Genomic DNA, 141,691 nt, shown 5'->3' on the forward strand with positions numbered 1-141,691 from the left:
GAAACAGGAACTTGAGCCGGTCAGGCCTCCGGAGGCGGAGGCAGCTGCAGATATTTCTGAAACGGGGGAAGGGGCTGCAGGAACCCCAGCTTAAGGGACACCTGCTGTCCAGCCCGCAGGCCTGCCTGCCCAGTACAATGGCTTGTTTATGAGCCTCACAAAACGCCAGCACCAAACACAAAAGCTCTGTGGGAACAGGTCAGAGCCGGCCCAGGTGAGAGGGACGAGTCAGGGTTCCTTCTGCGGTCACCTCGGGGGCAGCCAGTGAGGCTCCGCACCCTTTGATGCCTGCAGAGGTGAGGGGACTGCTCGGTGGTGCTTGTCCCTGGGTCTCTGCTTCAGGGCGTCCCGGGCACAGGGACTCCTGGCTCTCCCACCCGCCCCCATCTCCTCTGTCTGGTGGTCCTTCGCTGGGATGATCACTCAGGGCCCCCCCCCCCCGCCTCCCCCCCCCCCCTCACTTCCCGCTTCCCGCAGAGCTCCCCGGGCAGGCCTGGGGGCGGAGGGGTGTTTCATACACACATAGAAGAGGCGTTCTTCCTTTAGTGCTTTATTCTTTTTTAAAACGTATTTTTACTGATTTCAGAGAGGAAGGGAGAGAGAGAGAAACATCAATGATGAGGGAGAATCATTGATTAGCTGCCACCTGCACGCCCCCTACTGGGGATCGAGCCCACAACCCAGGTATGTGCCCTTGATAGGAATCAAACCTGAGGCCTTTCAGTTTGCAGGCCGATGCTCTGTCCACTGAGACACACCGGTTTCAGCTCTTTATTCTAAAATAAAGCGTCTGATGGGTATTAACTACAGCGGCTCCAATTCACACTAAAACCCTCCACACAGGCTCAGCCCCCCCCCCCCCCCCGCCCGCCCCTCGCGATGGGCATCAGGTCTGTCCAGGTTGACCTGTGTTTGCTTTTCGAACTACAGGCCTCTCTAGGCGAGGCCGCCCTTTCCATAGGCAGAAGTGGGAGCTGGGGGTCAGGGAGTGGGGATGTTTTTAACTCTGATAGATGTCCTGCCAAAGTGCTCTCCAAAAAAGATGGAGCAACGCACAGTGTGAGGGCCTGTCTCCGCAGGTCCAGCCCACAGCGCACACCGCTGCTGTCCCTCTCACATTCTGCTGATCTGGGGGCGGGGGGGGGGGGGGGGGGGGGGCGGGGTAAGGGTAGTGGAAGGTAGAAGAGTCATTGTTTTTTAAATTTAATTTGCATGGTTCTAATTTTTAGGGTTTTTTGTTTTTGTTTTGTTTTGTTTTGTTTTACATCTCACAGATACTTAATGGTGAGGGAGTCCTCCCACCTTTGCAGGGGGGGCTGGGTGGTGAGGCTGCCCCTGCCCCCGGCGCAGAGGGCCAGGCTGGGGCCTGGAGACAGGCTCTGCACCGCTCCGCAGCCTCGCTGGGTCTCCCCTCCGCGGAGAGGCAGGGCCCTCAGAGCTTCAGGACTCCCCAAGGTCAAGGCTCCGCAGGTGCTGCGGGCTGGGCCGCAGCCAGACTGCGCCGCGCCGCGGGCTGCTTTCACTCTGCACCAAGATCGCCCGGAGATGCCTGGGGCACCTTGAGAAAGGTCGCGGTTGGGACCAGCTGGCCGGCGCGGTGGGGGGGCAGCACCTGCGGCCCAGGACGCTCCCTCACGCCCGCCCTGGCCGCTGTCCACGCGGGGACCAGGATGCGGACAGGCCCGAGCTTCCTCAGCGCCCGGCAGCTCCCTGCCTCAGTTTCCCGCCCGGCGGCAGTGTTGGGGGGCGCCCCAGGACGTCCAAAGGTCTGCGGTCCGGCTTCGGGGTGCTGGGCGGGCGGGGCCGTGCCGGGCCGGGGAGGCGGGATGCGCGGGGCGGGGAGGCATCCTCCTGTGGGAGGCCGGGGGTGGATGGGAGCTGCGGGCGGCGGACAAAGCGGCGACGCCACCCCGCGGCGCGGGCCAATGGAATGAATGGGCTATAAATAGCAGCCAATGGGCGGCCCGCGTGGCGCCCCTTAAGAGCCGCGGGAGCGGCGACCGCCGCCGTCCGCCTGCGACGCTCCGGAGCTGAGGAGGCACCGCGCTCCCGCCGCCGGGTGAGCGGGGCCGGGGCGGGGGCCGCGCGGAGGGGCGCGGGGCCGCTGCATCCTCTGCTCCGGGCGCGGCGAAGACCCCCCAGCCCAGAGCCCGAGCGCCTGGGGAGGTGGGACGCCCCCGAGCGCGCACAGCGGACCCGCTGACCTTGGCCGCATCCGGGGGGCCGGGCCGGGGCCGGGGGCCGGGGGCCGGGGCCCGGAGGCTCGCAGGGCCTGGGAGGCCGGTGCCCGCCCCTCTGATGCGCCGTCCTCCCTCCGCAGCCCGCCGCCCGCCGCCATGCCCTTCTCCAACAGCCACAACGCGCTGAAGCTCCGCTTCCCGGCGGAGGACGAGTTCCCCGACCTCAGCGCCCACAACAACCACATGGCCAAGGTGCTGACCCCCGAGCTGTACGCCGAGCTGCGCGCCAAGAGCACGCCGAGCGGCTTCACGCTGGACGACGTCATCCAGACCGGCGTGGACAACCCGGGTAGGCGCCCCGCCCGGGCCGGGCAGCGGGCAGCGGCGCGCTCCCCGCGGGGCGTCCCGGGCCGGTCCCCGCCCGCCCGCCCGCCCCGCGCAGCTGCGGGCTGTCCCCCGCGGGCCGGGGGCAGTGACGTCACCGCCCGTTTGGCGCCCCCCAGGCCACCCCTTCATCATGACCGTGGGCTGCGTGGCGGGCGACGAGGAGTCGTACGAGGTGTTCAAGGAGCTCTTCGACCCCATCATCGAGGACCGGCACGGCGGCTACAAGCCGAGTGACGAGCACAAGACCGACCTCAACCCCAGCCACCTGCAGGTGCGGGCGCGGGGCGCGGGGCGGCGGGGCGCGGGGCGGCGGGGCGCGGGGCGGCGGGGCGCGGGGCGGCGGGGCGGCGGGGCGGCGGGGCGCGGGGCGGCGGGGCGCGGGGCGGCGGGGCGCGGGGCGCGGGGCGGCGGGGCGCGGGGCGGCGGGGCGCGGGGCGGCGGGGCGCGGGGCGGCGGGGCGCGGGGCGGCGGGGCGCGGGGCCGGGCGGCGGGTCCCCGCGGCGCTCACCCTCGCTCGGCCCGCAGGGCGGCGACGACCTGGACCCCAACTACGTGCTGAGCTCCCGGGTGCGCACGGGCCGCAGCATCCGCGGCTTCTGCCTCCCCCCGCACTGCAGCCGCGGGGAGCGCCGCGCCATCGAGAAGCTCTCGGTGGAAGGTGGGGGTCCCCGCCGCCCGGCCCCCCGCGTCCCCCGGTCCCCCTCCGCGCTCCCGGTCCCTCCGCGCCCCGCCCGCCCGCCTTGTTTACCCGTCACCGGAGCCGCCCGCCGCCCGCTCTTATCTGCGTGCCGGTCCGGTTTCCCGAGGGACCGCGGCTCAGGCCCGGCGAGGCCACCGGCTCCGGCCGCGCCCGCCCGACGCAGCCTGGGCTCCCGTGGGGCTGGGAGGGGGTTGGGGGTGGCGGCCCGGGGCCGGGCACACAGGGCTCCCACGGGGCGGGAGGGGTGGCGGAGGTGGCAGCCTGGGCTCCCACGGGGCGGGAGGGGGATGAGGGGTGGCGGCCGGGGCCGGGAGGGCGGGGCTCCCGCGGGGCGGGGAGGGGTGGGGGAGGTGGCGGCCGGGGCCGGGAGGACTGGCCGGAGGCGCCCCGCAGCCCCTGAGCCCTCGCTCCGCAGCGCTGTCGAGCCTGGACGGCGACCTGGCGGGCAAGTACTACTCGCTCAAGAGCATGACGGACGCGGAGCAGCAGCAGCTCATCGACGACCACTTCCTCTTCGACAAGCCCGTGTCCCCGCTGCTGCTGGCCTCGGGCATGGCCCGCGACTGGCCCGACGCCCGCGGCATCTGGTGCGTCCCCCCTGCGCCCTCCCCATCCCGGGGCCCCGCCCTCCCCATCCCGGGGCTCCGCCCACTCCCTCCCCATCCCCGGGGCCCCGCCCCCTGCGCCGGCCCCGCCCATACCGGGGGAAGGAGGGGACGCGCTCCTGGGACAGGTTTGGTGCCACCCGGCCTCCAGGCAGGTGACCTTGACCAGGCAGGTGCGCGGAGGCCGCCGCAGTCCCTGGGGACCCTAAGGGGGCGGTGGGGGGACAGACCAGGCTGGCTTCTCTCCCCATCTTGGGAGCTGGAGCTCCTTGTTCTCCCTCTCACGTGCTCAGGCGCCCGGGGACTCTGCCAGGGCCGGTGACGCAGAGGATCCCCAGTGGGCGAGGGCGGGCCTCCTGCTTCCCCCCAGATTCGGTGCTTTCTGTCCGGGGCAGGGGTGGAGCGGGGCTGTCCTGGCTGCCTAGCCTCTCACCTCTTAGATGGGGGCCTGGTGTCCCCTCAGTGCCGCCCCCAGCACGTGCCTGGCAGGATGGGGCAGCTCAGGGCTTTTGGATCCATTTCTGCGGTATCGTGACCTCCCTGCCGGCCTCTGGGTCACCTCAGGGGCTGAGAAGTTCCTCAGGCCTGGGACCCCGGAGTGTTTTCTGAATGCGCCAAGGCCTCAGCCCCCAGGAGGCCTGACTGCCCCCCGCCCCCCAGGCACAATGACAACAAGACCTTCCTGGTGTGGATCAACGAGGAGGACCACCTGCGGGTCATCTCCATGCAGAAGGGGGGCAACATGAAGGAGGTGTTCACCCGGTTCTGCACCGGCCTCACCCAGGTCAGGCCTGGCCCCAGCAGGAGCCGGCATGGTGGGGCTTCGGTGCCAAGGAGGGGGCAGGCCGGGCAGGGGCCCCAGCTGGTCCCTGTGGGGAGGGCTGTGTCTCTCCAGGCCTCACGGCCGGGCCTTCCCCCCTCCAGATTGAGACACTCTTCAAGTCCAAGAACTACGAGTTCATGTGGAGCCCGCACCTGGGCTACATCCTCACCTGCCCGTCCAACCTGGGCACGGGGCTGCGGGCCGGCGTGCACATCAAGCTGCCCCACCTGGGCCAGCACGAGAAGTTCGCCGAGGTGCTCAAGCGGCTGCGGCTGCAGAAGCGGGGCACAGGTGCGTGGGGCGGGGTCTGCCCGAGGCTCCCCCGTGCCTCCCCCGCGCCCCGCTGACCCGCTGTCTCCCCAGGTGGCGTGGACACGGCTGCGGTGGGCGGCGTCTTCGACATCTCCAACGCCGACCGCCTGGGCTTCTCAGAGGTGGAGCTGGTGCAGATGGTGGTGGACGGCGTGAAGCTGCTCATCGAGATGGAGCAGCGGCTGGAGCAGGGCCAGGCCATCGACGACCTCATGCCCGCCCAGAAGTGACGCTCCGGCCCGGCTGCCGCCGCCACCACCACCGCCCGCCACTTCCCATGCATCGCCCGGGCAGTGCCCGCACGCTCCCTGAGCTCGCACCGGCCGAGCCCTTAGCCGCGCTGTAGACAGATCCCGTTGCCCAGGTAGAGTTTATTTTTGTGATGGCTGAGATGTTGCTGATGCTGAAATAAACTTGGGTTTGGCCTGCCCCCTGCGTGCCTTTTTGCGGTGGAACAGGAACAGGGGGGTCCGGAGGGTCCCCCCCAACCGGCCCTATTCAGGGAACCCCCCTGGCCCTTCCTGCAGGCCTGGGGAGGGCTGGGGAAGGGGAGGAGCTCCCGGGAGGAGCCCCCAAGCTGAGCATCTAAGATCACCTGGGCCTGGTGGGCCTGGTGGGGGTGGAGCCAGCACTCTGCTCAATCCCACCTGCAGAGTGGGGGAGGTGTGGGTGCGGAGAGGAGGGCAGGAGTCCAGAAATGAAACTTTTTGTCCCCCCCCCCCTCTCCAAAACTACCCCCTCCTCCAGCCAGCCTGGCAGCTCCACCCCTGCCCTGCCCCCTGCCCCTCAGGCTGACCTGGCCCTTGCCACCCAGGCCCCGCCCTGCAGTCCTTCCAGAAGCCCAGGTCCTCATGCCTCACGGTGGTCTCACCACAGTGTCCCTGGCCAGGCTCTGCGGCTCCACCATGAGCGAGTCAGCCAGGGCCTGGCTGTCCTTGTCCAACTCAGCCCTGAGGGCAGCCTGTGCTGCCACCTGCTGGCCAGGACTGTCTGTCCTGGCACCCCTGCCTTCTCCAACCTGGGAAGGTCCCAAGCTTGGGTCCCCCAGGCCCTTCCCCTTCCCAGGTTCTCCTGCAAACGTGAAGCCAGGCTTGGCCTCTGCGCCCACCTCGTCCTGGCTGGCAGGCTGTCCACCGGAGACGGGGCTCCACCTGGGACTTGGTGTGAGGGCCATGCAGGAGCCTCTGCCAGGGGCTCTGGTCAGTCTGTTGGGCTGGCCCCGCTGGGGGACCTCTGCACCCATCCCTCGGCCCAGGGCTGAGCGGGCAGGAGGCAGGGCACCCTCTCCCTGGCCTCAGGGCCCTCGCTCCGGGGCCTGGGTCTGCCTCGCCCAGGAAGTGCAGCCGTGGGAAAGGCCTGACTCTAGGGCGGGCCGCCACGCGGAGCGGGAGCAGCAGGACACCTCCCTGCCAGGCTCGCTGTCGAGGCTCTGCTGCACAGGGGCAGCGTGGGGTTCCCGCCAGGTGTGCCCGTGCCCAGTGAGGGTGTGCAGCAGCACCTGAGCAGACACGTCACTCTGCCAGGTGGCATCCCCTCGGCATGCCGCCCAGGAAGCCCAGGTGGCCGGCCAGCCTGGGCTCAGCTGTCCAACCGGACACAACTGCCCCCGCCACCCGATTCCAGCCCTTCCCCGAGCCCGGGCTCCTCCTGTCCTCTGTGTGCCGTGTGCTCAGGCCCTGACAGGCCCAGAGACCTCGAGTTTAATTTTCCTTGAAATGATGTCAAACAAGGGACCTATGAAATGCCCCGCCCACTGCGCAGGGACACACTCCTATTTCCTTTGTCCTGGCCGGGGATGGACAGCTCACTGTCACGCTGGGAAGTGGGCCCCGGCCCGGTTCCCGCTGCAGCCCCGCTGACATCCTGCCGGACAGCTCTGGGGGCTGTTCCTGGGGCTCGGCCCGCCCCCAACTCCTAGATGCCAGCAGCATTAGTTACCCCCCTTGTGGCACTGCCCAACGCCGCCCGGGGTCTGAAGGTGCCCCGTCCCTTGGAGACACAGCCAGCGCCCCGCAGAAGGGGCTGGGAGATACAATTGCGTGTGGTGGGCGGCACTCCGGCTGCCAACGACATAAAGGGCCGCCTGAGTGCCAGGCGGGCACCGCGGAAGCGCAGGGCTCAGGAGGTGCCCCTGCTCCCCGAGGCGGGGTGGGGCAGGAAACAGCCTGTCCTCGGAGCCCACGCGGAACGTGGGGAACCCGAGGAGCAGCGGTGGGCGTGGGCGGAGAGGTGACAGGTGACTTCCTTCCAGCGTTACTTTCCAAGTTCCGCAGAGAACATCTTACATAAGCCGAACCCACTTCCCAAGATGTGTTTCAAAGGCTCTGATGTGTCATAGCTCGTGGGAGACTGAGGAGGGCGTGGCTGTTACAGCTGCGCCTGATCCATTGCCACCCACCTGTGGGGGTGGGAACGGGGCTCGGAGGATGGCGGTGGCGGGGTCGCCAGGAGGCCACGGGGTTCGAGGCCTGGGCTCTGTCCGCTGCCCTGGGCCTTTGCAGACTGCTGGCCGGAGTGCGGGCCCGCAGCTCAGCGGGCGCTGCCGAGGCGGCCGGCGGGTCCCTGCTCTGCATTTGTTTGCGGCCCAGAGCTGACTCCCTCGGCCCCTGGCTGCACCTCGTTCTCTGAACGCCTTTCCACAGGGAACGGGGGCAAGTGCTTGGGTGGCAAGCAGCCATCTTCCTGAGCGGCCCCTGGGGCAGGGAGACTTCAGCTGCCGGAAGCAAGGCTCTCCCTGTGCCCTGGGTGACTGAGGTGCTGGTTCCCAGGTCTGGCTGAGGGCCCGCGGGGGGCGTGCAGGCCTGGGCCTCTCCCCAGCCCCCCGGAGACCTGCAGCCCCGCTGAGAGCTGGGCCTGTCAGGGTGAAGGCCACCCTGGAATAATGAACTTTAGACCCAGGAAGGTTCCAAGCTCTTTCCACTGAGCCTGTGGGGCTGCTCGCTGCCCAACCCGAGTGGCACGTCCCCAAGGTGGTCCCAGCCGCCCGCCTGGGGTGAGGACGGGCCTCGGCTGGCGGGGGAACACCTCCAGGTGTGCAACCTGGCACACCCAGCGATGGCCGGCCCCGCTCCTGGCGTGGCAGTGGGGACCCTTCACGGACCCTCCTGGCACGCTGGGGCCGGCGAGGTGCTTGCTGGCCTGCCCCGGTCCCCAGGCCTTGGAGGTGCACCTGCAGGGATTTGGCCGGAACCCCCATGCCTATGAGTATGTAGGTGGCACCCGTAGGCCCGAAACTGCTGGCAGCGGCACTAACACCTCCAGCCCCGTTTCCTCTGCTGTTCCGGTCTAACCTGGGGCTCCCTCTGCCTCTCAGCTTTCCACACTCAGCCCTGCCACCCGAGCCCAGGCTCACCTGTGCTCCTCCGGCCCCTGCCCCCATCCCGGGAGGACCTCAGCCTCCGCCCCCCCCCCCCCCCCCCCCGTCCTGAGGTTGCACTGTCTCACTGTGGCCGTGGGTCCGGCTGTGGGCCTCCCACCCACCGCACCGGCCTGCTGCCAGGTCTGGGCAGACAGTGGTCTGGGTGAAAACACGCCCAGCTATTCCCGACAGACACACTCAGCAAAAACACGAACTCCCGTTACGTGTTCACTGCATGAAGACTTGTGTTAACGCTTCTGACACAAACTGCTCGGTGCATAGAGTAGTGGGTTCAGGTGCATTTCCCTCAGGAAACAGTACAGGAGCCGCATGGTGCCCGTACTTCACAGCACCACTGCGCTCCAGGTCTCCCCCCGCCCCCTCCCTGGAGCAGGCGAGGCCCAGGCACTGCCAGCTTCCCTCTGTTCCTCAAGGACAGGCCAGACCAGGGCTCTGCTCCATTATGACTGACAGGACAGCACAAGGCGGCTGTGCAGACACCGGGACTGCCACCGCCCCGACAGCAGCCGGGGACCAGCTGAGAGCACGGGGGTGGGGGGGTGGGGGGGTGGGGGGGGCACCAGCTGGGCTGGGGCTGGAGCTGGGGCTGCAGGTGAGCGGAGCGGGCGCTGGGGAGCCAGCCCGGGACCCGCAGAAGAACCTGCCGGCCAGCAGGCGCCCGGAGTGCCAGGCGTTGGGGGCTCGGTGGTGGCGTCCGCAGCTCCTGCTGCCGGGCGAGTGAATCAATGCACATGCTACGTCCCAGCTTGTTTCCATGCAGAACATGGCTGCTTCGCGATGTATCGCCCGCCCACGCCCGCCGGCACTCCCTCTCGAGGCAGCGGGAGCCGGTGCAGGCCTGGCCCTGGAAGAGGCCAGCATGCCCCGTGCCAGGGTGCTTCCACCCAGGGCAGGGGCTGTCAGATCATCGCGAAGGAAGTGCCCCTCTCCTGGGATGAGACACCGCTCATCTGAATGAGACACCGCTTACTGCAACGGTGACAGGACCGAGCCTGTCCCCCGTCACCGCCCTGCGCCTCCTTGCCCAGCCCCGAGCCGGCACTCAGGCAGCACTGGCGGTCCTGGGTTCAAGACCGTGCGTCTACCCCTCTCCTGTGAGAAAGCCCTCTGGAAGGCACAGGCTCACCTGGCTTGTCTCAGGGTCCCTGGAGCTCAGCACAGGCCCTCCGAGCCCTGCCCCCACATGCATGTCGATGAACGTCCACAGGGACAGGGCGGACAGGCCCCGGGATGCCCCCCGAAACCCCTACAAAGAACTCGGGCGGTTTAACCTGGAGAAGCAAAGTCCAGGAGGGAACACGACGTTTCTTCCAGACGCCTGAGCCCTGACCAGAAAGCCCCCGGCAGGGCGCCCGCAGGGGTAGGAGAACCCTCCCCCTCCCGGGGCGTGTGAGCCCTCCCTCCTGCCCGAGGGATGAGTCTAGAGTGTTGGCTTAAAATAACGCAGGGAGGGGGGTGAGTGGGTGGGAGGAAGCGAGAGCAAGAAACACAAAAGGCACAGGCGGGGGGCAGAGCCAGGCTGTCAGCTGTCTCTTTTCCCGGGGACGCCCCCCGCCCCCCCCCCCCCCTGCCCCAGGGCCCCGTCACCACCCAGGGGCGGGAAGTCCTTCCGGAGCAGGGACCACAGCGAGGACTGAGGAGCTGGGAAGACGCAGAAACTCAGGGTTGCCACCATCGGCACCAACCACACAGATGGCAGAACCAGTGAGTCCACAAAGCAAGGAGCCACAGCCGAGGGGACAGTGCGCATGCGGCCGGGGGGGGCACGGCGGGCCCCGCCCAGGGCCCCAAGGACCAGCTTCCCCGTCCTCAAACAGGCCTCCTGCCCGCAGGCCTCCGGGACGGTGCCCGGATGCGGCCCCGAGGCGAGGCCCACGGTAACACCCACGGCTCTGCCCTCCGACCCCCTGCTCCCACGCTGATGCCGAGCCCCAGGGTGCTGGTCTGTCATGGGAGGCTGGGTCCCAGGGGACTGGCCCGGCCTGCCTGGCTGAGCTGCGTGATGGGTGTGCAGGCAGCGGGAAGCTCAGCACACGGCTCCTGGGCGGCTCCCGCCTGTCTGAGTGCCTGCCCAGTGCCGGCTGGGGCAGAGGCGCCAGGGGGCTGGAGACCAGCAACCGCAGACCAGTTCCCACCGCTCTAGAGCTGCTGCGCCCAGCCACCCTGTGCTTTACTTCCGGCCCCTTCTCTGTGCTATGTGCAGGGTGCAGGGACTGGGACATGGGGGGGCAGACGAAGACCCTTGCCCCATGGGCCGCCGTTCTAACGGGTGTGGCGTCAGCGCCCGGAGACAGGCACCGGTGAGCGCAGGCTGCTGGGAGCGCTGGAAGGCCGGCCGCACAGGGTCAGCCCCCGAGCGCAGGCTCCACTGGAGGAAGCAGGGCGGTTCCTCCCCCACCACAGGGGGGCGGGGGGAGCAGACCCCGGGGGAGCCTCTGGCCGGTGGGCTGGGAGCGGGGCAGGGGCCTGCCTTGTGCCCGTGGGAACGGCTGTTCTCACCAACAGCCGAGGGGACACGTTACTTTTAGGGGGAACCCGAGGTCGCCAGGCTGGAGCCTGGAAGCCCGGCTGCCCGGGGCCTGGGCGAAGGGAGCCTGTGGTCCCGCTGAGAGTGAGCCCCGCCTGCGCGGCCTTCGTGGCGGAGCCTGCTGCGGGGAGCATGGGCTAGCGGGCTGTCCCCTCCGCTGCCCAGAGCCCCAAGCAAGCCCGCCCCTCCTCCCCGAGTCCGGCCCTCACACGCAGGCCTCCGCCCCGCTGCCCCCTCCTGGCCCCGACTTCTCCCTGCGGCTCCTCCTCCTGCACCTCCCGGGCCGGGACACAGACAGGCCCTGCACGAGCTGTCTGTCTGAGGAGCTGTCTGAGGAGCTGTCTGTCTGAGGAGCCGTATGTCTGAGGGCCGCAGTGCTGCTGAGCCCCCGCTCTGCGGAGTCAGGTGGGTGGGGCTGCCCCTCGAAGGGACGCACCAAAGGCCGCCTGACAGAGCTGCTGCTGCTATAGGGTGCCCAGTCACCCTCAGGGAGGCACCGGGAGGGCGGGTGCCCCCAGGCAGTTAGGACACCTGTGAGCCAGGCCTGTGCGTCCCACCACGCCCTTCAAGAGCAGGCCGCCCCCCCAAGACCTCATGGCAAATTACCAATCACCTCCAACCCAAATGAAGTCCCCAAAAAGCGAAGTTCCAAGCTTGGACCCAGGCCCTCCTCACCCCCAAGGTGTGTGCTGGCCCAGGACACAGCGCCACTGACCGGCCTCTGTGCCCACCCGCTGCCTCCTCCGCCCGGGCACGGGGCCCGGTACCCCGTTCTCTGCCTGCGCCTCAGGTGCAGCATGAAGGCCCGGAGCTGGGCAGCCGCTGAGAGCCGGCGCGTCCGAAAAGTCGCCCCCTCTCCCGGACCAGGACGCCGCCCTGCTGTTCGGGCACCACGGCAGCAGCCCGGGGTCCAGGGTGGGGAGGAGGGAGACACGACCTTGTCTTTGCTGCTTACACGATGTGCAAGTGCTCCAGGACGTCCCCTTACGGACTCCAGTGTGTGCAGAATGAGGGCCTGGCCCGGCGAGGGCCGACTCAGGCTGACCTCAGCAAAGGGAGCACCGCGCTGCCACTAACACCACGCCACCGTCCACCAGTAACAGCCTCGGCCGCCTGCCCCTGTGGCGGCCACGGGGCGCAGCCCACTTCTCACTGACCGGGGTGCCAGGTGCAGGGCGAGGACGAATGAGCAGCCGCCAACGGCTCGGCTTCCTTCTGCACCAAGAGCGGCCACTTCACCAGGGCACGTGCGAACGGTCTGGCCGAGGCCTCACGCACAGCATGGCCCTCGCCCCGCAGGGTGGAAGCGAGGACACAGCCCCCGCCCGCTTGAGCGGCCCTGCATCGCCAGCCCTGCAGCCGCACGGGAGCCCGCCGCTGGCAGAGCCTGCCGAGGGAGGGCCAGGTCTGGACACGGAAGCGACAGGCCCCAGAAGAAGGAAGGGGGCTACTGACTCCCCAGCGAAGGTCTGAAGGTTCCAGTGAGGTGACTGATGCGCTCCACACTGAGGTCAAAGGGCACTCACCTGCCCCCCTCCTCCCAGCTTCCCGCAGGCTGAGCCCCCTCTCCCAGTCTCTCCATGGGGTACCCACCCCACTTCAGCAGCAAAGACAAGGCCCCATCCGGGGCTCAGGGCGCACCCTGTCCCCCCCTCTAGGGCACTGCGCTCCCCGCTCTGAGCAGCGCCACCCACCACCCACCCTCTGAGCCCAGGCTCTCCAGGCTCCGCAGAGCCCACGCCTCCCACACCTGCCCCACCCAGGGCAGCAGCGCCTCTTCCTGCTGCTCCTGCTGCTCCCGCCGCCTCCGGCTTCTCCTCCCTCACCCGCATCCACCGAGCAAATGCACTGACTCTTGTTTCACAACATCCAGAAGAGCCACCATCCCACCGGCAGCATCTCTTGCCTCATCACCGCCACCGCCTCCCACCGTGCCTGGCTGCTCCCTGCTGCCAGGGCAAGCCTGCCCAGTTGCCAGCACCGCGCCCTGCACCGCGCCCTGCAGACCAGAGGCTGCGCACGCCCCTGGGAGCCCCGGTAGCTCCCAGAGTAAGACACGCCCTTGCAATGACCTTCCAGGCCCAGCTGGAGTGTGAGCATCTCCCTTCCCTCTGCCCACACAGCGCGGGGCTGCAGGCTCTGCAGGTGCCTCTGCTCAGGCCCTGAACCCCACCCCTCAGCCCCACCGAGCGCAGCGCCTGCGGCAGCCAGGGCCCGTTGTCACAGCGCTGACCCCGCACCAGGTCCGTCCTGGTCGCTGTGACCGCCATGCTGCAGAGCACACCTTTGAGAGACTAGGTCTGTCTGCTCACGGACGTGTCCCTCCCACACTGGAACAGTGACCTGCTGGGGCAGACGTGCCTGTGACCGAGTGTCCAGACTTTCCTCCTGTGACCAACAAACCAGCACCGAGCAGCACCCGCAATGTGACAACCTCCCCGCGAGAGCAGAGCGGCAGACAGCGAGTGGGCGCCTCACAGGACCGGGAGGGGCTGGGAGAAGGCTGTCAGTCGAATTCATGGAACGAACCATGAAAAACGAGAGGCAAGTGACACACTTCGCAGAGAACGCCTGGGATGTCCAACCCTCCGACCCCCTTGCTCTCAGGCCATGGAGGCCGTCTCTCCCTCAGCGCCTGCGGGGCCTCTGAGGACAGGTCGCTCTGTTCGGCTTGCTGGGGAAGGCAGAGACTCAGTCACTGCCTTACACTGAGTCTGAGACACAGCAGGAGAGACGATGCGAGGTTTTACTGAGAAAAAGTGAATTTTTAATTATCTTGTGAATCTACTTAGAAAAACACAAAGCAAAGTTCACAACTATAAATTTAAACCTTTTGCACTAGAAAACACACAAACAAACACAAAACCACAGGCATGAACTGTAAACCTGTACTAATTACCAGCTAGTCTTACGGTTAATTCTTAGTAGCTCAGTATTTCCCTCCTTGGCAAGTGTAACAGTTGTAGCACCAATGGCCTCCCTGGCTGCCGGGGGCGGCTGGGCAGGAGATGCTTCTGCAGGCGCCGCCCCGCTCGCACCCCCACAGGAGGCAGCCCCACAGGAGGCAGTGGGGATGGAGGCCGCACGCTGACCTTCGGGGCGATGGAAAGAAGACAGAGGGCACACGTGTCACACAGCTTTAATGTAGTGCATTCGTAGAAAAGAGGCCAGGTCCGCTCCCGGGCGTGCTCTCGTCCTTACACTGATACCATGATTGAGAAGATGCAGACGTTATTGCCTAAGGTTACCTACACATTCCCACAGCGTCCCGGCTACAGCTTTAGCTCGTTGGCAATCTTGGAAGCAATGTTTTTGAAGGCGATGGACGTCCCCGATATCCGCTTGAAGCGCACCCCGTTCAGAGACAGCCGCGGCAGCTTGCACACCTCCATCTCCCACTGCACCAGGCTCTCGGCGTGCCCGTCGCCGTGGACGCAGAAGAGCAGGAAGCGCTCCCTCTGCTCGTAGTCGCAGTTGTTGGCGTCCAGTACCTTGCGGATCTCCCGCATCATGTCGCCGGGGTCCATGGAGCTCGTGGTTTTCATGCTCCAGGTGAAGCGCAGGGAGCGAGGCTTTGCTTCTTTGTTTTCGTCCCTTTGCTCAGCAGATACGTTGCGACTGAAACGCACAGCGGCAGGTTTATTTTTATCTGCGAGGGGCGGCGGCCCTCCATTCTAGCGCGTGCACGGCCAGCTCTCCAGCACGGGGGAGCCGGGCCGTTCTCCTGCACAGGCTCACACGTGGTATCTGCTTCTTTCCTAAGAAATATTCATCTATTTGCTTCCCCTAAACCACAGGCCACACATGCAGAAAATCTACCTGGCTGTTAAACCTTCACCAGTCATGTACTTACTAAGAACATTAAGTCATGTGCTTACTAGAATTAAGGAAACAGTTAAACCAGGCAAAGCAGAAAGAGAGAGAGCTGCCCACGTGTCCACAAGCTCAGCTCTGCCCCAGGCCGAGCGCAGGCGGAAAGGAGCCCCAGCCCCTCACAGGGGCTCTGCTCGGCTCCTGTGACGCTCAGCTCACTCACAGCCCTGCTGGCAAAGGGACTGGGGATAACGGGAGACTCAGCAGTTTAACTTGCTTTCCCTGCCACCAGCCCCTCAGGCTGAGCAGAGAGCAGTGTGTGTGTGTGTGTGTGTGACGCACTCTCAAAATCCCCTCCACCTACCTCTGTATTTTTCCTTCTACTTTAATTTAAACACCTAGTTTCACGTTTGTTTGTTTTTTAAAAAAATTCTTCCATGACATTATCTTGCTAGTGTAGGGGTGTCGAACTCAATCAGAGAAGGGGCCAAAATCTAAAATCCAGCCTAAATCGCGGGCCGAATGGTTTACTGAACAGTCATAAACTGACAATGTCATAAATGACAGCGGAGTGCAGTGATGACAGCGCGGTGCGGGCCACATTGCAAGGCCTGGCGTGCTGGATTTGGCCCGCGGGCCTTGTGTTTGACACATGTGTGCTAGTGCAATAAAAAGAAGTGTTAAGGCTTATTTGTTGTTGAGCAAAAGTGACCAGTTTGACTGCAAACTATGGACTCTCCATTCAAGCCGAAGTCCCGCATCCCTAGATGTCACAGCCAGGTTCTCCCGAACCCCAAGAACAGGCCTCCTCCTACCTTCCTGTTATCACTGCGGACACACTGCCCTGTCTCCTGTGTGTCACGCAGGCCTCGGGGAAGGTGTGAACCTAACGCTTGCGCACTGAGCACAGCAGTGTAAACATTAATCTATGGCCACGGGGCCGCAGGGCCCACAGTTCCCTGCTGCTGGCCTGCTGGCAGACATTCCATTGGACTCCACCCACCAAAGCTGACGGGAAGCTTCCCTTCACAAACCTGTGTCGGGCACTGACTAGGCAGCAGAGCGCACGGCCGCAGGCGGGGAGGGGAGGAAGACCGCCCCGAGGAGCAGCGTGCCAGCGGAAAGGCACCGCAGTGACCAGAGCGGCCCAGAGCCAGGCGTGCCCACCTCCTGGGAAGGAGCCCCGGGTCCCACACCACCACTTCCATGTGCGAGCAGAGGCCCAGGGCAGACGTGAGCAAAAGTGCCAACAGGTGGGCTGGGCACAGTGTGCCCACTTGGTTGTCACACACCGGGAGGCAGGTCCTGTGACTTCCTATCATGGAGGGGAACATGCTCAGGACAGCTATGGCCTGCTCCAGGCCCGTGCCTCACGGGTTTGCGTCTGATCAAGGGCCCGCAGGGACACGGTTGGCCGGGCTCTCGTTCAGAAGAGGCACACGCAGAGGGTGCGTTAGGAAGGCCAGCAGGAGAGCCAGTGTGGTCCATCGGGCCCCGATGCAGCACGTGGCCGCCTCTGAAAGGGCTCAGGGAGGGGCTACGACAGAGACAGCTCTGAGCCTCGCTGGTGGCTCCTTCGCCCCAATCTGAGCAATGACAGCTACACCAAATTTTAAAGCACAACATTCGCCTGGCCGGCACAGCTCTGTGGTTAAAGGTGGACCTATGAACCAGGAGGCCACATGCTCAGAATGCAGGCCCGATCCCCAGCATGAGGTGTGCAGGAGGCAGCCAACTGGTGATTCCCTCATCATTGATGTTTCTACCCCTCTCTCCCTTCTGCTCTGAAATCAATAAAAACACATTACAAAATAAAAACAAAACACTTGAAAACATAAGCACTCTTCTAAAAACCTAATTTGCCCTAACTAGTTAGCTGCCAGCCTGTGGAATGAAGGGTCCTGGGTTCAATTCCAGTCAAGGACACTTGCCCGAGTTGCAGTCTTGATTCCTGGTAGAAGGAATCAAGCCTGCAACGATTCTCTCTCATAGTTGATGTCTACCCCCTCTCTGAAGTCAATAAAACATATTGAAAAACCTAATGTGAAATTTCTACCCACCACTTTCATTTTTGAGATCTATGCTAGGAGTCATTGCTCCCCCCAAACTCAGACCCAAGTTCCTGTTGTTAGGGCCCAGGCAGCGGCACGCTGGCGCCCTCCTGTGGACCTGGGGTGTAGCGCAGCTCTGGCCCAGGCCCAAGGCAGGGGCAGCAGTGGCACTGCCTCTTCCCAACCACAGAAGCCAGACAGACCCACCAAAGCAACACACTGACAGCAGGAAGAGCAGCCCCGCTGCTACATTTTTTTTTTTTTAAACATAAAACATATTTAAAAAGTCATTTCCCTCACCTGGAGCCCTCATATCTCCCGTTCCTCTCATATTCGGTCGGAAGCCTGAACGCACAAACGCAGAAGCAGAGAGTGGGAAAGAGAAAAGAGATCTTACACAGCAGCACATGACCCCCAAGCAAACCAAGACCCCCAAGTCACCGTGAGCGTAGGCCCCTCATGGTGACCCCTCAGCCCCCTCCTCCCAGGTGCCGGAGGCATGCCGGCCTCTAAACCACTCCCCAAAGGGCTTGCTTTCCGTGAAAGGGAACCGGGTTTACCCGTTGAATTCTACATTCATGTAGAAAATCGTCTTTCCAAGAAAAATCTGGAAACTAGGAAGATCAACTCAAAGCCACCCCCAGGTGGAGTTTCCCTCAGAAGAAGTGGTCTCCCAGTGTTTGGTAAAGACCCCCGTTAACCAGGCCCTCAGGGCGCACCGTGTCCCTGAGTAAGACACAGCAGCCAGCCTTCCCGGGAGCCGAGAGGCACAGGACAGGCGGCCTCCAGGCAGACTTTCTGCCTCGCGGGTGCACTGCAAGGTAGTGAGCCACATGTTTGGTCTCTTTGCTGTCAGCATAAAAGATAGTCATCTCACCCTGGCCAGTTTGGCTCAGTAGACAGAGCGTCAGCCCTTGGACTGAGGGCCCTGGGTTTGCGTCTGATCAAGGGCACGTACCTCAGTTGTAGGCTCGATCCTCAGCACTGGTTGGGTTATGCGCAGGAGGCAACCAACTGACGTGTCTCTCTCACAACTGATGTTTCTCTCTCCCCCTTCCTCTCTCTAATATTAATAAACAACCTCCAGTAAGGATTAAAAAAAAGTCTCCTGGTAGGAACAGCATTCACTACAGTGCTTTAAAAACAAGACATGCTTGCATGGAGGGCGGGCTCAGTGGTTGAGCATTGACCTATGAACCAGGAGGTCAGTTGGATTCCTGGTCAAGGCAGATGCCGGGGTTGCAGCTCAATCCCATGTGGGGCATGGAGGAGGCAGCCAATCAATGATTCTCTCTCATTATTGATGTTTCTCTCGGTCTCTCCCTTCTTTGAAATCAATTTAAAAAAACAAAACAAAACAAAACAAAAACCACACACACACACAACCTCCCCCCTCCCCCCCCCAGATACGCTTTCTTCAGTGGTTAGTGGAAAGCGCTTTAAATAAAATACTATTTACTCCTCAACTCTGAAAACATCGCAACATTTCTGCTATGCAGTGTCCCGAACCTAACAGACCATGTCTTACACGTGTCTCTAGTTTCAGAATATGAGCTCATTTCCCTCTCACTTCAGGGCCTTTTGGAATCCAATCCGCTATGAAATAGAAAATGACGACACACACAATCACAACTTACCTCTGCCCGCCTGAGGCTGCCCATGAAATCTACACTAATGTTACTGCACATCTCATTCCTCAAACAGAAGCATGCTGAGTGTTATTAGTATGAAGACAGAATTATTTGGATGCTAAATAATTCTACCCAAGAAAGAAAATGCACAGAGCATGCGTAGGCCTCGTTATGTGGGTGCCACAGTCCCTTTAAAAATGCCTGAAAGAGTTAATCTATTTCTTCCCAGTTTCCTTTTAAGGAAATAAGTATTTAGTTCTCAGCAGAAAGTTTAGTTAAAAAAAAATAAAACAAAAAACAAAGGGCTAAAAAGCCAAACCTGATGTTAATTGCAGGAACCATTTTGGGGTGAGGATTGAAAAAAAAATACATATATATAAATCCTACCTTTTGATAAACCTGAATGACATGTTTCTAAAAGAAATTAAGCCAAAAATAAAAATTAACAAAAATGACTTGTACAAATGAAATATAAATTCAGTCAATTATAAAGAGAAAAAAACAACAAATAAAACAGGGCTCTTCTCTGTCTAATAAACAATGAAACAGTGATATGTGTTGAAAAAGTAAAGTTATTACAGATAATTGAAGATGTGATCTTTTAATTATAAACATTAAATTAAATTAAAAATCTGTACTTGTAAGCAAAAACTCAGCAGTGATACTGACATTAGTTGTAATGAATTTACTTAAGGCTCTTCACAAGGCTCTATGTTAAGACAATAAAGTCAACATCTTGTTTGAAATAAATGACTTAAGTCATTTGCACTAGACTAGTAAGAAAACAACAATTTTCAATTTTCTTCAGAATATGTAATAAACAAAAATTTCACGTTATTATACAGAAACATTAAAAATGTCATTATAAAATGTTTAACCATTAAGAGAATCATTGCTTACTTCAGGAAGGTAGTTTAAACATTAGCAGCAGTTATAAATTACTTTTTAAGAAAAAGTAACTTATGAGGGTTTAAAACGAAGCAGACGTTTCAGTTTCAGATTGAAATGAAACTGCATGGCAGTGTAACAGTGGGAGTCATTTTATGTTTTAGTAATAAACTCAAAGCGCTCCATTTAAAAGAAGTGCCTTTGCTTGTAAAGTATGTTAGGAAGATGCTTAGGCTGTAAGAAGAGAATCTGACCAAAGACGTGACATTGCCGGCCAGTGGTCTGACCGCTCTCACCTTCCTAGGCAGGAGCGGCCCGGCTGGTCAAAGGACTGCGGAAGCCTCCTGGCGGCACAGGAGGCATGTGTGTGCCGCTGACTGACTGAATGAATCCCTGTTCTGTTTTGCTTTCCTAATCTGGGTGATTCTGGCAGTGCTCGAGACATGGACCCATTTAAAAGTATCTAACTACTGCAGGTACTACCACCAAGCACTGCATAATCAGATTAAAAGTGGTACACAGCAAGTAGAGAAGATCCTGCGTTGAAAAGATTTTGTAGGCCGAAACCAGTTTGGCTCAGTGGATAGAGTGCCTGCGGACTGAAAGGCCCCAGGTTCGATTCCGGTCAGGGGCATGTACCTTGGTTGGGGTCACATCCCCAGGGGGTGTGCAAGAGGCAGCTGATCGATGATTCTCTTTCATCGATGTTTCTAACTCTCTATCCCTCTCTCTTCCTCTCTGTAAAAAAATCAATAAAATATATTAAAAAGAAAAAAAAAAGAAAAAATTTTCTAAGTAATAAAATACTACCTAAAGGCAGTGTTATTCAACAGTTTGAACTGAAAACTGATTAAAAGTCTTTAAAATATGTTTTCATTCCTGAGTCTTCTACCTGAGGAAAGTCAAGATTATCGGTCACAGACCTAGGACTGCTTTTGGGCACAGGCCTGAGAGGTGGCAGGGCCCGCAGCTAACCCACACTACAGGGCATTGGGGCAGCCACCCACACTACAGATTATTGGGGCACAGGGTGTAGGTTCCTGGTGCCTGCTCTCTGCCCACCGCACCAGGGCAGGTCTCCTGTGCGGATTCGAAGTGCCAACCGGAGCCTGTCAGGCACCTGACTGCAGTGTTGCGGCTGTCAGGGGAGGGCCAGACACGGAGCAGACTACGGCAGAAGGACTGACTGTCTTTAGGAATAAACTGACTACATCTGCCGGAGCACCAGGGAGACTCACACCTCAGCCTGCACATTTGCAAACGAGGGGATGGCGCTGTAAAACAAGATGACCCCCTAGAATTTTTAAACAAGAAACCTCAGCCTCCAAGCTCGAATCAGATTCAGATGCCTGAAACAACGCAGCTAGAAGTGAGGGAAAGGCCTCCTGCCAACCACAGCCCTCAGAGCGCCGCCCCTCGGGGAGCACAGTGCAGTGCCTTCAGGCCTTTTCGGGCAGAGCGACGGGCTCAGGACTGCTTGGCTGTGGGATCGTAGCCTGTGTCCATCTCTCTCACCCACACCTCTGGGTTCTTCCATACAACCGAGTGCTACCTACTTCACGGGGCAGATGGTGGAGACTGTGTGTGTGTGTAAAGTGGGGATAGCTACACCTGAAATTCTACAGACATCTACTTATCTTAGTGCTCAGCAAGCAGTCCAAAATGACTCCTTTTATCAATGATAGCACATGTATTAAGATGATTTCTATTTTTAAAATTATATTTTTATTGATTTCAGAGAGGAAGGAAGAGGGAGATAAAAACATTCATAATGAGAGAGAATCATCAATTGGCTGCCTCCTACACCCCCTCTCCCCAAAACCCCACTGCGCCACGCCAGCGGGGCTTAAGATGATTTTTTAAAAAAGCACAGAGGAGCCGAAACCGGTTTAGCTCAGGGGTAGAGTGTTGGTCTGCGGACTGAAAGGTCCCAGGCTCGATTCCGGTCAGTGGCATGTACGTTGGTTGCGGGCACATCCCCGGTAAGGGGATGTGCAAGAGGCAGCTGGTCGATGTCTCTCTCTCATCGATGTTTCTAGCTCTTATCTCTCTTCCTTCCTCTCTGTAACAAAATCAATAAAATATATTAAAAAAATTTTTTTTCAAAAATAAAAATAAATAAATAAATAAATAAATAAATAAAAAGCACAGAGGAGACAATTAAATAAATTCAAGGATTTCAATCCTTGAAGTGTAGGGCTGCGACCGGACTGCTAATGACTAGTGCTTAGGCAGGCCGACCGCTGCCCCTCCTTCTGTGCTCACAGGGCAACCCAGGCTGTCCAGCCGGCAGCAGGGCCTGGGGGAAACAGCCAGGGAATGACACTGGCTCCTCCCACCCGTCTTTCAGGGCAGATTCCATTCCAGCCCAGTCCCAGAGGAGGCGGGCACAGGGAGGCCTGGGGTGACGCTGAAAGGGAGGAGTGCATTATGCTGGGGGGTCAAAAAACTCGCCCTGGACTGGACTGGAGTCCTGGCAAGACCCTTTAGACCTTCTGCCCTGCCCGGCCCGGAGCACGCGTCTCGGCAAAGGGGCCGGGAGAGAGTGAGACCGGCGAGCACCTGGCTGCTCTGAGTCGGTGCTCCTGATGCCGGAGGCCCCCTCTCTGGTGCTCATCACTAACATATCTGGGGAAACAGTTTGAGTGAGCCGTCTAACTTAGATGACTGATCTAAAATAAAAACTCTGGAGACTTAAAAGTGGTATTTAGTTTACAGCTTAAACACAAAGGCCCCGTGAAAACTGAGCAGCACGCTAACAGGCCGGAGGGAGAGGCCCGGGAGGCGCCTGGGAAGACGCTGCTGTCTGAGCAGCCAGACCAGCAGGAGGGTCTGACGCGGTGAGCCTCAGGACCCGCTCACACGAGGGCACGGCAGCATCGGGACGCGCAGGGCTCAGGCCTGGGAGCCCCGGCTAAAGGGCCTTCGCCTATTTGCTTGTGATACAAAGGAGCATCTTTCCCTTTTCCTCCAGCAGCAGCCCGTGTCCAGGCGCCTGCAGCCTCTACAGCTAGCTGAGGAGGTAAGTTACAAAACCTCAAGGGGTCCTCAGACGTGCCAAGGCCCGGAACGACAGCCTCCTGACACACGGCCAGGTAGTTTCCCTCTGACACACCCAGAGGTTTACCCGCACAGCTGCACCACGTCAGGCTCTCTCATTGAGTCCGACGGCTGCAGGATGGACTCTCAGTGCTCCCGGTGACAGCCGGGGGAAAGGAGGAACGGTGTCCTCCTGTGACCACGCGGAGTGCCAGCCCTGGACAATGTGTCATGCAGCCGGGCCGGTTGGCTGAGCATTGACCTATGAACCAGGAGGTCAGTTTGATCCCCAGGTTGCGGGCTCGGATCCCCAGTATGGGATGTGCAGGAACAGGCGATCGATGATTCACTCGCTTCACTGATGTTTCTCTCTCTCCCTCTCCCTCACTCTCTCTGAAATCAATGAAAAGGTATTCTTTAAAAAGTATGATGCAAGAACAGAAAGGAGCCGCGACCTCCCAAGTGCTGGGCAGCGTTTCCTGGGATCTCCTCTGAAAGCTTTCCAAGGCCAGTGAAAGGAAGAAGCCAGAAAACACGAGCTGAAGACAGGCTTTACACACAGGCTGGCTTTACACACACACACACACACAGAAGACATGTCTCGTTTTGCAGCAAACCAGTCCACCTGGCACTTACCTCCTTGTGAGCTTTGAGGTTAGTTTACTGAACAGATTTGCGGAGCCTCGGCTGCGGGCCTGTGACAGCGGCGTGGCTTCGTGGGACAGGCTGGGCGAGGCGGGCGGGCCGTTGTAGGTGGCAGTCCGCCGCTCGCGGGGCTGGCCGTGGAAAGTGCTGCGGCTGGCAGTGCCCCTGGGGAAGCGGACGCGGTCCGGGGTGGCCGCGCTGCTAATGCTGTGTGTGGACGCGACTGGAGTTCTCTGGTCAGGACCAGCGCTGCGAGATCAGCAAACACACAGATCTTACACTTTTGTTCACCGAATCCTGTATTTTTGCAAACACGGCACACGACAATTTACAGTCACAATATTCCTTTTACCTAAAGTGGAGAAGTCAGTTTTAATAAAACAAGACCCCAGGGGTGTCCCAGGACGGGCCTGGGGAAGCCCTGCCCCGGCACAAAGCCTGTGGTGGGAGGAGACAGCAGACAGATGCACAGGTGGGTTAAGTCTAGAGTGATTTCCCAACTGTAAAGTCTACCTGTGATATCAAATACCTACAGCTTCTTGGGAAAGGTTCCGTTATATTATAATGAATGCCACCCCACTAATTCATGGGGGTTCTCAAATGATAGCATTTTCAACAGTGTCCTGGAGCTACCCAAAGGTACATGAAAAGCAGACGGCGCCCACATTCTGTGGGCTGGTAGCAACATCACTCAGTGAGAGATTACGGTCAGTGTAAATAAGAAAATCCCTCCACGTACCGATGAACACTTATGATCAGTAACAAAAGCTGGCATTTGCTGAGTGCTGAGTCAGTGTCTGTGCTAAGAGGCTAAAGGCCCACACTCAACTTACAGGGCGCTCACAGGATGACGACACATGGAGGTGTGACACCACCTCCTCACGCCCGGGTTACCCTGACGGCTAGTCCATGCTGGATGGCCCGGGTTACCCTGAGGCTAGTCCATGCTGGATGGCCCGGGTTACCCTGACGGCTAGTCCATGCTGGATGGCCCGGGTTACCCTGACGGCTAGTCCATGCTGGATGGCCCGGGTTACCCTGACGGCTGGTCCATGCTGGATGGCCCGGGTTACCCTGACGGCTGGTCCATGCTGGATGGGCCGGGTTACCCTGACGGCTAGTCCATGCTGGATGGGTCATTCTGAGACTGACATGTGAAGGTGGAATAACCACAATGGGGTTAGAGTGAAAGCAGTCTGACGTCAGCACCACTACTTTCTTAGAAGATTCCTCATGGGGCTCATGCCAAAACCAAGATGTACTCTATACCTTTGCTCCACTGCACACCAAGGACTGGCATTACTTTTCACACGGTAAAGCTGATAAGACAGAAAGACTGCACTACTAAAATCAATGAATAAAGTTAACTTTAGCCGAAACCGGTTTGGCTCAGTGGATAGAGCGTCGGCCTGCGGACTGAAAGGTCCCAGGTTCGATTCCGGTCAAGGGCATGTACCTGGGTTGCGGGCACATCCCCAGTGGGTGTGCAGGGGGCAGCTGATCGATGTTTCTCTCTCATCGATGTTTCTAGCTCTCTATCTCTCTCCCTTCCTCTCGGTAAAAAAAAAAAAAAAAATCAATAAAATATATTTAAAAAAATTAACTTTAAAATGAAGAAACTATATTAAAATAAATGGTATTGCTTGGTGAGGCTTTAAGCCCGGAGCATCCCGTGCTCACCACGGAGTGCTGAGGAGAGCAGAAGAGCTTGTCAGAGCCATGTGGACAGCCTTTGGTCTAATCTCCCACAGAGGGTTCATCAGCCATGATCACTCTCATGTTGGAATTCTGTATAGACATTCACATGTGTAAGAATAAGTCCAATATATTCAAGGCTGAAAACAGAACTTAGGTCCTTTCAGAAAGTAGCATGGCCAGGTGCTCTGCAGCTCAGCAGGGTTTTGTCAAGGAAAAGAACATCCAGACATTATTCTAAAATTATGGGCCCTGTCTTGTGTGGTTTGGCGCTGACACTCCGCTTGGTGAAACATAAAGACAACACTTTTAGAAGCAAAGTGTTGCAATGACCGATGTTACCAGAAGCAATGAGGCCCAATCAGGATATGGAGTCAGCCCCACTGAGGAGGGCACCTGCAGGCAGAACAGATAGGCAGTGACTCCAAAGTGAACTGAACCATGTGGAAAAGAGGAAGTTGCAGAACATGTGCACAAACATAAAGTGTGTGTGTGGGGGGAGTGGGGGGAAGAAATAGATCTTGACCTTAACAGCCTCTTAAATAGTCTGACTGCCCGGGCCAGTATAGCTCAATGGTTGAGGGTCAACGTATGAAGGAAGAAGGTGATTCCTGGGAAGGGCACACGCCCAGGTTGCAGGCTTAATCCCCAGTAGGGGGCGTGCAGGAGGTAGCCGGTTAATGATTCTCTCTCATCACTGACGTTTCTCTCTCTTCCTCTCTGAAGTCAATGAAAATATATATATATATATATATATATATATATATATATATAAAAGCCTGACTGTACCTCAGACAACTGTACATTCTAAAGTTCAAAATGAAACTGATAAACAGCTCAATTGAGAACTCATGAGAAGAGGAAGAAGGGCCAGGAAACCACTTTTCGTAGTTCTACAGACTAAAATCCCTAACATGAGAAACTTCTGTCTAAGTCATCTATTGATATCTCTATTAAATCACTTTGAACTAGGAGAAATTTATAGATTTGAGAATATAACTAATAAAATTTATCAGCACAGACTACTATTAAAAATATATCAACTAGCATTTACAAGCTATCTAGCCCAGTTGCTGTACAAGTTATTAATAGTTTTTAATCGTAAGAGGCAATGTTAAAACAAGCACAGACCTAGGAACCAGAAAAGAGAATAGTGAGTGTAAATATTTCTAGAAATTCAATGAATAATTGCCCTGGGATGTTTGGCTCAATGGTTAAAGCACTGGCCCTCAGACCAAAGGGTGGCAGGTTTGATCCCCAGCCAGGGGTATGGACCTCACTTGTTGCAGGCTCCATTCCCTGCCCCAATCAGGGTGCAGTTGGGAAGCAACCAATCAATGTCTCTCTCACAGTGATGTTTCTTTCTCTTTCTCCTTTCTCTCCTCTCTCTCTCTGTCTCTCTGCATCTCCCTCTCTCCCAACCCCCCAACCCCCCCACCCCCGCCCACCGCCACTGCCTTTCCTCCCTTTCACTCTCTCAAAAAAGCTATAGAAATAATATCCTCAGATGAGGATGGAAAAAAAAAAAAGAAAAAAAGAAAAAAAATTCAATGAATAATCACATAACCTTACATAAGCTTTTGCCTTCATATAAAATTTAAGTGGTCTATGGAAGAAGGAGTGATAAACACTACATTCTGGTCTTAAGGATGAAGGAAGGAAGGGGAACCTTTGCTTAGGCTGTCACAGAAGTTAGTGGTCAAACATTTCATGTGACCATTGAGCCCTAAAGGAAACAAAGCTTACAGTACCACTTCAGAAAGTAGACGGCAGAAGAAAAGACGACCAATTTTGATGCTGGACGTGGGCATGCGACATGACCAAACAGTGTTCAAGAGAAGAGGTCAGAGGTCAATGACAGATGATGTGGATAATTTTCTAGATCTCTATCCAAAACCTTACCTGCTCACCACACTGGATTTAGTTTATACACCACTCTTCCAAAAAAGTAAATCCACCCAGCCCGGGAGACAGTGTTCTACCATCCCATCTTCTCTCTCTTCTCTCCCCCAAGGTCTCTGGACCCAATTCCTCTCACTTTCCCTAGAAAACGGCAGACCCCTCTCCTCACTGACAGGTTACTGTCAGTATTTTAAATCATGCTGGTGCTACGGATGCTCGCCTCTCCACCAGATCAGTCACTCAGAAGACCGCACACTCCCATCACTCTGCGAGCCTGGAAATACTGGTCCCCCGGCCCCTTTGGCAAACTGAAGGACCCCCACCCTTCCTGTCCCGACCTTGTGATCCACATCCTTCAAAGCATGGTTCCTTATCTCTCCCCCTTTCAGCCTTGATCAAGTTCCTCATGTGCACAAAGTAACCTTGATTTCCCTATTCCACAATCAGACCACAGTTACCACCTATCCCCTCTGGAAAAGCTCCTGGTTTAATTTAACCCTTTTAGTTATCACGTACAGTTGGCCGGGAGGATAAGTTCTAGACAGTGAGAGGAATTTGGAATTCCAGTATCTTGCTAAAAATTCACATCCAAACCTAACTTACTGCTAGAGAATACTTCCCATTATTATTTGAATTCTGATTATAAAACAAACTTCTTGCAAACAGGTAAAATTTCCTACCTGTTTTCTTTGCCATTCTGAATCACTGAATGTCTGTCAGCTGTAGTTCTTTCACTGCAAACGTAAGTATTTCGCCGTGTCATTCCGCCAGACGCTGTGTTACTCTATTAAAAAAAGGGGGGAGGCATTTTTGTCTTGAACTATTTAATGATTAAGCACAGTACACTGAGCAAGAAAACACACCTCTCCTTCATAAACATGAATCCCAGTCTTTAACGAAATCTACACAGAAATGTCAGCAGCACCGGCAAAAAGATCGGCCCGGAGAGAAGGCAGCACCCCACTCCTGGCAGAAGGAGGGAGAGGCAAGGAGGCAGACTGTGAAAAGCTGGCTGCCGGAACCCGTTAGCAATAACTCACGGATTACTAAAGAGCAAGATAGAGATCCACTGTTTTAAAAGCTAATCATTTCAAAATAAAAATTAAAAAGTACTATAAATGTAAGTGTACAAATAAAAGTTAAGATGTAAATATAGAGTTAAAACAATAAAACTAGCCTTGGCTGGGTACTCGGTTGGTGGGAGCGATGTCCTGCACACCAAAAGGTTGTGAGTTCGATTTCCAGAACTCTTAAACTCAACCAACTTAGAAATGGGCAAAGGACTTGGATAGCATTGCTCCAAAGAAGGCATGCAAATAAATGCCCAACAGCATACACACTGGTCACTAAGGAAATGTAAATCAAAGCTGCAAAGACTCAAAAAACACACACAAAAAAACCAAAAAAAAAAAAAACTGCAAAGACTCACACCCATCAGGACAGCCGGAAAAAATGGAACGAGGTGTTGGCAAGCCTGTGGAGAAGCAGGAGTGCTCATCTATGACGGGATGCAAAATGCGCAGCCGCCGTGGAAACAGCTGGGCCATGAGCCTGAACTCTGAAAACGTGATGCCAAGCGAGAGAAGCCAGGCCCAGAGGATGCATATGGTCGGGGTCCAATTACAGGAAATGTCCTGAACAGGCCACTCCACGGCAGAGCAAGTGGCGGGGCAGGGGCAGGGGCGAGAGGAGAGTGAAGGGCGCTGCAAGCGGCTGCCCTGCTGTGAGGGAAGTCTTGGGAGGAGAGCGGTGGAGGCTGTACCACACTGTGAACGTCCAGATGACACGGAACCCGACATTTTAAAATGGTTAATGATGGCACCTTAATTTCACATCCTTTTTTTAAAGCTACTACTTCCAAAATAAAAAAGCAAAGAATTAAAGTTATATCTAAGAAATTTCATCAGAGAAGACAAATTTTGAACAAAGATAAACACTGGCCAGGTGGCTCAGTCGGCTGGAGCGTCGTCTGGTGCACCAAAAGGTTGGTGGTTCGATTACCCGTCAGGGCACACACTCAGGTTGTAGGTTTGATTCCCAGCTGGAGCATGTATAGGAATCAACTGGTCCTGTTTCTCTCTCACACCGGTTTCTCTCTCTCTCTCTCTCTCTCTCTCTCTCTCTCTCTCTCTCTCCTTGCTCTCTCTCTAAAGGTCAATTAAAAACCCATCCTCAGGTGAGGGTTAAAAAGGGGAAAAAAAGAAGCTCTTAAAAGACAAAAAAAAGAAAAAAAGAAAAAAATAGGCACCTTTAATACAGCCGCGCAGACCATGCACAGCAAACTGCACAGACTAATGGAAATCAGTGCAGGTGACGGACAGTGCTTGGACCTATCCCCAAATGGCGGTGTGCAGTCGGGCAGGGTGACAGGGACATGGCGTCTTTCCTCTGGCCGAATTTAAACGGCAGGGCCAAAGTGACAGCGATGTTATGGCGACAGGGTTTGCTGGGATGAAGCCTAAGACCAGAGGACGGCACACAGAACCCTCGGGGCTCCTTTAAGGGCCTCCTACCCCGGGAGGCAGACCCCGGGGAGCAGCAGGCCCCCCTGCCTCCCTGCAGGGCTCTCAGGGGGAGGAGGGCTGTCACGGTTCAGTTTGTAGAGAAGAGCGTGGCCACAGAACACCCTTAGCACTGTTCATTCTCGCTGACTTCTCCCTGAAATTCCCTCAGAGTCTAAAGGTAATCCCTACGCTGGGTCAGACAGACACATGAGAACTGACAGGGACGTTTCTGACGCTGAGTAGATTCCATTATACTTAATAAATACTACTTGCTCACTGGTGAGATTTTATTAAGGGCAGCGACTGGGAGGTAGATTTAGGTCTGCAGAGTAATTTTAGGCCATTACCTGGCTTTTCTTCGCTTTAAAATTTAGCTGACACGTGAGAAAGCCCCTAGTACAGGCACTCGCACATGGTAAGGAAGCAGTCCAAGTTCTTTATGGGAATGAACTCTGAAAATGCAGTGCACCCCACCCTGGCCCACAGGCAGTCCGAGCCCAGTGCACTGTGAGATCCCGTCTGCTCGGCCAGCATTCGGTTTCCTCTCCTGTGAGACTAGGAGACTTCCCACTTCTCACCTCTGACAGCCTCACACCCTCACGTTTACGGGATAACCAGAAAGAGCTGTGACAGAGGGTCTGCTGCTCACCCAGCGAGGGCATTTACCCGCCATCCCCGGGGCGCTAGTCAGCAGCACTTACGCTGGGGACAGTGGAGCCGGTCTTGCGTTCAGGAATGTCCGCCTTGTTGGGATTGCTCGCATTCCCAAGCATGGGACTGGCTGGAGCCATGCCCTTGCCTCCGCCCGCACTGCCGCCTGCCCTCCTGGAGGGAGCGCCGTCTGCTTTGAGGTCCCCATCGGCAGTGCTGGTCTGGCTTCTTTTCGGATATGCCACCACGGAAGGGATGGCTGGTCCAGCTGCAATAGAAGAGTTCACCCTTCCATGTCAGACCTCCAACAGCAGACACACGGGCAGTGTGCTGAGTGTCAGGGCCGTGTGCTGCTTCAGCCCGCACCTGCACCAGCAAAAAGAAATGGGAGCCGAGCGAGGCATCCTCACTCTGGTACAAAGCCAAAGCTGTGCACACCCGATCGCTGTGCAGTGCTCAGGGCAGGCTCTCAGCTGAAACGTGGAGTGGACAGTGTCCAGAGTGGGGAAATGAACTGGACAAGAAATAAATGGAATGTTCCATATGACAGTGTATTTTTATTTTATCTAATTTCTTAAAATATATTTTATTGATTTTTTTACAGAGAGGAAAGGAGAGGGACAGAGAGCTAGAAACATCGATGAGAGAGAAACATCTATCATCTGTCTTCTGTACACCCCCTACCGGGGTGTGCCCACAACCAAGGTACATGCCCTTGACCGGAATCAAACCTGGGACCCTTCAGTCTGCAGGCCGATGCTCTATCCACTGAGCCAAACTGGTTTCAGCGAGTGTATTTTTAAAAGTTAGGACCAGGCCAACATAGATTTGGTTCCTGAATCCTAGAATACTGGATGTAAAGAAATTACCTGCAATATAAACATGCATGCATGCACGCACGCAACAGTCTCTGGATTCCAACATCTGGGACTGCCTTGAGGATGAACTGTCAATTTTGGTAGCATACCCTTGAGGATCCTGTCTCATAAAGGATTTGCTTCTATGGTGAAAGTTTTAAGAGTGAGAGCATTTAGCCTGGATGTCTTGACTCAGTTGTTGAGTCTCGACTTATGAACCAGGAGGTCACAGTTTGATTCCTGGTCAGGGCACATGCCCACGTTGCTGGATTGATCCCCAGTGTGAGGTGTTCAGGAGGCAGCCAATCAATGATTCTCTCTCATTGCTGATGTTTCTCTCTCTCCTTCTCCCTTCCTCTCAGAAATTAATAAAAGTATATTAAAAAAACAAAACAAAAAAACAACATAAAGCAAACACACAAACTTTAAAACACTTAAGAAAAAACTGGGGTATCAAATATTCTTCAGGGCTGCGCTGTCCCATATGAGCCACTGGCCAGATGTGGCTATATAAATTTAATTATTTAACAAAGTTGAAAATAATTTCCCCAGTTTAAGTGCTCAACAGCCACATGTGGCTAGTAGCTACTCTACTGGATGGCACAGACAGAACAGCTCAGCACTGCGGAAAGTTAGCTAGAGAGCAGAGAGGGAGAGAATGAACAGAACTAGAGACTGCAGCAGGGCTCCCAGCGGGGCAAGCTGTAAAGTTTCCACCCAGCTAGGCCTTACCCACCAAAAGTCACGGGATGGCCTTGGCCGGTTTGGCTCAGTCAGAGCATCCTCCCTCGGACGGAAAGGCCATGGGTTCGATTCCATCAAGGGCACATACCTTGTTTGCAAGCTCAATCCTCAACCCCACGTCAGGGCATTTGCAAGAGCCAACCAACTGATGTGTCTCTCTCACATCAATTTTTTTTTTAATCTCTTTCTCCCCCTTCCTTCCACTCTCTAAAAATCAATGGGAAGCCTCAGCTGGTTTATCTCAGTGGATAGAGCCCAGGCCTGAGGACTGAAGGGTCCCAGGTTCGTTTCCAGCCAAGGGCACATGACAGGTTTTGAGCTCAATCCCTGGTAAAGGGGCATGCAGGAGGCAGCCAATCAATGATTTTCTCTCATCATTCATGTTTCTATTGCTTTCTCTCTCCCCCTTCCTCTCTGAAGTCAATACAAATAAAATATCCTTGGGTGAGGATAAAAAAAAAAGTCCTGGAGTGTACCAGGGAGAATGTACCATGTCAGCGCCTGGCGGAGGGTAGGTATCAGGCCCAATGCACCCCTCGGAGTCCTGCCCAGCGGGGCCAGGGGGGTGCCCCAGCTCACCATGGTCGCTGTAGCGCCGCTGCTTCTGGCTGGAGGAAACACTGCGCTGCACCTTGTGGTGAGGAGACTGGCCAGTGCTGTTGTTGAGGTCACTGCTCGGCCGGACCTTGGCAAGTGAGAGGTTGCTGCTGGAACTGGAGTCACTAGCATCGAGCTGAGAGAAAAGGAGAAAAACAGCAAACCACACACAAACCCAGATGGTTGATTAGCAAAGTAAACTCAAAACACCCAAACCTCTCACTGAGAGAAGCAGCAAACGTACAAAGACGGGAGCCCTCATCTCCAGCGACAGCGTGGTCTGGCTGCCGGAAACTCACCGAAGGAGGAGTGTTTATCAGCTTTCTAGGCTTTTTGAAATAACATACAATGCTCTCTTCACTTCATCTGATACTTCATATAATTTCTAAACACGAATAGCTATAGGTTAGCTTATGAAAGCCAACTTTATGACAGTATCACCATTAAGGTGATCATTATTATTATTTTTAACACTATAAACAGCCTTTACTGGTTGCAATGGGAAGTAGAAAAAGGGGATGTGACAGCTCTGGCTCCTGGGCTGGCTTCACAGACTCTGTGGCTGCCCTCTGAAAGTAAGGTTATTGTCTTAAAGTTAAAACAGTAGCTCATATAGGTCAGAAGAGTTATTTATTTGCAGGTAAATGCCATACCAAGTGTTACAGATATTTAAAAAATAAAAACTAAGAAAACAATTTACATAACCTGATAATTTAAAGGATAGTTTAATTTTTTCTCTGATTATTCTTACCTCTGAAGATTTTCTCCCCAACAACAAATATGTAGCTGTGATTTCATCGTATTTCATTTTACTAAGAGATTCTTGAATTTCTTCTTGTGAATATCCCATTCCCACCATAATATCTAAAAAAAAAAAAAAGACATAATATATTTATGCGTCTTGTTGGATAAAAAACCATTGTGTTAAGGTACAATAATTTCCTTTATTTGATCCAAAAGACCACACAGTTAACGGGCAGTTGGCTTATTTCTGAGTTACTGAGCGCTGTTGTAGGAAACAACAGAACACTGCTTAAACATGCAGCAGCAGATCCGCTGATTCACGGACCTGCACTGAACCGCCCATTATTTTCCCTGCGGACATGGGAGTCAAACAGAAATGGTGCTGTGCACACCAAGCACGCAGACAGGGCCATTACCTATTCTTTTCTGGTCTGAGATGTCTAGTTCTGGTTCCACAAATGGTTTCAGTTCGTCCTCCTCGTGCCCTGCGTTGATCCACCTGTCCTTCATGATTTGCTGAAAGGTGAACTGCTTATTAGTAGCAGAAAAAAAGCATTCTGATAACCACAAAATGTAGAAAAATTTACGTTCAACATTTCATTGATGATAGCTCAAAGGGTAACTTTAAAAAAGTTTTCAATGTCTCAATTCCTGCTTTAAAAGATCTAGCACAGTTTTCAACCCAGCTTCCAAGCCCAGTTCTAAAGACACTTCACAGAGACTCCAAGGTTACTCATTTCCCCGACGTGACGTGATTACCTCCAGAGTGCCGCGCTTTATTGGATTGAGCACCAGGAAACGCTTGAGAAGGTTTTCACAGTCTGTGGACATGTAGAAAGGGATTCTGTACTTCCCTCTTAACACTCTTTCTCTCAGTTCCTTTGGGAAGAATAGAGGAAAGAAAACTAGCGAGTCAGGTTTGAGGTTAAAAAAGACCCCCGACTCCATCCTCACAAAACACTGGAACAGTAACAGCCACCACTGCACAGCCCTTCCCGCTTTCACAAAACTGCTGCAACGGCCGCGCTACCTTCAGGTTCTGTCCGTCGAAGGGCAGCGACCCGCTGACCAGCGTGTACAGAATGACGCCGAGGCTCCACACGTCCACTTCCGGCCCGTCGTATTTCTTGCCCTGGAAGAGCTCTGGGGCTGCATATGGAGGACTCCCACAAAACGTATCCAGTTTACTGCCAACAGTAAATTCATTGCTAAAACCAAAGTCAGCTATTTTAATGTTCATATCAGCATCTAACAATAGATTTTCAGCCTAGAGGGAAAACATCAAGACAAAAATAAAATTTAACCAACATATACTTAGAACTATGATAGAATTAGGCATTTCATAAAAGCCTTTTGTAATGATGTAAAGTTAATACATCTTAATGAATAAGATGAGAAAACACTCTTCCACAAAAAAAGAAGGTAAATCAGAATTTCTAATTTAACATTAAGAACCAATAAGAAAACAAGATATAAATTAATTCTAGCAATAATTTAAATGAATTTCCCATGATAAAAAAAAAACCCCACACAAACTTTTAATAAATAGTCCTTTTAATCAAGACTGACAGACTTTTAAAAGAAAGAATACCAGTTTTATGTGGACAGCCACCTTTCATAAAACCACTAAATGCCTATATAATGGCAATGATTGGGGGGGGGGGGGGAGGGTAATTTGTAAACCTCACTCAAGAATCAGATCACAGCCTAAACCGGTTTGGCTCAGTGGATAGAATGTCCACTGAGCCAAACTGGAAGGTCCCAGGTTCGATTCCAGTCAAGGGCATGTACATTGGTTGCAGGCATATCCCCAGTGGGGGGTGTGCAGGAGGCAGCTGATCGATGTCTCTCTCTCATTGATGTTTCTAGCTCTCTATCCCTTTCCCTTCCTCTCTGTGAAAAATCAATAAAATATATTAAAAAAAAAAAAGAATCAAATCACAGTGACTATATGATTTCAACAAGCATTTCCCATTTACAATTGCACACCAGGCGCTATGTCAGTGTCTGGGTATCTGACCATAAACAAGGGCCTCTGTCTCAGGAAGCTCTGAGTTTAGAGGGAGAAGCAGAGAGTAAGTGGACACTTTTGCCCTAAGTGCTGTGACACAGGAGGGGAGCGGGGCGACACAGGAGGGGAGCGGGGCGACACAGGAGGGGAGCGGGTGAGAGAACGTCTGGCCAAGAAACGGAGGGAGTGTGGAGAGGCAAAGGGTGCGGGGACTCGGTGGCTGAGTCACAAAGGGCCGCGAAGTGACTAGGAGTCAGAGTTTGGGCTTTCAACCTCAGGCAGTGGGAGTGCTGAGGTGTGGTCTAGGGGGCAACAAGGATCTTCCTGTGTCTGCAGAAGAGTCCTCTGGCTGCAGTGTGGGGAGTGGGAGGGAGGGAAGGAGAGGGTGGGCACTGGAAGCAGGGAAGACCAGGCAAGAAGCTGGTGTGGTGATCCAAGTCCAAGACCCTGGCGGTCTGAGCCAGGACAGGGGGAGACACAGAAGGACCGCGGTCAGGAGACATGGAGGGAACAGGAGCTAAAGGACCTGGGACCGAGTGAGGCTAGAGCAGTGGTTGGCAAACTTATTAGTCAACAGAGCAGCAAACCATGGCTCGCGAGCCGCAGTTTGCCAACCACTGGGCTAGAGCGAAGGCGAGGGCACCTGGATGAGAAGTGGGAGGAAGACCTGTAGGTCATGAGCTTGCTGAGCCCAGTAGGTGGCGGTCCATTAGTGGCTGGAGAGGGTGGGGGGGTCTCTGGCTGGGGATGGAGCGGGTCATCGACAGGAGCAGCCCCTGCAGCTACCAGACGGGGAATGCGGTGAGGGGTGCGGAGAGGAGCATGCGAGGGGGTGACAAGTCTGTGAGGAGAGAGGACGTGGGGACAGCTGAGACAGAGTACAGATAGTGTTTAGAGAAACATGGCTGTGCTGGGGAGAAGACAAAAGGAAGTTCTAGAAGGGAAGTTGGGCGGAAGTGTTTTGGTAAAGGGTGGCACAGCCTTGAGCAAGCTTTCGTAAACGCGGCTGGTGAGAAGGCAGCTGAGAGGGAGGAGACAGGAGGCAGCAGCTGGAAGGCAGCTGGGCCTGGGGAGACGGAACGCGGAGCCAGCAGAGGCGCCCTGCCCTGCAGCAAGAGGGCAGCTGTGAGGGGGAGGGTGGGCGCGGGTGCAGCTGAGTGAGAACTGTTGGGAGAGGGAGGGAGTTTCTGCTGAACATTTCTATTTCCCTGTGAAACAGGAACCTGATCCTCCGCAGGAGCGAGGGCAGAGGGAGGACGAGGGCAGAGGGAGGACGGCGAAGGAGAGCAGCAGGCACGGCCAGGCTCCAAGGCCGCTGTCTGCCCAGTGAGGGTGCATGTCCGGAGCCCCTGGCAGTTTGCTGATGTGATGGTTTTTCTCCACAAACCAACTACAAGTTCCTTTAACTGCGATGTAAAATACTTCTGGCAAACTCATTTTTCTGCCTTTTCAGCGCTGTGGACTGTCACTGGATCAGAGGACTCAATTACAGATTTATCTTGTCCTCGTGGCCCCGGCTGCACAGACAGAGCGCCCTCTGCGGGCCGGACTCACCTTGAGGTCCCTGTGAACGATCCGCTTCTGGTGGCAGTACTGCACAGCAGACACGATCTGGACAGGAGAGAGGCACGTTAGCAATCCTCACGGCGCAGGTTCGTCATTCAGATGACAGTCCGTCACCGGTGCCACACATGCCGGATACTCAGGGAGTCCTGACTGCTGCATGGACCTCTAAATGGGATTTCCTCCTGCTCTGAACTTTCTAATCTGAAGAAGCTCAGGAGCGAGGCAAGAAGAGATGGTGCCGACGTCCTTCCTGCTCTCTCTCCATTAAGTGGAAACTCTGCCTCTTCTGGGGCCCTCCTCATGCCAGCACTTCTGTGTGGTTCCTGGGCCAACAAACCACCAGCTCACCCTGTAACCGCTCCAAGCCACCTGGCCGCCGGACCCTCCAGAGCCGGTGTCCCCCAGGCTGGTTCTCCTGGTATCACCTTCCTTCCCAGCCCATCTGCTCCCACTCTCTCTCCTTTTGTCCGTGTGGGTTCAAGCACAGCAAAAGCTACTTCCCTCCTCGAAGAACCGTCTCCTCTGCGGTAAAGTAGAAGAGGGGACGTGTGTGCACCACGGCCCATGGAACCTTCGCTGCTGCCTCAGTAGGACCTCCTGCTCTCAGCAGAGTCTGTGCTTCCAGGCAGCTTTTCCTGAGTCCGTGACTGAACTGTGACGAACTGTTTTGCTAAAATTCCACACTTACTTTCAAAAGTCTCCTTTTCTAATGATAAAAGTCTATATGTTCATTATAGAAATCTCATGAAGTATAGAAAAGTTTATACAAATATGTAAAATAATGCAATAATTAATAAATATAAGAATACACTGTCTCACGTACTCACAACTATAACGCTGCTTTTGCCCTGTCCTATATATGCCTCTCCTACCACCAGAGAGAGACCATCTCCTGTTCTTTTGGTTAAGTATTTTGCTTATGTAAACAAAACCGGGGTTAAAAAGAAAATACCACTTATTTCTCCCAATCATCATCAAATCTGAATTGTAGCCACACGCACACACCTACACTGGACATCATCACCCCGAGGGCTGCTCTATCCGCTGGCACTGCGGCTCAGCATGAGCAGAAGGGAGAGCGGGGCGGGGCGGGGCTGCAGAGAGAAGGGAGATTCAGCTCAGACCTCCGCACCGACAGGCCAGCGTGCGGGGTGCGGAGCAGCGGACACTTCGGAAACGCTGTCCCTACCGTGCCAACGGGAAATGGGGAAGCGAAAGAGCTTTGTTTTCCCAGAACGTAACAGGCTCATCTCCCAGGACACAGGCACCTTCATCTGATTTCTGCCTGATCCAATTCCCCGATTCCCACCGAGACTGACATTTCTCTCTTAGGTCTGCTTCTGAATCAGATTTCACTATTCCCTATGCTTTCTCACAGAGATTAAAGAATTTTCTTCTTTTACCTCCAATGAGTTCAAAGCTAAAATAATGCCACAACAAGCTGAAAACACCAAATAAATGGTTGGTTTTTGCCTTCTGCTTTTAAGCTAGAAGCAGTCACTCCAAAGGCTGAGGACCGGAAGCTCCCCAGGCTGGAAGGGGAGTGCCAGCTCGCGTCCTCTCCCATCCCACCTGCCAAGCAGCACTCACCACCATCAGGGCGAGGGGAGACGGTGGAGCCAGGATTGAGTCTCTTTCTTTGCAAAGAACAAGAGCAGCGTAAGGGGGAGGCAGGTGAGCGTGGGGAGGGCGTGGGGAGGGAGAGGCCATGGGCTGGGAATACGGAACAAGGGCTGGCTGTTTGCTTTGTGGGCGCCATACCCTTCACTTTGTCATAAACAGGAAACCTTTTCTAGTCAAAGTGACGCCAACCATCACTGGCCGGAAGCGGGGCAATGACACACAGAGGCAGGAGACGCCGCCATGGAGGCCCTTCCAGGCTGGCATAGCGGCCTCAGGGAACTGGGCCCCAGGTCTGCACCCCCTCCACGTGCGGGACTCAAGGCGCGCGTTGTCAGCACAGACGTTCCCGTCCTGGACGCACAGAGCAAGAGCGGCGCGGGCCTCTGGACACTGTCGACAATCCAGCACGGAGCACCGTGGCCATGACAGCCATACAGTGCTAAGTCACGGCTGGCAGTGGGATGTGACGGGAACGCGCACACCCAGAGTCGGGACACGTGGCTAAGGACCCCATCCTATCCACAGCCCCTGGGGCCGTAAGAACTCAGAGCTCGGCGGTGCGAGTGAAGCTCAGAGCCCGCTGCCGCTGCTGCCGCAGTGCGGTGAGACCGACACCGCCTGTCCCCCTGCGGGCGCCCATCTGCTCGCTTCCATCTCCTCCCTCCTCTCTGCAGCCTGCTGGGGATCACGGGCTTACTGGGGAGGCCCCCACACACCTGGCGCTGTGGGAAGACACACCTGTACGTTTTGGGGACGCTCCCTTGCTCATGACATTAGACCGATGAAGGTTCCTCAGACACAGACTCAGAATTCCGGAGGAAAAGGAGAAGTCACCCCGGGGGAAGGTCCAGTCCCCGGACAAGCCTGGCCCGGGGAGGGCGGGGAGGGCAGAGTTAGGGGAAAGTGCCAAAGCCCTGAGGGCGGCCCCAGGCTCCCGCTGCTGGCTGTTCTTCAGTTGGTAACCCACAGCCATTCCAAGTAGGAAAGAATGTCAATGTTATGAGACAAAAACAATAATGGTGTTTAGGTGGCCAATTTATAAAATTTAGTACAGCTGTGAAAATGGCCAGACTTGTTCTGTAATGAAGAGAAATTGGAGTTTCTTTCCATAGGCAACAGAATAAAATAACAGAACTGAAAATAACTTCAGAATTCAACCAGTATAACTCCCCCCCCCCCCCCAAAAAAAAGTTTTAAATGTATTTATTGATTTCAGAGATGACGGGAGAGAGAGAGATAGAAGCATCAATGATGAATCACTGATTGGCTGCCTCCTGCACCCCTCCACTGGGGATCGAGCCCGCAACCTGGACATGTGCCCCAAGTGGAAACCAAACAGTGACCTCCTGGTTCATGGGTCGATGCTCAACCACTGAGCCACACTCGCCAGACAATTTCCACTTTTTATAAATAGAAAAACTGAGGCTAGGATAAGTAAAATGATAGACCAAAATTAGTTTAAACTTTGATATTTAATAGGTTTCAATTCCAAGTACCATTAATATTTTTAAGTTTTTAAAATTAAATTTGTAAATAAATCCTTAACCATAAACACTAGACTAAACAAATTAAGAGAGGCAAATGTTATGAGAAATCTTGAAAACCAGCTAAAACTGCCTTTCCAAATACTGTAAAAACTTTAAAGGCTCCTATCTATACTCTACCTTGAAAATCTTAAGTGAATAAAATAAAAATTGCGAAGTTCTGGGAGAAATGAGGCTGTCCTGCCATTAAATAAAGAACTGGTAGCCGTGGAGGACAGCCCTGGTGAAAGCATGAAGTGCCCGGTCCTTCCCTTCCTCCCCTTCCCCTGCCTCGGGGGCCAGGCCACCACCACTCGTTGTGGTAGAGAGTTTTGCTGGAAACCATGGTGTGAGCCACATTCACATACTGTCTAAAGTGCGTCAGTGCTGCCACTTCCGAGTGACACTGCCACCACGGAGCCCGTGCGGCCCATGGACTATCTCCCATAAAGCCCTCTGTTCAACACGCGTGCTAATCCCCAGGCTAATAACAACGTGGCATAATGAGGGAACGTTTTCTGAGTTTTGATGTCACAGGACAAGGCATCAAATTTTGGGCGAATTATTTAATCTGCCGGTGCTTCAGTTTCCTTATTTCTAGGAAGTGAGCGTAATATTCCTTAACCCACAAGACTGCTGGGTTACATTAACACAGGTAAAGCACTTATTCCCATGTCTGGCAGGTAGTGATCAATCAATAAGCGGTAATTATTATTGTTAAAAACCTGGAAATAGTTTTAATCATAGATATTATGAAAGACTGGTTTTTAAGGATCAAATGTCAAAAACTAAAGTTAAGAGTGAGGCTAGCCGAAACCGGTTTGGCTCAATGGACAGAGCGTCGGCTTGGGGACTGAAAGGTCCCGGGTTCAATTCCGGTCAAGGGCATGTACTTTGGTTTCGGGCATATCCCCAGTAGGGGGTGTGCAAGAGGCAGCTGATTGATGACTCTCTCATCGATGTTTCTAACTCTCTCTCTCTCTCCCTTCCTCTCTGTACAAAATCAATAAAATATATATATAAAAAAGAAAAGAGTGAGGCTAACCCCGCTGCCATGCTCAGTGGTTGAGCATCAACTTATGACCAAGGAGGAGTCACGGTTCGATTCCCAGTCAGGGCCATGCCTTGGTTGCCTGCTCGATCCCCAGTGTGGGACGTGCAGGAGGCAGCTGACTGATGATTCTCTCTCATCATTGATGTTTCTCTCTCTCTCTTCCTCTCTGAAATCAATAAAAATGTATTAAAAAAACAAATGAAACAAACAAACAAAAAAAACCCTGAGCTAAAATCCCAATAATAAAGCCAGAAACAGAAACCAAGGCTATCTCTAAAGAAGTGCCTTTGGCACAAAAGGCACTTAATAAATTTTTGTTGAACTGAATGGCCAACCCCTGCTCCATCCGATGGGCCTATAACCATTTATATGTGCACACACCTGTTCGTTTTAGGGTTTGAGATTACTTTATCAAATTAATAAACTAAAGGTACGTTAATTCATACCTGTCTAAATTTAGCTCTTGCTTCTTTTTCCTTCATTCTTCCATGTGCAACCAAATAGTCAAACACTTCACCTATAATTGAGAGAAATAAAAGTAAGAAGAAGTCCTACTTCTGAGCAATTATTTTCCATAAATCTATGTTTCCTTCTTAGCAATGCTTTAATTTGATTTTTAAATATAGGTATGAAGATAAACAGAAATATGTGGAATTTAAACTAAGTTAGCCTTAAGCTCAACTATAGGTAAAATTCATCTACAGAATCTTGAAGCTAGATAAAAGCCCTGAAATTATAAACTTTTATTTTAAATATAATTAAAAAAAATAAATATTTTATTTTTTACAGAGAGGAAGAGAGGGACAGAGAGTTAGAAACATTGATCACTGCCTCTTGTATACCCACCAGGGATATGGCTGCAACCAAGATACATGCCCTTGACCGGAATCGAACCCGGGACCCGTCAGTCCGCAGGCCGATGCTCTATCGAGCCAAACCGGTTTCGGCTTAAATATCATTTTTAATGTGCTTTAATAAAAACCTAGCGATGAGTTGAAATGGATGTTGTTTTTGTTAAAAGAGGAAGTCCTCACTGTAGGACTATGACAAACTAGCACTTCCTGGGCATACTCATTCATTCAACAAGTATTTATTGAGTGCCTACTAACTGCCGGGCACTGTTCCAGGCTCTGGGAAACAGAGCAGTGAACAAAGCAAGGTTCCTTTCCTGTGGCGTTTACATTCTAGGAGGGGAGACAGGTAGTAGACAGACAAGAGAATGCACAGTGTGTCAGATGGTAAGAAGTACAGTGGAGGAGAAAAAAATGGGCAAAGGAACAGGAAGTGTGCTTGTGTGTGCAAACGTTTGAGCACGGGGCGAGGGCAGCAGTGGATGGGCACAGGAATGGGTAGGAGGGTGAGTCCTGAAGGGGCTTGGGCTTTGGTAAGGATTCGGGCTCAGCGCCAAGTGAGAGCAGAGGATATAAAATGGCTGACCTCTTACAAGGATCACGCTGGCTGCTGGAGGGAGAGCAGCTTAGGGTGGGGAAGAGCCAGGATGAGAGCTGGGCCTGGAGTGGGACACGGCAGCGATGTGAGAGGGAGGGAACCAGGACAAAGAGCGGGGAGAAGCCAGGAGAATGCGCCGGTGGACATTTCTTGGGGGAGAGGGGTGACATTCAATGAATGTATCAGTACTGCCAATTGCTTATCAATCTAGAAGAAAGAAACACCTCTGGAACCCACAGAAAGAGGACTCATTTAACAAATGTGGTATGAACTGTGTTTAGGAAAGAATCCTGTCTACTTCATACACACAAGTACTACCAGTAATAACATTTGACAAAAACGTTTTGCCTAGCCGGGGTGGCTCAGTGGTTGATTGTCAATCAGGAGGCATAGTTTGATTCCCGGTCAGGGCACAAGCCCAGGTTGTGGGCTCGATCCCCAGTGGGGAGTGTGCAGGAGGCAGCCGATCCATGACTCTCTCTCATCAACCAATCGATGTCTCTCTCTCTCACCGATATTTCTGTCTTTCCTTCTCTCTTCCACTCTCTAAAAATAAATGGAAAAATATACTCAGGTGAGGATTAAAAAAACACACAAGTAGTTAAAATGTGAAAACTAAAGATATATGCATATCATATGGAAAACAGTTTTGACTTAAAAAAAAAATAATAGATTAGACCCATTAGCTATTGTAGTGGGTCTGTCCCTTCCTCACATCTAACCCGCCTCCCCCTCTGGGAGCCAGAGGGATCCTTGCAAGAGGTCACTCATTTCATATTCTCCTCTGCTCTCACAGATAAAATCCAAGTCTGTCAAAATAATTTTAAAACACTTTTATAAATTCAAATATCATATAAACCTCTTAAGAGTTTTAGGAATCATAAAATCATACAATTACTTAGTTATAAATTAGAAATTCATCCCACATGTTTTTTTCCTTATTAAAAACTAGAGGCCCAGTGCACGAAATTCATGCAGGTTTGTGTGTGTGTGTGTGTGTGTGTGTGTGTGTGGTTTCCCTCAGTCCAGCCCTCTCACAATTGGACATCCGTCTCACAATCCAGGAGCTCCTAACTGCTCGCCTGCCTGCCTGATCCCCCCTAACCACCTCTGCCTTGGCCCCTGCCACCATGGCTTTGTCCAGAAGGATGTCTGGAAGGTCGTTTGGCTGTCCAGTCTAATTAGCATACTATACTTTTATTATTAAAGATGGATTAGCACTCAGATTAAGTTGCTAAACCGAAAACCCCTAAAGGCTATCTATCTCTTAGGGAAAAAATAGCAAAGAGCGGCTCTCTCCACCCAGGCCGGGGGCCCGGTGGCTGCTGGAAGGACACTGGACAGGACAGTTGAGAAAGCTCTTGGATGAAGATTCAGGTCCTGCCACTAGTGATGGAACAATTGGCATAGAACATCTTTCAAGGTGTTAGTTTCATCTGTAAAAATTAGGTAGGTGTCCTGGATGATTTCTAAGATTCCTTCCAATTCTATAATTCACTGATTCTGCTAAACTGAAAAACACCAGACTGGAGAGGAATAGGAAGTAAATCTAATGAAAATTTTTATTGTTCAAAATGGCAAACATAAACAATCAAATAGATGTCCTGAAAATGACAGTGCTTAATTGAGAGGATTAAAGCAAACAGCCAAAGCCAATACACCGCCACCACTGATGAACTTTTTAAATGCTTCTCAGAGGAGGACCATGTTCGAGAGTTACTGAGACACTCAGAGACTTATCTGGTCACTCTGCCAACAAGGGAACTGGATGGACTGGCCCCGGCTTTCTTTCCCAAAGCACATCCTCTTTCTACTGAAACTGGCTGTTTCTTAGATGTTTGTTTTTTTCTTTAATATCCTTTATTGATTTGAGAGAGAGGAAAGGAGAGGAACAGAGAGATAGAAATATCGATGAGAGGGAAACATTGATCGGCTTCCTCCACACACCCGGGCATATGCTCTCACCAGGAATCAAACCAGTGACCTGTTGGTTCATGGGCTAGCCAGAAGTTTTGTTTAGTTCATAGAGAAGAACGATCTGTACAGCACTGTGCCTAGAACAGATGGGAACAGAAAGCCATGGCCAGCTATACAGTGTCCTCGGAAGGCTGGGCCACAGGCCTGGCAGTGACTGCAGTGCGACTTCCCAGCCTCCCTGCCTCACTGCCTGGCCACAGCATCGTCACTGTGAAGCTCAAGGAGAGGCCAGGCCAGAGAGGGCGCTGTGGCTGCTGAGGCTACACCAGTGGAAAGGCTCTGAAGGTTTACTCCTTAAGGAGACCAGCAAGTATTAGAACTCCGTATGGATGCTCAGTTCTTCAATAATCCTTGAGCTCTTCCTACGACTAATCAATTGGGGAATACCAACTACATTCTTCAACCACACATCTAAAACAAGTCACACAACTAACAACGAATCAGGAGTACGAAAAAGGGATGTCCGGGGTGTGCCTACTGCTTGCTCACAACAGGCTTCCAATCTTTTATCCAATGGTTAACTCACTACAAGGAGGCTACGATTTACTTTGGTTTTCAGATTTTATCATCTGGATAACAGTGCTAATGAAAAAATAAAACGCTACCCAAAACAATTTAAGCTATACTATAGTCAAATAGAGTATGTCCCGAGTAGTTTATAATTTTGTAAAGTAAACTAAATTCTTATTTGTTGAGAAATGCTATGTGTCAGACACAGTGCAAGGAGTAGGAAACACCCAAGCTAAGCAGGACAGCTTCTGACCTCGACAACCACACAGGTCTGACAACTACAAGCCTCCCGGAAAATGGGGATCTTTGTGAAAGACAGAGCTGTAAATATGGCTATCTGTATTCATGTCAGAAAATGTCTACATTTATATAAACTTGCAGGCAAATAATTACCAGTCCTTAATATTGAAGGAAAATCTAATTATTGCATTAAACCATCACTTCTGACCTTGGGAAAGATGGACACCAATGAAATTAAAATCTGATAAGGAAAAACAAGTTTATTTCAAACAGGCTAATATCCAGGGTTATATTTAAAAATCTAAGTACTTGAAATAAATAAAATGTGGTATAGACACACACACGCGCGCGCGCGCACACACACACACACACACACACACACACACACACACATTATTCGGTCTTAAAAAGGAAATCCTGTCACATGCTTCAACATAGATGAACTTTACGGATACTATGCTAAGTGACATAGGCAGTTAAAAGGACAAAAACTGGATGATTCCACTCATATAGGGTCCCCAGAGCAGCCAACGTCATAAAGACAGAAAGCAGAACGTGGCGGCCAGGGACTGGGATGGAGGGAGCAGGGAGGCAGTGTTGAATGGGACAGAGCGATAGTTTGCAACATGGAAAAGTCGTGTGGAAAAATGGTAATGATGGATACACAGCAATGTGTATTACTTAATGCCACTGAACTGTACACTCTAAGTGATAAAACTGTAACTTTTATGTTGTGTAATTTTACCACAATAAAAAAATCCAAGTATTGGGATACTGTCCATTTAAAATGTTAACAGTGAACAAATGCAACCACAGAACTGCGAACAGCTGGCTTCTCTGACTCTCACCCTATGTATTATGAGTGCGCACAGTAAAGGAACCTAGCAATGATCATATGGGCGTGTGGTGTGAGCTTCCCAAAGGAAAGAAGGAGAAACAGGGATCGGCTTCTTACCTCCGCTCGCATACTCCATGATTAGGTAGAGTGTTTTGTCAGTTTCGATGACTTCAAATAACTTCACTGGGGGAGGGAGAGGATACAGAAGAAACAGATGTTTGTGTGCATACACCATGGACATATAAACTGTAACTACAAAAAGTAACCATTTTCTGTTTAAGCTTTTAATAGAGGCCCTCTAAAAACTGCTTTTCCGACATTCCTTATATATTACAACAGCAGCAGCAGAAAAGACTTTGTGAGGCCTTGGAATTTCATAAAAATAACGTTCTTTCTGGGTGCCGGCAGGGCGTCCCTCGGCGTGCACGCACAGCCTGTGGGGTGCGCTGCCCCGTCCTTCTCGCTGCCTGGCAGTGTGTCTGTCTGTCCCGGCAGCTGCCTTCCCAGCAGTTCCTCCGCTGCAACTCGGGAAAAGCCTTATTTCACATTCAAAATGCAGGGAATGCTCAGATCTACTCTGCTTCCGCAAGTGCAAATCGATTTACTTTTCATTCTGGCTTCAAGGATATATGTAATTCCACCCGAGATTTGTATTGTTTGGGAAACATAAATTCTCCAAAAACAAGGTTCCTTTGTTACTATTCTGAAGCCAGTAAGGAAGTAGAAGGGATTATACTGTGATTAAATGAAAAGAACTTTTAAAAGAATTCTTTTCAATGGGTCAGAGTAACTTTATCATACCAGATCCTGTGACAGAGAAATAACCTTCCGATTACTGCTAATTCATAAAACCATAAAAAATTGCCGAAACCGGTTTGGCTCAGTGGATAGAGCATCGGCCTGCAGATCGAAAGGTCCCGGGTTCAATTCTGGTCAAGGGCATGTACCTTGGTTGCGGACACATCCCCAGTAGGGGATGTGCAAGAGGCAGTTGATCAATGTTTCTCTCTCATCGATGTTTCTAACTCTCTATCCCTCTCTCTTCCTCTCTATAAAAAAAAATCAATAAAATATATTTTTTTAAAAACCATAAAAATTTAAAACACACATATTTTTAAATAAAACTAAATTTCTAAAGGTATCAAATCACTGTTTTGCATTATCTACTTTATTTTGGTAATACATACTTTAAAATTAAATTTACCAAAGGGTGGGGGGAATGCTAGTCTTTTATAATTGGGGCTATTTTCTGATGTTTTAACAGAGAGTAATAGGCCAAATAAAATGCCTAACATAGTATTTAATATATGTTTGTTGAACTAATGAATAAAACTATCATATTTCGAAGATGAAATATTTGGGTTATCAAGAAATCATTGAGCCGGCACCGGTTTGGCTCAGTGGTAGAGCATCGGTCTGCGCACTGAAAAGTCCCAGGTTCGATTCCGGTCAAGGGCATGTACCTTGGTTGCAGGCACATCCCCAGTGGGGGGTGTGCAAGAGGCAGCTGGTCGATGATTCATCGACGTTTCTAACTCTCTATCCCTCTCTCTTCCTTTCTGTGAAAAATAAATTAAAAATATATATATATTAAAAAAAAAAGAAGAAATCATTGAGATAAATTTAAGACATATATGCTGGACAACCATCAACATATAAACAAAACCTTTCTCAAATTCCAATACAAATATTTCCTCTCCTGGGAAAATGATTTTAATCCAATAGTAAATTTTTAGACACTTAAAACTATTATTAAAGTAATAGATCAAAGATAGGTCAGTTAGTAATAAGTAGAGAGAACTCCAATCAGGGTATAACTTAATTAAAAAATAAAATAAATATGCTTAAGTTAGCCAGTTCTGGCAGTAGTAATATAAAGTGTTCTGGATGAGAAGTTAGAATTTAAAATCCAGAGTTGGCTTGCTAACAGAGGGTTAAAACAAAAAGTGAAGGACTTTCTTTTTATTAATATTCCTTATTTTTCTTTTCTCCAAGCATATATTTTACTGATTTTAAGATGCACAGTTTTTCTCTTTTTAGCTAATATCACTGATAATGGGATGATGGCTTGGCAGCATTATTTTTTTCTGAGTTCATAAAATAATAAAGCCTTTTAAATAATAGTGGCTCAGATTGGGTAAAACAGAGTATAACTAAGTCTTCTCTTCCTGTGCCTCAAGAACTCTTAATAGGATATCCTCAATATCAAATGTCACTTCTCCACCTCCTAGAAGTGATTCTGATAGTAACTGCTGATTTTAAGAATTATTTCACTATTCTTCTAATCAATATTTATTAAGTGTTCACTATCTACATGATAAAAGTTATTTTACTCTTGAAGTAATATTTTTAGACTGCAGGAGCTATTACTGTGTAAACAAGCAGTTACATTGTTTTTAACTATTATGATACATGGGATCAAAAATTTCCGTGGAGATATCTATACAACAGGTCAGAATTAGGGAATGTCACTTTCATCTTGGTCCTACAATTACAAGGACAGGACCATGGCCCTTCCTCATCTTTGAGCCACCTCATCACACCCAGCAGAGCTGTGCAGAGGACACTTAAAACAAATCTGTGCCGTATAAAGCAATTCATATCAAAATCCCAGTAGATAACTATCCTAGTCTTTTTAAATGGTTCAATGTACAAGTATTTTCTTAGAAAAGGTCTATCTTTGAAAATCTTAATTCTGACTTAACAGAATTCCCTTCTCTCTAGCTATGAATTAAATACAATTATATTTTCCAATAATTAAAAAATTAGAATATTATAATCTAATTATAGATGTTTCTACTGCATTGAAGCTTTAAATTCAAATGTCTAATATTTAAGCTTTTAACTTGTCTTTAGCAAATTTCAGAAAGTTAATACAAATGATAAACAATTTGGAGATATATTTTATTAGAAGTGTGCCTGGGCTGGAGGAGGGAAGACATCTCTCTCCTGGAATACATGTTTAACTTTATGAAATAGTTTCAAGAATGTACTTAGACACAAAAATACTTAAGAAAGCAGAAAGTACCTATGTTTGGATGATTTAAAATCTTCATTATTCTTACTTCTCTGAAGAGCTAAAAAACAAACACACAATTCCCCCAAACAGGTTATTACACATCATCTTCCACTGTTGCAATGTAAGTTTAACTTTTTACCTAAGAACCGGTTCATTGGTAAGGTCCAGTAGCTCACATCTAAAACTAACATGCAAGTACAGAGTAACCATGAAGTCGCTTTAACCCAATACCACGTGCCTCAACTTCCTCTTGGGAGAAAGCAGAGGTGCCCGAGAGAATGCCAGCGCCAGCTGAGTGCTACTTTGCTGTCTGCACACATACGATGGGATTCAGGCAAGAACAGTTTGTGACTAAACTTCGTATGACTCGGGTATCTGCAAATCAAAACGTATAGTCCCAGGGAAGTGCATCCTGAGTGTAGCAGATTTACATGCCGAGGAATTCTATGAGAGATTTGAACAAAACCGTGGCAGGAAGCCCTCAGGAGGTGGGTCATTAGCATGGACGCTGTGGGGGACTGAACTGGCCCCGATCAGCACTGCCTCACGCGCTCCCTCTTGTTCTGGCTCCCTCTTGTTCTGGCGTGGGACTGGCGCTGGCCGATGGGACACGGATGAATGTGAAGTGAGCAAGGGCAGGACAAAGCGTCTGCGCTGCGGGGCTGGCGTTCTTGGAATGATGGCGTCCTAACATGAAGACAGTCTGAGGATGAAACACTGCATGTGGAGAGACCCCTGTTCCACCTGAGGGAGCCCACCAACTCGCCCCCCAAGCTGCCACCAGGAAAAGCCGGGGAGCCCGCAGACAGACTGCCCGCCAGGACCAGCAGGCGGCCCAGCCACCGGGACTTCAGAGCAGGTCCCAGCTCATGGCCGGGGCCAATCCAACACGATCTCTGAAGACAAGAGAACCTGCGGCCATCGTACCCGGCCTCTCGCAGGCACGTGGAAACCAGAAAAGAAGGAAAGACCCTCCAGAGCCCGTGGGGAGTGTGGCCAGACCAGGGCTCCGAACACAGCCGCCTACCCCTGCAGGCGCCAGGGCGGAGGGCTCTGGAGGCTGCGGCGTGGCTGGCTCCGGGCGGGAGGAACTGCAGAAGCCACAGGTTCTGGCTGGTCCTCGCCCACCAGTCTCACCTACAAGGCCTGGCAGCTCACTGCGAGCAGGAGAGATATCTGCCCTACAAGCTGAGCCGGAGTGTAGAACATGGGACCAGAGAAGCAGACTTCCAGGCGGGAGCGCTGGCTCAGCCCCGAAGGCAGGCCGTTTTACCCCCAACACCAACGCCGCGGGGCTGCCGTGGCTGCCGGAGGAGACAGCCACCGACAGCGCCCAGGCCGGAGCGCTCTCTGAGCTCCCGCTGGGGGAGCTGCACAGTCGCTGTAGCTGGAACCTCCCAGCCATTCCCACAACAGCCAGTCAGACTCCGGGCCGGCCGCTGTGCCCGCAGCTCAGGACCGCGTCTGAAGGAAAGCCATGGCCACTGCAGCCCCCGGTCAACCCCGACAGACGGAAATGAGTTACCTTACACCACGGCAACCAAGAGGGCTGCTAACAGTTACCCAGGCCCTGTCTGCCGCAGAGCCAGCGCCACCCCCATGACCACACTAACGGGGCCTCCCCCCGTCAGGTGGCCGGGAAAGGGAAGACTGGTCCACGGCCCCCCCAGCGGGGAGGGCCAGACCGGGACTCGGAGCTGCCTGACTCCCACGTCCACACGCAGCCAGGACTCCACGCAAACCCCTTCCAAACCTTCAAGTGGTACGACTGACGGAGTACAAGCTGCTGCTGTAGGAAACCCCAGAGCAATGGGTGGCTGGCAGAGAACTTCCTAAAAAGCCAACGATTTGCACATGTGATAATGCCAGAGACATCACAGATTCAGATCACTGTGAGCCTGATGGCTAAAGATAGCTAAATTTGCACAGAAATAATTTATTAAAGAAAACTGGAACGTCAGAATCCCCATCAGATCTGTAAAAATAAGTCTTTAAAGTTTCGTTATAAAAGAACATTTAAGAGAAATTTATCTCTACTGTCTTAATTCAACTTATTTTTATACATTTCCTTTCAATCTTATGCAGATGCTGGTTGTAAGAAGTAAAATGACACGGCTTGGTTCACTTGGCTGGAGTATCATCCCCCCCCCACACTAGAAGGCTCGGGTTTGATTCCCGGTCAGGACATGGACTGGGTGTCAGGTTCGATCCCCAGCCCCAGTTGGTCATGTGTGGGAGGCAACCAGTCGACATTTTGCTTTCGCATCGATGTTTTCTGTCCCCTCCTGACTTTCCCCCCTCTCTAAAAATCAATGAACATGGGAGAGATGCAAATCAAAACAACAATGTGGTACCATCTCACACCTGTCAGAATGGCCAACATCAACAAATCAACAAATGACAAGTGTTGTCGAGGTTGCGGAGAAAAAGGAACCCTCATGCACTGCTGGTGGGAATGCAGACTGGTGCAGCCACTGTGGAGAACAGTGTGGAGTTTCCTCAAAAAACTGAAAATGGAACTCCCATTTGACCCAGTAATCCCACTCCTAGGAATATATCCCAAGAAGCTAGAAACACTAATCAGAAAGGATATATGCACCCCTATGTTCATAGCAGCACAATCTACAATAGCTAGAATTTGGAAACAGCCTAGGTGCCCGTCAGCAGATGAATGGATCAAAAAACTATGGTACATCTACACAATGGAATACTATGCTGCCATAAAAAAGGATTTCTCATCATTTGCAGCAACCTGGATGGAATTGGAGAGCATCATGCTGAGTGAAATAAGCCAGTCAATGAAAGAGAAACACCACATGACCTCACTCATTTATGGATATTAAAGAACATTATAAACTGATGAACCAAAAGATGGATATAGAGACAGTAAAACAACAAGCAGACTGTCAAATTACAGCGGGGAGGGTAGGGAGATCTGCGGGAGATAATAGATCAACTGAAGGATTTGTATACATGCATATAAGTACAACCAATGGACACAAAACTCTGGGGAGGGAGGGTATGTATGGGGGGGGCAATGTTAAAATATGTACACAGATAATAATTTAATAAAAAAATGTAAAATAAAAAAATAAAAATAAATAAAAATCAATGAACATGGACTTGGGTATTAAAAACAAAACCCAGAAACGTATAAAGCGAAAGAATTCTCTCTTCACTGGGCAACTGGCAATCTCCACACATCACTGCAACCTCTTGTCCTCTAGGAACTGGTACACAGGAGCCGAACAAACATCCCTGAGGGAAAAACTCGGGGCTCTGGTGATCAGAATACCAGGGACACCAAACCTACCACATCACATAATAAACAAGTGTCCCAACAGCCAGAACTTGGGATGTACAGGAATTCTCTCTGAGAGCACGGGGGATGGGGGAGTTCTCGACATAAAAGTGTGATCTAAACTCCATGAGGAGGTCTGAGACAAAAGGGACTGGCCAGGAGGCAGAATGACAAGGTGTGTGTGAGAAATAATGGAAGGAACCGGAACTGGTCTGGCTCAGTGGATAGAGCGTCAGCCTGCGGACTGAAGGGTCCCGGGTTCGATTCCGGTCAAGAGCATGTACCTTGGTTGCGTGCACATCCCCAGTAGGAGGCAGCTGATCGATGTTTTTCTCTCATCGATGTTTCTAACTCTATCCCTCTCCCTTCCTCTCTGTAAAAAATCAGTAAAATATATGTTTTTAAAAATAAGAAATGATGGAAGGAGTAAATAATCCCCCTCCTCTTTAACAGGACAGAGCTGCACTGTAAATCTGAGATGAGTGAGTCCATATTTAGCAGCCTTGGGTGGAGGAGACTCGGTCAGGAGATATTCGGAGGGTAGAGGAGGGAAGCTGTAGCTAACATAGGAGACAGGTGAGGCACAATGGCGGGAGAAGCAAGGCGGGCTGGGGCTGGTTCCAGACAGCCCGTGAGGGGCAGTTAGTGACGACAGGGAGAGCACAGGTTGCATTTGGAGTTTAGGTCTGAAGCTCGGGACAGAAATCTGGGCACAGATTTCTAAATTCCGGGCTAAGACCCCCAGTGTAAAGAGAGCGCCCTCGGGAGGAAGGACACCTCCCTGTGCAGAAGGGAAAGACAGGCTGGCCCGGGACCAACATCAGAGAGAACGAGCCACACTGACGTCAGACAGGCAGGGAGGGAATGAAGGACAGCCGCAGGAGCCGCAGACCGACCTGTGGGGTCAGATGGTCGATCTGCTCCTAGGTTCCAGGTCCCAGAGCACCTCCGGGTGCTTCCGGAAGGAGCAGCGGAGGAGGACACACCGGCCTTTCCGCATCACTGCGGACACTGTCCCTCACCACGCTGAGCACGGCCCCTCTGCTGAACGCAAGACCAAATCCAACCCCCTCTGGGGCAAAACCCGGGGGAGAAGGGGGGGCTGGCAAAGCCCGGGTTCATGGAGAAAATTGTCAAGAAGATGCATTGCTGAAAAGAAAAGGAAAAATGTGTCTTTTCTTCTCCTCACAGAGAAGCATCTCTGGAGGACAGAGAGAGACCGATGCCACTGGCTGTCCCCAGGGCAGTGCCGGGTGCTGGGAGTCAAGGGGAGATGAAGACTCAGTTCTATACTTGTGCCCTTTGAACCACATAACTACTTACCCATCTCCCCCAAATCTGAATTGTAACAGAAATGGACTGAGAAACAAAAAGAGTGGGGTTTTGTTGATTTAGCTAAAGGAGAAATTGCTGAAAAACAAAAAGCAGACAACATTCACTGTGTCCTGATCACTTAGCGAGAAGGGCGGACTGCTGCTCTGCAGCAAGCGAACCAAGGCTGCTGGAGGGGAAAGGCAAGCCAATCTCCAGGGAATCAGCTTAAAGCCAAGCAAATACGAGAGCTGGCTCAGCAAGACAAAATTGAAGGCGGATTAAAAAGATTTAATCACTTCCAGAATCACCTTAGCAGTAAAATGAACAAAATCCGAGTTAACAAGTGACAGGGAAATGCAATAAGTAACAGCATCATTCACTAGCCCGAAGCAGTGGCCTCTCGGATCCAGGGAGCGCAGTCTACAGTCACGTGGAGATCCGTGTGATCAGGGTGGGGGGCCTTTTTTCTCTAAGGGCCACTAGATATTTGTAACATCATTCTGAGGCCATACCAGATTATCAACCTAAAAATTCTGTTGCTATGAAAAAAAGTGCCTAGATTTATTGAATTTCAAGTCCCGCCCATGGTTGCCTTGGCAGGCAGGGCCCGACCAAAGGAGGCGGCCGGGCTCAGATGCTCCCACCCGGGCTGGATGGCTGCCATGTGCTGGGCCACATGTCACTGATGCCGGAGGTACTGCTCACGTCTGCTATTGTGCCATTCCAGTGGTCACCCCGTATACACATGCCTGCACAAGCATTGGCAGGGTTGGTGGCTAGAAACCCAATGGGCCCAAGGGCACACACACATGTAAAACGTTGCTAGTGTTATATTATTTTCTAAAAACATAATTTACAGTATTGTCAAAGTTATGACATTTGCTGTTTCTCTACACTCTTGTCAACACTATGTACTACCGTGTTTCCCCGAAAATAAGACATCCTCTGAAAATAAGACAAACTTACAGTTTTCCTTCCGAGTGAAATATAAGGCATCCCCCCTAGGCTAAACATGAGAGATCTGGTCCATTGATTCTGAAAGAAATGGAGTCACAAGAAATTCACCAGGAATTCAGGAATTGGATTGTTCTGATGATGTTCCAGAAGATGATGACATGACTGTCACTGAATAAATGAGTAAATTCTTGGTTGTGCCACCCCGAGACTGCGCCATCCAAGCGGAATACAGAAACCCCCCTAGCTGAGACACTTCTGATCCTCATAGCCAATTAGCTTGGAGATCAACGCCTCCCAGTGATACCAACAACAAGCAAGGCTTAACAACAAGACTGCACACACAGCCCTCAAACGGCTACACCAAGACTGTCCACCTCAGGTAACTGGGAGGCTGACTCACTGAAACATATAGGACACCTTAGCACACAAAGCCACCCTACCAACTCAGGGAAGCTGTGAAAATGCCAAGACAAGGAAAATAGAGCACAAACAAAAGAAATGGAGGAAAAGAAGAGACTGGATATAAAGTTCAAAACCACGCTTATAAGGTTTTTCAAGAATTTCCTAGAAAAGGTCGACAAGACCTATGAGGAGATGAAAAGGGATCAATAAGAACTAATAAGGGATCAACAAGAACTAATAAGGGATCAACAAGAAATAAAGAATACATTGTCTGAAATAAAAAATATTATACAGAGTCCTAAAAACAGAATGGAAGATCGCAAGAATCAAGTCAAAGATTTGGAACATAAAGAGCCAGAAGACACTTCTCTGCAGAAGCAAGAAGGCAAGAGAATCCAGAAAGTTGAAGATAATGTAAGAAACCTCTGGGACAACTTCAAGCGAACCAACATCAGAATTATGGGGGTCCCAGAAGATGAGAGAGAGCAAGATATTGAAAACATACTGAAAGAAATAGTGACAGAAAACTTCCCCCACCTGGTGAAGGAATTAGACTTGCAAGTCCAGGAAGCGCACAGAACTCCAAACAAAAGGAATCTGGAATCCAAAGACGACCACACCAAGACACATCATAATTAAAATTCCAAGAGCAAAAGACAAAGAGAGAATATTAAAAGCAGCAAGAGCAAAGCAGGTAGTTACCTATAAAGGAGCACCCATACGACTGTCAGCTGATTTCTCAACAGAAACCATGCAGGCCAGACGGGAATGGCAAGAAATATTCAAGATGATGAATAGTAAGAACCTACAGCCAAAAATAATCTACCCAGCAAAGCTATCACTCAAAATCGAAGGCCAGATAAAGAGCTTCACTAATAAAAAAAAGCTAAAGGAGTTTATCACCACCAAACCAGAATTATATGAATTGCTGAAGGGGGTTCTTTCAGAAGAGAAAGTGAATAAAGATAAAAACTATGAACAACAAATACGTAACTATCAACAAGTGAATCTAAAAACCAAGGGAATTAAAAAAAAATCTGATGAACAATATTAACTGGTGAATATAATAGAATCAGAGGTTTGGTAGGGGAGCGGACTGACGATTGGGGAAAAGGGGAGAGGGGGGTGTGGGAAGAGACTGAACATAAACTGTGCACCTATGGATGAGGACAATGGGGGGTGGGGAAAGGACAGAGGGTGGGGTGGGAACCTGGTGGAGATCAATGGGGGGAGAGGGGAATGAGGAACCTTTGTAATAATATGAACAATAAAAATTTATTTTAAAAAAATAATAAGAAAATAAATGAGTAAATTCTTGATACTGTAGGATTCACAGTTTGTCTGGTTTGTGTTGACAACTACCATACTACCGTACCGTACACAGGTAATAAATTTCCTTTATTTTCATTTAACAATTGGTGTGTACCGTATTCTTCTTCATGGAAAAATAAGACATCCCCTGAAAATAAGACCTAGCGCATCTTTGGGAGCAAAAATATAAGATATTGTCTTATTTTCGGGGAAACAGGGTATCAACATTTGCAGATCTTTAGGAGGTATCATTTAGGAGGTGAACATTTTTACTTGAATACTGATAATCTGTCCTATTAACTACCTAAGTGGATCTTCTGATTACTTCTATTCGGTTATATGGTTCTATTTCTTTTTGTTTTAACGATTTTTAGAAAGTGAAAGGGAAGGAGAGGGCAGAGAGAGAGAGAGAGAGAGAGAGAGAGAGAGAGAGAGAGAGAGAGAGAGAGAGACATCGACTGGTTGCCTCCCACATGAGCCCCCTGGGGGAGGGGGGAGGAAGTGAACCTGCAATCCAGGTATGTGCCTTTGACCCAGAATCAAACCTGGGACACTTGGGTCCTTAGGCTGATGTTCTAAAAACTAAGCAGAATTGGCCAGGGTCTACTGCTTCTTATCGATTTACAAGACTTTTATATAAACAGTTATTGTTAAATCAGGGCGGGGGTAGGGGCACTGACCCCCACAATCAGAAATCAACATGAAACTTTTTTTATACATTGCTTTTAGAGAGAGAGGAAGAGCAAGAGAGGAGGGAGGGAAAAGGGAAGGGTGTGACAGGAGAGAGGGAGAGGACAAGAGATCAATTTTTTGTTATACTTATTTATGCATTCATTGGTTGATTCTTTTTTTCTTTTGTTAATCATCATTTGAGGATATTTTCTCCATTGATTTTTAAGAGAGAGTGGAAGGGAGGGAGGGAAGAAGGGAACCACTGATGTGAAAGAGGCACATCGACTGGTTGCCTCTCACATGTGCCCCTACCAGGGTTTCAAATCTGCAATCAGGCACCTGCCCTTGACTGGAAATAGAACCTGAAACGCTTCTGTGCATGGGCTGACGACTTAGCTACACCGGCCAGGGCCACTGATTGATCCTTGTATGTGCCCTGATTGGGGACAGACCTGCAGCCTTGGTGTACTGGGACATGCTCTATCCAAATGAGCTACCTGGCCAGGGCCTTGGAAATGCACATTTATCTTTTGACTCCCCAGAAATTTAGCTGTGGGACACTGATTCCAAGACCCCTGGCGGGTACCCACATCCACAGATGTTCATGTACCATATGTGAAATAGCACAGAGCAGCGCACAGAGTCGGCCCCCGGCACCAGCGGACTCCCAAACGTGGATGGAAACAGTACATGTGTTGGGGGGAGGATCGCGTACAGGTGGACCAGCACACACCAAACCTGTGCTGTTGCTGGTCATGAGGAAGGAAGAGCTGCCTGCCCTGGCAGACAATGCTGATGCTGAGCCAAAGCCACCGGATCCCCTTTTCCTTGCTGACTGTGCAGGAGCAATCCTTTCAACCTCTCCCACCATTTTATCTACTACTGAATCCATGCTTCCCCTTCCTGTCCTGTGTGTGAGGTCTACCACATTTTGGCTAACTAAATTGTTTTCTAACCTCTCTTTTTTTAAATCCTCACCTGAGGGTATTTTTTAGAGAAAGTGGAAGGGAGGGATTTCCTTTTTTTTTTAAAAAAATATTCCCGTGTGTGTGTGTGTGTGTGTGTGTGTGTGTGTGTGTGTGATTTCTGTGAACGGTTCCATGCTATGTTCTAAATTGAATCTATTTAAAATACCTGGCTCTTCAGTGCCTTTTCCAAACTAGCACAATGCCTCCCTCCCCTCCCCTCTCCGGTGCCTTCGCCTCCCCTGAGCTCCGAGGCCTCTTTGTTTGGTAACTTGTTTCCTGCGCCTGTGCAGCCCAACTGGCTCATTTCTACCACCCTTGTGACTTTTAAATAAACTTTCTCTTATAATTTGAGGGGGAAAATAGCCCAAATGAATCACTGGTACAATTAAAAATAAATTCTAATATCCTCAATTCTCAATCTACTCTTAATATCAAGCTTCTCATTATTTCCTGCCAAATAGAAAGTAAGTCTGGCAACAAATTAAAAAGTTCCCCAGAAGGCAGAAGCTGCACCAAAGCTGGGTTTTCTTCCTTTTCTATTACTGCTTTTGAAATCTGACAATAAAGAAATATACATCCATTTTTAGTCTCAATACGTCAAATATGTATAATCAAGAGGGACTTGTCTTCAACGTCACTTACCACTCTGTTTCTATCAGAGTGCCAGATCCACACACTGATCCCAATACAGATGACAGATTGTCAACAACATTCAGGACTAATAACCACTGCTCTTTTTTTTAAATATATTTTATTGATTTTTAACAGACAGAAAGGGAGAGATAGAGAGCTAGAAACATTGATGAGAGAGAAACATCGACCAGCTGCCTCTTGCACACCCCCTACCGGGGATGTGCCTGCAACCAAGGTACATGCCCTTGACCAGAATCGAACCTGGGACCTTTCAGTCGGCAGACCGACGCTCTACCACTGAGCCAAACAGGCTTCGGCATAACCACTGTTCTTAATGGCCCGAATTGTTAGCCTGCTACAAGTCAACATGAAAAGAGGAAGGTATTGCCAAAACCGGTTTGGCTCAGTGGATAGAGCGTCGGCCTGGGGCCTGAAAGGTCCCAGGTTCGATTCCGGTCAAGGGCATGTACCTAGGTTGCGGGCACATCCTCAGTGGGGGATGTGCAAGAGGCAGCTGATCGATATTTCTCTCTCATCGATGTTTCTGACTCTCTATCCCCCTCCCTTCCTCTCTGTAAAACAAGAGGAAGGTATTAAGACAGGAAAAGTTGAATAGACTTGTTCAATGAAAAGGACTGTGCTTCACCAGAAGGGGAAGGGGAAGGGGAAGGGGAAGGGGAACGGGAAGGGGAAGGGGAAGGAGAAGGGGAAGGGGAAGGAAAGAAGTGAAGACGTTGGGTAAGATCACTCTCGGGAGAGTCGGAGAGGAGGAAACAGTCAGCGGCAGCAGTCTAAGATGTAGGACATGGGGGAGGTTAGCTTTAGGAAGGGAAGGGAAATGACTAACTTTGAGGGGAACAAGGAAAGCAGAGGAGCCATTCTCAGCTGGGCTGTGCATTGGGGATCCCTCAGACTCAACCTGGAGCCATCAAGCCAGGACCTCTGAGGATTTTAAGGGGAGGGGGAGAGGGGATTTTGAAGGAAACATTTAAAAAAATATCATATGGCAAATTTATTTATTTTTCATGGAATTTACTGGGGTGATGTTAATAAAATTATATAAATTTCAAGTAGACAATTCTATACTGAATGGCCAGATTATTATGATCTCTGAACGCAAAATAACCTGGCCACTCACTGTATATCCTATATAATCTTATATAATAAAAGTCTAATATGCAAACTGTCCCACTGACCAGGAGTTTGACCAGCAGGTAGGCCAACCAACGGCCCATGTCCCATCCCCCTGCCAGGCTGGCCAGGCCCCACCCATGCACGAATTCATGTACCAGACCAGGCCTATATATTCGTGCATTTGTGTGTGTGTGTGTGTGTGTGTGTGTGTGTGTGTGTGAAGGGGGGGAGGGAGAATGTCCTCAGCCCGGCCTGTGTCCTTTTGCAGTCCCAGACATGGTGAGAAGGCAGCCACTGAAAGAAACTCTCACCAGAACCCAACCATGCTGGCACCCTGATCTGGGACCTCTCAGCCTCTACAATGTGCAAAAGAAACGTCTGCTATTTAAGCCAGCCAGCCTGTGGTATTTTGTTATAGCAGCTTGAGCAAACTAATACAGTAAGTTAATATGGGTAATACACTTAGAGCAGTGCTCAGTATATAATAAATGCTCAAATATTAGCAGCTGGGTGCACAAAATTTGTGTGTGTGTGTGTGTGTGTGTGTGTGTGTGTCCCCTCAGCCTAGCCTGCACCCTCTCCAATCTGGAACTCCTTGGGGGATATCCAACTGCTTCTCACAATCCTGGACCACTGGCTCCTAATCACTCACCTACCTGCCTGGTTGCCTCTAACTGCTCCCCCCTGCCTCTACCTGCTGGCCTAGTTGCCCCTCACTTCCCCCCTACCAGCTTAAACACCCCCAACTGCCCCCTTGCCAGCCTGGTCACTCCCAACTGCACTTCCCCACCTGCTGGCCTGATAGACCCTAACTGCCCCTCTCCCCGCGCCAGCCTGATTGCCTCTTACTGCCCCCCTTGCCGACATGGTTGCCCCTAATTGCCCCCCCCCCACCAGCATGGTCACCCCCAACTGCCCCCACCCCCACCCCACTGCCTGATCGCCCCTCATGGCCCCCCTGCCAGCCTGGTCACACCAAGCAGCCTGCTATTTAGTAGTCTGGTTGTCTCTCAGTAACCCCCCTGCCGACCTGGTCGCCCCAGGCAGCCTGCTTGTTCAGTCGTTTGTCTGTCCCTCACTTACCCCCTGCTGGCCTGGTCATAGGGAGCCATCTTATGAGTGCATGAGGGTTAATTTGCATATTACCTCTTTATTATATAGGATTATTATATAGGCTATCAGAAGTAGTCTAGCCAAAACCGGTTTGGTTCAATTGATAAAGCGTCGGCCTGTGGACTAAAAGGTCCCAGGTTCGATTCTGGTCAAGGGTATGCACCTTGGTTGCAGGCACATCCTCAGTAGGGGGTGTGCAGGAGGCAGCTGGTCGATGATTCTCTCTCATCAATGTTTCTAACTCTCTATCCCTCTCTCTTTCCCTCTGTAAAAAATTAATAAAAAATATATTTTAAAAAAAGTAGTCTACAGCAATCAAGTCCCACAACTGAAGGGTCCTGGGTTCAATTCCAGTCGAGGGCATATGCCCAGGTTGTGGGCTCAATCCCAAGTGGAGACTTACATGAGGCAGGCAATCCATGATTCTCTCTCATCATGAATGTTTCTCTCTCTCTCTCTCTCTCTCTCTCTCTCTCTCTCTCCCTCTCCCTCTCCCTCTCCCTCTCCCTCTCCCTCCCCCCCTCTCTCTCCCCGTCCCTCCCTTCCTCCCTCTTTCTTCCTCTCTGAAATCAATAAAAACAAAAAACACTAAAAATATTAGATCTTATTATAAAGATCATCAATCATTTGCAGAATGCACCAGTGAAATGCCTATTTCCAGGCACTACCTAAGCAATGACACTTCTCCTGTGGGCCAGTCCTCAGGGCTTTGAAGAGGCCCAGACAAGTCTAACATGCAGGTTGAGAACTCCTGGGTCACTAGGTGACACAAATGGCAACAGTGCATTACAGACATGCTTTTCTCAACTGCCATTCAGGATTCCTTTTATATTAATTAATCAACACTCCTTAATTTGACCTAGTGTGAGTTTAAGAAAGCCAAAATGCTGACTTTAAAGATCTTAGTAGTAGCTATACAGTGTATATTGCTGACTAAAAATGAATTATAGGAAAATATGTGATTCTGTCTTATTTCTTTAAAAAACTCTATTCTAATAATTATTTAAAACATTTAATTTAAAATTATAGCTTTCAGTTTGCTACTGAGAACATTAAAAAGCATTATCTTCAACTTAAGGAAAAAAATCCAATACTATTACGTTTATACAATGCTACATTTAAGTTGCATTCTTTGGAGAAATATAAAGTTTTACTGTACTAACCACAATAAGTAAATACCAGTATAGAGGTATTTAAGAGGCAAATTAGATGGCAATTAGCACAGAAAATCATTTAAAAAGTACTAGATACTGGACCAAACTTACCTTTTGTAGACTTGTTGGATTCAACTGAGTTTTGTCAATTATTTTTATTGCAACCTAGAAAAAAAAAAATTAATGAAATTTATGTGTTTTAAGAATTACAAACTGGTAATAGTTTTATAAATGCCCAGACATGTGGTATTGTTAAAAAGAAAACAGCCCGCCGAAACCGTTTTGGCTCAGTGGATAGAGCGTCAGACTGCGGACTGAAAGGTCCCGGGTTTGATTCCAGTCAAGGGCATGTACCTTGGTTGCGGGCACATCCCCAGTGGGGAATGTGCAAGAAACAGCTGATCGATGATTCTCTCCCATCAATGTTTCTAACTCTCTATTCCTCTCTCTTCCTCTCTGTGAAAAATCAATAAAATATATTTTTTTTAAAAAGTAAACAGCCCTAGCTGGATAGAGTGTTCGTTGGCCTGTGGACTGAAGGGTCCCAGGTTTGATTCCAATCAGGCGCACATGCCTGGGTTGCAGGCTTGATCCCCAGTAGGGGGTGTGGAGGAGGCAGCTGATCAATGATTCTTATCATTGATGTTTCTATCTCTCTTTCTCTCTCCCTTCCTCTCTGAAATCAATAAAAAAATATTTATTTTTTAAAAAAGCACGTAAACAAACCTCAAACCTCGTTTAGCATTACAATAAGATTTTCTATTTTATAAATATTTTAAAATTGAAAACAGGAACTTTGTGCTAATAAGGGTACTATTATAACTGTTTAAATGAAGACACCTATAGACAAGGAAAAAAGATCTCACAAACAAAAATTAACAAGAGAGATTATAGAATGAAAATACTTCTCAAAATGTTTGACAATGCAGCAAATCTATTCACTTATTACTAACATTTTAATTATATCGGCAGGAACCACAGCTTTTATAGGTTTATACAGCCCAGATGCCTTACACTCAGTAGGAACTAAATAAATATATGAATAAACACATTGCTGTTAAATATGAAAACTTAACAAAACATTTTAAATTATCACTTTATTAATTGATTCGACAGGGAGAAAGACATCAATGTGTTCCATTTATTTACACCTTCTTTGGCTGATTCCTGTTATGTGTCCTGAATGGAGACTGAACCTGAAACCTTGGCGTACTAAGGAGGACTTTTAACCAACCGAGCTACCCTGCCAGGCAAAACATCTTATTAAAAAGATAGTAAACAGCGCTAGCTGGTTTGCTCATTAGATAGAGTAGGGGTGTTGAACTCAATCAGAGAAGGGGCCAAAATCTAAAATCCAGCCTAAATCGCGGGCCGAATGGTTTACTGAACAGTCATAAACTGACAATGTCTTAAACTGACAGCGGAATGCAGTGATGACAGCGCGGTGTGGGCCACATTGCAAGGCCTGGCGGGCTGGATTTGGCCCGCGGGCCTTGTGTTAGACACATGTGGGATAGAGCATTGGTCTGTGAACTGAAAGGTTCCAGGTTCGATTCAGATCAAGGGCACATGACCGGGTTGCAACTAGATCCCCAATGGGGGGCTTGCAGAAGGGAACTGATCAATGATTCTCTCTCATCATGCGTATATTTTGTATCTTAAGTCTATATATGTGTGTGTGTGTGTGTATGTATATATATATGTGTGTATATATATATAGATTTAAGATACAAAATATACGCATCCCTATATTCACTGCAGCACTATTTACAATAGCCAGAATATGGAAGTAACTTAGATGTCCATCAATTCAAGAATGGATAAAGATGTGATTACACACATGCACAAACATGCACTGGAATATTACTCAGCAATAAAAAAGAATGAAGTTTGCAACAGCATGGATGGATCTGGAGGGTATTATGCTAAGTGAAAATAAGTCAAACAGAGAAAGACAAATACTGCATGATTTCACTCATATGTGAAACTAAAAACAAATCAAAACAAGTGAATAAATAAAGCCTGATCATAGAAACAAAGAACAATTGATGGTTGCTGGGTAGGTGGGTAGGAAGTGAAAGGATGAGTGAGAAAGTTAAGGGGAATACAGTCAGTAATAGGGCGATCACTGCACAATGGAAGGTGGTTACTAGACTTAATGTGCTAATCACATGGGAAGGTGATGTGGAATCACTATGTTGTACACCTGAAGCTAATACTGATTCCAACTATAGTTTGTGTGTGTGTTAAATACATTTTATTGATTTTTTACAGAAAGAAGGGGAGAGGGATAGAGAGCTAGAAACATCAATGGGAGAGAAACATCCATCAGCTGCCTCCTACACACCTCCTACTGGGGATGTGCCCGCAATCAAGGTACATGCCCTTGACTAGAATTGAACCTGAAACCTTTCAGCCCACAGGCCAACGCTCTATCCACCGAGCCAAACTGGTTAGGGTTGTGTGTGTGTTTTAAATAGAAAAACCCTTTATGCAGTTAAAGAAGAAAAAGGGAGTAGCTCCAGACCAACCTGTAGGCTAACCAAATGAAACACAAACAGAAGCAACAAATGGGTCAAAAAGGATGAGTCTACCCCAAGCAGTCTAAAAACAAGCCACCCACACACACATACATACACACCAAGTATACCTTCTAGTTAATATGCACTTCTTATCTTAAACTAGAGGCCCAGTGCACAGATTCATGCACTGGTGGGGTCCCTCGGCCTGGCCTGCGGGGACTGGGCCAAAACCTATCTCTGGGTCTGGGGTGTGGGGGAAGCAGATTTGGGCCGACAGTGCCCCAGTAGCAACCTAGCCCACAGTTGATTCCAGGAGGAATCAGGCTCCCTCCTCTGTGGGTCAGAGTGTGTGGACCCCGATGGTCACTGCGTGTCACAGCTCCTGGTGAATGGTCCAACAGTTACTTAAGCTTTTATGTTTATACCAGAGGCCCCCTGCATGAAATTCATGCATGGGTAGAGTTCCTAGGCCAATCAGGGCCTTTCAGCTGCCGGCCAGGGCCTTCCTTCACCTGGCTGCCAGCTGCCAGCCGCCGACCAGGGCTTTCCTTTGTTCTGCACAGCTCCCTGGTGGTCAGCACATGTCATGGTGAGCGATTGAACTTCCGAGGGACAATTTGCATATTAACCTTTTATTATATAGGACATATAAAAGCCTAAGTGACGGTTAAAACTAGTCAACTGGTCACTATGATGCGCACTGCCCCCCAGGGGGTAGACACTCAATGCAGGAGCTGCCCCCTAGTGGTCATTGTGCTCCCACAGCCAACTTCCTGCAGTCCCTCCCCCAGGTCAGGTGGTCCCAATCAGCCCCAATTGAGACTCAGCAAGACGGTCCCAATCATCCCGATCACTGGCCAAGGGGCCCCACCCATGCACGAATTCATGCACCAGGCCTCTAGTATATAGATAACTAAGTACACCTACACCAGCATCCTAACCTGGTCGGTTTGTCATTTCTCTTATAAAGTGACTAGAGGCCCAGTGCACGAATTCGTGCACCAGTGTGGTCCCTTGGCCTGGCCTGCGGGATGGGGCGAAAACTGGCTCTCCAACAGCCCCTGAGGGGTTTCTAATTGCGAGAGGGTGCAGGCCAGGCTGAAGGACCCCACCGGGGAGGGATGAAGGAGGTTGGCCAACAGGGGAGACACTGCAGGAGGGCTCCAGGGCGTGTCCAGCCTGTCTCACCCAGTCCCAATTAGCCAGACCCCAGAAGCAAGCTCACCTACCAGTCGGAGTGTCATAGTGAGAAGTTGAGCAGCCTTGGCATATACCATTAGCATATTATGCTTTGATTGGTTGAACAGATGACCGGACACTTAGCATATTAGGCTTTTATTATATAGGCTTTCTCGAAACTATGGACATCCAGGTTGAGGGGAGGGGGTTACAACAGAAGATGCCAGAAGAAAACATAAGAGGGAAACTTTGCCATGAACTGGGGAATATAGTAGCTCTGCTTTGCACCTAAAGTCCTTGACAACAATGCTCCTGCCCCATGTCGGCGAGGCTGTGCTTCTACTGTCTCTTTCTCCTTCAGAAAAGAGACCTAATACAGAGTACCAGGGAAGAAAAGGGCTTCAGCCAGTCTGTCAACAGTTATAAAACAATTAGTCTCCTTTCCACTCTTAAGGTTATTGGTGACTCCAAGTAGGGTTATATCTAGATATTTACCATATTACAAATAAACACATAAATGCAAAAATAATTGAACAATTCATTTCAAAATAATATTCAAGAAATGGTGCTGAGAAAAATGGACATCTATATGCAAAAGAGTGAAATTGGATTCTTAGCTAACATCATATACAAAAATTAACTCAAAGAGGATCAATAATTATAAATGTAAGATCTAAACCTATCAAACTTTTTAAAAAATATATATATTTTATTGATTTTTTACAGAGAGGAAGAGAGAGGAATAGAGAGTTAGAAACATCGATGAGAGAGAAACATCTATCAGCTGCCTCCTGCACGCCCCCTACTTGGGATGTGCCCACTTGACCGGAATCGAACCTGGGACCCTTGAGTCCATAGGTCGACGCTCTATCCACTGAGCAAACCGGTTTCAGCCCTATAGAACTCTTAGAAGAAAATAGGGCAAAAGCGTCACGTTAGATGTGGCAATGATTACTTGGATATGACACCAAAGGTACAAGTAACAAAAGGAAACAAAGACAAATTGAACTTAATGAAAATTTTTAAATTTTGTGCTTCAAAAGACAACATCCAGCTCTTTAAAAACACAGTGCTTGGAAGCAGTGGGCTACTTCTGGATGAAGCTGAGTATCTCTTTCCTAGCCACTGACTACCAGAAACTCACTGAAGCAGATGAGAAACACAAACTCCGTGCCTTTTATGAAAGGCATGTGGCACAGAAGTTGGTGCAGACATTCTGGGTGAAGAACAGAGGCTCTGAGGTTTAACAGTGGTGAGAACTACCAACAAGGTCCCCCCATGAAGAATGGTGTCTTGGCCCATGTCCACCTGCTACGGAAAGGGCACTCCTGTCCCAGACCACGGAGAACTGGGTAATCTGTTTGGGGTTGCACTAGAGATGCAATCTCAGTGCTCTCAACCTGGTCATCGTAAAAAGAGGGAAGAAGAAAGACCTTCCTGGTCTCGCTGGTATCACTGTCTCATCGCCTGAAGCCCAAAAGAGCTGGCAGAAGCCTCAAACTGTTCAATCTCTCTAAAGAAGATAACGTTCACCAGTATGTTTGAGAAAGCCCCTAAACTAAGAAGGTAAAAAACCTTGGACCAAAGTATCCAAGATTCAGCATCTTGTCACTCCTTGTGTCCTGCAATACAAAACACTGGCATATTGCTCTGAAGAAACAGAACAAAGAGAAACAAGAAAGAGGCCACAGAACATGCTAGTCGTGTAGTTAAGACAATGGAGGACAGTGACAGACTCCTGGAACAGAATGCCAAGTCCGAGTCCAATCAAAAATAAGATTTTTCTAAGAGCAACAAATAACTAAGGTCAGACACACACAAAAAAAGAGTAAAAAGGCAACCCACAGAATGGGAGAAAGTATTTGCCAATCATACATCAGGAAAGGGATTTATAACCAGAATATATAGAGAACTTCTAAAACTCAACAACAACAAAAGGCCCCAGGTAAAAAATGGGTGAAGATATGCAGAGGTCAATAAGCACATGGAAAAGATGCTCAACATCGCTTGTCATTAGGGAAATGCAGATCAAAACTGCCAGGGAGGAACTCTTTCCCCCTCCCCACGTGGGCGCCTGTCCTTGTTCTCAATAAATTTCCACCTTTGCTGTACAAACAAACAACAAACAAAAAGCTACCAGATGACACTGCACACACATCAGGTTGGCAACTATCAAAAACCCATCAATAAAAATAAAATAAGCCTTGGCAAGGATGGGCAGCAAATGGAACACTTGTATACTTTTGGTAAGAATGCAAAATAGTACAGCCATTGTAGAAAACTATATGGAGCTCCTCAAAACACTAAAAACAATTACCATATGATCCAGCAATTCCACTTCCGGCTATAAACCCCGAAGACTTGAAAGTAGGGAGTTAATATTCATACACCCATGATTATAGCAACCTTATTCACAATAGCTAAGATGTGCAAGTCATACAAGTTTCCATTGAGGAGCAAATGGATAAGCCTAATGTGGAAATACCATACAATGGAATATTACTCAGCCTTAAAAAGGAAAATTCTAGCAGATGCTATAACATCAATGGACCATTGAGGACATTATGCTAAGTGAAGTAATGAAGTCACAAAAGGACAAATATAGTATGACTCTACGCATATGAGATACTTAGAATATTGAAAATCGTAGAGACAAAAGTAGGTGGCAGGTACCAGGAGCAGAGGGGAGGGGAAAGGAAGACAGTCTCAGGTTTACAAGATGAAAAAAGTTCTGGAGATAAGATGGTGGGGACAGTGATGATTATGCAACGTTATGAACCTATTTAATTGCACTGAAATATACCACTTAAAAATGGTGAAGATGGTAAATTTTGTTATGCGTATTTTTTTATTCCTCATCCGAGGATATGTTTATTGATTTCAGAGACAGAGAAAAGGAGGGAGTAGGGAGGAAGAGATCTTCTGAGTTCTGGCTTCTGGCTTCTTCCCATGACTGGACTTTTAATCACTGGTTTCTCCTGGTTCTGTTCAATATCCACCAAAAATTCTATTCTGATTCTGTTCTTACAGAGTTTCATTTTCAAGTAGTGCTATTCAAATAATGCCTAAATAGGAGCTCAAATATATTTTTTAAAATATATATTTTATTGATTTTTCACAGAGAGGAAGAGAGAGGGATAGAGAGTCAGAAACATTGATAAGAGAGAATCATCAATCAGCTGCCTCTTGCACACCCCCCACTGGGGATGTGGCCGTAACCAAGGTACATGCCCTTGACCAGAATCAAACCCAGGACCCTTCAGTCCCCAGGCCGACGCTCTATCCACTGAGCCAAACCGGTTTTGGCAGGAGTTCAAATATTTTGCATTTGATTAAATAAAACTGGTCATTTTATCAAAAGCAAGTGTCCTCAGTGTGAAACACTGTGTGTGTGTGTGTGTGTGTGTGTGTGTGTGTGTGTGTGTCTGAAGCCTCAGGAGGAAGATCCTAATCCCCTCTTCCTTTCAGCTCCCCGTTGGGATGGCTCAACTACGAAAATAACCTTGGCCCAGAGCTGGGGCCTGGAACAGCTCAGCCCTTGAGGTCACCAGAACAGGAGGCAGCTGTGGTCATCGCAGCTCCGAAAGACTCACCCCCAAGGCTGTGGGGATGGTTTTTCGGGGGTTGGGTTGGGTAGGGTGGGGTGGGGAGAGAAGCACAGCCAAAAGGAGCTCACTACGTGAGGGAGACTCCCTGCCACGTGTGTGCAGTTCTGGAAATTCCACTGATTCAGCCTCATGCCAGACACAGTGGAAAATTACACAACAGAAATAAGCTCATGCACGCCAAGGACTTACCCCACATTCCTAAACCAAGAGCCCAACAAACCATAGCACGCCCCCTGGAGAAGAACCTGTCAGTTCACTACTGGCCAAAAGATCCTTCCACTCAGCTCCAAACGCAGTAAGCGGCCGCCACCACTAAAGAGCACGACAAAATACCCAGGCCTTCAAGACCCAGTGGCGCGGGCGGCCATAGAAATACTAGGGAGCAGGCAGGCAGCTTCCCAGGGACATGCACTTCCCACCTCTGGGAATCGGGGACGCTGAGCTCAGGGTGCCAGCATGACCACTTCCTGCTGAGAATGCTCCTCTCGGCGGCAATGGCCGCTTTCTCACTGTGTCCTCACGGGGCGGAGAGAGCAAGCTCTCCAGTGGCTCTTCTCTAAGGACACAAACCTGACTGGACAGGCAGGGCTCTACCGTAACCACCTGCAATCAGGTTAACCTCATTACTACTACAAAGGCCGTTCTCCAACACGGCCACCCCGGGGTAAGGCTTTAACACGGGAGTTTTGGGGAACACGATTCAGTCCACATAAAGCATAAAGACCAAGCCTAGATTAGAACAGGCGCCTACAAAATAAAGATTCAATGTAAAGCCCATCAACACACAACATGGAAGAATGTCACAAGCATAACGTGGAGTGAAAGAGACAGACACAAAATGATATACTGCGTGATTCTATTAGTATAATGCTTTTTTGTTTTTATTGATTTTTTACACAGAGGAAAGGAGAGGGATAGAGTTAGAAACATCGATGAGAGAAACATCGATCAGCTGCCTCCTGCACACCTCCTACTGGGGATGTGCCCACAACCAAGGTACATGCCCTTGACCGGAATCAAACCTGGGACCCTTTAGTCCGAAGGCCAACACTATCCACTGGGCCAAACCAGTCAGGGCCCATTAGTATAACGTTAAAAAGCAAATCACCCTCTCTGGTGGGAGAAGCCAGGACAGCTATTTCCTTGGGGAGGAAGAGCAGTGAAAAGATGAGGAGGGAGTTGAAGGAAGGCTACTAGGGTTCAAGTCATAGCATATTTTTGCCCTAAGTATATTTTGGATCAGGACAAGGTTACTTTGTGATATTCCATCAAGATGTGTGCTTACGCCAAGACCGGTTTGGCTCAATGGATAGAGCGTCGGCTTGGGGACTGAAGGGTCCTGGGTTCGATTCCGGTCAAGGGCATGTACCTTGGTTGCGGGTAGGGGGGGGGTGCAAGAGGCAGCTGATCGATGACTCTCTCTCATCAATGTTTCTAACTATCTCTCTCCCTTCCTCTCTGTACAAAATCAATAAAATATATTAAAAAAAAAAAAAAGATGTGTGCTTACGATTTAAGCACTTTTCTAAGATGTTTCATATTTTTCAATAACGACTTTTTAAAAAGTCAGTAATAGGTATGTATGGGAGGGAGGGGGGAAAAATCAATAAAATATATTAAAATAAATAAATAAATAAATAAACTCTATTTCAATACTTTCAGAAAAAATAAAATAAAATAAAATAAAAAGTCAGTAATAACTGCCCTGGCCTGTGTTGCCCGGTGATTAGAGCATCAGCCTGCGCATCAATGGTCACAGGTTTGATTCCCGGTCAAGGGCGAGTACCTGGGTTACAGTTTCACTCCCCACCCCCAGTCGGGACATGTGCATGAGGCAACCAATCTGTGCCTCTCTCACTTCGATGCTTCCCGCTCCCTCCCCGTCTCCCTTTCCCTCTCCTTTCCTTCCCTCTCTGAAAGCAATGGAACAAAAATATCCTTGGGTGGCCAAGCTGGCTTGGATCAGTGGTTGAGCGTCAACCTGTGAACCCGGAGGTCACAGTTCGATTCCCAGTCAGGGCATATGCCCAGGTTGGGGGCTCGATTCCCAGTGTGGGGCATGCAGGAGGCAGCTAATCCATAATTCTCATCAATGATCGTTTTATCTCTCTCTTCCTCTCCCTTCCTCTCTGAAATCAATAAAAATATATTAAACAAAAATCCTTTGATGAGGATTAACAACAAAAAAGTCAATGATGACTTTTAAAACCATAACAAAAAAAATCGAGAACAGATTTTTAATTTTAAAACCGAAAAATAGCCAAAACCGGTTTGGCTCAGTGGATAGAGCGTCAGCCTGCTAACTGAAGGGTCCCAGGTTCGATTTCATGGTCAGGGCATGTACCTTGGTTGCGGGCACATTCCCAGTAGGAGGTGTGCAGGAGGCAGCTGATGGATGATTTTCTCTCATCGATGTTTCTAACTCTCTATCCCTCTCTCTTCCTCTCTATAAAAAAATCAATAAATTATATTTTAAAATATAATAATAAAATAAAATTATGGAAGGAAAATAAATAAATAAATAAATAAAATGAAAGAATCAGTTAAAAAAATACTAAAAATGGCTGTCTTGGAAAATTAGGAAATGGGGGAGGGTGCAGGGGACATTATTTTTTTCAACAAGCCATGACTCTAAACTACATGATATATAACAAATAAAAATACCTAAATGAAAAGTTCTTTTATAACCATAATGAGGACATTTGGTTAAAGATGAGATACTGATAACACACATTTCTCTGTTCCGCCTGACAGCTCAATTAAAGAATAAAGACAGAACAACAAAGAAGGACAAAGAGAATGGGACAGGAACCATTAGCAGACTAGCACCTTTAAGCCATTTCTGGGAGCTAAAAATTAGAGGCATATGCAGCAGAGCGCACACAAGCCTAGAGTGTGCTCACAGAGGTTACAGTACAGGAAGCGTGGCTGAGCAGAGACAGGAACTCTGTGCTGGGTAGTGGAAGGTACTGTGTACAGGCCAGCTTTCTTCCCAGCTACCAGAGTTAAGCTGGGCACTCAGCAGCACCCTCCACACAGCCCATCCAATGTAGAGAGCTCTCAATGGTGCTTCTTAGTGCTCCACTCTTTTTGTTGTTGTAGTTGTTTTTGTTAATCCTCATCTGATGATACTTTTTCCATTGATTTTTAGAAAGAGTAGAAGGACGAGGGAGGAAGGGGGGGTAACGAGGGAGTGGAAGGGGGAGGGGAGAATGAAAGAGGGGGGTAAGGGAGGGAGGGAGGGGGAGGGGGACATCAATGTGAGAGAAACACATTGATTGGTTGCCTTCCTCACGTACCCTGATAGGGATCAAACGTGCAACCCAGGTGCATGCCCTTGACTGTGCCCTGGGGTGATTGAACCTGAGACCCTGTGGTGCACAAGCCAACCTTTAACCACTGAGCATACTGGCCAGGGCAGTGCTCCACTCTTGAAAACATTAACAGAGAACAAAAAATCAAACATTTGTAATTTTTTCTACCTTTTTAAACATTTTATTTTTTATTGATTTCAGAGAGGAAGGGGGAGAGAGAAACATCAATGATGAGAGAGAATCATTGATTGGCTGCCTCCTGCATGCACCCTACTGGGGATCAAGCCCGTAACCCAGTCATGTGCCTTTGACCACACTCGAACCAGGGACCCTTCAGTCCGTAGGCTGATGCTCATCCAGAGCCAAAAAAGGCTAGGGCTATCCTTTCTATATGTAACTGTTGTTAGAGGAAAACATCAGCAATAATTAAGCCTCTTCTTGGGGGGGGGCAGTTGATTCTCGCTATTCATGGATATAATCATATATATGTGTGTATATCTATCTATCTATCTATCTATCTAGATAGCTAATACACAAAGTGTCCTCTCAGAATCTCAACCGGGAGTTTGGTCGATGGCTATGACGTGCGCTGACCACCAAGGGTTGGCTCGGAACAAAGGAAGGTCCCGATAGGCCCTCATCCTGGCCAGGCCTAGGGACCCTACCTGTGCACAAATTTCATGCACTGGGCCTCTAGTCTTCTATGAAATCACTGTGGACACTGAATTAGCAAATACTGAACCATTGTTCCTTGGGGACATACAGGGAGGACTAGATTTCTGTGAGCCCTTAGCATATTTTCATCAACTGATCACACATAACTTTGTTTTATGTGTGTTTCTACTTAGGACCTTTAATAGACTTGCACTCCAGCTGGTACTTTAGTCCTACACTTGGGGGGTATTTTAAACAGCAAAATCAGCCCTAGTTAATTTGGTTCAGTGGAGAGTGGTGACTTGCAGACTGATGGGCCCTGGATTGGATTCCAGTTAAGGGTACATGCCTGGTTTGCAGGCTGGATCTCTAGTTGGGGGTGTACAGGAAACAGTTGACGAATGATTTTCTCTCATCATTGATGTTTATATCTCTTTTTCCCTCTTCTTCACATTTTTGTTCTTTTTGTTAATGATTTTGCCATTAAAATTCACACACACACACACACACACACACACACGGGCTAAACAGACTCAGAAAGGCATCTGTGTAGAGCAGGGGTCTTCAAACTACGGCCCGCGGGCCACATGCGGCCCCCAGGGAGTCTGATCCTGCCCGCCAGGTTTTTTGGGCAGTGAGCGCAGCCGAGGTGTTACAGTAGGAATTAGTAGTTCATATAGTCCGGCCCTCCAGCTCTCTGAGGGACCGTGATCTGGCCCCCACTTTAAAAAGTTTGAGGATCCCTGGTGTAGAGGATGAAGCTGAAACAAGGCAGAGTGTCCCTGCTGACCTCACCTGGGGAACGCACACCCAGCAGCTGAAAGGTTTCACTCTCTGTGCATCCGGAAACACACTCGGTACCGATTTGGGGACTACAAAGACAGGCCAGGTAGTGGGTGTGTTTGCAAACATGGAATTTGTGAATAAAGAGGCTAACTTTATCTGTTCTGGAGACAGATGTGATGGTAGCTGCATGACAATGCAAATGTACTTAATGCCACTGACCTGTACACATAAAAATTGTTAAAATGGTAAACTTTATATATTTTACCACAATTTTTAAGTGTCACAATTGTGTAATTGAGAGACTGTCAATTTGTAGGAATTGTGCTTATGTGAGTTTCTTTTCTGCATATGAACTGTAAAGTCCTGACCTCTGAGCTGTACTAAACACACTACCATCAACTGTCCTCATGCTTGTCAGTCACATCTGCCATCAGAACACTAAGGCTCTTCCACCCCCTGCCCCCTTCTGAATCTGCCCCTGTTAACTTCCAAAGGAAGCAAACTATTCTGGGCAGTAATTCTTTTTTGTCAATCACTATAGTTGTTTTGAATAAAGATTCGATTAAACACTGCTCTCCCCACCCCAAGAAATTACTCCTCGGGCAAAACCGGTTTGGCTCAGTGGTAGAGCGTCGGTCTGCGGACTGAAGGGTCCCAGGTTCGATTCCGGTCAGGGCATGTACGTTGGTTGCGGGCACATCCCGGGTAGGGGGTGTGCAGGAGGCAGCTGGTCGATGTTTCTCTCTCATCGACGTTTCTAGCTCGCTCTCTCTCTCCCTTTCTCTCTGTAAAAAATCAATAAAAATATATTAAAAAAAAAAGAAAGAAAGAAAGAAATTACTCCTTGTTGCGTTTCAATAGACAGAATAATACCTGTGAGCACCTGCAGGGGTATTATATAGAACATCCTCTCTTTTCCAGCCACGTGTCTGTCTGTGGGAGGTCAGGTTTCTTCATATACTTTGAACCAAAACAACATACTGAAGTAGTTTGAATGCAGAAGCAGATGTGAAAACCTACCAAACTTCTATTAAGCAAACATTAAAGAAATTTGCAAATAATTAAGTGTTACTCTTCTCAATAATTTGTTTTGAAAAAGACATTTTCATAAAAATACATTACTTACATTAATATGTAATAGGTTACTTAAAATGAATTACTATATATTTTAAGTTCCTTAGTATTAACTTCTACTGCAGTATCAATAAATATAACCCATATAAACAAGTTCTCCATTTTTTTCTTTACCCACAGATATGTTTTTATTAATTTTTAGAGAGAGAAGTGGGGGAGGAGGAGTGAAAAAGAGAGACACAGAGAGCGAAACATTGATTGGTTGCCTCCCCTACACACCTCAATCATTGATTGAATCCACAATCAACGGAGCCAGCTGGCCAGGGTGAGAGCCCTCAATTTAAACTATTTACAGGAATTCTGAGTAGCCCTAGCCAGTTTGGCTCAATGGTTAGAGTGTTGGCCCACAGACTGAAAGATCTTGGGTTCAATTCCAGTTAAGGGCATGTACTTCAGTCAGAGCGGTGTGGGAGGCAACCAATCAATGTGTCTCTCTCACATCAATGTTTCTCTCTCTCTCTCCCTCTCCCTTCCACTCTCTCTAAAACTTAATGGAAAAATTATCCTCAGGTAAGGATTGACAACAACAACAACAACAAGTTTGGGATCTGTTGTTAATCAATGGAGCTGCACAAGACCACTGACATTTAGTTTTAATGGTTATGCAGCAATAAAATTGTGAGGCGGAAAGCCAGGATACAAAATTGTGACCCAAAGTATGTTGAGAAAACATACATATAAATATGGAGAATATACAAAGATAACAATGGTATTCAGGGTATTAAGACTGGGATTTTTTCTCCAAACTTTCTCTAAAGCTAACGTATTCTTCACACACTAAAAAAATTGTTGTGACTAAAATGTATAACTATTACCCTAGATGAGTGTTTCCCAAAGTGTGGTATGCGTACCCCCAGGGGTACGGGAAGAGTTTGGTGGGGGTATGAGTTGCATTGGAGTTTGGTGGGGATATGCACTGCACTGTGCTTAGCTGCGCCTAATTCTACGTTCTCATGAGTTTGAGGGGTACTCAGCGTTAGGAAAATTATAGAAGGGGTACACATGTGTCAAAAGTTTGGGAAACACTGCCCTAGATCAGTGGTCGGAAAACTGAGACTCTCGAGCCACATGCGGCTCTTTGGCCCTTTGAGTGTTCTAAAGCCTCTTCTTCAAAATAAACTCACCCAGGCCGAAAACCAACTTCTGCACATGGGCCACGAAGTTTCAATCGCACTGTGTGTGCGGGCCCACACGTGGTATTTTGTGGAAGAGCCACACTCAAGGGGCCAAAGAGCCGCATGTGCATCGCGAACCTCGGTTTGCCAACCATTGCCCTAGATGGTTTGGCTCACCGGACAGAGTGTCAGCACACAGAATGAAAGGTCCCGGGTTTGATTCCAATCGGGGGCACATACCTTGGTTGCAGGCTCAATCCCCAACCCTGGTCAGGGTGCACCATGGTCAGGGTATGTGCAGGAGGCAACCAATCAATGTGTCTCTCTCACATCAATGTTTCTCTCTGGGTCTCTCCCTCTCCCTTCCACTAAAAGTCAATGGAAAAAATCTCCTTGGGTGAAGATTAACAAAAATGTAAAATAAATAAAATAAAATGTATAGTCATTTATGTAAAATCTCAAGAAGTTCAGACATCCCGAGATGAAGAATTATAATTTTGTCATTCTTAGAATCAACAACAAATACTTATTGAGGACAAAGGTAATTGAGGTTCAAGTTCTAATCCTTCTCCCATCCACTGTGGTGCTTCCTCTAGGGTAGAAAACAGGACACTTGCAGTTGAATGTGGAGGACAGACAGAAAGGCAGACAGCATAAAAAGCACAGGAATAAGTTGAGAAGACAACAGTAGGAAAGATACTTCAATAATGTTCTGAAAGAGACCACAGAGGAAACCAATAGCCAGAAACAATGGGATTTGCCGGCACCACCGGAAAGGGTTAGACTTGGAGGTCCTGGGAACCAAAGGTGATGTGGGAGCTGATGAGCAATTCCAAGGTGAAAAGTCTATATACAGAATGGCTGCTGCTCCCCAAACCAATCAATAACTACGGTTCCTAAGCGGCTAGCACTGCACTCTGTGAAAAGAGAACAAGGCTCTGGACTCGGGTCCCAGCAGCGAGCAGTGAGGAGATGAAAAAGGTGGAATGAAGTGTTGCGCAGCCACTTACGAGTGGGACCACCGGCTCCTTCCAAGCAGAACATAGGATCCTTCCTCCCTTCCTTTCTTCTTTCCGAAGAAATACAGGGGCTTTATTATAATCAGTATTATTCTTGAAATTTATAATTGATAAGCTCATTCCGGAAAGTATTTTTGCTTTCAATGACCCAGAACTCACACACACGTGACAGATGCAGCTGAAGTACATGAAGAGTCTTATCTATGGAAACTGAATGTTCCCAGAGAGGAGAGCCAAAGGCTCAATAACAAGCCTGGGGTCCTCCAATAAAAGCATTGAACAACTCCCCACAGGAAAGCTTTGTGGGCAAACATAAACCTACACGTGCAAATACAGACTGACAACCAGAGATGAACAGATTACAAAGAAAGTGTCTGTATGTAAGAGAGACACCAAGAAAGGCGGCCAGAAAAAAAGAGAAACAATGCAGGGAGTAAAATCTACGAGGGGGGGAATAAGGGGGAAGGAAGGGGAGAGTGGGTGGGGAGGGGGAGAATCTGAGAATAAATCTGTCACAACACTTAGAACTGGATACTATGAAGACAAATAGTCAGAGAACAAGAAAGCTGGGATAAGAGGGAAGCATCGATATGATCATGTAAGACTAGATGATAAAATTAAAGACATCTCCTAGAAAGTAAAATAAAAACACAGAATGGGAAACAGATCAAATAACAAGAAAAATCAAGAGTTCCAGTCTCTTATTAATTATAATTCCAAAATGAAGGTTTTTAAATGAGACAATTCTCAGGAAGTGAAGAACAAGAATCTCTACATTGGAAGGGTCCTATGAGCACCAAGAACAATGAATGAAGACCAACTGCTTGGCACCTCCCTGTGAAATTCCTGAACATCAAGCATAAATGAGGAGTCTAAAAAGCTTCTGGAAACAAACAAAAAGTCACATACGTTAGCCACTTATATTGCTATACTCGTCTTTGGAACTACCAATATCTGAAAACCCTTTGTGATCTGAATTTTCAGTTTTTCACTCTCTAATCACCGTCTCCCTTTCCCACTTACTTGCTCTAGGATGCTGAAATCACCAGGAGCTATAATCCATTTGATACCTTTGTAATTAGCTAGTTATTAATAATAATAGGAAAGGAGCAGGGGGGGCACACATTATAAACAGGGCCATTTGGGGTAGCTTCACCAGGAAGCTGCAATGTCACACTCCCCAGGGAAACCTGGGTCACTTTCCACAGCTCACTGTGGGAGGGACTGGACAAAAGAAAGATGGACGCATGTGCAGTTGAGTCAGGGTGATGCGGGGAAGGTGTCTGTCAGTCAAGCCTGGGAGCAGAGATCATTGGCTAGAGTGGCAGGGCCAGTGGAGGTCTGTGAAAATTTGGGATACATAATCCCACAATAAAAGAAAGTCTCGCTCTTGCTTGCTCCTGCTTCCTGGCATTCGCCCATGTACCCTCCACAGCCATGTGGCCCTGAGGATGGACCCTGCATGCAATGAGCTGATGAACACAGTAGGGAACACAAACCAAGCTAGCGTGAAGTTGCACTGGACCGTGTCCCAATATCGAATGGAAACGGGGCAACGGCTTTAATCTTAGCTCTGCTGAAGTCACAGCTACACTTCTTCCAGGTGGGACTGAGGGAATTGGGACCTTGGAAACTCGGGGGTGCAATTCCACAGAAACAAAGCTTTCCACCAATTATCTCATTCTCTGGTGTGAATCTAAGAAAATTCCTTCTCCTATGATTTTGCAAGAAACCCACTCCCACCAACAACTGATGGAGTTAAGAAGAGCTCCCCATAACACACTGATCTCACCACCTTCCTATAGACAAAAATAATAGCCAGTGTTAGCAAGAGTTTAGAAAAAGAAACATCCTTATTCATTTTGGTAAGTTATTAAGATAATATGACATTTTCTCAAAAACAAATGCCTACTACAATGCTAACCATTAATCCCCTTTGACCCAGGATTTCCACTCCTAGGAATTTATCCCACAAAAACACTCTTAACAAGGGTGCAGAGTGTTGCCTATAACAATAAAAGCATAATATGCTAACTAGACCGGACAGCTGAACGACCTTCCGGACGTCATTCCAGATGAAGCCGCCACTGCGGCGGCGGGGGCAAAGGCAGAAACGGTTATGGGTGATGAGGCAGGCAGGCAGAGTGGTTAGGGGTGATGAGGCAGGCAGAGGGGTTAGGGGTGATGAGGCAGGCAGGCAGAGTGGTTAGGGGTGATGAGGCAGGCAGAGGGGTTAGGGGTGATGAGGCAGGCAGAGGGGTTAGGGGTGATGAGGCAGGCAGGCAGAGTGGTTAGGGGTGATGAGGCAGGCAGAGGGGTTAGGGGTGATGAGGCAGGCAGAGGGGTTAGGGGTGATGAGGCAGGCAGGCAGAGTGGTTAGGGGTGATCAGGCAGGCAGAGTGGTTATGGGTGATGAGGCAGGCAGGCAGAGTGGTTAGGGGTGATCAGGCAGGCAGACAGAGTGGTTAGGGTGATGAGGCAGGCAGAGGGGTTAGGGGTGATCAGGCAGGCAGGCAGAGTGCTTATGGGCAATCAGGCAGGCAGGCAGGATAGAACGTGAGGAGGGAGTTAATTTAGTAGTTCTGATAGAAGTATTTTTGATAAATATGCAAAGTGGTTGAGCAGAAAGCTGATATCACACCAGACAGGAAAGCACATGCCTTCCTCCACCATAGCCCATCAAACATAAGCTATGAGGAAAGTATTTGGGAAGATTTTTCAAGCAACTTCTTGAGGATAAATTTATAACAAAACAGCACTAACTGATTTGCAAGTATTTGTTTATTTTACATGACATTTAAAACAATTTTTACTATGTGGCAGATATTACTAAAAAAGAACAAAACACTACCCATTTTTAAAGGTGAAAGATTATTCAAACAATCAATATACTATATACTACATCTAAAGAAATGGGAAAGCAAAAGAATTCCCAGATAATTAATGTTTCTTGTTCTTTAAAAAAATTATTTATTTAGCTTAGAAAGGAGCCCAAGTCCATCTGCTCTCCTCCTCTTTCTCTCCTGTGGAACTAATCAGAGCAAATGTAACAGAAATTAGGCATAATCTCATTTACCTCTCTGCCTGTAAGGATGTGTCTTGCCAATTTCACTTTTGCAAAATTCCCTTTGCCGATTGTTTTCAACAGTCTGTAGTTTCCGATGTGAGGCTGTTCGTCTGCACAGGAAGCTATAGAGTTTCTACACCGAGCTCCAGAGCGCCCGGTGCGGGAGGTCACTTCTTGCCGACCATCTCCATGTGACGTGTGCTACAATACAATATACACAAAACCAAGATAAGGATATGGGAACACAGTTACCTACCAAGTTGTAAATGCCTCTGGCTGAAGAAACAAAACATTACTACTTTATTTTTTTTTTAAAATATATTTTATTGATTTTCCACAGAGAGGAAGGGAGAGGGATAGAGAGCCAGAAACGGCGATGAGAGAGAAACATTGACCAGTTGCCTCTTGCATACCCCCTACTGGGGATGTGCCCGCAACCAAGGTACATGCTCTTGACCAGAATCGAACCTGGGACCTTTCAGTCCGCAGACCAACGCTCTATCCACTGAGCCAAACCGGTTTCGGCTAATTTTAATCCTAATGCAAATACCACTTTGAAGAAATTTGCCCATGTGTCTGTTTGTTTTTGTTTTTGTTTTTAAATATTTTTATTGATTTCAGAGAGGAAAGAAGAGAAAGAGAGAGAAAGAAACATCAATGAGAGAGAATCATTGATCGGTTGTCTCCTGCACACTCCCTATTGGGGATTGAGCCTGCAATCCAGGCATGTGTCCTGTAGTTACCTACTCAAAATTGAACCTGGGACCCTTCATTCTGCAGGCTAACACTATCCACTGAGCCAAACCAGCTAGAGCCACATGTCTCTGTTTAAGACACATTATACATGTGTCTTAGGTAAAACAAAAGTTTATAAACTAGTTAAAAATCTAAGCAATTTGTAACAATGTTCCTGTAACAAAAAGGATTCTAATTTCCAAATTAGAAGGTAGGGAAAATAGCCTATTTATAAATGAGGTCTTGTTGATCAAAGGAAAGATTAAAGCAATACTAAAATATGCCACTTAACATTTTAACAATTAATTTTGAATTATTGTACCATTAGTCAGTTATCTCATACATGAATTTTTTTTTCTCCCTAAGGAGCCAATAATCAACCCAAGGGCACAAAAATGTTACACAATTCTTCAGTAGTCATTTTATAGCATTCTGTGGCACACCAATCACATAACAGGTACTGAGCTATTGAATTTAATTCTTTTAAAAAATATATTTTATTGCCGAAGCCGGTTTGGCTTGTAGAGCGTCGGTCTGCGGACTGAAAGGTCCCAGGTTCGATTCCGGTCAAGGGCATGTACATTGGTTGCGGGCACATCCCCGGTAGGGGGTGTGCAAGAGGCAGCTGGTCGATTTTTCTCTCTCATCGACGTTTCTAGCTCTCTAGCTCTCTCCTTTCCTCTCTGTAAAAAATCAATAAAATATATTTTAAAAATATAATATATATATATATATATATTATTGATTTTTTACAGAGAGGAAGGGAGAGGGACAGAGATGAGAAACATTGATCAGCTGCCTCCTGCACACCCCCTACTGGGGATGTGCCCGCAACCAAGACACATGCCCTTGACCAGAATCGAACCCGGGATCCTTCAGTCCACAGGCTGACGGTCTATCCACTGAGCCAAACCAGTTTTGGCTGAATTTAATTCTTAAAGGTAAAGGAGTCCTGATCCTTCTCACTCCCATGGAATGGAGCCGATAACCATTTCATCTACCAAGAAAATTAGAACATGTACCCTGCTACTAAGATGCAGAATCAAACCAAAGATGGGATTAACAAATTTGTAAAGTATTCATTTCAAACTAAAACTTCTCTTTAATGCAAAACTTTTAAGTTGCCATTATTAGGAAATAAAGCAAACACTGTAGTTACCTACTCAATACCCACTCCTTCATTCTTCTTTTCTCAGAGAAGCTGGGTGTATTTGGGGAAAGCAACAGGGCCAGTTAAATACTTGTTTTCCCAAACTTCCTGCAGCTAGAGGTAGCATATGGCTGAGTTCTGGCCAGTTCTCAATAGTGAGAGGTTTTCATGTAAAATGTCCCTAATACAACCCCACAACACTTAGCTTCTGCCCCAAAGCAAAATAGTTTTTGTTTAAGCTGCAACCATGAATGCTTCCAGATTCCACATAACCCACAGAAACAACGCCTTATGTAGTCTAGTAAGACTGCACAAGACTCACCACGGCGAGCAGCGCGGGGGCTAACCTGCAGGCCTAAACACTCTCCTTGAAGGAAGAGTTGGGCTCCCCCAAGAAGCCCTCTTCTTCCAGGGACCTGCCGTTACTACACACACAGGTGCAGATGGTCAGCACAAACCCCTGGCAGACAAATCCAAGCACATACTTTAAATTCTTGTGTAAGATAACATTAAAACTAGGAGATTCCCCGGAAGAGATGCGTTTTCTCCTTCAGGTTTAACCTGAAAGTTTAAAGTGGATGTGAGACAGTGCATTTGTTTTAATTCTCCCAGTAGTCATCAGAAGAGGCTGCATTATTATTGTACCATTAGTCCAGCCTGGGCACAAATTCCAGATAAATTTTACTACACCAAGAATTCTCTTTGAAATTAAAAATAACAGGTACTATTTTATATTAAACTGTGTATAAGTTTCATAATTACAATATAATCATGTGCTACACAAATAATCAAAATGGCTAATATTCTACTCACTACAAATTTCCACCTACACCAAATTTACATACAGAACAAATGAAGCTGACCCTCAACTTGAAGTCTATAAGATCTTTCCCAAACACTTTGACAAATACAAATATTAATTCTTGGCCCAAGCTGGGTGGCACAGGTGGCTGGAGTATTGTCCCATACACCAAAAAGGTTGCAGGCTGGCCAAACCCGTTAGGCTCAGTGTATAGAACATAAGCCTGTGGACTGAAGGGTTCCGGGTTCGATTCCGGTCAAGGGCAAGTACCTTGGTTGCAGGCACATCCCCAGTGGGGGGGGGGTGCAGGAGGCAACTGATTTTGGTCAGTGGTCAGGGTGTTGGCCCACAAACTGAAGGGTCTCAGGTTTGACTCCTGTCAAGGGTATGTACCTAATCAATATGTCTCTTTCACATGAATGTTTCTCTCTATCTCTAGTCCTCCCTTTCACTCTCTCTAAAAATTAATAGAAAAAATAATGTTGGGTGAGGATTAACAAAAGAAATGAAAACTCAAGGGCCCAAACGTAGAATCAAGGTCTGGGGTGGGGTCCAGCAATCAGTACCTCAACAAGCCCTCCGGGTGATCTGCAGTTACTACACACACAGGTGCAGATGGGTCAGCACAAACCCCTGGCAGACGAACCTGCAGTTACTACACACACTCCGGTTTGAGTTTACCTGAGGGTACTTTGACCAACAGGAACTGGAAGTCCGAAAGAGCAATATGATTCCTAGGTATATCCTTTATGGCACAGTGTAATAATACACAGAGTAGGTACTTAAATGTGAACAGGTTAATAGTAATCTCATATAACCAATAGCTGGCTAGACAATAACACCATCAGTTTATCTATTTCTCAGAGATAAGAAATTATGATGATTGTATTAAATAATAAGTACATGGTGCACACACACTGGGAGCTGTTAAATAATTGGCAAAGCCCCTGGGTACTTTGGCAAATAACCCAAACTTACTGTCATACACTTTGAAACTTAAGTGAAAAATACATTTCTAGTTTTACCAGTATACAAACAGGATTTGTCCATGGGTCTATACAAACCAATTGTAGAAAATAAATTAAAATACAATCTTTTTATTGACGTTAAAAAGCATCTAATTTCAGCCTGGCCAGTGTGGCTCAATGGTTTAATATCAACCTAGGAACCAAGAGGTCATATGACACTTTGATTCCCAGTCAGGGCACATGCCCAGGTTGTAGGCTCTATCCCCAGTAGGGCACCTGAAGGAGGCAGCCTACTGATGATGTTTCTCTCTATATCTTTCCCTTCCTCTCTTTAAAATAATTAATTAATTAATTAATTAAAAAGAACATCTTATCGGGTCTAGTAATAATTAATGTCGTTTTTAAACATTCGTTTAAAATCTTGCTTGGCGTTGACTTGTATTGACATAACCTTCAAACACGTGGTATCTACAGAACGTGTGAAGTGCAATTAACAAGTTTTGCTTGAAAAAGTTTGTGTTTGGTTTGGTTTTTGTTGCAAAACTAGGGCTAAGAAGATGGCGGATGAAGAGCATCTTCGGCACTGCATGCTTTACGAGTTCCAATTAGGAAGAAAAGCAAGTGAGGCTGCAAAAAACATCTGTAGTGCTCTTGGTCAAGATGCAGTTAGCGCCAGAAAATGCCAGCGTTGGTTTGAGAAATTTCGCGAGGGAAATTTTTCGTTAGATGACAAGAGTGGTCGAGGCCGTGTGTCCAATTTTGATCAAGAAGCTCTTCAAGCTCTTTTGGTGCAAAATCCTCAAATTACCCAACAAGAGCTTGCGACAACTTTAAATTGTTCACAAAAAACAATTTCCAATCAATTGGGTGCACTTGGCAAAGTCCAAAAGTTTGGAAAATGGGTTCCTCATGAGTTGACCGACAACAACCGTAATCAAAGAGTCACAATTTGCAGTTCGCTCCTCTCTCATCAAAACCGTTTGCCGTTTTTAGAGCAAATTGTTACCGGAGATGAAGAATGGGTGCTGTATGTTAATTTGAAAAGGCGGCCTCAATGGTTGGACAAAAATGAGGCTCCGCAGCCCACGCCAAAACCTGACTTGCATGCGAAAAAAGTGATGTTGTGTGTTTGGTGGAATTTTAAAGGAATTCTTCATTATGAACTTTTACCATCTAACCAAACCATTACAAGTGCAGTGTATAGTGCCCAATTGGAAAGGTTAGCCCAAGCTTTAAGAGAAAAAGAACCCGCGCTGATTAATCAGAAGGGCGTAATTCTTCACCACGATAACGCACGACCGCATACTGCAAGAATCACTGCTGAAAACTGCGCCAGTTGGAATGGGAAGTTCTCCCTCAACCTGCATATTCTCCTGATATTGCCCCTTCCGATTACCATTAATTTCGTTCTTTGCAAAACTTTCTTCTTGGAAAAAAATTTAATAATGACGAATGCCTCAAAAATGCATTGACCGAATTTTTTGCATCAAAATCACAAGAATTTTACAACAGAGGGATTAAAATGCTTCCTGAGCGTTGGGCACAAGTAGTAGAAAACAACGGCAACTATATTGTTGATTAAATTTTGTTATATTGTTTAAATAAATTCGATTTAAAAAAGTATTAGAAAACGACATTAATTATTACTAGACCTAATATTTCACATCTTAGCCAACTATAATTGATGGACCAAACATGGATTCTAATTTGAATAGTGTTTATAAAGTAGACAATTGAGGAAATTTGAACACTGACTAGATATTTGATATTAAGAAATTATGATAACTGGATTATGATTACTTTTTAAAAATAAGCTTTATTTTTTCTAAAAGCTTTAGAGATGAAATGATAAAATGTATTGAATTTGTTTCTTGGGGAGAGAACAAATGAAATTAAGGCTGGCATTGATGCCCTAGCTGGTTTGGCTTAGTGGATAGAGTGTTGACCTGCAGACTGAAGGGTCCCAGGTTCAATTCAGGTCAAGGGAACCTGCCCCATCGCAGGCTCAATCCCCAGTTGGCAGGAGGCAGCCAACCAATGATTCTCTCTCATCACTGATGTTTCTATATCTCTATCCCTCTCCCTCTCTGAAATCAATAAAAAATATTATTATTGTTATTATTATTATTATTATTATTATTTTTTAAAGACTGGCCATTGAGTACATGGGGGGCTAACTGCATACCAGGATTTCTCAATCCTGGCACAACTGACATTTTGGACCAGGGAGTTCTTTGCTAGAGAAAAGGGGTACTATCTTGTGTATTGTAAAATGTTTAGCAGCATTCCTGGTCACTAGCAACCCTCTGCAGTGTGACAACTACAAGTGTCTCCAGACACTGTCAAACATCCACTGGAGGGCCAAACTGTCCCCAGAAGACAATCATTGACAAATATTTATTAAACTTGCTCTACTTACTTGTTTGAAATTTTCCATAACAAAACTTTTCCCCCCATTCTCACTAGAGAATATGTTTTTATTAATTTTAGAGAGAAAGGGAGATGGAGAGAAAAACATTAATCAGTTGCCTCCCAAACTCAGATGGGGGATCGAACCCTCAACCTGACCTAGAATCAAACCTAGAATACAATTTCTGAGTATGGGACAATGCCCCAACCAACTGAACAACACCAGCCAGGGCAACAAAACACTTTTAAGTCTTAATTATACTCTGTATTGGTACAACTATATCTTTCTAATTGAATAATCTATCTATCTACCTATCTATCTATAAAAGGCTAATATGCAAAGTGTCCCCTCAGGAGTTCCACCGGGAGACTGAAGTTTGATCACTCACTACCAGAGGGTGGCACAAAAGGAAGGAAGGCCCCGATTGGCCCTGACAGCCAGCTAAGCCTAGGAACCCTACCTGTGCACGAATTTCGTGCATCGTTGCCTCTAGTTAGTACATAAGCTTTTTGGGAAATAGCCTGATATACAACAAAGCAGAGGCGACTGAGCTGGAAAACTAGGACTCAGTAAAGGTTCTGCTACTAAAGTCAGAGGTCATAAGCAGCTCGGTCACCTATCTGAGCCTCAGCATCCTCATTATATCAGATTGCCTGACTAGTCCTGTGAGCTACAAAGTGGATATTCACATTTGAAAAAAAATTAAACCCTAGCCTGTTTGGCTCAGTGGACAGAACATCGCCTGCAGACCAAAGGGTTCCAGGTTCGATTCCGGTCACGGGGACATACCTTGGTTGCAGGCTCTCCCCAGCTCAGGCCCTTGTGAGCACTTGTGCAGGGGGTAACCAATAGATGTGTTTCTCTCACATCAATGTTTCTCTCTGTCTTTCCCTCTCTCTTCCACTCTCCATAAAAGAAAAACAAAGAAAAAAAAATCAATGGAAAAATATCCTCGGGTGAGGTTTAATAAAAAACAAAAGCTAAAAAAAAAAGAAAAAGAAAATATAGTAGACAAGAATGAAGATAATGTTTTCATAAGATTATCTGCCTTTTATTATTATTTTTTAAAATATATTTTATTGATTTTCCACAGAGAGGAAGGGAGAGAGATAAAGAGCTAGAAACATCAATGAGAGAGAAACATCGAGCAGCTACCTCTTACACACCCCCTATCGGGGATGTGCCTGCAACCAACGTACATGCCCCTGACCGGAATCGAACCTGGGACCTTTCAGTCTGTATAGGGACGCTCTACCACTGAGCCAAACCGGTTTCGGCGCCTTTTATTATTCTTAATCAATAGGCGACATTCTTATCTCAATTTATGTAATTATTTAAAATTTAAATAAATTTGCAACAACTTGGATGTATCTTAAAAGGATTATGCTAAGTGAACTAAGTCAGAAGGAAAAGGACAAGAATCATATAATTTCATGTGGGATATAAAACAAAAAGCAACAAATGAACAAACAAACTCATAGACACAGACAACAGAATGGTGGTTATCAGAGGGGAAGGTGGGTAGGTAGATAATGAGGGTAAAGGAGGTCAACTATATGGAAATGGAAGAAGACTAGACTTCCGGAGGTGAGCACATAGTGGAGAATACAGATGTCATGCTGCAAAGTTGCATTACTGGAATTTATATAATGTTATTACCCAGTGTTACCCCAATATATTTAATTTGGGCATCTGATTCTGAGTTGAGCATCTGCCCCCTGGTGGTCAGTGCACCTCATAGGGACCGGTGGTTCTGCCATTTGGTCGATTTGCATATTAGCCTTTTATTATATATGATTGTAGAAAAAGTAAGACTGTAAGGACAAATAACAGATCAATGGTTGCCAGGGGCTAGAGAAAGGCAGAGGGGATAGGCTGTAAAGGGCCATAAAGAACACTTTGGGCCAAAACCGGTTTGGCTCAGTGGATAGAGCGTCGGCCTGCGGACTGAAAGGTCCCAGGTTCGATTCTGGTCAAGGGCATGTACATTGGTTGCGCACATACCTGGTAGGGGGTGTGCAAGAGGCAGCTGGTTGATGTTTCTCTCTCATCGACGTTTCTAGCTCTCTATCGCTCTCTCCTCCTCTCTGTAAAAAATCCATTAAAAAAACAACAACACTTTGGGGCAAAGGAAAAGCTATATCTTGTCTGTGACAGTGGTTACATGGCTATGCATTTGTCAAAATACATTAAACTAGCTTTGCAGAGTGGCAATATCGTAGCCAATGAGGTTTATCCAAGGCGCAATTATTGCTAATTGAAAAAAAATTCATCAAACTATACATAAGAGTGTATGATCTACCTCAATAAACCTAACTTTAGCAAATGAGCTGCTCAACAGACTGAGGGCTCCCATTCATTCTGTACCCTCATTACTCAACTGGCAATTAGTCTAATATTCAGCAGCAGTTCAGTGACAGAGGTTAAATAATATGGTATATGCCAGGTGTATAACACTGACACAAGGGCACCGCACTGTAAAAGACACCCAAGTACTTCCAGAACATGCCAATACCCGAGTTAAAAATGGAACAGGGCATGATAAATTAACACATGACGTGCTACAATCCTGATTGTAACACTGTCAAAAATTCAATTTTAAATACATTCCATGAGAATAAAGGCACTCTTCATACTCTATTGTTTTTAAAGAATAAAGTTAGCACTCTATCTGGTTTGTACGAGTGGACAGAGCATCAGCCTTTGGACTGAAGGGTCCCAGGTTCAATTCCTGTCAAGGGCACATGCCCAAGTTGCGGGCTTGATCCCCAGTAGGGCACTCTCTCTTCCTCTCTGAAATCAATAAAAATCTATTTTAAAAAATAAATTAAAAAAAAAATAACAAAGTTAGCAATTTGTAATGACACACAAAAAAATTACAGCATAATTCAACAAATTCAGCAGAGAAGGAGCAAAAGACTCATCACAAGTCTGTGATGGTGATGATGATGATACGTATTTGGCTTCAGTTTATTTAGAAAGTACGGAGCACTTGCTCTGGCCCAATGTAATATTTTGCTTCTCTGAATGCAAGTCAATAATTAACACTAACTCACATTTTTGCTTGTTCCACAAAGAGGAGTAAAAGAACAGGCTGATCAAGTCAGAAATCGGTTCAAAAGGTCTACAAGAAAATGAACTCACCGACTCGCTTAGTCTTACCCCTTTCTGTGGCTCTTTATGGAACCTCCTAACCAGTCCCAGGTAAAGAAGGTGCCAAGGTACCAATGACCGGCCTGGTTAGAGCGCCTGGACCACCTCACGTTCACATCCTCCCGCTCTAGTGCCCGGAGCGGGTCGCCTGCCAGCCACCCAGTAAACGGGCGGCACTGACAGTGAAGGCATCTGACCCGGTGCCCAGGGCCCCGGGGACGTTGCCGGAATCAGGGGCACACGAGCAGGGCAAAAGCTTTTTCCTACGTGATGACAGTGGGACCCGGTGCAGTTTCTTTCCGGGTGACTTTGGCGGCGATGCGGTACAGAACCCACGCAGCTAGGCTGGGGCAGTTCTGAACCCCGAGAGGGGAGTTCGGAAACTCTGCCCCAAGTGTCATTCCCTAAAAACGCTGCTCGCCGCCTTTTCAAACGGGGTCGTGAACAAAACCGATGCGAGCCCCGCCCTCCCCCCCTTCGGGAAGTGTGGCCGCACACCTGCCTCCCGGGGCTCCGGCCCGGCGCCCGCGCCGCCCTCCGGGGGCCTTCTCCCGGGGACCTTCTCTCCCAGCGCCCAGCGCCGGGCCGCGGCGGCACTCGGTGTGAGGGACCCGCTAACGTCAGTCCCGGACAACGTGAGAGAGAACCAGGCACAAAGGACGCTCCGCTGGGCCCGATCGGCTCCTTTTCCTCGGCACCACGGGCGGGCAGCCCCTCAGAGCTGCCCGCCCATTTAAAAGGAGCTGGTGCGCTCCGCCCGGCAGAGATGGGGCGCGCACCGGGTCCCCCGCGGCCTGGGACCCCGGCGGGCGGGCGGGCGGCGGCCCCGGGCGCGCTCCGGCGGCCCGGCCCGGGTCCTCCCCAGGAAACGGCGGCCGGCCGGCCTGCTGCCCACCCTCCCCTGCGGGCGCCGCGGTCGGGAACAGCGGAGCGCCCGGTTACTCACGTTCTCGGCGTCCCGTTCATTCACCGTGGGCAGCGGGGTCCTCGTGGACATCTTCCTTCGCTTCGGGGCCGCGCAGCGCGAGGAGGAAACACAGCCGGCCCGGCCGGCGACGGCGTCCCGGAGCGGCTCCCCTCCCCCACGCCGCCTAGATCCCGGGCCGGGTCCCGGCCGTCCCCCGGAGGGTCCCGGCGCTCATGCTCCCCGGCCCGGGGCCGCGCCGAGGAGCCCGGCGGGCGGCGGTGGCGGGGCCGGGCCGGCGGCAGCGGACTGCGGGCGCTGGCGTCCACGCGCGTGAGGGCGCCCCGTGGGCCCGGAGCCCCTCGCCGCCGCCTCCGCCCGTCGCTCCGCGGGGTTCAGTGCCCGGGCCTCCACACCGCGCCGCCGGCGGCCCCCGAGAAGGCGGAGGAGGATGTGCAGGAGACGGAGCGCGAGACAGGCCGCCGCGGCCTGCGGGCGCCGACCATGGACGGGACTGTGGAGGCGGCGCCTGCGCCCAGCTGCTCGTCTCGCTCCGGCTTCGCTTTCCGCCTCAGCCTCCGCCTGCTGGCCGCCGGCGCCACCGCCGCAGCCCGCACCTCAGAGCCTCACAGACTCAAGATGGCCGCCCGACGGCTTCCTCTGCTGCCTCCGGGGGCCGGAAGTGACGACACCGCTGCCTCCCGGAGCCCGGCCAATCAGCGCGGCCGAGGGAGCCGGCCGGCTGCTGTTGCTAGGAGAGACCTGGTCCTGCCCCGGGCCCGGGGCGGGGGGGGGGGGGGGGGGGGCGGCTCTGGGCCGGGAAGGGCTGGCGGGTCCGACAGGTCCGGGCGGGTGGCAGGTTCCCGGCGCCCGGAGCACGCGGGCACCCCCGGAAGAGCCGGCGAAGGCCCTGGGCGGCGGCCGGAGTGCCAGCACTGGGTTGGCACGTACAGTGCTGACCGTGGGCCTGCTCTGTAGGAAAGCTGTCCCGGACCGTGCGGCACGGAGCCGAGTCTCCGAGCAGCGATGAGAAGGCCGGGGCGGCGGGGAGGTGCGGGGCTCCTGCATCATCAACGCGGACCCGGGAGTGGAGGACTCCGGCGCCTTCTGCCTCTGGCTCCGAGCTCCGAGCGGCCGGGCTGGGCTCGGCCTCCGAGGGCAGCAGGCGCGTCCTGCGCTGCAGGAGACGGCTGTCTGCAGGAAGGTGGACGGAGGCCCAGCTGATGCCATTGGGAAGGAGGGGTGCTGTGCCGGTGCCATAGGAGGTTAGAGGGCAGGGGAGGTGTTGCGAGCAAAGCCCTAGAAACACGTAGTGACCAGTTCCTAAATGCCCCGGGGGTTCTGCTACACCAGGGGAGGGGCTGTTGGAGCACTAGAGGCATCCCCGGGTCCCAGCTGGGTTGAGCTCAGGGGACGCTGGGCCTGGGATGCCGGAAAGGCTCCCTCCCCTGGAAGCCTTCCGTGTCCCCCCTCTGCCGCCTGTGCCCCGGGCCCTGCCCAGAGGCTGGCCAGCGGGGGGCGGAGGCCCTTGGTGCAGGGCTCCGAGGAGGGAGCTGGATCCGTAGGGGTTGGAGCAACATGACCTACTCCTGAGAGTCTGCCCCGTTGTTCCATTACATGTTACCTAATTTCCGCCTCAGGGTAGCCCGGTAAGATGGGCAGGCACCCCTGAGATTTGAAGTCTAAACAGGTAACAGGGACTTGACCAAAGTACCCCAGCTGGACTGCAGAACTGGGATTTGAACCCGGATTTTAAAACTTCCTAATGCATAAGCCCTTGTAACGGGTATATCCTGTTTTACTTTTTCTCTTTTGTCCTCCCCATGTGAACCGTCTGGGACGTTTCCTGCTGTGAAACGCCCGTCTTTCAACACCGGACTCATCTCCGGGGAGGTCACGTTCCCACCTTAGAGACCTGAGGACTGAGATTCGAGAGGCTTCCGTCTCCCTCTCTCTGGCCAGTGCTCCCCAGGCCCAGGGCGGCCCCTTTAAAATATTATCAGGGACTCTTCCCCTCCCCACGAGGAAGTCTGCTTGTTTCTCAATAAATTTCCATCTTTTCCTATAATAAATAAATAAGATGTTATGTTCTTCCTTCCTCTTCAGCCAAGCAGAAACGGTTGAATTCTCATTAGTTAAATGTATGTCATCCAGTTCAACTGAAAAGTGGCTTAGCACAAGACTTTGGGAACCCCAGCAGGGGTATTTGACCCAAAAGGGGTTGGGCCAGGGACGCTCCCTGAAAAGAGATGTTTCTCTGTGTCTGAAAGCCTGAGCAGCCGGCCGGTGAGGAGGGGGAGGGCAGTCCGCGCAGCAGGATGGCCTGGCCAGGGGCACGGAGATGAGAAACAGCAGGCGGTGTGCACCCATGTCAGCAGGATGAGAGGTGAGCCTGGAGGGTGAGGCAGGAGCCAGGCCAGATGTGGTCACAGCGTGGCACTCCGTCCTGCGCCAATGACAGCGATGTCACCAAGGTCAGCTGGGAGCCACCGGAGGACCCAAGCACAGCGTCAGCCCCGGGCAGGGGCGCCAGGAAATGAGGTTTTCCCCTAGACGGATCTCCTTGGAGTCACACATTCAATATGAGTCAGTGAGTGCCAAAGGCAGGAAATTAAGCTGACACGTCCTCATTCACGATGCTTCTGGTTTTCATGAAGTTGAGAATTGAGGAAACACTTTGAGCTTTCCATTACACTTATGTGAAAAGACAGCATCCTATACAATAGAAGCGTAGTATACCAATTGTCCCCTGGATCAGGAAGTCGCTTGGGAGTTCCACCAGTGGCAGCTGGCAGCCACTAGGGGCCCTACCAGTGCCCGCATTTCACGCACTGGGCCTCTGGTGGTACTATAAAGGCAAGGTGTGCCTGTTACATGCCAAAAAAAAGAGGCGAAAGAGAAGAAGAAGAAGAAAAAAGAAGTGTCCAGCTAGGTATGGCTCAGTGGTTGAGTGTCAACCCATAAACAGGAAGTCACACTTCCGTTCAGGATCGGGCAAATGCCCGAGTTGTGGGCTCAATCTCCAGTAGGGGGCGTTTAGGAGGGTTAGGGGCCCTGCAGCCCTGTGATCTGGGGTCACCTGGAGGCCCCTCCTCAACCCTGGCCACAGATGAGCTCCCCTACCCCCCAGCACCCACAGGCCACCCAGCCTCCCTCTGAACCTGCACTTGAGAACCAGAGACACCCCTGGCCCTGAGGGAGGGGCAACTGGAGGCTGGAGGTGACCCAGGGGACAGGATAGGGACCTCTGACTTTTTTTTTTTTAAATAAAAAAATATTTTATTGATATTTTACAGAGAGGAGAGAGCGATAAGAGAGCTAGAAATATCGATGAGAGAGAAACATCGAACAGTTGCCTCCTGCACACCCCCCACCAGGGATGTGCCCGCAACCAATGTACATGCCCTTGACCGGAATCGAACCTGGGACTCTTCAGTCCGCAGACCGATGCTCTACCACTGAGCCAAACCGGTTCGGTGAGACCTCTGACTTCTTTCCCCGCCCAGAGCTGAGAACAACTCAAGGTCCAAGCAGCCTGGGGCATTTTTTCCTTTAAAATAACCAACAACAGCCCTGTGGCTCAGTGGTTGACCTTCGACCTATGAACCAGGGGGTCAGGTTTCAATTCCCGGTTGGGGCACATGCCCAGATTGCAGGCTCAATCCCCAGTGTGAGGCATGCAAGAGGCAGCTGATGAGTGATTCTCTCTCATCACTGATGTTCCTCTCTCCCTCTCCCTCTCTGAAATCAATTTATTAAAAAGAAAAGAAAGAACAAAACCTTCAGAGGTCTAGCCTCTCCTCCTGACCTCACAAGGACTGCCCAGGGCTGGGCACGGCGAGGCGGCCTGGAGCCCACCAAGACGTTCGAACAGGATTCTGTCCCCGCAGTGCGACCTCAGCCCTGAGCTGGCCCGGGCTGGCCCTCTGAGTCAGGCCTGAGCCCCCACACGCCCTCCCGTGGGGCGGCCGGGCCCAAAGCCTCCTTTCACGGAGAGGGCAGGCGCACGGGTGACTCGCGGTGTGTAATGTGTCTGAGCTCGGATGAATAATTGACGTGCTTGAATCTTAATAAGCAGGAACTGATTTCCGAGGCCAGGGAAGCCCAAAAGAGATTCTGGTAAAGCAAACTCTTAAATGTGGGCCAAGGCAGGCTAATAAACATACAAACAACAATAAAACCCCAAAACCTCCCTAAAAACAGACACCTATACACACATATACCCGGGTAATTTATAGGTCAAAGAAATTAAGAAGGAAAATGTAGAACTGAATAATAATGAAAATTTCTGTTTTCACATCAGAAGTTGTGGGATACAATGAAAGCAGTATTTAGAAAGGAAATTATACTGTAATATGTTAACTACAAAAAAGGGCTAAAAATTAATAAGCTATGTATTAATATTATGTAGTTAGGGGAAAAATACAATATACCAGAGAAAGCCAAAAGAAAAAGGAAGGCCTGGCTGGTGTGCCTCAGTTGGTTGGAGTGTAAACCCGTCCACCAAAATGGTGGCAGGTGCGATCCCTGGTCGGGGTGAGTCAGGAGGCAACCAATCAATGTTTCCCTCTCCCATCGCTGTTTCTCTCTCTCTCTCTCTCTCTTCCCTCCATTTTTCTCTCAAGTAAAATTTTACAAAGGACAAAATAAAAGCAGAAATTAATGAAATAGAGAACAAAGATAAAATGAGACAACAAAATCAAGAAAGTTATTTGAAAAAAACTAGTTGAAAAAGTAAAAGAATAAAGGAGAGAAAGCATGAGGAAGGCATTAGAAAATATAAAGGGAAACATGATTACAGATGTTGCAGATTCACAAAAGATCACAAATATTATCAACAAATTTGTGTCAATATTTTGAAAATATATACAAAGTTAATTTCTATAAAACTATAACATCATAACTACTCAAGAAGTAGAAAATGAATAGTTCGATAACTATTAACGTTGAAATCGTTTTATAAGCAGTTTTACTAAATTGTCAAAGAACACAATATTTCAGTTTTACGCAAACTCTTTCAGACAAGAAGAATGGTCTAAAATTCATGACCTTAGCAAGCACCCCGGGAAGCTTGAAAAGGAACAGTAAGCCCTGGCTGGTGTTGCTCAGTGGGTTGGGTATTGTCCCATGCATCGAAAGGTTGTGAGTTCAATTCCCAGTCAGGGCACATGCCCAGGTTGCATGCTTGATTCCTGGCGGGGGGCAGATCATGCAGGAAGCAGCCAATCAATGATTCTCTCTCATCATTGATGTTTCTCTCCCCATCTCTCTTCCTTTCTGAAATAAATAAATTGTTTGCTTTTCTACAAAAAGAAAAAAATTATTCCCTTCTCAACACTTGAGAGATCCGGCGTTGAAATATCTGAAGCATTGTACATGGGAATGAAGACATGGCAACAACCAAAGTGTCCTTCGATAGATGACGGATAAAGAGGATGTGGTACATGATATATACAATGGAATATCGCTCTGTCATAAGAAAATATGAAATAGTTATTTGGGACAACATAGATAGATCTTGAGACTATCATGCTAAGTGAAATAAATCGGATGGAAAAAGTCAAGAACCATATGATTTTACTCATATATGGGATATAAAACTGAAAACAACAAATGAACAAATAAGACAAGCAAACAAAAACTCATAGACACAGACAATAGTATGGAGCAGAGGTTCCCAAACTTGTTTGTGCCGTAGACCCCTTGCCATGTTTTTTGGTTTTGGGTAGACCCCCTACTTACCTGATATTGATTTTTTTGTAAATTTCTAACTAGTGAAGTTTAGTGTTAAAAACTTGAAATAAAAACACATGTTAAGTTTTATACATTTATTTATTGAATTTAAATTAAAACTACTCAAAATAAAATTTTGTATCTGTTATATAAAATATACGTAACATAAAATTTAATAAAAAATAATGTACCTACTTTTCTCCGGCATTCTCAAACAAAATAACACTGATTCACTATAATTTGTATGATAAACTACCAGTTTATATTTTTTTAAATGTTTTCTCAGCACTTTCCTATTCAAGATTCAGGAAACGAATGAACGTATTTTTCTCACATTCATATTTATAGAGTGACGAATTGAACAAGTTCGCGAAGCTTTGAGACAAAAATTGGCAAGAATGTTTACTGCGCGTATGCTTGTAACAAGATGATACTGGTATATCATTATGTGCAGGTTTTTATCCTACAACTTACACAATTTTATAAACATATAAAATAAATTTTTTACTTCATAGGTACTTTTATAATTTATATGTTTTTATATTATAAGATAATATGATGTAAGTAAATAGGTACTATCAGTGTATGTTGAGATCCACTATCGTGGACCCCCATTTTCATTTCATGGACCCCCCAATTTTTTTTTCGCTGACGTAGACCCCTTGCAGGTTGTCATAGACCCCTGGGGGTCGATATAGACCACTTTGGGAATCACTGGTATGGAGGATGCCAGAGGGAGAAGAGAGGTGGGGGTAACAAAGGGTAAAAAGGGTCAAATATATGGCGACAGAAGATTTGACACACAATGCAATATCCAGATGATGTATATAGAATTGTACACTTGAAACTTATTAACCAATGTTACTCCAATAAATTTAACTTAAAAAAATCAACATAATTCACCAAAAGATTAGAATGGAGAAAAAAGATCATATGAACACTATGCATGCAGGAAAATGATTACATTTTCCTAGCAAACTAGGAATGGATTGGAACTTAATTTCACTGTAATCAAATTTACCAGAATTTTCCATTATTTTTATGCAATATAGTAAATTTTTTTCTGATTTAATCTCCCTAGCAATTATAGGTGTGATCAGATTTTGTATTCCTTGGTGAGTAGGAACTTAATTATGTTGCTATATTGAAATCTACATGCCATTTACCTTTTTCCTATCACCATTTATGCCCTCTATGCCCTCCTCCTCTTTAACCCTCTTCCCCACCCCATCACCACACTATTGTCCATGAGTTTCTTTTGCTCAGTTCCCCCACCAGAGCTGCCCACCTGCCCTCTTATCTATGAAATGCTTTTGTTTTGATTGTCCATTCAATTCTACATGAGTGAAATCATATGGCATTTGTCTTTCTGTGATTGGTTTATTTCACTTAGCACAATGTTCTCCAGGTCCCTCTGTGCTATGGCAAGGGTAAAATGTCTTCCTTTGGATGGCAGCGTAGTATTCCATTGTGTACCACGGTTTTGTCCACTCATTTACTGGACACTTGGGCTGTTTCCAAATCTTTGCTATATGCAATCTAGCTTTATTGTCCCTCATTACCTGCATTACTGTAGTCTTTTGAGTTATTTGATCATTTGTATTAAATGCTTATTTTCTCATTTTCCTTTTATATATTCTATTATCTTTGTGGTTACCATGGGGATTACATTTAACTTCCTAAAGTTATGAAACTTCATTTGAATTTATGCCAACTTAATTTTACTAAAGCATGTGGAAAACAAAAGGTTGCAATTGTTAAAATAGTACTGGCTTTTATAATTTCCCATTTACCTTTATTGAGATCTTTATTTCTTCTTATGGCTTTGAGCTACTCTCTAGTGTCCTTTCACCCAGCAGGACATTCCTTCCAGGGTAGGTCTAGAGCTGTGTTTCCCAGAGTGTGGTATGCGTATCCCCAGGGGTACGGGAAGAGTTTGGTGGGGATATACACTGCACCGTGCTCAGCTGCGCCTAATTCTACGTTCTCATGAGTATGAGGGGTGCTCAGCGTTACGGAAATTATAGGAAAGGTGCACATATGTCAAAAGTTTGGGGAACACTGGTCTAGAGGCAACAAACCTCATCAACTTATTTTGTCTGAAACTGTCTTAATTCTTCCTTCTTAATTATTTTTATTGCTTTCAAAGAGGAAAAGAGAGGGTGTTAGCATCAATGAAAATCATTGATCTTCTGCCGAAACCGGTTTGGCTCAGTGGTAGAGCGTCGGTCTGTGGACTGAAAGGTCCCGGGTTCAATTCCGGTCAAGGGCATGTACGTATGTTGGTTGCGGGCACATCTCCGGTAGGAGGTGTGCAAGAGGCAGCTGGTCGATGTTTCTCTCTCATTGACGTTTCTCTCTATCTCTCCCCCTTCCTCTCTGTAAAAAATCAATAAAATATATTTTAAAAAAAAATCATCGATCTTCTGCCTCCTGCATGCACTCCCACTGGAGCCTGAGCCCCCAATTGATCAGAATTAAACCCAGAATCCTTCAGTCCTCAGGCCAACTCTATCCACTGAGCCAAACCACCTAGGGCCCTCACTTTTATTTTTATTGATTTCAAAAAGAAAGGGAGTGATAGATGCATCAATGATGAAATTCTTTGACCAGCTACCTCCTGCATGCCCCCTCCTGGGGGTTGAGCCTGCAATCCTGGAATTGAACCGTGACTTCTGGATTCATAGGTCAAAGCTCAACCATTGGAATACACTGGCCAGGTAAATTAATTTTTTTAAAGCATTTTGAGTATATAAAACCACTCCCTTCTGTCCTCTAAGAAATCTAATCTTACTAAGGGAGGCAGGAAGGGGGGGGGGGTCGTCCCTGTATGTGATGAGTTGTTTCCCTCTTGCTGTTTCAAGATTGTCTTTTCTTCAAGATCTTTGTCCTTCAAAAATCTGATTGTGTCTGTGTGACTCTGAGTTAATCTGACTTGGAATTTGTTGAGGCTCTCTTTCGTTTACTTTGGGAAGACTTCTGCCACCATTTCTTGAGATCCCCACAACACATATTGGTCTTCTTAGTGGTGTCCTACAGGTTCCTCAGGCTCTGCTCTACTTTTCTTCCATGTTTTCTGTTCTTCAGAAGGAATAATTTCCATTGCCCTAGCTAAAAGTCCACTGATTTTTTCTTTCTGCCCTCGATTTCCTCTGAATTTTTCACTTATTGCATGTTTTAGCTCCAGAATTTTTAAATGTTTTTTTTTCTAATTCTTTATTAATATTTCCATTTGGCTCAGATATTGTCTTTTCTCCACATCTTCCTTTTGAGTATCATTAGGATGGTCGCTTTAAAATCTTTGAGATGTGCTGAAACCGGTTTGGCTCAGTGGCAGAGTATCGGTCTGCGGACTGAAAGGTCCCAGGTTCGATTCTGGTCAAAGGCATGTACATTGGTTGTGGGCACATCCCCGGTAGGGGGGGTGCAAGAGGCAGCTGGTCAATGATTCTCTCTCCTCCTTATATTGTTATATTGTTGTACACTGGGCATCTGAATCTGTTAACTTTGGAAATAAGATTCCCTTTCCCCCCCCAGGGCAGCTGGATTTGTTTTTCATTTATTATTACTATTTTAATAGGCTGTGCCTGTGCAAAGCCTCAGCCTAAGGATACACTTTAAGGTCTTCCCAGGTCTCTCTGGGCCTTTGCCTTTCACCAGGCATGAGGTCAGCTTCCAATTTCCAGTACATACGCAGCTCCTGTCAATGTCCTAGTCTTTAATGTCTGGCTTCCGAAAGGCGAAATGAGAGGCAGGAAGTAGGGCACCAATCTTTAAAATCTCCCAGAAGTTACTTCAGCCTGAGAACAGGCTCACGACACTCGGGAGAAATGCAACAATGGCTTCCTTACTCTTTGTACTTATCCAAAGCAGCCTTTTATCAGTATATAAAACCACTAAAGCATGTGGAAAACAAAGGGTCTTTGGGGCCCACATGAGTTCCTGAAAGCTGTGTGCATGTTGGGGGAGAATAGGTAAGCTACTGCTGTGCCAGAGTCTGAAATTAACCAAAATGAACTGGAACTCTACTCTCCAAGGAAGTTGAAAGCCTTCACTAGACTCCAGAAGTTCCAAAACAGTTGTGAGGAACAGACTCTTCCCAGAATCCTTTTACTAATATTTTACTGTGGTTTTAGGATTGAGGTCTAATTAGGTTCAACTGACAATCTTAGCTAGAAGTCACAATTGATTTCTAAATTTCTGTGTAGCTCTTTTAATCAACACCTGGGATATTCCTGGTTGTTTTAGTCATTGCTTTTAAAAAACAAAAACAAGCCGTGAATAGAACGTTGGTCTGCGGTCTGAGGGGTCCCAGGTTCGATTCCGGTCAGGGACATGTGCATTGGTTGTGGGCACATCCCCAGTGTGTGTGCGTATGCGCGTGCACACCAGGCAGCTGGTCCATGTCTCTCTCTCATCGACGTTTCTGGCTCTCTATCCCTCTCCCTTCCTCTCTGTGGAAAATCAATACAAACCACCACCATCGCCCTACCCTGGCTAGTGTTCATCAGTTGGCTGATATCCAAGCACACCAGAAAGCAGTGGGTTTGATTTCGTCAGGATAAGTGCCCAGGTGGCAGGTTTGATCCGTGTTGGAGCATGTGAATCCATCCGTGACCTCCTGGTTCATAGGCAGACACTCAACCATTGACCACATAGGATGGGCTCTAAATTTACATACTTAAGTTGAAGGAACAAAAAATGACCCAGGTTCTCATATATTCTTTATAGAATTATGTATGAATTGGCTTGGAGGGGAAAGCATGTTTTAAATCAATCACCTCCCAATGCCACATCCATTTATTCACCCAAACATCCATCCACCAATGTACCTAGTCATTCACTCACCCACCCTCGGCTCTATCCACCCATAACCTTTCCAGTCACTTGGTTATTCCCTGGGTATCCCGTGTGCAAGCATTTTAGGGCCTTGGGGTGCAGATATTAGATTTGTCCCTGCCCTTAGAGATGGCAATCTTTGGGGGGAAAATGGAAACTTTGCTATGTGCAGGCTTGAGGATGAGGCGCTGCTGCCTTCTCCTCCTCACTACTCACCGCACTCAACTACAGGGAGTAGCTTCCAATTTCCAGATGTGCCCCCACCCAGAGGGCAGAGTCCCACATTACCCCCCGCCCCCCCCCAAGGGAGAAAGCACTGAACACTAATTTAGAGAACACCACTCCCCACCTTTAGGACTCAAATTGGTACCTTGTAAGTTCATCTACTTCAGAAAAAGACTTTCTTAGAAAGCAATCTCCCTGTTTCCCTTTTTTTAACTAAAGATACATGCGGTATCCAATTATATAACTATAAGCATACCCTATTTTTACTGTGCTGCACAGATTTTTTACAAACCAAAGAAAGGTAAAGACCCTTCACCGGTGAAATGATTACAACTCAGTTTTATTGGGGTGGTCTGCAACCAGTCCTGCAGTATCTCTATATATAATACTTGACATCTGAATTCCCTTGTTATGTGCCCATAAAGAATTCATAAAATCACATTAAGGCAGACCCTTTCAGTTTAAAATCAATTCAAGTTGCAGATCAGGAACAAAAGACCTAAGGAAAGCCACTGACTAAAGGTAATAAGCAACATCTGTTTTTGAATAGGACCGGCAACTGCAGAAGGAAAAGTCCAGCACAAATTCAAAGCAGCGGCTACAAAACAGAGCACATTTCAATAATCCAGCATCTTATGAAAATCGACATTAATTTTAACATTGAAGCAGACACAACATGTAATTGTAACATTGTTTTAATCAAGTAATGTAGCAGTTTAAAACAAGGAATTTTAAGACAGTTGAATAGAGCAAAGTGAAGGATCACTCTATTAGGAGAGCCTCTGTGAATAAAATTATGTGGATTTCAATATATTGGAATTTTGGCACCAGACTCAACACCAGTCTATGCCAGAATTTATTTAGTGTTTAGAAGCCCTAAATATAGTTTCCTTCAGGTTAAAAGGAAAGCAAAACAAAAAAAGCCTCTATAACAGAACCTCATTAGCTTGACACTGGGTATGTTGAGTGCAATCTGGCCTATACCACCAGTATCTCCTATAGGATGTCAGATAATGAAAGCAAACTAGCCAATGGCAAATCATTTGAAACTTAGGTGAGATGTGAATTTGCAAAACCCTTTTCTTTGGTGTGACAAAGCACATTCCCTCCAGATACAGCATCTGCTTCACTGTCACCAAAATCTATCGAAAGGCAGCTGGAGTCTAATTCATTCTCTCTCCAGTAAAATTACTAGATTGTAATTTCTTAAAACATCAGCTAACAAGACTTTATTACATCAAATGTTTGTATTAATTTCAATGTGAAAAATCTCCTACATACATTTGTTAAGGTCTCATTATAATCCGAGATGGATCAAAGAAAGTCAGAGGTGAATGAAGAAAGCCCATGCTCCAAAAACTAATCCCGTGACTCTTGATTCCCACAGAACGCTTTTTAAGCTAAGAAATAACTGCAACAATTTCTCAAAACCCTTTTAGATCATCTTTTGGGCAAAGAATTCACAAGAAGTTATTTCCAAATCTAAAGACCAGGATGGGCTGGGCCAGGCCCTAATCACCTGTATTCAGTGGCCATCACCAGACTTCCTGAGTGTCTAACTATATTCAATGTGAAATAAAAGACACCCAAGTCTCCTGCCAAAATATAGGCTGACTTTTAAGTACAATTTTAGTTTTCTTTTTAAATAAGACATTTTTGGGGGAGAAAAATCAAGCTCAAGACATAGGCAACACTAATTTTGGCAAGATAACAACCAAAACCTATATGTTCAAATGTAAAGGCATTCTAGAACAAGCTATAGTATTAGGGAAAACCCACACTGAACAAAATATACAGTATATCTAAACATTTTGAAATTGTAATTTAAACCGTAAAAGCTGAAAAATATGCTGTTTTTTGCTAGAGATTAAGTGCACCTTTTTCTTTTCCCCCCCAAATAAAATCATGGAACTTACTATCTAATCAGACCTCAAAGCTTGAGCTTTCTCTCAGCACAAAGCAACAGCTACATAGACATAAAATGCTCACTTGTTAATAATTCCCCTGGCTCATCCAACTCGCAATGCATATGACTTCAAAGACTACAGTTTGGGGTAAGGGTATGTGAACTGGAAAAAAAAATATTCAAGTTTCAAAACCTGCTTTTAAAAATTAATTATAGGACACTCAGGTCATTTAGTATAAGATAAAGATGTTGCACTGTCCACCTTGGCATGGTAAGAATGTACATTACCAGGTGCCAATTTGAGGAACTAGAGATAAGACTTTAAAAAGTACTGTGTTTAATGGCTAAATAAGGTAATTAAAATAAGTTTATGCTCACATTCTGCTAAAGACCTATTTACAGTCTCAGCACCGAACAGTTTCTAACAGGCTCCAAGAATCCCTATGAGGTTAAATGATGGTACAGTGTTTTTAAAAGGAGCCAATTGTTTCAGCAGCTTAAGTCATTCAGAGCCAAAAATTTTAAGAATGACCAAAATCAAATCTTTATTTTTGTAACTGTATAAATGTGATCCAAATGTGTCCACCACTAATTTTTCAAAAAGAAACATGCTATAAATAAGCAAACTACATCTGTTCACTGATATGTGTATGGACTCCCGAGGTGTCTCATTGGGGCTTAATTACAGATCACACAGCAATACGTATTTAGCAGAAAGTGTAGCATGATGTTAAGCCATGTTAGCTTTTGCACATACATGTTGCACTTCTGCTGATGATGCAGGAAGAGTCTCAGCATTACAGATAAGCTGGGCTGCACCCACCCCTTTAAATGGCATCAATATCAATGTCATCTTCCTTGCTGTCAGGCTTCACAGCTTCCACTTTGGGCACACTGGCCGTCTTCGAGTACACCACCTGATAAAACAAATATCAAGTCCATGCTAAACGAAGAAAATGGCCGAGGTGCAGCCTTCCTCCTTCACTTAACCCCCCATCCCCCAACAAGCTCGCTCCACAGCCTACCAGGATCCTGTTCCTTTTTACAGACCACTAGCACCTCTATATGCAACCTGCATTACTTAAATCTTACATTGGAAACTCTGGCATTTATTTGAAATCATGTCTGGGGATATGAGATTCCCATCACCCTTTATACTCAGGATTATTCTCCAAATTACTGGGACTGCATCTTATTGCCTCAGTCACCCAAATCTGCCTTTTTACAATTGTCATGCACCCATCACTAGCACTAGATTAACTCTCCCCAGTGCTTACCTCAATATTTTCATCTTCATCTTCTTCTTCACCACCAGAAGATTCCTCCTCTGCTTCCTTCAACCACTTTATAAATGGTTCTGCTTTGACACGAATCTCTTTGGCAAGTTCTTTTGAAACATATTTCTTTGAGGCCTAAAGAACATTAGTATAGTTTTCTTAGTTTGAAGAATTTAAAATAGGAGTTATTTATATAGCTCTCAGAGAACTGGGTCATACTGTAATCTTGAATCATCAACAAAATACATGCATTCCACAAAAAAAAGTGTTACGAGTCTAAAAAGCTTCTTGTTCCAAGCTGCCATGGCGGGGCATCCCCTCCCAATTACATTAGTCAAGCAGAGGAATTGCATTTTCATGTGCCTGTTTATATATCCCCCACCTTTTCTGACCAGCTGATGATGACTTCTTCCTCCAAAAGGTCTGCGTCATACATTTCCTTCAAGATGTGTGGAATCTTGGAGAGCAGCTGAGCTTGATGCATTGCTACCACACACTCCAAACCATGAAGAAGGTAACGTTGAGCTTTTTTATTGTTGTGACAAAACTGCAAATAGATTATCTTTGTGTTAACAAGCTGTTACAGATGTTTTAAGTTTATAATTTTAACATCCAAGTACATTCACTGCCTTAGGGTGGTTCCTTAAAGATATAGCCCCTAACAGCGGTTCAAAATGGTCCACACACACAGAACTCTCTCAGACAGTCCCATGCTTTTAAGGCACGCCAATTATCTCCACTTTCAGGATGACAGAGAACAAATGAGCAAGTTAAAGTGATGTTCCCAAGGTCACAAAGCCTTAATGTCATTTATGAATCTCAAATGTGCTTACTCGTAGGAAATGGCGCCTGTATTTTTTAATCTGTTCTCTAATCTTCTCATTAAAAAGAACTTCAGTCAAAACAAGAGGTCCCATAGCTTTTACATCCAGTCTTTCTGCTTCAGCAACAATTTCTTTGTCCGATGAGTCAATAATACCCTCTTCTTTCTTTTTCTGTAAATAAAAGGAAGCAATTCAGTGAAACGGAGATACGTTTTGCTCTACTCTCATGGACATTTCCTCTAATTTGACAGTTCTAAGACTTCTATGATCAATAGCAGCCAGAAATAATGCCTAGGATCACACCCAAAAAAATAGTGAATGAACAAATAGGAAAAGTAAAAGTAAGCCTTGCATTTGAAGATTCAAAAAATAGCATGAAAAGTTACTTGACAAGTATCAGCTTAAAATATTATTGATCAATAGCCTAATGCTGATTTTATCGATTAAAAATCAGCATGGCTCAGTGGTTGAGCTTTGACCTATGAACCTGGTATTCACAGTTTGATTCCTGGTCGGGTCACATGCCAAAGGTTGGGAACCCGATCCCCACTGTGGGGATCAGGGGGGTATGCAGGAGGCAGCCGCTCAATGATTCTCATCGATTTTTCTCTCTTCCTCTCTGAAATCAATTAAAAAAAATTTTTAAAAACATGCTCAACAGCTCTCAAAGCAAATATTTTTACCTTAACAAAATCAAACAGGATATTGACCCGTTCTTCAACAGTTCTTTCCAAATCATCACTGAGTGTTAGAACTTTTGCATGGTCACTGATTTCATCCATTCTGCGCCTCTGAGCTTCCTCAGTTGTATCCTCCCCCCAGTCATCATCCTCTTCTTCTTCCTGTTTACAAGAGAAAGACGCGTGACCAAAGGCCTTAAAATGTTAAAAAAAAAAAAAAAAAGGCCCAGCCGTCATGGCTCCACGGTTGAGCATCAACCTATGAACCAGGTCACAGTTCAATTCCCGGTCAGGGCACATGCCTGGGTTGCAGGCTCAATCCCTAGTGTGGGGTGTGCAGGAGGCAGCCAATCAATGATTTTCTCTTAAATTGACTAGAGCACATGTGTCAAACACAAGGCCCGCGGGCCAAATCCAGCCCGCCAGGCCTTGCAATGTGGCCTGCACCGCGCTGTCATCACTGCACTCCGCTGTCAGTTTATGACATTGTCAGTTTATGACTGTTCAGTAAACCATTCGGCCCGCGATTTAGGCTGGATTTTAGATTTTGGCCCCTTCTCTGATTGAGTTCGACACCCCTAGACTAGAGGCCCAGTGCACAAAATTTGTGCACTTTGGGGAGGTAGTGTGGGGTGGGTGTGGATGGTGGTGGTGTCCCTCAGCGGGCCTGCACCCTCTCAGCAATCCAGGAGCCCTGTGGGGAGTGGGCCTAAGCCATCAGCCAGACATCCTTAGCATTGCCTTGGAGGCGGGAGAGGCTCCCACCACCTACACTGTGCTCACCAGCCCGGCTTCCCACAGGGGAAGCACACTGACCACCAGGGGGCAACTCTTGCATTGAGCATTTGCCCCCTGGTGGTCAATGGGTGTCACAGTGACTGGACGAAATCGGCTCTCCAACATCCCCCAGGGGTCCTAGATTCCAAGAGGGTGCAGTGCGCAGGCCAGGCCGAGGGTCCCCACCAGGGAACGATCTGGGCATCCGGGCCAGGGAGGGCTCCAGGGTATGTCTGGCTCTTCTCGCTCAGTCCCAATTGGCCAGACCCCAGCAGCAAACTAACCTACAGGTTGGAGTGCCTGCCCCCCTTGTGGTCAGTGCTTATCAGTGAGCAGTTCACTGGCTTTAGTCTATCATTAGCATATTACACTTTGATTGGTGAAAAGGCCAACTAGACAACCGGGCACTTAGCATATTAGGCTTTTGTTATATAAGATGTTTCTATCTCTCCCTTCCTCTCTCAAAACAATAAAAAAAATATTTTTAAGGAAGTTTCAGGTTTTTATCAACTCCACCCGGCACCCAAAACACTGTTGTGGTTTAGTGTCTTTCTGCTCACTGTAACCAAACTTATTTTACACAATCCAATACCTACCAAGCTCTCAACCCTGCACTTACCACTGCATGTGGAGGGAGACTGATTTCATTTGCTGGTGGTGGTGGTGGTGGTGTCTCACTGCTGGACACAGAGCCATTCTCCTTGTCTTTGCCCTTCCTATTTTTCTTTTCTTTTTCTTTCTTTCCTGTACCACTGTCACTATTCTCTACCAGGAAACAAAAAGGTAAAAGTTCAGTATCACAAATTATTCTACTCTACCTTATTGCCAATCATGAACATTTAAAACCCTGCCTTTTGTTACTGAAACCTCCTCTGAGAAAACCAAACACACCGCTACTCAAAATTCGCAAAGGATTCACAGGCCAAAGGCATTCATTGTATTCAGCTTACAAATGGAATGTTCAAAAAAATTAATGTCCTGTTGGTAACATTAAAATGACTCAGAAGACCCAGCATTCAGGACTCTTTCCCATCATTCATGAAGTTGAACACAGGCATAGCTGAACACTGTTTAAGTCTATATAACGGCTCATCTCATAGAGGAGAGCACCGGAATAGGTTAGACTTTGTTGCTATAGCAAGCTGAAATTGTGTCAGACAGTATCCATCATCTGCCACAGAGTGTTGCTTGCAATGCTCTCAAGTCACTTAAGCCCCCCATTCTCCTATGTATTTTACAGCAACAAGGAAACTTCCATTTTCTTTCAAAGCATCAGTAGCTTTACAGGGAGATCTTAAAAGTTCATTCGGAAGACTTACCAGGTGGGTTTTTGAGAATGAATGTGCAGAGTTTATGATGTGTGTCAAGCATGCCTCGATAACCACAGGCTTTACAAGAATTACCTATTGTTTGCTTCTTTGGATTGACATGCTGCCAAAAAAGTAAAAACAAGTACATCACCCAGAATATATGATGAAAATTCTGAGAAAAAAGTGTAAAAAGATCTAACCAACAGAAAACATCTAAAACACCAGCTTAACGTTAAAAGGAATTATTTTCCACAAAGTAATCTACTTCAAAAAAGTTACTATGATTAATACTGTCAATAAATAAAAAGTCACTATGTGAACATCTCCAAAATTTACAGGTTTTTTGTTATACTTCTAATTAAGTCTGTTCTGCCTTGTCAAAACATTTATTGCTATCACAGGACTGATCATAAAAGCAGGTACATAGTTTCTTCTTTTATTGACAAACATCTCAAAGGCACTCACCAGCTCTGTTTCAGGATTCTCACACTCAGGACAAAGAACAAATTTTTTAATGAATCCATCCAACATGTCTTGCAGCTTATTCGCCTCATGAGATCCATTGACAATGTAACGGTCATTCTTAACATCAAACTGGGTCTGTGCTCCCAGCTCACAACCAAAATATTTGGTGGGATCTGTTTGGGGGGTTGGGAGGGGGGAGAGAGAGAAATAGTTTGATTACAATTAACTAAATCTACTCAGCTAGCTTTATGCAATTATCACTCCCTATGTTTTTTTAAGTTACTTTGTATTGGGTTAAGAAATCTGTTGCCTACATAGTTTATTCTACTAACAACAACAAATCAGTTGGCTTTAAATCCAAGGTTCTACTTAACCCTTACACTAATTAATTAGTATACAATCCAGGCAAGAGCTGCAGACCCAAGTTGGTCATTACTGTCAATACTATGCCTTTCAGACTTCTCCAAGAGGCATTACTTACACGTTGGAGGCCGATTAAGCGCCTTTGCAACGTCAACCATGTTGACTATAACTGTCTTGATTCCATTTCCTTTGCCCTCAACCTAAAGGAAATAAGAATTTAATTTTGCACTGTCTAGCCAAGATACATTCTTAAAGAATCTACCAAAAGAGCTCACGACTTGTTACTAAAATGAAGAAAAGTTACCACCTTGGCAATCAGACGGGGCATCTTGTAGCGATAGAACTGGTCTGACACGCTGCGGTTGACGTTGACAGACATTTTGGCTTATTAGTGGCTTTATCAATAAGATGAAGAGATCTTTGATTGCAACTTTTTGGTATCTTCTGTCTGGAGAAGAAGGGATGACATAAACGACTGCAAGAGTTCTCGGTCTCTGACATGAAAAAGTTTTCGCCACTGAGGCTGTAAGCTCCTTGCTTGTATGCTATATTCCCCCAATACAGGTACCAATGGCTGCGCAACAGCTCTGGAAGAAAAGGGAAAGAGAACACACAAGCCCCCACCTTTAGCATGACTCCTGCAGGGAGCACGTCCCCCCTAGGACGGGGTCCCCGTTAATTCAGCCCCAATCCCCCATGTTAAAGGGCACACGTGTAAACGCCTGTTCTCTGAGGCAGGACACCTGTGGGAAGTGCCAGGCTAAAACCAACTGCCTCCAGCTGCCGTGGGTTCAGCATTGCCACAGCCAGCGGCTTCCGTGCAGCGAGTGGCCTGATTTCCACAGCTGAGGAGAAACTCAGCCCCTCCGCTCCCCGCGAGCCGCCGTGTGAGGGCGGCGGGGCCGTTCTTTCCACGGCCGCTCCGACGGCAATGCTTACTTGGCAGCGACACTCACAACAGCCTGGACGCGAGCTCCCGGCGCGTGCACGGCCGACGGAGGAGGACGCGCCCGGCCGCGCTCGTGCAACCGCGCCGGACCTGACCTTCGCTCCCGTCCCCGCGGCCGCGGGCCCCCGCGCCCCCGCGCCCCGCCGGGGGAGGCGCCGCCCCTGCCGAGGCGGACGGCGGACGACGCGGAGCCGCGCCATGGCGAGGCTTCTCCCGGGCGGCAGGTGGCCCGGGCCGCGCCCGCCGCGCCGCGCGGCCCGAGGACGAAGCCCGACAGGGGGCGCCGGCCCTTCGCCCCGCCGCGCCCCGCACGATGACTCACAAATGCAGCACCGAGGCCTGACTCAGCCGCGCGGCGCGCTCCCGGGGGCGGGGCGGGGCCCGGAGAGAAGCGGGGCCCGGGTGGGGGGCGGGGAGGGGAGGCCGCCCGCCCGCCGCCCGAACTGCGCCACACGCGCCGGGTCACGCGGCGCGCCGCCATCTTGTGCGGCCGCCATCTCCCCGCCGGCCCGCGCCGCCCGCCGCCCGCGGACTCACCGTTTTCGTCAAATAAAGACATAAACCCAACGCTGCTCGCCCGGGACTGGGATGAAGTGAGACGCGCGTGAACCCGAGTCCGAGGAGGGGCGGCGGAGGAGCGCAGCGAGCAGCGGCCGGGCAGGCGCCGCCGAGCAGCGGGGAGGGGCTGTCCCAGCGACGTCCGGGGTCCACACCCTTCAGCGCCCGGGGCCTGGCGACCTGGCGCGGAGAAACGTCGCCGTGAGCCACGGCCGACGGGGCGCCTTCCCCGCCAGCCAGCGGCCCGCGGGGGTCGAGGGGGCGGGGAGGACTGGGGAGGGGGCGCGGGGCAGCCACCTCGCCACCGGACTCACCTCTGGAATGTTCTCGCTCTGACTGAACAACGCCGCCGCCGCGCTCAAGCTACCCTTGGCCCCCAGTGCCCGCCCCCCGCGCCAGGCGGCGCGTCCCATTGGCGGGAGGCCCGCCCGACCTCGCTCGTCATTGGCCCTCATGGCGTGTCCATCACGGCTTTCCCCGCCCCTTCTGCTTCCTGAGGCTCCACTCGCCGCCTCAGCCGGCCCCCAGCCCGGGTCCCGGCTTCCGCCACCTGCCTTCCCCTCCCCTGCGTTTCCCGGAGGCCTTCACGGTCTCGCGAGAGCGGGCGCGCCGCGGCGGGCAGAGGGACTCGCCCGCGGGCCGCGCTCAGTCGGTTTGGCCCTGGGGAAGATGGCGGTTGGCCCTCTGTCCTCGCCCTCCCTCTCCCCCTCTTCCGCCGGCCGGACCCTGCCCCGTTCCCACCCGAGCCCTCCCCGCGGCGGGTGCGCAGCCTCGGGTTCCCGTCCCCCTTGCGGGGAAGAAGTTGTTTGGTCTCCTAACTTCCTAGGCCTGGGGCTTCCATCCTAGTCCCGCCCTTTCCCCTCCGGGGCTCGAGTGTGGGTCTGCGTGGCCGCGGCGACGTGACCCACCGAGTCGCCCCGCCGGGGGCGTGAGGCCGGGTCCCTCCCCCTCCCCTGCTGCGGCCCGCCATGCTGCCCGGGGCACCCAGCCCCCGGCCCACTCCGCTGGCTGGCGGGGCCGGACCTGGACGCGCTCCTTGGGGGCGTCCCCGTGGGGTGACCGGACAGCCCAGCCCACCCCCCCGGCGTGACCTAGAGGCCGAGCGTAACCCACAGCCAGGGACCCCAGGCCGGCACCCCAAAGCGAGCGGCTGAGAAAGCGCCATTGCAGACACCCCCCTTCTTTCAGAAACGGGTTTTGTGCACAAGTTTCCGTTGCGACTGTAAAAACCCAGCAGACATTGGAAGACAGGCCGGGCTGCGGGAGCGGAGCGGCTGCCGGGCACCTGCCGCCCGCGCCCCGCGCCCCGCGCCCCGCGCCCCGCGCCCCGCGCCCCGCGCCCCGCGCCCCGCGCCCGGTGACAGCGCGCTGGGAGGGGCAGGATGGCGCGCAGGGGCTGCCCGCCCGCGCCCTCTGTTCAGGGCAGGTCTTGTTTGCAGGGAGGTTGGAGCTGAAAGATACGGTGATCTTTTTAGTAAGTTCAAGAGCACTCTCCCATGACTCGATATAAACCATTTTAAAGCGGACGGTGACCGTGGGAAGACGCGGAGCAGAGAGGAGCGCCGTGGGCCGCGGGCGCAGGGCCTCCCCCCACGCAGTGTATGTCCCCAGGCGGGTAACTGGGAGCACTAGCGGGGGTGCCCGGGTTCCCAGGGGACACCCTGATAAGGTCGGGCCGGACACGCTGCTCTGGTTCACCTTGGAGCATGACTTCGCTGTCCTGAAACGGGAGTTTTTGCATGACTGCAGGCAAATGATGTTATTTGTGAAAACCTTTTTGGAAACTAGGGGCCTGAAACTCGTCTGAGGTAAAAAGCCTGCCGCCTCAGCAAAGTAAGAATAAAAATAAATACAAAGTGATTAAAAAAAAATTTTTGTACGTGTGGTCCATCATTAATTTTAAAAGTTTGTACTAATGTGAACTTTTAGTACCCGTACTGTGGACAAAAAGGGTTTTGTGGGAAGTAACCTCACAGGCTGATCGCATCATAAATCCCTGGCCCACGGTCACAGGTGGCAGCCATGCCCCAGGCTTAGGGCTCTTTAGGAAAGAAGCAAGCCCTGGCCATTGCTTTCGTCAGCGAGGTTATACACCTTGGAAATGAGTGTAACAGCTGGAGAGCAGGTAATCTTGTTAACTCCTCTGTAATCCAATTACCGCCTCGCTCTCTTCCACGTGCATGGCATCTTCCCTACATGCCCTCGATTTCACATGCATGAGAGAAAACTGCAAAACTGTTAGTTTCCTAAGCGTTTGAGATCTTGCTTCCTGGCAATTGTCATCAGTTTGTTTTTAATTTAATATTTTTATTGGCTTTTAGAGAGAGGGAGAGAGAGAAACAGTGTGAGAGCAGAACATCAATTGATTGGGTGCCTTCTACATACCCCCTAGTGGGATGGAGCCCCAAAACCCAGGGATGTGCCCTGACTTGGAGTCAAATCAGCAGCCTCTTGGTGCACCTGACAACGCCCAACCAACTGATCCACATGGGCCAGGGCAATTGTCATCAGTTTTGGCTTAGATCCTGTATAATAGAAGGCTAATATGCAAATTGTCCCTTTAACTGGGAGTTCAACCAGGGGGCAGGGGCAGGGCCAGCCAGCCCCACCCCCTGGTCAAACTCCCCTGGCTGGCCTGCCCGAATGGAGGTGGCCTGCCGGACTTCACCCACGCTCGAATTTGTGCACCAGGCCTCTAATAGACACACAAAAATTCACAACAGCTTTGGATGTTATATCAACAGCACCACTCCTTTGCATCCAATCACAGGCCATGCTCTTTGTTGAATGCTTCTATAACCTGGGGATTTGCTAAGTTCTTTGTTTACAACTATCTTATTTACTTCCTAGCCCCTAGGAGGAATTTTTTATTCCCATTTTACGAATGAGCAAACAGACTTAGTGGGGGGTGGGGGTGGAATAAGCAACTTGCCCAAGATTGTGTACCTATTAAGGGGCAGAGCTAGAAGTTAGACCTGGTGTGTGTGACCTCAGCCGCACGGGCCACAGCCTGCCCGGGGGAACGTAAACAGCCTCACTTAATAACAACCTCGAGCCGTGTTGCCATACCCATTTCACAGGTGAGGAATGAGACTCGGGAAGGTGAAGCAATGTTCCGAGTCACCTGCCTAATAAGCGTTGGAACTCCGGCATGTTTGACGCCAAGGTCATTGCCATTGCACAACTCGGCCTCCCTCTGCTGTCCCCGCCTCTTCCGGCTGCTGTTTCCTCCGGCCAGGTCTCCGGCTGGCTACGTGATGGGCGCTGGTGCTTACGAAATCCATTGCAATGAGTTCCTGAAATATCGTTTCAGCGCGGACAGGAGTAGCTGCCGGAAAGGTGAGCTAGTCCGCTGGCTCCACGGCTGTGCGGATACCCGTGTCTGTGACTGTTGGGCAAGCATTAGCCCCTGGAGCCACATCAAGTCTGCTGGACGGAGAACCTTGTGCTTCTGAGCTGAGGGCCCTGGGGGCGAAGGCCTTGGCCGGCTGCCCTCCCCCGTGATGGTCCTGCCTCAGCTCTCTCTAACCTCCAGCGAGTTTTGTGTGTGTGTGTGTGTGTGTTTTTATCCCCACCCAAAAATATTTTTTCCATTGATTTTTAGAGAGAGTAGAAGGGAGAAGGAGAGACAGAAACACTGATGTGAGAGAGACCCATCGATTGGCTGCCTCTCACATGCCCCTGACCAGGGCCGGGAGCCTGCAACCAAGGTATCTGCCCTTGACCAGAATCAAAGCCCACAGGCCGACCCTCTAACTACTGAGCCAAACTGGCCAGGGCTCCGTGGTGTCTCAGAGCTGCCCCCTATTGGCCACAAAGTTCCTGTCTCCCAAGCTGGAGGAGAGCTCTGGGTGGCTGTTTTCCTTCTAGCCCAGCAGTCGCCACCCTTTCAGACCTCACGGACCACCCTGGCCTGTGGACAGCAGGTTGGCGACCACGGTCGTAGCCCTGGCCTGCCTGCGCTGGGCGGGAACGGAAGGTTATCTGGTGTGTGCAGGGTGAAGGGCGTAGGCTCATGTCCCACAGCGCCATAATCTCCGGCACCCCTTCCAGTAAACACTCTGACCCGCCAGGCGGCGAGAATCCAGGCCTCCTGCAACACAGGCCCTGCCCAGGGCCACACGTAAACATGCCTGGTAACACCCCAGAAGGCAGGTCCCTCCGAGGCATCTCTGGGCCGCTGGGCAGGATGTCTCCCCGCTTCTGTGACCCCCCCTCCCCCCCAAATTCATGGACCGCGATTGTCCGTGCCTGTTTACTTCTCCTCCTCAGGCTCAACATGCGGACGGGGAACTTGTCCTTGAGAGCCGAGGAAGCTGAACCTGGGGAGGACGGGAGCTTTCAGAGTGTCTCTGAGGCAGCGCCCAGGCCCGGTGTCGCTGGAGACCAACACGAGCCCGCCTGCTCCATGGCACAGGGCCCCAGCCAAACTCCACCGCGTGGCACTCCTGGAGAGAGGAAAAAGTGCAGAGTGGCCCTAGCCGGTGTGGCCCCCGGGCTCCATGCTGGTCAAGGGGCCAAGGGCACATGTGTCGGTGGCAGGCTCTTCCCTGGCCCCTGCCCTGGTCGGGGCCCATGCAGGAGGCAACCAATCAATGTTTCTCTCCCATCGATATTTCTCTCCGTCTTTCCCTCTCTCTTCCACTCCCTCTAAAATCAGGGGGAAATATCCTCAGGTGAGGATTAAGCAAAGAAAGTGCAACATGGAGAAATGTGAGGCCCAGGAGAGCAGCCCCTGATGGCGAATGGGTTGTGTCTGTCACGTGGAAGCCACACTCACACCCCATGCTGCCGCCCTGCCACCTCAGGGCCGTTCGCCAGGAAGCCAGGAGCGTGGCTGCTGGCCCAGACCCTCCCCTGTACGACTCGAGTGGCCTTAGCCTCACACATGGCGCTGCCCTGGTGCACACGCGTGTGTACGAAGGCCTGGGATAGGCTGAGGGGTGCAAGCCCGGACCCTGGGTTCTCCTTCCTGACAGCTGTGCGAGCCTCTGTAGGAGAGCATCTTAAGGTCACCACCCTGCCACCCGCCGTCCTCCTTAGTGTGAGCCTGGCAGGCTTTAGCCACCACCCAGACATGCCCACGTGCCAGGCCGAGAGCTCACAGTCGCTGGTGGCTGTGGCCTGTGGCCCGTGCTGACCACTTGACGCGAAGCAGCAGGAAGCTCAGACGGTTACCTTCCCTGCTGAGTCAGCGGCCACTTTGGGGAGAGTTGCTAGCAAGGTGGCACTTTTTTGGTTTTTGGTTTTTTATTTCAGGGAGGAAGAGAGAGAGAGAGAGAGAAACATCAGAGATGAGAAAGAATCATTGATTGGCTGCCTCCTGCACGCCCCCTACTGGGGATTGTGCCTGCGACCTAGGCCCGTGCCCTTGACTGGAATCGAACCCAGATCCTTCAGTCCACAGGGTGACGCTCTACCCACTCAGCCAAACCAGCTAGGGCAAAGCACACTTTGTTTACTCATTCACCCATTGATAGTAAATCTAGGTTCTTTACAGTTTGGGGCAATTGGTAATTGGTAATGAAGTTGCTTTGGATATTTGTATACACATCTTTGAGATATATGAACATATATTTCCTTTCCTTGGGGGAGTTTCCTGGGAGTAGAATGGCTGGATTGTGTGTATGTTTGATTTTCGGAGAAACTCCCAAACCATTCCCCACAGTGGTTGTATCATTTTACATTCTCACGAGCAGTGTCTGAGAACCCCAGTTCCTCCACACGCTTATCAACACTGGGTAAGTCTGTCTTTTTTTTAATCCTCACCCGGGGACACTTTTCCCATTGATTTTTAGAGAAAGTGGAAGAGAGAGGGAAAGACTGAGAGAAGCACATCGACTGGTTGCCTCCTGCATGCACCACAACCAGGGCCGGGCTGGGGAGGGACCTGAAACCTGGGTCATGCCCCTGACCTTAATCTGGGACCCTTCAGTATGCAGGCCAGAGCCCTATCCACTGAGCCACGCCGCCCACGGCTAGTCTGTCTTTGTAGTCACACCCATTCTAATAAGTGTAGACTAGGGTCTGGTGGCTATTTAACGTGCATTTCCTTAGTGACTGGTGGCTTTGTGCATCTTTCCGCTCGCTTATATGCCACTGATCTATCTCCACTGGTGAGGTGTCTGTTTAAATATGTTGACCATTTAAAAAATTGTATTTATTTTTGAGTTTCAAGAGTTTGTTGACTTCAAAGAAATAGAAAACTCGATATTTCTCCAGCAAAGCGGATTTTTATTTTATTTTATTTTATTAATAGTCATTGCAAATGCTGGCATCACAGGAAACTGTCGTCCAGCAAAGCGGATTTATTCGGGAACTACACAGAACTAATTTGGCTCAGAGTCCACTGGAGGAAACGGGGAGTTGAAGTGTTGTGGCTCCTCATTGGAATAGCTGTCACTGTCTCTCATTGGCTGAGTGGTTGCTAGGTGAAGAGAAGATCCTCCCTCCTTGCTGGAGTAGCTGAGTCCCAAACAAGTGATGGAGATGGGAGCAGTCTCTTCCTGTTTGGGGTGATGAGCAGGTGGGCATGAGAGCTCCCCCTGCAAACTCTCTCAACTCCAATCCAAGTGGATTTCTGTTCATTCATTTCCACAAGTTCTTTTTGAAAAAAATTTCAGATGCCCCTTTCCCGCCCCCACATTGGCCTCTCCACTTCGCTGCCCCCTTCGGCCTTTATATATTCTAGATAAAAATTATTTTATTTTGGTCCCTCCCGAGGCTGGTATCGTCCTGCACAGTGAGAATGCTTCCATTCTGGAAAGTTCTATTTCATCTTTCCTCCTCTCCCCTCTACCGTCTGCTTTGGAAATCACTAGTGCATGAAGATGGGCCTCTCAGCTTTTCTCCCACCCGTTCCCTCTCATCCCCTGTTGAAGGCAGGTGCTCCCCGCCGCCTGGGACTTCGCTGGTGAGCAGAAGCAGCGATCCTCTGCTCTCACCTGGGGGGGGGGGGGCGGGGGGAGGGTCTGGCGATGGATGACGTGGCCTAGTGATACATGGGCCAGTTATTCCTTCTGCTCCAGGTGATGGAAAGGAAGAGGGGAGGGCCAGGACCTGCGTTGGGAGCAGGGGAGGCCGATCTCACCAGGAGCAGAGATGATGGCCTGAGGAGGGGTCAGGTCGCCCAGGTGAGGGGTGGGGAGAGCGTGGGGGGGAGGGAGCAGCCTGGCTGCTGGGTGAATGGGGCGTGAGGAAGGCTGGCCGGACCTGGGGCGGGCGGCAGGTCCCCGCAGTGCGTGGTGCACAGGGCACCTTGGCTTTACTTGGGAGTGGATGGAGCCCGCGGGGGCAAGGGGAACGAGGGGGGGCTCAGTCTGGGGTGGGAGGGAGGCCAGGCAGGAGGCCTGCAGAGGTCGGGAAGGGAAGAGGTGGCCAGGGGAGGTGGGGTGGGCAGCTGTTCTCCCCGAGAAGCAGCGAGATCAGAAACTTTATTGTGGGAAATGCTGGGAGGCATGTGAGGAGGGAGGTGCGAGGCGGGAACTGCTGGTCCGCCCGGAGGTCTGACCCAGAGCGTCCTGGTGGGCAGGAGCGTCCGGGGGTCCCAGCAGCCTGAGGAAGGTGTGGCACTGTCATCCCATCGGCGAGTCCTCAAGCCAGAGCCAGTCATCAGAGGAGCCTGGCCCCCAGCCCAGCCTGCCTTTACACCCTGGCGCCTTAGGTCCCTGGCGGGGAGCAGACCCCCCCGCCCCCATGGTAGGTCCCTGACGGCAGCACCCCTATGCGGTAGGTCCCTGGCGGGGAGCAGCAGGGGCAGCAGAACCCCAGAACTAAGCAGCTGGGACCCTCCTTGGAGTTGGGGGCCAGGGTCTTCATGGCCACACTGTCCTGGGCATGACTAGCCTGGACTGTCCCCTCACTCGACCTCCATGGCTCCAGAGGCAAAGGTCAAAGGGAAGAGTGACCCAGCCTGGCTGGTGTGGCTCAGTGGTTGAGCATCGACCTATGAACCAGGAGGCCATGGTTCAATTCCCAGTCAGGGCACATGCCCGGGTGGGGTCCTTGATTCTCAGTGGTGGGTATGCAGGAGGCAGCCGATCAATGATTCTCATTGATGTTTCTCTCTCCCTCTCCCTTCATCTCTGAAATCAATAAAAAAGAAAAGAAAAGGAAAGAAGAAAAGAGTGACCCTGCCGAAACCAGTTTGGCTCAGTGCATAGAGCTTTGGCCTGTGGACTGAAAGGTCGCTGGTTCGATTCCAGTCAAGGGCATGTACCTTGGTTGTGGGCACATCTCTGGTGGGGGGTGTGCAGGAGGCAGCTTATGGATGTTTCTCATCGATGTTTCTGACTCTTTATCCCTCTCCCTTCCTCTCTGTAAAAAAATCAATAATAAATAAATATATATATATATATATATATATATATATATATATATATATATATATATATATTTTCTAAAGAATGACCCTAGCTGCTGTGTGGGTCCCTGGTTTCTCCTGGCTCCTCCTCCCTACATCCTTTGCTTTGGGGGTCAGGCCCTATTTGAGGGGTGCTGAGGGTAAAGTGGAAAGTGAGTCTATTGCTAGCATGTTCTAGTAGGTTCCAGCGGACAGGGGATGGAGGATCGGGTCACAAGATCTAGGAGGGAAGGCAGGTTGTTGAAGTTTAGGCCCAGGCTTTCTGCAGTGGTCCCGTGAGTCGGCATCCAGCCGGGGAGCGGACAGGACAGGGCACGTGGCCAGCGGGTTCTGCCTGGGCCAGGCCTCTGGCCGTGCCTGCACCGTCCTCTGTGCGGGAGGCAGTGGCCCAGGATTGCTTCCAAGCTTCCTGCTTTGAAAGCAGCATTTCCATTCAGCCCAGCACACCCTCTCCTGCCAGGACTTCCTGGTGGGGCAGGAATCTGGGGCAGAGCTTTTAAGAACCGCATTTGCTGAATGAAGCCGGCAGCCCCCAGGGGTGTGGCTCCTGGGGGAGGAGGGGTGAAAGGGAAGGCTTTGGCCATGAGCGCTTCAGTCAGCCCCTGTGACGTCTGCTCCGGGCTGTGCTGTGGGTGTTGACCTGAGCGCCCCTGGGGAAGGCGCTTAGGTCTGTGGGAACCTGTCGGGGTGTCTCCGCAGTGGTTTGGGGTGAGGGGCCGCTGGGGCCAGGGCTCCTGGTGTGAGGGTCCTGCTGGGCTGGGCTGGGCTGTGCTCAGGGCCCTGGCCCTGAGACCCTGGGGTTCCCAGACTGTTTGCTTCGCCTGCTTTAAGCTCCAGCACCTGTGCTGGGGGCTGAAGTGGGGCCCCTCCCCCAAGGAGCAGGTTGGAGTCCCAGAGTCTCCCAGGGGACTTAGGGGACCATCCCAACAGAGGTGACCAAGTCAGGAAGCCGTCACTGGGTGGCCCAGGGCCAATAGGACCGGGTCTCTGTGAGGAGAGGATGGGGCACACGCACAGAGACGGCCCTGAGGACACGGGGTCCGGCCAGCCGTCCGAGGCCGGGACAGGGGCTTCTGAGCCAGCCCCGGAGACTCCCTTCCCGCTCCGGTGCGAGGACACAGCCGATGACCGAGCCGTGGCCCAGGAAGGGGGCCTCACCAGGCACCCCACTGCCAGGGCCTTGACCTTGGGCATCCAGCATCCAGACTGCGAGGAGTGAGCTCCTGTGTGTGTAAGGCCCTCGGCCCCGGGCTGTGTCTGTCACCGCAGCCGGAGCTGAGGCCGCAGAGCAGGCCTCGAGGGACCGACCCCTCCGCCTGGGACACGGGCTTCCCCCCTGCGGCCGTCACACTCACCCTGCAGGGACGACAGGGACAGAAAGCAAAGAGGGAAGGGAGACTCCTCACAAATAAAATAATAAAATAAAATAAAATAAATCTCAGTTTTTAAAAAATATATATTTATTTTTTAAATATATATATTTTATTGATTTTTTACAGAGAGGAAGGGAGGGAGATAGAGAGTTGGAAACATCGATGAGAGAGAAACATCGATTCAGCTGCCTCTTGCACACCCCTTACTGGGGATGTGCCCGCAACCAAGGTTCATGCCCTTGACCAAAATTGAACCTGGGACCCTTCAGTCTGCAGGCCGACCGCTCTATCCACGGAGCCACACCGGTTAGGGCTCAATTTTAGTTTTTTTAAAAAATATATTTTTATTGGTTTCAGAGAGGAAGGGAGAGGGAGAGAGAAACATCCATGATAAGAGAGAATCATGGATCGGCTGCCTCCTGCGCGCCCCACACTGGGGATGGAGCCTGCCACCCAGGCATGTGTCCTGACCGGGAATCGAACCGTGACCTCCTGGTTCATAGGTCAACACTCAGCCGCTGAGCCATGCTGGCCAGGCAGAACAAATAACTTATTAACTATAAAGATATCCTAAGTATTGTATTCATACCGACATCACGAACAAGTCTGTTTTATGTGACATGCAAATTTAACCAGGATCTTCATGGTTTCTAACTCTCTATCTCCCTCCCTTCCTCTCTAAAAAAATTAATAGAATATAAAAATACATATTTTATAAAAAGTTAAATTGAGATTTTTATTTATTTTATTTTATTTATTATTTTATTTTATTTGGTGCAGGAGTCTCCCTTCCCTTTCGCTGACCTGCACCCCGCGCAGCCCAGAGGAGCACCGCTGGCAGGGCGCTCGCAGGAGCAGGTGCCTCCGCTGTCGGGGGCCCAGCCGCCTGGCTCCCCCGGGCAGCGGGCTTTCCCTGTGGATCCGAGCCGCCGTCTGCCAGGCTGTGCGTGGTGAGTGTGCGGCGACCTCAGAGCGGAGCTGTGCTGCCCTGAGGGGCGCCCGGCGCCCTCTCACCACTCCGAGGCGTGCTCTGGGAGGAACGCTGGGCCTCCAGCGTGCACTGACATGTCCTCAGGAGGCCGCCTGTGAGCAGGGCCCCCTCTGTGCGGAGGGAGGTGCCCGGTCCCACTCTCCCAGCTTCACCTGGGCACAGATGCCACCAGGGGAGCCCGCGCCCCATGCCAACGGCCACCCCGCCCGTGGCCAGGAGGTGGCGGCAGCGTCCTCTAAAGCAGTGGTTCTCAACCTTCCCAATGGCCCGACCCTTTAATGCAGATCCTGTGTGGTGGTGACTCTCTACCAGAACGTTATTTTCGTTGCTACTTCGTCACTGTGATTTTGCTACTGTTATGAATAGTAATGTAAATATCCGTGTTTCCCGATGGTCTTAGGCTTGTGGATGAAAAGAGCCACACGCTGACCTGACAAGCTCAGGGGTGGCCTGCGTGGCAGGCTTGCAAACCCAGAGACCTAAAATAACCACAAAGGATGGTTTGAAAATTAAATATTTAACTACAAACAGGTTATAGTGGATAGTCGTGTCCTAGACCGATATTTCACCTGACAAAGATCAACTAAGATCTTTCCTGAGCCCATTTGCCTTTTTGCCTCTAAGATAACACATCTGTGAGAGGTCTGGGTAACTTGTAACCTCCCTTTTCCTGGAGCCCCTGAGGCACCACCAAATGTGCTGGGCGCCAGGACAGATGCCTCAGATTCCTTCGTTGTCATGTAAATTGTTCCTGCACCCACCTAAGTAAGAGTCCATCATTTTACGTTTTATCCAATCCCAGGGGTTTCCCACCGCTTTGCTTTCTCCCGCCTCCTTACTCCATCACCAATGAATTTCATGTAACCCCCCCTATGTCCCTCCTTTGATTGCAATGAATAAACACAGATGTAACTCGCCATTCTCCGGAGCATCATCTCAATCCATTGAGGTTCTGCTTCCCGGCATGTGTCCACAGTTTGGCTCAAATAAACTCACAAAAGTCTTTACAGGTTTCTATGGTTTTGTTTTCTTTAACAGGCTCTATAGCAGTGGTTCTCAACCTGTGGATGGCGACACCCCCTTAACTCCCAAAGCAACTTGGACCATGCCTCTGCCCAGGCCACCTCCCAGCCCCCCAGCCTCCATCCACCTAGCTCCCAGCTTCCCAGCCCCCCAGCCTCCATCCACCTAGCCCTCAGCCTCCCAGCCCCCCAGCCTCCATCCACCTAGCCCCCAGCCTCCCAGCCCCCCAGCCTCCATCCACCTAGCCCTCAGCCTCCCAGCCCCCAGCCTCCCAGCCCCCCAGCCTCCATCCACCTAGCCCTCAGCCCCCCAGCCCCCCAGCCTCCATCCACCTAGCCCTCAGCCTCCCAGCCCCCAGCCTCCCAGCCCCCCAGCCTCCATCCACCTAGCCCTCAGCCCCCCAGCCCCCCAGCCTCCCAGCCCCCCAGCCTCCATCCACCTAGCCCTCAGCCCCCCAGCCCCCCAGCCTCCCAGCCCCATCCACCTTGCCCCCAGCCTTCCAGCCCCCAGCCTACCAGCCCCCAGCCCCCCAGCCTCCCAGCCCCCATCCACCTAGCCCTCAGCCTTCCAGCCCCCCAGCCTCCCAGCTCCCCAGCCCTCCAGCCTCCCAGCCCCCATCCACCTAGCCCTCAGCCCCCCAGCCCCCAGACCTTCAGCCCCCCAGCCCCCCAGCCTCCCAGCCCCCATCCACCTAGCCCCCAGCCTCCCAGCCCCATCCACCTAGCCCCCAGCCCCCCAGCCTCCCAGCATGTCTCAATGCCAGGCATCCTGAACCGAAGACCCAGCCGGGGGCCCACCCACCACAGCTCCTGCCTCCAGGAGGGCTCCGGGACCATGGGCCGGGGGAGGGCTGCGGAGGCCTCCTCAGAGCAGGCTGGTCCTATCCAGCCCAGGGCTGTGGACAGGACAGGCAGCCCCTTCCTGAACCCGGCTCCCCCCTCAGGTCGCTGTCCCCTCAGCCTTCAGTGCCTCCGCTCGCCGCCTTTCCACCTGCCGGTCTGGCCCACCCCGGCTCTGCCTGCCAGCCACTCACAGCGGGGCAGCAGGGAGGGGACTTCCAGGGCCCCCCGGGGGGGGGGAGGGGGGAAGGCGGGAGGGGAGGAGGGGGACGGGTCAAGGCCACAGGTCAGGCGAGGGGCCTTCTCACTGGCTGTCACCTTGGCCTCACACGGAGCTGCTGAGCCTGGGAAGGTCGGGAGCCTGGGGGGCACATGGGGCTGCCTTGTCCGTGTCTTGGGGGCCAAAGCCAACCTCCCAGAGCAGGAGAGCCAGGGCAGAGAGGGGAGGAGCAGCCGAGCGGAGGCCTGGGTGCGGGGTCCGCTCAGATGGGGCACAGGGAGTGGGATGGGCCCGAAGGGTGTCCCCGACTTCAGGGTCCCCAGCGACGGTGACAGCGGCCAGGACAGCCAGGCGGGAGCCTCGGCCAGAGGCACTGGGACCAGGCCAGCTCAGGACGCCCTGTGGGTAGGTCCTCAAAGGACCTAAGAGAATGTTCCAGGCCCTGGGCTGGCGGAGGGGGACTGGTCTGGGAGGGGGAGGGAGCTGTGAGTGCTCCGGGGACAGACAACCAGGTTAGGGAACTAGGATTTAGGAGGCGGTTGCAAACTGCTGTTTAGGTATCTGTCTGTTCCCTGTTCTGTTCGTCCCGGCTGACCAGTCGGGATCACAGAGAGGTTGGGTCACTTGTCCAGGGACACAGAGCAAAGGAAGGGGTCAGGCTGCGGGAGCTGGAGCTGCAGAGGCGGGAGGAGAGGAGCCTGGGCGGGGTCCCCACGGCCCAGCAGGGCTGCGCCCGCGGCGCTGGCCCACAGCGGGTTTGCTGGGGGGGCTGAGCTCTGCGGGAGCAGCGTGTTTCTAACCTGGGGATCTTGTTCGGAGAGAAAATATTGCAGATTTTCCGTGAGGTCATTGCAGAACTGCCAGGGAGCACAGGGTCGGGGGGATGGGGTGCCACCGGCCGCCTGGCATCGTCCCCAGAGGAGGGGCCAGCAGTTCTCAGATGACTGACAGGTGATGGGATCTTTGAGGGGTTCCCCAAATCCTCATATCGGGGGTGGGGTGGGGGGCGCAGGGGCCTCCTCGCCAGGACGGTCACCTTTCAGGGTCATCTGAGCAGCCGCAGTGTGACGGCCTGCACGGGGCCTGGCGGGCCTGTCGGACCAGTCTGTCCCCACCCCTCCCTGCTGGCCTCTGCCTGCCTGAGCATCGCCAGGGTCCTTGCTGAGAGGCAGACATGTGTGCAGCTGGGGAGACCTCAGGGTCTCTCAGGGAGCAGTAAGGATGGCTTGTCTGGTTTTTGGGGAGCTCACAACCCCATCCTGAGGAGAGTTGGGCTGGTGTGGGGTAAACGGGTTCCCCATCAGGTGGAGAGAGGTGAGCCACACGGTCACTTCCAGCTTTGCGCGGTCACAGTAAAACGCGAAAAGAGCCGAAACCGGTGTGGCTCCGTGGATAAAGCGTCGGCCTGTGGACTGAAGGGTCCCGGGTTCGATTCCGGTCGAGAGCATGTACCTTGGTTGCGGGCACATCCCCGGTGGGGGGTGTCCAGGAGGCAGCTGATCAATGTTTCTCTCTCATCCATGTTTCTAATTCTCCGTCCCTCTCTGTAAAAAAATCAATAAAATATATATTTTAAAAAATGCGAAAAGAAATAGGTGAGTCCAGCTGGCATGGCTCCGTGGTTGAGCATCGATCTATGAGCCAGGAGGTCAGGGCACAGTCCTGGGTTGTGGGCTTGATCTATGATTCTCTTATCATTGATGTTTCTATCCTTCATTTCTCTCTGAAGTCAATAAAAAAAAATTTTTAAAAATTAAATGAATTGAAACAACACAGAAGTCAGCAGAGATGAGAGGTACACTCCTGGTTGCCTAGCGCCTGGGGTCGGAGGAATTGTTAACTTTGGAGCACCCTAGAGGGTTTGGCTCAATGGATAGACTGTTTGCAGGGGTCTTCAAACTACGGCCTGCGGGCCACATGCGGCCCGCAGAGGAGTCTGATCCGGCCTGCCAGGTTTTTTGGGCAGTGAGCGCAGCCGAGGTGTTACAGTAGGAATTAGTAGTTCATATAGTCCGGCCCTCCAGCTCTCTGAGGGACAGAGATCTGGCCCCCACTTTAAAAAGTTTGAGGACCCCTGTTATGGAGTGATGCGTCCTGGATTCCATTCTGGTCAAGGGCACATGTCCGGGTCGGGGGTTCGATCCCCAGTAGCAGGCATGCAGGAGGCACCCAATCAATAATTCTCTCCCATCATTGATGTTCCACCTCTCCCTCTTCCTTCCTCTCTAAAATCCATAAAAATAGATTTCTAAAAATTGTGTTTGGAGCTTCTTTTTGGTGAGCTATGAAAATGTTCTAAAATTGTGGAGATGGAGGTGCAACCCTTAATATACTCGGCGTACACTGGGAATGGGCGAGTGTGATGCTCTGTGAATTGTATGATTAAACAGTGAGTACTTGGAGACGTCTCAGACAGCGGTACCTGGGAGGTTTCTGTACTGTTCTTGCAACTTTTCTCTCAGTTCGACATTATTTCCAGTTCAAAAGTTAAGAAAGTGGACAGGCCAGGATGGGGAAGGAATGACCAATGCTGTGGAGAGGAGGGGTGACAGAGCACAGGGCCAGGCGGGAGGAGCACAGGGGGGATCAGTGGATGGAGGGGGGAGGAGGGGAGCAGGACAGACAATGGGAGGTCTGTGGGTAGTGGTCAAGGCCCGGGGGGAGGTCTGGTGGAGGTCCGGTGCCGGGTTCATGTTAAAAGGCTGCAGAGGCTGCAGTGGGGATGGTCTGCCTGAGACCATCGGCGTCATCAGCAGGGATGGCCACATGCGGAGTTGTTTGTTTCTTCCCAAGTTGAAGTGATGACAGTTTGAAATGATGCTCTCTCCTTCTTCTGTTTACGTTTTTAAGATTCGCTGTATATCGACGAAACCAGTTTGGCTCAGTGGATAGAGCGTCGGTCTGCAGACTGAAAGGGGTGTGCAAGAGGCAGCTGATCAATGATTCTCTCTCATCGATGTTTCTAACTCTCTATCCCTCTTTCTTCCTCTCTGTAAAAAATCAATAAAAATATATTAAAAAAAAAAAAAAAAAGATTCGCTGTACTCTGGAAAGGCTGCTGGTCCTAAAGAACAATGTCATGCAGAGGATTCGGGCCGTGAGCCTGAGCCTGTAGAGAAACAGAGGAAATTGCTAAGAGCGGAGGTGAGTCACGTTGAGTTCCCTGTGGACGTGGCCCACGGTGGAAGTGCGGGAGGTAGCTGGAGCTGTGGGTCAGGTGCCCGGCCTGCTCAGCAAGCATCCGGAGGGATCCAATGGCAGCTGTGTTTCTGTGGTGAGACCCTGTGAGTGGCCCCTCTGCAGGGGGGCCCCTGTGAGATAAGCACCCCCACACATAGCCTGAGGGGCTGGACTCAGCTGGGCAGCAGCATCACCATAGAGCCTTCTGATGCCTTTGGAAGAGGCCCCACCAGGACCAGAGGCGTTAGCCTATCAGGAGAGGGGCTTGTCTGTGTCACCTCCCCAGGCATTTTCACGTGGGGCCACAGCGGAGACCCCTGCGCTCTCCAGTCAGGCGAGTCCTCTGTCCTTCCTTAAAAAATGTTTCTAAGGGAATTTATATATATTGAGTTCAGAGAGGAAGGGAGACGGAGAAGGAGAAACATCGATGATGAGAATCATTGATTCACTGCCCCCTGCACACCCCACCCTAGGGATGGGTGCCACACGCAAGGCATGTGCCCTGACCTGGAATCAAACCATGACCGCCTGGTTCATAGGTCGACGCTCAACCACTGAGCCAGGCCTACCAGGCTAAGGTGGTGGTAAAAATGCTTGTATAAATAAAAGAATGGTATTGCGGGTTTACTTCCTTTAAGATATTCTTTGAAACTATTGGGGAATTTGTGAAGAATTTATAACTAAAAATTTGAAAATTGCCTTCTAAGACCTAATAGACCCATTTTTTTTCCCCCCTTTAAATCCTATCCTGAGGCTATGCTTACTGATTGGAGAGAGAGAGAGAGAGAGAAAATCATTGATGTGGGAGAGAAACATCAGTTGGTTGCCTCTCATACACACACTCATTGGGGAGTGAACGCCCAGGTATGTGCCCTGACCGGGAATTGAACCCACAGCCTTTCCCCGTAGAGAGGATGCTCCCACAAACCGAGCCACACCGCCAGGTCATGGGACCAAATTTAGGAAAGAAAACCTTATATGACTCCTAAGATTTGTGTGTATCCGAGGTCCAACAGACAGCTCAGCCAGTGGGAGTTCATGGAACCCCTGGTGACTCTGAGTGGATTGAATGAGATGCAATGTGTGCATCGCGCTCATCGCTGTGCCAGGCTTGCACTCACCCTTGTGGTTTCGGTCGGACTCATCCTGTTTTCTGTGTCACTGTTAGGTCTTTTCCTTAAAATAGCTCTATGTTCATAAATTTTGCATCATTTCTCTAAAATGTTGGCCCTGAGGCCCGGAGCAGCAGCTGCCAGGCTGGGAGCGGCCAGGCCCGGAGCAGCCGGGTCTGGTGCGGCCAGGCCCGGAGCAGCGGCTGCCAGGCTGGGAGCGGCCAGGCCCGGAGCAGCGGCTGCCAGGCTGGGAGCGGCCAGGCCCGGAGCAGCCGGGTCTGGTGCGGCCAGGCCCGGAGCAGCGGCTGACAGGCTGGGAGCGGCCAGGCCCGGAGCGGCCGGGACCGGAGCAACCGGGCCCAGAGCAGCCGGGTCGGGTGCGGCCAGGCCTGTAGCAGCAACAGCCAAGTCCAGAGCAACTAGGTCGGGAGCGGCAGTGACCAGACCCGGAGCAGCTAGTAGTGGAATGAACCAGAGCAACAGAGGCCAGGCCCGGAGCAGCCAGGCCCGAAACAGCTCGCTCCTCGCCTGTCCCTGCCCACGGCTGCCTCTCAGACATGGCTGGAAACTTTTGCGGGAACTTGAGGGTCTGCTGAATCAAGTGATGAAGGCTTAGATCTGGATGTGTTGAGTTAGTATAGCGCTGGGGTGTTGATCTGTGAGTGCCTTGGGTGGGGCCTGGATGAGGCTGGTTGACCTATTTGGAAATGTCTTTTGTGTGAAGTGTATCATTGGGCATGTGGAGGTATTATTGATATGAGAAAATGCTAAGTAACAGATTTACTATCTGAAAAGGGATTTACTATCGGGGAAAGGGAGGGAGGAAGAGACTGAACATAAACTGTGCACCTATGGATGAGGACAATGGGGGATGGGGAGGGGGCAGAGGGTGGGGTGGGAACCTGGTGGAGGGGGGAAGAAATGAGGAACCTTTGTAATAATATGAACAATAAAGATTGATTTAAAAAAAAAATAAATAAAATAAAATAAAATGTTGGCCCTGAAAATTGGCAGCAAAGAGTTTAAATTTTTATCATCCAGTTACTGTCTCATTGGTGTAAGCTCAACAATTCAACTGTTCTTGAAATCTTTACTTGCATAATATAAGAGAAATAGTTTTTAATATATAAAGAATCTTTAAATTATATGATATTTACTGTGTTCTCAGTTCACTACATCTACAAATTTGTTTTTAAGTTAGATCTCATTTTATTGGACATTAATTTAAATCTCATCATGCTTTCCACAAATGAAGGCTGTTAGATTTTTGCAATAGAGTGTACACAAGGAGTGGATTGAAGTAGTTATGAAACAGTAACCCCTCGAGGTGGGATTTTTGTTGTTGTTCTTTTGTTAGAGGCAGGAGTAGAATATTGGGGAAGAGCTATAATTATAAGGAATATTAATGGTGCTCTGCTAATCATGATTGTTCTGTTCTGATTAGAGAAAGCACGCTTTAATCTGGCAGAGAGTTGTAAGCACTGGGACCTGGGAGCTAATTAGGGAATGCAGGCACCCTGGTTTCTGAGAAAGGCCTAGATTGGCAACCTCATTGCCTGTAATCTGGTCCCTGAGCCACCTGCCCTCTGCCAATTCCCCAGCCTGGTTGCCTGTAATCTGTAACCACTGTACCTTGCCTACTTCCCCAGGCCTGAAATTTCTACTTTCCTGTGGGATCTTTGTCCTTCTACCCAACATAAGCAGCTGGATTATGGAGGGGGAGGTGTCTGGGGGAGAGGGAGGATGGTACAACAGACTTTTGTGGGTGACCTGCTGTTCTCTCATTCTGCTGCATTAATGGAATAAATGCTCATATATGAGTCAATCCTGTCTCTCCTTCATTGGCTCAAGTAGTGACCGGCAGCCTGGACCCATTGGTTGTCAGTTTCACTTTCAGCAGGTTCATAACAGTTATTGGAGCTGAATAATTAATACAAATGATAATTGGTACTCCCCCCCCCCCCCATCATAAGTCCAAAGATTTCATCTACATAAAACAATTTAAATTCATCTTAAATTAAGGAGTTTTTTAATTAACCCAAGTAAAACCATTACTAGTTTAGAAATAATTAAAACACTTTTAGCTCATTGATTGGCAGCCTAAATGTTTAAATTCTGTTCTGAGTATACCTATATATTTGTTCAATAAATGTCTTTCTTGCATGGGCTAATTCAGTACTCCTTCCACAGAAAGTTATTGTTAAAATATTTTCCAGTCTGGCCATCATGGCTCAGTGATTGAGCATCAAACTATGAACCAGGAGATCACGGATCCATACACAGTCAGGGCAGATGCCCTGGTTGGGGGCTGGATCCCCATTATGGGGCTTGCAGGAGGCAGTAGATCAATGCTTCTCTCTTCATTGATGTTTCTCTCTCTCTCCCCCTCTCCTTTCTCCTATGAACTCAATAAAGATATATATATATATATATATATATATATATATATATATATATAATTGATTTTTTATAGAAAGGAAGAGAGAGGGATAGAGAGTTAGAAACATCGATTAGAGAGAATCATTGATCAGCTGCCTCTTGCACACCTATTGGGGATGTGCCCGCAACCAAGGTACATGCCCTTGACCTGAATCGAACCTGGGACCTTTCAGTCCGCAGGCCGACACTCTATCCACTGAGCCAAACCGGTTTCGGCTAAAGATATATTTTTAAATAAATAAAGTATTTTCCAAATATACAGCATTACTTTGGTAATTTTTCTTATAAAATACGGATTGGTTAGTGGTCTGTCAAATTGTTTTTTAGGCAGCTGACTGGTGGACTTCAGGGTTCTATGTCTGAACTCTTCCCAGTGGATGGGGAGAAGAATTCCCGAGCTGAGCTCTCTAGGTAAGACTTCACAAAATAAAGTGAATGTGTTGCTCCCTTAAAGCAGTGTTTCCCAAACTTTTGACATATGTGTACCCCTTCTATAATTTTCATAACGCTGAGTACCCCTCGTACTCGTGAGAACATAGAATTAGGCACAGCTAAGCACGGTGCAGTGCATATCCCCACCAAACTCCGGTGCAACGTGTACCCCCACCAAACCCTTCCTGTACCCCTGGGGGTACGCGTACCACACTTTGGGAAACACTGCCTTAAAGGAATGGGTCAAATCGTTGTAATTTGGCTGATGGGAGAAAAGTAATTTTTCAAAACATGGGTAGACATATTAGAATGAAGTGGTAGTTTCCATTTGTAATGATATAGGGTGTATAAGTTAACCTTTATGTTTCTTTATGTTTTATGTGCCCAGCTAGATCTGAAGTTTTATAGGGAGCTTGGCATAATTTTTGTGTATTCCAAAGCATGGGGCTTCGTGAGCCGCTGGCAGAGCTGTTTAGAATGCGGGGCCTAGAGCCGTTTGGCATGGTGGGCATGGAGACAGTGGAATGTTAGGTGCAGAGCGGGTGGTTGTGGAGTGGGTAGGCGTGGAGTAGGAGGGTTAGGAGTCGGTAGTTGAGGAGTTGGTGGGAGCGGAGAGGGTTTGTGCTGAGTTGGAGGGTGCGGAGTAGTTTGGTGAACTGTCAGTTTGTGGAGAGTCGGTGTGAAAAGTCGGTGTGAGAAGAGCCGGTGGACATACAGTCGGTGAGTGCAGAGCCTCTTCCTGGGTAAGAAGGGACTCTCCCTGCCTCCCCCTCGGGGCTCTTGTGAAGATTGAATGAGCAAGGACAGAGGGCATCGAGCCCTGGGCTGGCGATGGGCAGAGAGATGGGGCCCAGGCGACTCCAGAGTCTGAGAGCTAACCCTTCCCGCTGCCAGGCATTGATCAGAACCGCGCCCACTGGCAGTAGGTCCACGGCTTCCCTTCCACCAAGAAACTTGGGTGCTGGATCGTGGGGGTAAAATGAACACGAGATGGAAAAGGAGGAGCTACCGCTCCCTCACAGATGTTAAAACCATGCTTGGGGCCAGGCTTGGAAAGCTGCCCACCGAGAGCAACGGACACATCCGTGTATGCGTGTTCCCAAACTGAGAAGGCAGACTGGGGAGACTCAGCCCCCGGGAGGGATCTGGGCGGGAGGAGAGATGAGGGAAAGAGCGGATCGGCTCCCCCGTGTGTGCTGGGCCCTGGGACAGGAACAGGCCCCACGGACTCCTCCCGTGAGGGGGCCTGTGAGGGCCCACCCTTGGCGTCCCACACCAGCTGTGCCTGACACCCAGAGGCCCACAGTCCTGTCTGTTGTGTCTCAGCCCTCATTTCTTGGACACTGTCCAGAGCTGTTGGTTTTCCAAGACGACATGTGTGACCTGTTCAGAAGGAAACTGTATTTAACAACAACTCACCCGAATAGCCATTTATTTCCAGCGCCCAGATGAGTGGAGTGACTGTGGAATTAAGAGGCCTAGGCTCAGCCCTCAAACCAGGATAGCTCTTAGCCCCGCCCCTTCCTGGTTAAGGAAATGGGCTCAGTGAAGTCCCATACCTATCAGCAGGTCTCTCATCCAAGCAGGCGAGGCTGTATACGACACTCTCGCATCAGGGTACCAGAGATGGGGCAGTGTTAGGTTTATGTGGTGTGCTTCCCTGATTTTCTGCTCCTGCGGACACAGGGGCCTGCTGCCAGCCAAGAGTCATCGGCTAAGCTCAGCAGCTTAAGTGGGCACTACAGAGGCCCTCAAAGCAGGCAGGGCCTGCCTGTTGGGGTGATGCCCAGGTGGTAGCTCCATGCCGAGGGGTGTCCTGTGGGAGGCAGGCGGTCAGTGATTCTCTCATCATTGATGTGTCTATCTCTCCGTCTCCTTTGCTATCTCTGATCAATAAAAATATATTTAAAAGAAATACATTGGAGGTTCGGTGCATGAAATTCATGCGTCGGGGTGGGAGGCCCTCAGCCTGGCCTCCTGCACCTCTCCAATCTGGGACTGCACCTCCAATCTGGGGCTCCCTGGTTTTCAGGGATCAGGCTTACTATGGCAGTCAGCCATCCCTCGCTCAATCCAGGACTGCTGGCTCCTAACTGCTCCCCTGCCTGTCTGACCACCCTTTAACTGCTCCTCTGCCAGCCTGATCCCTCCCTTATTCCTCTCCCCTGCTGCTGGTTTGATCACTCCTACCTTCTCTCCCCTGCCAGCCTGATACCCCTAACACCTGTGCTTTAGTCCCCACCACCTTGGCTTTATCTAGAAGGATGTCCAGAAGACTACTGGTCTATTTAGCATATTACCCTTTTATTAGTATAGATATTAAAAACACACACACACACACACACACACACACACAAACAACCCACAGATAAGGCCTGGCTGCTGTGTTGCTTTTCTGAAAGGATGGATGTAGGTGGCTGATGTGGCAAAAAGGGTCTCTGCTGGCATCTAGGATGTGCGTTAAGCTGTGATTGTCGGTCCCCATGGCCTTTCCAAGACATGTTAAACCAGCTAAGGGCCTCAGAGCTGCCCGTCCTCCTATCCTTGCTTTACAGCTCTGTGCTGTGCGTCACTTTGTTCAGACATCACTGACCTCGGGGTCTTCATCACCTACCACTGGGGCAGCATGTCTTAGTGGCTGTAGGTGTCCCAGCTGGGCCCTGTGTTGGAGTCACTTCTGTGCAGCTGTGCGTTAGGAAGTGAGCAGGTGCATGGAGGCCCTGCATCCGGGGGAAGGAGGGCAGCTGCACGGGGCAGGGCCTGCCCAGAGGGTGCCCTGGTGCTCATCCTCACCCACCCCTCTTCTTGCACTAGGAGCCTGGACAGAGCCCCCAGCAGTTCCTTGAGGAGCTGCTGGGGGACAACATGGCCCTGGAGGCGGAGCAGGGACTATGGATCAACGAGTCCGACCACCGGAGCGCGGAGCTGGGCCAGGAGTCAGAAGGTAGGCAGCAGCCCCTGGAGCTGGGGAGCCGGCCTGGCCGCAGCTTCTCCCTCAGCCAGGGAGCTGAGCCCTTGGCTCTGAATCTCCTGGGTCAGCCCATCCTCAGCCCAAGTCCATGGGGTTTGATTCAAGGGCTGTTTGGAACTGTCAACTGCCTTCTCCCCAAGGAGAACATGAAGGGTCTGGCAGCATTGAAGTCAGGACATGAACTACAAAGTCAGTGCTGCCAGTTTTCTCAGCTCCCATGTGGACAGTCCCAGGAGCCTTCAGAGGACAGCACGCTGACCCCCAGCGGCTGTCTTACAACTGTGCGTGGGGGACTGAGCGCTCTGGATGGCAGGCACCTTCCCCAGCGGTCACTAACCTGCACTGTCACAGGAGCCTGGGCTGATTTCCTCCGTTCCTGTCCTCATCGGGCAGATGGGTGCAGTCTGCTCTGTCTCCCTGAGCAGGGGCTGGCTGCTCAGGGGCCCCTCCTCCCCAAGGGCCTTACCCAGGGGTGGTAAGTTCTGGGCACACGCGCCCCAGAGGCTCTACCCCCCACAGACATACTGGTCAATTTTTGTGGCCTCCACATTGCCAGCTGAGCTACCCAACACCCCACTCTGAGGGTTGGCAGAGACCATGCCATGTGTTTGCCTTCTCTGTGAGTGTCTGAAACCCTTGACTTGACGGTCAGGTTGGAACGTGGCAAAAAGTGGTTCCAGCAGTTCGATCATCTTGAACTTTTGTATTGGCCTGTCCACGGTCACCTGCTTTCTTCCTAAACTCTGGATGGCTCCCCAATGCACCCAAGAGGAGCCAGCAGAGGGGCCACAACCCACAGCGACAGCACCCTGCGAACGACAGAGGGCATCCAGCTGGCCGTCTCCGGTCTTTAGATCTTGGCTTCAGGGGGATGGCCCTCTCAGAGGGATGACCGTCTCGAGGCGGAGTCAAGAGGGGAGCTGAGGCCCCGGGATCGGGGCTCTCACTCCACTTTGCTCTTCAGCCTCCAGCGCGACCCTGGCACTGGGGCAAAATTCCCAGGCCCCTCAGGACACAGTCCGGGAGCTGCAGGGCGATACCCAGGCCCTGCAGGAGAGCAACAGCAAGTGTGAGGAGCTGATGAAAGAGAACCGGCAGCTCCGGGAGCAGGTAACGGAGTGTGTGTGTGTGTGTGTGTGTGTGTCCGGAACATATGGGCCAGCCGGAGGCCGGGTGTGTCAGGGGGTGATAGGTTTGCGGTTTGCTTTAAAGCCAAGTTCACTTTGTGACCTGACTGGCACGGGCTGGGTCTTTGGCTCTGCAGGTGGCAAAGTTGGGGATCCAACTACAAAATGAGAAGGCCACCAACCATCACTTGAGAAGCCTCAAAGAACAGCTGTTCAAACTCATAGAAATCCAGACGCTGCAGGTGGCAAAGTTGGGGATCCAACTACAGGTTGAGAAGAACACCGGCAAGCACTTGAGTTGCGTCCAAGAAGATCTGGAGGGAGAGCAGGAGTACATGTTCAACATCATAGAAAACCAGAGGCAGGTAGGCACTCAGAGCGCAGGCCCCCGGCGCCCCTGCCTGCCAGAGGGAGGGTCCAGGATCACAACCGTGTCCTGGTCATTGATCAGTGATTCCAGGTGACCAGTTCCCTAGCTCAGCTGCATCTCAGACCAGCAATTCTCAGCCACGGCCGGGCCCCGGGGCAGGTATTGCCTCGCTGGGACACTGGCCATCTTGTTGTTGATGGACAGGACTGGGGGCCCGAGAAGGAGGTGCTGCTGGCTATGCAGGGTGGATGGTTGTTCTGTCAATATCTGGGAAAATTAGATGTTAGTGTTGTCCAGGTATTCTGCATCCTTACTGAGGTTCCATGTGCTTTAAAAAATAGGGTTTTAAATGTGGTCAAAGAGGGCAACCAAGGAGCTGATCCATTTGCCCTAAAGTTCCCATGTGTGGAGAGGACATGGGACTCACGTAGCCCCATGCGATGGTCCCTTCATGCCCTGGGCCGTCCCAGCACAGTTCCTTAAGCGCTGGGAGAACCGCACTCAGCACGGCTGGGTGTTGCCTGCTCCGAGGGTCCCTGCTCCTTTGGGGTCTGCACTTGCCCTGCTCTTGGCCCCTCACTGGGTGTGGGGGTGCAGGGATGGGGAGTGAGCAGCTCCCGGGGCCTGCACCCAGTGAGGCATCCTCACCTTTTCCCCGTGAACCAGGAGTGGGCCGAGGAGAAGCAGCTTGAGGAGCTGGGGGAGCAGGCGAAGCAGCTGACTGAAGTCCAGGAGGCCCTGCTGCAGGAGCAGGAGACCAATGCCCCGGTCACCCAGGAAAATGAGAGGCTGCAGCAGGAGGTGGCCAGGTAACCGCCTCCGCCCTGCAACGGCATCTGTCGGGTTTCATTCCCACCAGCTCTCTGAGCGCCCCCTGAGCTCAGCTCCAGTGAGGCCCCCCGCACCCCCCGCCTTTCCCTTTAGGGTCACAGCTGATGGTCTCAGGGGAAGGGCCTCCAGCTGTTGGCTGGGATGGAAGGACTAGTGACCACTGGGATGGAGCGCGGTCCAGGGTTGGAGGGCCGCCCATCCCACATGACGATGGTGATGACGGTGTCGGGCACAAGCACCTTCATCCTCTCACACCTGCGATCCCGGGAAGGACGTGTGCTCGCTCCGCGTCATTCTCACGTTCCCTGTGGGTGAATTCACCTCCTGGCTGACATGCATTGTCGCCCCCACATCGGCCCCCGTGGCCTCTGAGGGGCCTGTCCAGTGGGGGAGACACGGGGGTCGCCTGATGTGCCCATTTGCAGCTGCGGTTGAACAGGCCTCTGACTCCTGCCTGTTTCAGCTCTCACACTGCAAAGGAGCGTCCCTTCCGTGCTCCGTTGAGGACCGTGGGTTCTATTTTCGTGCTTTTCGGTGGTGATGTCGCTGTGTGAAATGGCCCCAAATGGAGTGCTGCTCGGCTGTCTAGTGTCCCCAAGTGCAAGCTGCGCTGCGCCTTGGGGAAAATATCGGAGTGGCACCCGAGGGTCCTTCAGCCCGAGGTATGGTGCTGTTGGCTGTGAGCATAGTAACCAAAGCGTCTTTAGGTCTTGATTGGTTGACAGAAATGTGGCCAGAGACTCCAGGAACAGTTGGGACAGTTGCAGTTACACTGACTCAGTGCTCACAGTGGCTTTGTAGGACATTATCCTGTGAATCGTGAGAATTGACTGCGTTATTATCCTTTTTCCCCCCATAAAGATGAGGAAAGGGGCTCTGAGAGAGCAACTAAGATGTTTGGGTCAATCCTGGGGGTAGTGGCCAGTCAGGATTCAAATCCAGGTCTTATCTCATCCCAGAGGCGTGACCACAGGAAGCCTTCCTTTGCGCAGCCTTGTTGGACTGGATATTGGGGCTACAAACTCAGGTGCCTGCGGGGGCAGGCAGGTCCAGCAGGTCGGGGAGGAGTGTCAGCCGGAGGCCAGGCCTCCTGGAGAATGCACACCCTCTGAAGGCTGTCAGCTAGAGGCAGGCCTGCGCTGCCGGGTCATCCTTTTGTTTCTGCTTTTTAACAAAAACTTAATCCTCATCTCAGGATAATTTTTGCACTGCCCTTCAGAGAGAGTGAAAGGAAGGCAGGGAGCGGGCTAGAGAGAAACAGCGATGCGAGAGACACTTCTCCTGGCTGCCTACAGCACACACCCCTCTATGCCACAGAGCAATCCCACCGCCAGGTGCATGGCCCTGACTGGGAATCCAGCCCGAGGCGGTTCCCTACACAGGCGGACGCTGTCTCTGCGGAGCCACACCTGCCGGGGCCTTTGCTCTATGCTTTCTCCCACCCTCCGAGAAGGGCGATAGCTGAGAGTTGATGTGAAACTTGACATTTTAAAATATTAAATAACTAACTTAAATAATAAAGCTGTGTGGGCCAAACAGGGGCCCTCTGTGTTCAGATGGAGTCTGTGCGCCTCTGGGCATTGAGATTTCAGGTATAACCCTTTGCCCCGGAAAGCCAGTCGGGTAATTATGACAATGATGATGATGATGCTGATGTCAGTGGCTTTACATAATGCTCCAGAATCTCACAGTTTATTTGTGTCAGGAGTTGAAATCAGAAAGGGACTTGGCCTGGGGAGAAGAGCTGGGCAAAGACAGTTACAGAGCAAAGATGTTCTGATTCCACGTTTTCCAAAAGTGTTTCAGTGCAAGAACCGTTTTCCAAGGAGGCGGCTCTGCAGAGCCTTCCATGGGAAGGGCTGTCACAGGCTGCTGTGTTGAAGTGTCCGAGCCTGCCTGTCCTGTGTCCCCAGCCCACAGGAGGCAACTGGGTGGCCACATAGAACCCCAGCGGACACAGTTGGAGAAGCACTGACTGTGCTCAGCCCTCATTTACAGGGGACACCCTGAGGCCCAGAGGGGTGGTGGGTGTGATGGAGGCGCACCCCTGGGATGGAGGCTGGGAGTGCTCCTCAGCCCTGGGCCCTGTGGCTCTCCACCCGCAGACTGACCTCCTGGACCGAGCAGCTGCAGGCGGGGCAGGAGGAGCTGCTTACCAAGATCAAGGATCTGCAGGCCTCCTTAGAGAACGAGCGGGAGAATTTTCAGATCTTTCAGAACATGTACTACAAGATGATGGAGGAGCAGCGCTCTAAGGAAATCAGTCTGCCACAGCTCAGTGCCCAGTGCGAGGTGAGGCCCACCGGCCCCAGGACACCGAGCCTGAGCCCTGCGCTGACAGCCGGGGGCTCAGCCAGGTCCGCATGGGTTCTCACTGGCATCTGTGCCCAAACACTGTGTGTGAATGTCACCCAGAGGCCGGGAGGCACCCAGAGGCGTTTAACGGGCACAAGCACCTTGGCTGGTGGGGATGTGTCCGAAAAGACCTTTCAGCGGACCTTTGCTGTTTTCTTTTTTTAAGCACATATATATATTTTTTTAATTTGAGAGAGAACAAGGGAGAGGAAGAAAAAGATAGAAACATCAATGATGACAGGGAAGCATCATTCAGCTGCCTTCTACACCACCCCCGCAGGGGATACCGCCCACAACCTAGGCATATGCCCTTGACCGGAAAGGAACCCAGGGCCCTTTAGTACGAGGTCCGATGCTCTATCCACTGCACTAAACTAGTTAGGGCCTGACCTTTGCTTTTGCAGGGTCGGGGCAGTGCATGGAAATAGCCAAGTGCTGTTTTCTCTGTCCTCTGGGCTGAGCTCTGTGCTCTGTGCTCCCGTGTCATTGCATTGAATTCTCGCGATGCCTTTGTGAGGTGGGGGGCACGTCCTCAGACCTCTGAGGCAGAGGGTCTGGGCTCCGTTTGATTGAAGCCAGAGCTTTGGCTTTCCTGCCCCTCCCACCTCAGGCCAAAATTCCTATCCAGCCCCATCATTTGTTTTATTGATGTCAGAGAGAGGAAGGGAGAGGGCGAGAGGGATGGAAACATCAGTGATGAGAGAATTTCTGTGATGGCTTCCTCTGCACACGCCCTCCTGGAGATCGACAGCTCCTCCTGGGCGTGGTGCTTGAATAGGCATCTCACCAGTGAACTCCTGGTGCCTGGGAGGCCCCTACACCCACTGACCCACACCTGCCAGGCAGCTTATCAATGAGATCGTTTACGTTTCTTTTGAAAATGGCTGTGAAGTCCCCAGAACCTGCTGTACATTTTGCACTTAGGCGCCTCTCAGCTCAGACTGGCTGCGTTTCAGTGCTCAGCGGCCACACGTGGGCAGTGGCCGCCCGATTGGCCGGTGCACTTGTCCTCCCCAGGTCATTGGCTGTGTTGGTCCTGCCGATGAGTGTGTCTCCTACCGAAAAAGCCCTCTTGTGCACGTGGCCTTTCTTCTCTGGGAGCAGTTTCCCAGCAGTGGAGCCACAGGGGCCGTGGTGGGGGACACATTGTTGATCTCTGTTTCAGTCGCTCACCCACTTGACTAAGGACTTGGAAGAGGAAAGAAGGCAAGTCCGGACTCAAACTAACACACTGAAACAGCTGAGCAAGACTCTCCTGGAAGAGCATGCGGGGACCTGGCCTCAGAATAAGTAAGGGGGTGGGGTGACCGACGCCTGTCCCCAGGGCTCTGGACTTCCCGCTCCTCGCCCAGCCTCCACATTCAGGACAGAGAGCCCCCTGGTGCACTGGCGTCCCCAGGGCAGGGCAAGGGGACAGACCATCTTCCCAGAGCCCTCGCCTCTCCTTTCCCAGGAATGGTCTAGATTTCTGCAAGGAGGGGTGGTTGCATTTTGCTGGCTTCCAAGATATGGCCCACTGCCAGTCCCTTCTTCCTCTGCTTTTGAGTTAAGCTCCGTTTAAAAAATATGAGAGGTGAAGAGAGGCACCTAGGGGAGAGATCCAGGAACCCGGGATGAGCCCTTTCTGTGTCTGACTTCCCCCGAATGATCTGGAGGGGGGTTGTGGGTGCTCCGTGATTGTCCTCCCTCTGCGGACATGACACGGACCTGACTGTGGCATAGACACTGCGAGGGGCACAGGACCTGTGACCCTGTGGCCACGCACCAGCAGGGGTGATGGGATGTGAGCAGTGTGTGTACAGCAGACAGATGGTGAGGAGCTCCATGGAGGTGTAGAAGGAAGCGTGGTGGTGAGCATCGGGGTTCTGCTGCTGACCCGGATGGAGCCAGGGCCAGCCAGTGGGGCGGGATGTGGGGGGGGGGGCGCAGGGGTGATGGAGCAGGGGTGGGTCTGGGTGCAGGGAAGGCGCACGCAGTGGCAAGAGGGAAAGCCGGAGCAGGGGGCACTGAGATGTGGAAGGCGTCCATGCCTCGCTAAGGAGTGGGATTCACTAGGAGTGAGTGTTTATGGGAGGCTGTTCTAGAGGCCGAGGGAGCTGCCTGAAATGAGGCAGGAGGGAGCGGCTTGGTGCTGGAAACCTTGTGGTTGGAAGTCAAGTAACCCGAGAGGCATCTGGTGGGCCCAGGGTGGCCTTCACCCCTCGGTCCTAGTGCTGCTGGACTGTCCTTCCTTGTGGTGGGGTATGGCTGGCCCTGAGGGACAGGGACACAGTCACAGTGACCACAGGGTCCTGTCCCAGCACCCCGGGGTCAGGGTGCTGCTTCACCCTTCTCCCGGATTCTTCTGCTCAGCTCCAGCCGGCTCGCCACCCACTCAGGATGGCTTACCTGGAAAGCCACATTGTAGTTTGGGGCAGAAATGACTGTGGCCTGAGTTGGCTCTCTGTAACGCAGTGGGTATAAATAACCAGCGGAGGTTGGGCAGGTGCCAACTGGAAGCATCGGGCTTTGGTACCCAGGGGATGATGTGGTGATGGTTTGCATTAGACAGTGTCTGCAGGAGGCCAGGGAGTTGGCTGGCTTCCTGAGCTGCTCCGGGGGGAGTCCTCCAGCCCAGGGAGGGTTGCGGGGCCTGCGCTCCGTGAGATTGTGTGCCTAGTGGTGGGGGTCGGTCAAAGCAGACAGGGAGGCGCTCTAGCATAAGGCCGAGGGGCACGACTGTGGGAGGACAAGAACACAGACTGGAAGAGCAGATGCTGAGCCAAGGGCGCTGGGAACCCAGCGGGTTCGGTGGGCCTAGGCAGCGGTTTGTGAGTCATCACTTCTCACTCTGCCTACTTTATGGAGAGCTCTCAGAAAAGCCCTGGATTAGGAGGGACCTGAGCAGCCTTTTGGCCAAAGGAGCCTGAGCTGCTGCCTCAATCCGGGGGACTCATATTCCAGCAAGGAAACCAGGGTGTGAGTTCTCAAAACCCACGGATTTGTGATCCTGAGTTTCACATGGTTCGAGCCTTGCTCTCTTGAGATGAGGTCCAGCCTGATCCTTGGGGCTTTAGCAGGTCTCCTCGCGTGTTAGGTTCCCAGGCCCACGCCACATGCTTCCATCTCCATATCCCCACGTGGCCAGCATGACGGTCCGGGACGTGAGTTGTTCTGAGTGGCAGTAAGGTAGACACGGAACAGAAAGGTGCTCTGTCACGAGTGGGGAAAGCCACTTGGAGCAGAGGCCAGGTCGGTGGGCCCCCGCCACTTGCCTCCATCCCCGTATTCCCACGTGGCGAGTATGACCCTCATGAGCTCAGTGATGTCTAAGTCCCAGGGAAATGCCGGCCCTTGTGGGCCAGGTCCCAGCCCGGGCCGATACGTCAGTTTACACATTTTATGTAAAACCAGATCGTTTTCTCTTTCTCCGCTTTTTAAAGAGGCTCACTGAAACCAGTGCCTCCAGGAAATGCGGAAGAGGAGGAGGACGAATACTTAACGAAAGAAGCAGAAGAGGCCAAGGAACCTGCTGCCGAGATGTGAGTTGTTCTCAGCGGTGGTAACTTAAACTAGAACAGAGAGCTGCCCTGTCACTGGGGAAAGCCACCTGGAGCAGGGGTCAGGTCGGTGGGCCCACGCCACTTGCTTCCATCCCCGTATTTAAACGTGGCGAGCATGACAGTCATGAGCTCCGTGATGTCTGAGTCCCAGGGAAATGCCGGCCATTCTGGGCCAGGTCCCAGCCTGTGCTTATTAGTCAATATACACATTTTATTTAACATCAAAATGTTGCCGAAACCGATTTGGCTCAGTGGATAGAGCATGGGCCTGTGGACTGAAAGGTCCCTGGTTCGATTATTTTCAAGGGCATGTACCTCGGTTGCAGGCACATCTCTAGTAGTGGGTGTGTAAGATGAGGCTGATCGATGATTCTCTCATCGATGTCTCTAACTCTCCATCCCTCTCTTCCTCTCTGTAAAAAATCAATAAATATATTTTGAAAAATAAATAAAAGTAAAACAAATTGTTTTCTCTTTCTCCGCTGTTTACAGAGGCTCACTGAAACCAGTCCCTACAGGAAATGCGGAGGAGGAGGACGAAGCCTTAATGAAAGAAGCAAAAGAGGCCAAGGAACCTGCTGCCGAGATGTGAGTTGTTCTCAGTGGCGGTAACTTAAACTCAGAACAGAGAGCTGCCCTGTCACGAGTGGGGAAA

At 50.0% G+C, this 141,691-nt stretch overlaps 4 protein-coding genes across 11 annotated transcripts; 2 read left to right on the forward strand and 2 right to left on the reverse strand.

Annotated features, from left to right (window-relative positions):
• The first annotated feature begins 1,974 nt into the window (after positions 1-1,974).
• Positions 1,975-5,434, forward strand: CKB (creatine kinase B). The gene is made up of 8 exons (XM_084890872.1): positions 1,975-2,059; positions 2,321-2,529; positions 2,684-2,838; positions 3,093-3,225; positions 3,683-3,854; positions 4,533-4,656; positions 4,797-4,986; positions 5,059-5,434. The coding sequence occupies exons 2-8, from the start codon at positions 2,337-2,339 to the stop codon at positions 5,235-5,237; spliced, it is 1,146 nt and encodes a 381-aa protein (XP_084746998.1). The 5' UTR covers positions 1,975-2,059; positions 2,321-2,336; the 3' UTR covers positions 5,238-5,434.
• An 8,223-nt stretch (positions 5,435-13,657) lies between these two features.
• On the reverse strand, positions 13,658-90,631 carry MARK3 (microtubule affinity regulating kinase 3). 8 transcript variants are annotated; one of them, XM_084871592.1, is made up of 18 exons: positions 90,006-90,630; positions 79,851-80,042; positions 61,555-61,608; positions 48,494-48,542; positions 45,583-45,648; positions 40,898-40,968; positions 36,240-36,296; positions 33,705-33,941; positions 33,434-33,553; positions 33,091-33,190; positions 32,682-32,794; positions 31,913-32,066; positions 29,783-30,000; positions 27,258-27,361; positions 22,972-23,229; positions 18,796-18,822; positions 17,078-17,122; positions 13,658-14,531 (listed from the first exon to the last, which is right to left on the reverse strand). In XM_084871592.1, the coding sequence occupies exons 1-18, from the start codon at positions 90,054-90,056 to the stop codon at positions 14,186-14,188; spliced, it is 2,262 nt and encodes a 753-aa protein (XP_084727718.1). In that variant the 5' UTR covers positions 90,057-90,630; the 3' UTR covers positions 13,658-14,185. The 8 variants fall into 8 exon arrangements, with proteins under 8 accessions (XP_084727718.1, XP_084727721.1, XP_084727719.1 ...); XM_084871595.1 differs by lacking the exon at positions 61,555-61,608; XM_084871593.1 differs by lacking the exon at positions 18,796-18,822.
• A 10,450-nt stretch (positions 90,632-101,081) lies between these two features.
• Positions 101,082-110,575, reverse strand: EIF5 (eukaryotic translation initiation factor 5). Its single transcript, XM_084869824.1, has 12 exons — positions 110,184-110,575; positions 109,849-110,049; positions 108,670-108,949; positions 108,481-108,562; positions 108,000-108,172; positions 107,544-107,655; positions 106,844-106,989; positions 105,451-105,609; positions 104,777-104,938; positions 104,326-104,490; positions 103,944-104,078; positions 101,082-103,583 (listed from the first exon to the last, which is right to left on the reverse strand). Exons 3-12 carry the CDS (start codon positions 108,739-108,741, stop codon positions 103,494-103,496), a joined length of 1,296 nt encoding a protein of 431 aa, XP_084725950.1. The 5' UTR covers positions 108,742-108,949; positions 109,849-110,049; positions 110,184-110,575; the 3' UTR covers positions 101,082-103,493.
• A 19,167-nt stretch (positions 110,576-129,742) lies between these two features.
• On the forward strand, positions 129,743-138,788 carry LOC311612775 (uncharacterized protein; the record flags this gene model as incomplete). The annotated part of the gene is made up of 7 exons (XM_084866017.1): positions 129,743-129,819; positions 132,655-132,784; positions 133,776-133,921; positions 134,076-134,303; positions 134,975-135,117; positions 137,245-137,431; positions 138,660-138,788. Exons 2-7 carry the CDS (start codon positions 132,706-132,708, stop codon positions 138,786-138,788), a joined length of 912 nt encoding a protein of 303 aa, XP_084722143.1. The 5' UTR covers positions 129,743-129,819; positions 132,655-132,705.
• Between the last annotated feature and the right edge of the window lie 2,903 nt (positions 138,789-141,691).

Source organism: Pipistrellus hanaki (assembly GCF_964339955.1).
Source record: "Pipistrellus hanaki genome assembly, chromosome: 1".
NCBI classification, from domain to species: Eukaryota; Metazoa; Chordata; class Mammalia; order Chiroptera; family Vespertilionidae; genus Pipistrellus; species Pipistrellus hanaki.

Excerpts from the sequence above, each read along its gene's own strand:
- CKB (XM_084890872.1), top strand. The coding sequence starts at position 2,337 with ATGCCCTTCTCCAACAGCCACAACGCGCTGAAGCTCCGCTTCCCGGCG. Across the intron at positions 2,839-3,092 it reads TCAACCCCAGCCACCTGCAG|GGCGGCGACGACCTGGACCC; the intron begins GTGCGGGCGCGG and ends CTCGGCCCGCAG. Across the intron at positions 4,657-4,796 it reads TCTGCACCGGCCTCACCCAG|ATTGAGACACTCTTCAAGTC; the intron begins GTCAGGCCTGGC and ends TCCCCCCTCCAG.
- MARK3 (XM_084871592.1), bottom strand. The coding sequence starts at position 90,056 with ATGTCCACGAGGACCCCGCTGCCCACGGTGAATGAACGGGACGCCGAG. Across the intron at positions 36,297-40,897 it reads CAAGAGCTAAATTTAGACAG|ATCGTGTCTGCTGTGCAGTA; the intron begins GTATGAATTAAC and ends TCTCCTGTCCAG. Across the intron at positions 33,554-33,704 it reads TCGACGGACAGAACCTGAAG|GAACTGAGAGAAAGAGTGTT; the intron begins GTAGCGCGGCCG and ends TTCTTCCCAAAG.
- EIF5 (XM_084869824.1), bottom strand. The coding sequence starts at position 108,741 with ATGTCTGTCAACGTCAACCGCAGCGTGTCAGACCAGTTCTATCGCTAC. Across the intron at positions 104,491-104,776 it reads ACAGGCGCCATTTCCTACGA|TTTTGTCACAACAATAAAAA; the intron begins GTAAGCACATTT and ends ATCTATTTGCAG. Across the intron at positions 104,079-104,325 it reads TCATCAGCTGGTCAGAAAAG|GCCTCAAAGAAATATGTTTC; the intron begins GTGGGGGATATA and ends AATGTTCTTTAG.